Genomic DNA, 144,179 nt, shown 5'->3' on the forward strand with positions numbered 1-144,179 from the left:
TGACTCAGACATTCTTTTTTCTAAAGACAGTACCCCTACTGTTTAAATATAACTTTTTTTTTTTTGTAGTTGATATTCACATGTGTGTTCAGATCTGACAACAGTTTTGTTCTCTTGGTGAGGGAATTTTTCCTGGAACGTTACAAAAGCCCATTAATACAACAGCACAATGCAGTGCTGAGGAGCGTGCATGCATGAACTACAAGTCTGCCAGCTTTTTGTGAAGCTCTGCAGGAGGCAGTATACGGAAATAAAGCCTTTCAGGCCCTTTTAACGTAGTTCTGACCTTCCACTCTATATTAAACAGATGACTGGAACCAGAAAGATGGGTCATTGTGATTGCAGTTAATATTTGTAAGGACCAAAGCAGCTCTCAGCCTTTGAGGTAGAAGGGAATCATCTTAAGTGTGAAAATGTATCATCACAAGAATGGAGAGGATCAAAGGGAGGCCAGCTGGTGCTCGGACATCTTTTCATAACCTTTATTACAATGCTAGAATACACTAACCTCAATGGGAAGTCCATTCAGTTAGTGTATTTCAAAAAGATAATCTGTATTCTGGTGAAACAAAGAAAGCCAAAAAAGCCCCTTCTAAAAAGGAGGTGGTCAACACAAATTTGCCTATGATTTAATCATAGTGGTTTTCTATAATCATCTTAGCTTTTTCAGTGCAAATATATGAATGTATGACATGCTTACTTTAGAAGTGTCTGAAAACTTGTAAATTTAGGTACAGAGAGTTCTAGCTGATTTTACTGTGTTTTACTTCCACTTCAAAATAAAGGCCCTCTGGATTTTCACTTGCTATGCACAAAAAGGAAGGCATGGTATTTCAGGGAAAAACTATACAGAACAACCATAAGCATTAACTCATCCAGGAGGCATGTATATGTGGAGTCGTGAAAAGGCCAAGATGAAGGCTGACTAGTTTTGACAAACCAAAATTTGAGTGTGGGGTTCCAGGGAACATCGTATCACTGTAAGTATATAGGGAATTAGCAGTATCAAAGCAGAAAATGAAGATTGCTGATTAAGAGGTAAGCTGTTACACTGGAGTCCTGTGTTCACAAGCTGAGGGCTGTGCTACCAGATCCATGCTGAATGGGTAGGGAAAAGCAGTGCAACTGTAGGTACAGACCAGCGGTGAGCACTTCCAGCATGATATTGTTTTAGATGGGGAACACTGGAGATGACTAGAACATCAGTGTTTAAACTCAAGTGTTAAATGGTTTAGCCACTACTTTCAGATTTGGATTACAATCAATCACTTTGTTCCGTGGATCCAGAATGGGGAAAGTATCCCTTCTACTTGTTGAGCAGGGACTTACTTCTGACCAACTTACATGTTCTGTCTAAAGACTGACACCTATGGAAAAATTGCATTATTTATGAAGTTAGGCCTTGACAAGAATTTAATGAAATTGCTAAATAATATTAATATTGCAATTATTAATATCATAAAACACCAAATGGGAAAAAAATATTGCCTTTTTTTTTATTCAGAAGGCAACAGCAGACAGTCATGACATCAGCTGAGTAAGGCCTGCAGCCTGTGAAACAGGTCTGAGGGATGCTGAAGTTCTGACAGCTTCAGGAGATGCAACCACTTTGTTTCAATTCAAAAGTCATTACAATCATTTCTAAACTCTAAAGCTCTGAAGAAAAGGTATTTAATTTCTTTTTCTCTAAGTAATTTGCATGTCAAATCTTTCTCCCTCTCTCACACGCACTCTCTCCCTCTCTCCTGTCGGTGATGTCTCTCTCAGCAGCTGTCTAGTCATGAATCACTCCTGTCATCTGAAGCATATTTTTAACACTTCTGGACGTGCTCTAAAAGCAAATGCTGTTAAGCAAATAATTTGCACTGGTTTTCCACATACTCTCTTCACCTCGCAAAACCTTTCATAATCATTATTTTAAAAGCTGGGTCACAGGGGAATCAGGTACTGGAAAATACAGCCTTTTGTATTTGTGAGAGAATCATGGTGTTACATCGAGTTTTCATGTAATGCAGATCTTCTGGCTGACTTGCAGAAGACTTCAAGTTGCCTGAAGCTTGAGAATTTCACTTCATTAAGATTCATATGAATGTTGCCTTTGGTTTCACTCATTGTAGTCTGCACCCTCTCAAGCTCAAACTTCAGTTTGAGTTTAGGAACTGAGCATACAAAAAGAAAATCACTGTGAAAGCTTAGTTCAGCTGCTGTTACGGTAAAGTAGATTAGATTACGCCATGTTTGCTTCAGAGCAGTTATTTTACAGCCTGAAATAGCGAACATAATCGTGGAGCTCGATAAATTATTTGTCTTGTAATTATGAGTTTCAGAGCTACCAGAAAAAGGATATTGACCAAAAAGATTTTGATCTTAAAAGCTTTTTTTTTTTTTGCTTTTCTCATCTCTTCTTTGGCAGAAGGATGCCCGCTGGGGCCTTAGGGCACCAAGGATCTTCGCTAGGTGCCTGAAAGGCCTTTGGAATCATCCAGTAACAAGTCAAATGGGAAAAAAAAAATGTATTTTCTTCTTCTCCCACTGGCTAGTAAGTGACTCTTCTGGTAATTCAAATATTTGTCAGGAATACAAGTTATTGAACTCCAGATCCAAATTATTATATTGGCACATGGGGAAAATAGGAATCCTCATTGTGCCCAACTGGAAAGAACTTTCTCTTTCCAAATAAAATGTAGCTTTTAAATACATAGGACCAAGTTAGTTTCGTTTTTTTTTCCAAAGCCTAGAAGCAATAACCCTAAAGGATGCTTTTGACTGAAGTCCTAATGCAAGTGTTATACAAACAGTATTTATGAGCCACATACTTCCACTTTGTGTTTGCATCTGGAACTTCTGCTTTTCTTTCTTGTTGCTTTGATGTCACATCCCTTTGTATCTTTTAAGTGCTTAAAAGAACCCTAGTGTGACAAAATACTAAATAAAAGTCTAGGACATAAAATGATATTGTGTAATGTATTTCTGACATGGAGTGCTCTCCTCTGTGGACCGCAATATGGGTGAGCATCTTGAGCACTCTGACTATCTTCCATATCACTTGTCTTTGTTAGTAACCTGGCTGTAGGGGAATCATCAAAGAGTTAATGACTTCAGAAAGTTTTGTTTTAAACAAGGAAGCTTTGTCAACCACCATTAATATCACCACTGTTCAGCAGCTTCATTATAAGGTTTGTGCTATTTGCTGTTCTCAAAAGTTCTTCCTTCTGAAGATGTGATTAGGTAAAACCTACCATTGAAAGGGGTTAGCCCTTGGTACTGCAAGAAAGGCCTGGCATATTGTAAGTGCTTAGAAATCAGAAGACAAAAAGCATTTCAAAATATTTATAGCCATTATTTGTAAGTCACATTCATGGTGTTTTAGGATATACCCACATGATTTTTGAACATGTAGTTTGTAGATTGTAGTAGGTTCCTTCATCTCTCCTTTATTCCGCATTTAATACAGGTTAAGCAACTTTTTTTTTCTCCTATAAATGCACTGGGCCAAATGTCTCCGATGCATCAGCAGGTCGGTTGCAGTCACTCAGCCTGCAAACCCCTTTGTCCAGCGGGTGGCGGTGGCAGCCTGCGTTACAACGCGGTAAGGCGTTAACTGCTGTGCTAGCTACATCTGTAATAAACTGGAAGGAAATAATTTCTTACCCTATGCATACCTTCCCAACAGAGCTGGAGGTAGCATTGCCAACAACAGCCAAAATATGCCGGTACTTCAGTCTTGTGGATATTGCAACTCGCGATATAAATATCATTAGTTTTATAATGTGCTTTATCACTGTTTTGTCAACACGTGCTCCTACCTTATGCCGTAATACTTTACAACTGGTCCTCTTGCTGCAGGTTGTTATACAAAGCCAGCCAGCTCCCTAGCATTCATGCAGCGGTCCCTTGGGAAATGCTTTGACTCCATGGCAGAGCTCTGTGGGCTCTGAGGACTTCTTACCATTTCCTGATACTATTTTCTAAATAAACCCTTAATTACTTCTTTCACTTAACATGAGAGGATGCTCAGCACACTAAGTAGCTTTAACACTACTCTATTTTGAACTTACTGGTAACCACCTTTTACCATTCTTCCACTGTGATGCCCACCTGCCGACTCACCTACTAACTTAGGAAGTCATTCCCTACTAATTCTTCCTGCAGAACAGATGTCTTGGATGCTTCTGCTTCTGGCAAGGATCTGAAAGTATTGCACAGCTGTATGTATTCCAACTCAAAGGCAAAGGATCAGAGAAACCAGACAAAGCATAAACAGTGAAAAATTGCTTCTATTCAGTATAATTAAAGTATGAGTGTTTGGAAATTGCAAGGTTGAAATTGCTTAGGTGTACCCTCCCCAGAATGGGAGGAGAATAGGTCAAAAAATCAAGAAAAAAGAATCAGAAAGTGGTTCCTTTAAGAGTAAGCAAATATTCTCTTTAAAAAAAACTGTACAAAAACTAAAATCTAATATTAAAGTGAAAAGTATGGATTTTGGTCCTTATATGTAATTTCCAAGGATGTCTTGATGTGGAGTTGCACTATTTGGCTTTGTGATTTTGGCTGTACAGGTTAGTAATAGAAGCAGATCAAAACACTATGATTGGTTCTAAACCTACTTACAGGTCTGGCAGCAATAAAGGTATCTATGAAGTGTCATGAGTCAAACAGTACGGCTTTGTCGGTACTTTAGCTTTACAACCCAACTACATTTCATTGCTTTCCCATTTGTGGTGAGGGCTGTTATCACTGTAACTGGTACTGCCACGTTGTTCCTACCTGTGCCACTGCCACAAAAACAGCAGATTCCCTAAACTGAAATAGGATGTGCACCTCCCTCTTGCTTCAACAAGGATTTTACTGCTAGAGCATTTCCAACTCTGTTCAACAGTATTTCTCTAAGTGAATCTTAACTATATGTAAATGTATTTATTTATGTGTTAGTTACTCTTTGAAAGCATATTGCCTTCTGTGTTTCCTGAGTGTATAGCAGCTGATAACCACAAGTACTATCCTTGTTTATCATAAGTAATTTAAGTACTCAGCTCTTCCAGAACTATCAATTGCTTTACTAATGGGTAGTTTTGTAATAGAGATCTGTTAAAATACTGTTCCCCAAAAGCATTCTAAAACAACTTGGATCGATCATTTTGTAGAAAATAATTACTTTCCAAATATTTTTAATATTTTGGTACTAGTAGTGTCTTGGTATTTGAGTTTTCTTTAAGTAATCTAAATTAGTTACGTACATTGGACAAGGATGTTAAGGATATTCAGGCTCTTAGTTACATTTGTAAAAGCACTTAGGTGTCTCAAAAAGACACCTTCCTGTACCTACTTATATACAGGTACCCATAGACATATCTAAAAATGTCTTTAAAAGTTGGCCTTCATTTTCCAGCACGGCTGAACATCAGTGATCTTTAGAGTTTGTGTATACAGTGTATGTTGAGTTGGTTAGACTGAAGGAACACGTGAACCATATCTGCTATCCATTTGTAGTGTCAGTATCATTATTTATGCTTGACATAACTGTAATTTTTCCCAAATGAGAAGAAGAATAAGCTTGATCAGGATGAGAAGTCTTTATACAAATAGAACTGCCATTCCACTATGGTGTTCTGTGGGCATGATGATAAAGTTTAAAAAAAAAAAAAAAAAAATCATGTCCCAAACTAACATAGTTGTAGCCTGAGCAAAAATTGCATTTTGAACTGGCTTAAACTTGCTCTGAAATTCCATGAGTTAATATGCTGATCCTCTAGAAAAATGTTTGAGTAAGAAAGCAATTAAAAGCCTCTACAAATTAAGATCACAACTTTTCCCCAAAAGCACGTATTAGAGACTTAGACTTACTGAAGCTCAATATGATCTAGTTTAAGAAAAAAAAGGTCTATATGGATTAAAAGTTATTCCCCTGCAGTGGGGAGAAGGTGACCAGTCCCTGCTGCTGCTACTTCTAGAATGTTTTATAATCTCTATAGCTGCACAGTAGGACTAGATTGGCAGAACAGACAGGATAGCTCTTGAATGGCTGCTGTCCTCCTTTAGTAGAAGTGAGGCATGCTTCCTTGTCTTTGATGAATATTTCCTTATGCAGCACTCCTTTCTGACTTTCTAGTAGCCCACATCTATGTACGATAATTGGAGACAGATGAAAACAAGAACAGACTACTGGGAAACGACAAAAATATCCATCTGCTCATCTCTGTGTCCGATGAGCTGTTGCTTTATGATCTTATGACTATCTGGATTTTTTTGTTGTTGTTGTTAACAGCCAGCTGGATTGATTTCAACTGAATAAAATGCACTTAGGCCATTGGGAAGGCATTAAAATACATCACTTCGGACTTTTTTGTAGGGATTATAACCTGGAGATTGTTACTGAACTACTACTGTGAATTAGCCTGGCCATCCTAACACTCTTGAAAAATTGTCCTTTTCTGTCTGTCAAGCCTCAGGCGTGACTTGTTTTTGTTTTGGAATTCAGCTTTGGCTATAATGGGAAATGGAGCAGGGAACTGTTAGTTCATCTTTCCCCAGTGCTCTGAAGACATAAAATATTTTGGGTAGCTGCTTGGTACAGTTGCCTATATTCTCCTCAGGCAAAGGAATCTTAACATTTGCTCTCGACAGCCTGCCCTTAGCTGAGCATTCAAGGAGCTCTTGCTCCCCTTCTGTTCCCACAAGGCGCCTGGGTATCTTTACTGCCAGTTCTGATTGAAGACACTGATTCAAGAACTCGATTTATGGAGAGTCCTGAATGTGTCTGGCAGATTCACTCAGCGGCTGTACTTCAGCGCTCAGTGGGAACCCTATCTTTCTGGAATTGTTCCTCGCTTGTCGTTTTTATTGTCTATTTTTCACTGCATTTTCATTTTGACTAATTCTTTTTCAAATGTGCACCATGTTTAGAGATTTGATTGATTTAAAATTCATTAGTACTGGGTTTAGATTTCTTAGCACCTTAGGGGGCTTAATGCCCTCAGTTGCAGTTTCCTAAAGTAAGATAAAATAAGTAATTCAAATATAGTTGTGACAATGCTGCATATTTTACAGAATAGAAGTAGAGGGTTTTTTTAATTCTTAGATCTCTTGCTGTAAAGTGTCAGTAATCCTATGCTAGTCAACATCTGTGCTGTCTGGATGTAGCACGTCTTGGTTTTCATTTTTTAGCTAGTAGAGCAGGAATTACTCCTGTGGCAACCAGATCCTGCAGGGTTAATACTATTTCTTTGAAGTTCCTACTGATATTGCTTGCTACATCTTTTTGTCACAGGTTTTCAAGGTATTTTCTCTTGCATGGATTGTCAGTTTAAAGCAATGCAAAATGGGTTACCAGGATAGGAAAAACTCTGCTGTGTTAAAGCCATGCTAAAGCTCTAATCTTACAAATGAGTGTGATATGCTGCGTACATAAGCTGTGAATGAAGTTTTGCTTTTACAGTTCTTAATAACAGGCAAGACTTGCGTGTGTAAAACTCTTTCCATCCAGGATATAAAAAACGAATACATGTTAATATATATGTTAACAGCAATACATTTTTAAGTCAAGAGCATCCTTCTGATATTAGTTAATTAGTTACACAGTTTTCCTTCATTCACTGAATTACTCTGTTTCATGTGGGAATGGTTCAAAGCTGCACCAGGAGAGGTTTAGACTGGAGCATTTATTTACTGAAAGAGTGGTAAAACACTGGACCAGGCTTCCTAGTGTTTAAGGGGCATTTGGACAATGCCCTTAACAACATGCTTTAACATTTGCGCAGGCCAAAATTGGTCAGGCAGTTGGACTAGATGATCATTGCAGGTCTCTTCCAACGGAAACTATTCTAGTCTAGTCTATTAACTTCATTTCCTTGCTCCACCCACCCTGAAAAATATGAATGTAATAGTAATCACAGTGCCTTGCTGGTTAGTAACATCTGTTTGCAGCTCTCTGTTTTTCAGTGTATGGTATTTAAAGCTTTATTAAAAAAAAAAAAAATGCCTACAGTGGAAAGCTGCTGCAGTCCTGGCACCTAATTCTAATAATTCATTACTTCCTAAAATGAATAATTCATCCTTTCAGCAAAGGTAGCTGGCTCATTCATGACTTGCTTTGCAAGCTCCCTCTTATTTTTCACTTGTTAGTCGCCTGGAACGAGCAGATGTTTTGTACATCCCCCTCTCTTTGTCTTTTGACATTTAGATATCTTTGTAAATAAAAAGCATATTTAGGAGCCACAAAACAACACGTATGAAAACTGCCATAGTCAATAAATTTGTACAGATTTAGGCTTCTCTGACATTTGGCTGTTTTGGAAAACTGTTCCCATTATGCTGCATCCCTTTCCATTCATTTCAGTATTTCTTCATGTATTTACATATCAAACAACTTTTTAAAGTGCTGACCTAAATTATCAAAAGTGATCATTAATTTCCCATGCCTCAGATTTTAAGTGCTCAAGTTAAGAGTGGATCTTGGCTAGCTTCCCTTTGCTTTCTTGAAACCTTTCCATTTCCCTGCTAAATACTGAGATACCCCAAAATCATGTGCTGCTTTTGGCAATTTCAGTCAGTGGATATCAAAGTGAAAGTAAAATCTTAGAATTCTATCACATGTACAAATTAAATGAAAAAGCACAGACACAAAGATACAGAGGTTTGAATTTACATGTACATTAGAAAATGCATGATTGCTTTTTTTTTTCCCTCTGGACAAGTTCTATTTGCAAACTGAAATACAGCAAGATCAATACCATGTGCAAAAACTTAAATGGCAGCTTTTGAAAAATTGCCCCATTAACCTGATGAGTTTCTAATAACAGTAAGATGTAAAAGCTTTTTTTTCCCAAGCTATGTAGGATTTTGTCCTACAGGTTTTTTTTTTAAAGCTACTCTGCTGTTAAAATAATTTAACTGCAGTGTTTGAGTATAATTTGTCCTATATTTCTTTTTCTTTCTCTGAGGAGTTACATAACTTTTTCATTTCTAATGAGTTTTCCTAAATATAAAGTGTGATGTTATATTACGCACCTCCTTTGGCTCTAAACCAATTAATTTGAAGTGGTTCAAGGCCAAACAGAAGTCTACGAATGCATCCTAGCATTCTGGTGAAAGGTTTGTTTATGCACTTTTTGTTTTAAATAAATGATTCAATAGTTAAGTCAATCTTCTATTGAAATTGATCTTATCCTTTAAATTCCTGTAATACTCTAAATTAATAGAGGATTGCTTGGATATCTGCATGACCTTGTGTTACTTAGATGCTGTTTAAAATCCATTTGTATAATAGCCAAAACATTATTGTGCTTTCCTAAATCAGATAACTTTAGCCATTTAAATGACTGTTTAAATCATAAGCAGGATTAACCTGGGAAGAGATCAGTAAAAGATCAACCTCACTTTACCCCTAAAGCAGTGCCTCTTCGCCTTTAAGTATACCTGCTGCTGTCTCCCCAAATCCCTCTGCCAGAGCTCTGCCTCCTCATCATCAGGACTGTCACTCTTCTGCTCCAGCTTAGCAAGTGGTGGGTCTGGTAGCTGGGGCTAGCAAGAGGCCTGGAGAACAACTCATCTGTCAGCACTGCCTCTCCCTTTCTCCCTCAGACTTGGAGCACTCATCTTCCCTGCTATATTTTGGCACCTTCTCTTCAGTAAGAGATGAACCTGCAGGTCTACAGACGGTATGAGGAGGGATGGTACATAATCTGCCTTGCAACACAATTTCTCCCTCCTGCTGCATCTGCAAGCTCGGAGTACTGACTCTCAGAGCAATCCTTCTGGCTTTCACTGCCCTGCATTTTATGTGGGTATATCACTGATGTTTGCTCCACCATTTGAGAACTGCTGCTCTTGAGAATCCAAGTGCTTCCTAAAAGGGAAGTTCTGGTTTAGCTTCATTGCTGTCCCAGTGTGGATTTATTGGGCAGAGAGAGGGACTGAAGAGACTACATAAACCTCAGCAGTATCTGGTGAGGTCGGCTCCTGTTGTTTCACGTGCTAGTAGCCATGCAGCTAGCTCTACCTGTCTGACTTTGCCATGCATTTCTTGCATCTCCTTTGATACACCACTTAATCTGTGTTTCTCAACTGCTGAGTAAGAGTTTAATATAATTTCTGAAGATTATTGGCTTGTTAAAATGGACTAGTGGTTCATGAGCATTTATATGAGAATGCTTTTCTTCCTTTGGTATTTGTAACCTTGGGTATCGAAGGGATGGACCACTTGATGCTTTAGGGTAAATAAACTGCTGGGACACCTTGCAAATAACAACAGGTAGTGCTGCTTTACTTCAGCAGAGTTTGTCCCTTTTCGTGAATGCTTATGTGGCACAAGCAATTGCTGCATTGCACTGCATCAGCACTGTTCCTAATCCTGATTTGGAATCATCAACTGTTAGCTTGACAAAGCGTGACACATGGTATGTTGAAGTGTTTTCAGCTGCACTAACACAACAAATTGTAATGGCTCCAGAAGAGCCATTTCAGTTGATTGTGTCAATAAACTACAACCCACAAAGAAAAAGACATGTGACCAACCTGAATAAAGCATCATCAAATCACAAATAATAGGTTAACGGTAACAATTTTTGTCCTCATTTTCAGAGAAAGTATTTTGCAGGAAAAAAAAATCCCTGTAATTTCTAGAGCTTGTGCCTGTGATGAATCAGAGGTCCAGCCCTATGGCGCTTACCCGTTTACAATATTTCCTTCATTTCCATGTGTAGAGTGTGTGACTTTATTCTTCATTCCTCTGCTACAAAATGAAGACTTGGCATGTGTTCTCGGTTTAGGTCAAAATGCAGGCTGTCCCATGCAATTGGTCTTTCTCCAGCTTTTGTGAGACATAGGCCTACTGTTATTTAAGGAAGGCTTTTGTATCTTTTCCTGGACCAAGTGCCAGCAGATGCAAGCTTGGCATTACTTCCTATTTTTTTTCCTCAATTAGTTAGTTCATTAGGAAGAACTACATCTGCTTGCTGGTAGTGCAAATTTTCTGCTTTCATAGTTTGGCTGATGGTACACACAGTGAATTCCAACCTCACTGAGACCATTAAGGTTTCACACTAAGTAAATCAGGGTACAAGCTGACTTAATGAGACTAGCCGCTAGGTCATCAATTCTGTGCATTGGCTGCTTTTTCTGTTGCCTACGTACCAGTCAACACCCAGGAGGAGCTGTCGTGTTTCCTTAGAGATCACTAGCATTAGATAAAGATTGCTGGCCATGACACTTACGTGCCTCAGTAAGGATATGCATTATTTGTGAAGCACCTGGAACTTGCTGAGTTACTCTGTAGAAGGTACAGAGGAGGACAGTCCTTTCCCAAAATTTACTACCCCCTGAATAACCATAGCAAAATGACCTATAGCAGGAGCCCAGGAGGAAAGAGGTGTGCTAGTTTTGAAGACACATTTCTTTTCAAATACTCTTTACATTAATATACACCTTTTTGCATCCTTAAGGTAGCAGCTTCTGACTAGGAAGCATGCCAGTGTTCTTAGTAAGTTACCTCATTCTTTCTTCTAAAACCATCAGTAGAAAACTGTAGTTGGTTATTTGATATCAGAAATGAAATCCTCTTAGCTGCTCATTTCACACACCTGGCAAATAAACACACTTATTAATCACAGATATTCGTGTGTGTGTATGTATATGCATATACACAAATACATATCTTTTTTTCTGTTACATCATGAGATATGGGGTGAAATGCACTTGAAATGAAAAATGCTAAGCCAAGTAGTAGTACCGAGTAACAACAGTGCAATATCTAGTTGCTTAACAAAATGCTGTGTAAGCATTTTTCTGTAAAACCAGAGAACTGGTAAGACTATGCCTAGTTAACATAGATTCATACAAGGAAGATTACCATTAAAGAAATGCACAGTGCCAAAGAGAAGATTAACTTACACTTAAATAGGCTTTCCAGAATTCTCTTTTTCTCTACAAGGAACACTGAAACAGAGTACGCCAAGAACATGATCAAATAACTGAAAAAAAAAAAAGTCTCATCAGTCAACTGGCGAATTTACATCCATTCATCTTAATCTGATACTGATACTTCCTTGGGCACATACTTAATACACAATTGCTTTTGACGATCTTCAGCCAACAGAAGGGCTCAACTATAAAATCACAGAAGCTGGAGATGAAAGGACCTAGTCAGTCAATTCGTTAAACCATTTGCTGTGTTATTTTGGCTCCCTATAGTATACTGTCAAACATACTGCTGATCGTCATTTGGACTTTTGATGTCATTTGGCTTCTGAATGACTGTGGCTTCACACACAAATGAATGGATTACACTCACCCATCCGTGGGTTATTCATCTGTTCTGTTCAAGAACAGTTGCTTGTAAGACAAGGGTATTGCCAAAATTAAATAATTAAAGTGCTGCTTGCTTTTTGAGAAACACCTTCATTTCCACTTACAGGTGCAATTTTCTATATAAAATGAGTAACATATTTTTTCTGCTTAACACATCAAAGTATGATTTATGAAATGTTACTCAAGTAAGACAAGCTTATTTTACACTTTATTTACTAAGAAGAGAACACTGATGGGAGAAATAAATGAGATAGATAGACAAGATGATCCATAGTCACAGACATGACTTGCTTTATGCCACAGCCAGGAAGGAAATCTGGGCCTCTTGCATTACGGACCACTGACCTCGGAAAAAGAGAGATGGAATGCATTTTGGATTGGACAACTGGAACAAACCACATAAGAAATCAGTATGTATTGAGAGGTAATGACAGAATGCCAGCCATATCTGCCAGACACATGGGTCAAGATGCTCTGAACATGTAGGGCTGCAAAAATAAGGCATCGAGGGCTATATAAATACTGCTGCCCTTATAGTGCTCAGAAATAAATTCAATATTTCAGAGTCCTCTTCTTCTCTATTTGGTATGATCTTCTGTAACAGCAACAAAATCAGAACTGCTTGCTTAGTAATTGAGAGGCACAACAATCAATTTCTACCTTGAAATGTTTTGTGTTGGTTTGGGAGTATTCTGTTCTATATTTGTAGTAAGTTATTCCATTGAGAATGTTTTTAAAATAAGAATTAGCCCACTGATCATTCTCCCCTTCCAGTATGTTTATTTGGCTACTGCAAGGGTAGTTATCCAGCCAGCAGTTTAGCTAACTAAGTTGTGCTTCCCAGAACTGTGCTGACAACACTAGCATTATCAATGATGCTTATGACAAAAAAAAAAAAAAAAAAAAAAGCCAGTGAAGGAAAATCCATTGTTCTGTGCCACCTGAGAAAGAAAGGAGAAAAAAAAAATCAATTATTTGCCAAAGAGAAAAAAAAAGTAAAAGAGATTACAGGAACCAGAGCATCTTTCTTTAAGAAAACAACAACAACAAAATCGTATTATCATTTTAAACTGTGAGACTGAGATTTATTTATATAGCAATAGGATGTTAAAGTCTTGAGTACATTTTTTTTTAAATTAACTGCACCAGATTTGCTGAGATTCTCCTATGTGGAGTGAAATCATTACTCCAGTGAAGTCAACAGGACTCTCTCCAGTGACTGTAATTGAACTCACATTTCATTTGCACTCTTTAACACCCATGGAAAAGCTTGCATGAGAGCCAAAAAAGGATGTAGATGGCTAACATCATTTTCAGACAAAATAAAATTCTTAGATTAAAATTAATAGTAACAAAAATATGAGGGTTTTTTTTTTAGATTTGTAAAAAAAATAAAAAAAACCAAACCACCAAAACTCCTTAGTTTTGCTATGCTCTGCACAGAAAAGCCTGAATTCCCATTAAAGACATGAAATTCTGACTTGTAGGTGGAAGGGCTCACTGCTGAAATATCTCCAGTATTCTCTATCTACACACATTATGACCTTGCCCATTCTAGAAATAGCCCAAATTCAGCCACCAGTGCCCGGTGCTTTTAAATGCAGAGCAGGAAAGCCATGTCTGTAACATATCAGTTCCTAGGATTAGAGAAGCTGTCATCAGCACGGTTTGACTTTATCTGCAGTTCACATTTGGATCAGCACCATTAAATATTTCTGTGGCCTGACAGCTAATCCCAAGCATAAGCAAACCTTTACTCCCTGCCCCATGGGGTACCAAGAAAAATCTTGTCCGAATGGTAAACTCATACAGTGACGCTCTGAGCGTAAGATTTGAAATAAGAACTGCAGTCACTTTCAAGTTCCTGACTGCAATCTGATTTTTAATACTTTCCAGTATTTTGCCTATAATTTGTGCTTGCTCAAAGCACGGAAGGGAAAAGAGGGGCTGCTCATGCTATCATGTGTGAGCAGCAGCTGGTTGGTTCTGAAGCGTGAAACTGGCTCTAGGCTGAGCACCCGGCCCTGCCTCTTCCCTCTCAGGAGCTGCCACCATCCAAGGCACTTGTTGCATCGCCTACAGTGGTTCTCCCTCCACACGCTGGAAAGCAATGCACCTGCAAGACGACAAAACGAGCAGGCTGGTTGCCTTAGGTTATAGGAAACAGCACAGTGAATATGAATCACTTTTTCTTTTTTTTTTCTTCCCAAGACAGACGAGATCGTAAGATGTCCTCTCTCGCTCGGGCTGCAAAGCTCTGCAATACGCATTTACCTTGAAGTGACGCGAGCGCCGGTCCCAATATTCGCATTTCCACCCCCCTACGCTGCCCCCACGCCCCTTTGCAGTCAGGAAACTCGGTCTCACCGTCCTGAGAAGCAGGCTCGGCCTTTCCCCGCAGGAACGACCGAGGGAAGGAAGGAGAGGCACTAAGGACGAAGCTAACCGACCGCTGACAAACCCCCGCCTCGCCCAGCCGCGCCGGCGGGGAAGGCGAGGCCGCGGCCCCCTCTCCTCCGCCTGATTTAGCGCAGTTTCCCCGCCTGAGGTACCGAGGGTGACCCCGCCGGGAGGCCCCCACCTCAGGGACAAGGGTCCGCCGTGAGGGGCAGGGCGGTGGCCCGCCCCGGGAGCCGTTAGCGTAGGGCACGGGCAGCCGCCGCTTCCCGCACCGCACGGTACCGTACGGCTCTGCCAGGGGAGGGGCGCGGAGGGCGGCGCGTCCCGTCCCCCCGCCACCGCCTCCTCCACCTGCTGCCGCTGCGCCAGTAGCCGGCTGGGGGGAGCCGCCCGCCTCATCCCCGCGGGGCCCCTTTGTGCTGCTGCTCCAGAGCTGCCCTCAGCCAGGCGGCGGCTGCGTCACGGCCCCGGCGCTGCGGCCGCCCAGAGTCACCCCGCGGAGGCAGAGCCGCCGCCTCGCCCCCCGCACCGCCATTGCTGCGCGGGCCGCGGCGGAACGACGCCTGGCCGACCCCCGAGGAAGGGTCGGGAGCCGCGGCGGTGAGTGGCGGGGCCGCTGCCTCAAGCCTCGCCCTCCCTTGCGGAAGCGCCCGCAGCCGCGGCGGTGAGCGGTTGGTGGCCGTTGGTGGCCGTTGCCCCTGTGAGGGGAGGCCGGGCAGCGCCATGGCGGGGCGCGGCGGGAGAGGGGCGCGGGGTGCCCGGCGGCGGGGGGTGCCGGGCTGGGCGGGCGGGGAGATGCGGCGGTGGGGCCGGGGCGGGGGCCGGCACCGGAGCCCTCCCCATCCCGCGGGCTGCGGGGCGATGCCGCACTGGGGCCGTGCGGGGAGTCATCGGGGTAACGTGCTGGGGATTTTGGGGTGCATTTGGGTTTTTGGTGGTTTTGGTTTTTGACTTTGACAATAAAAGCGCTAGCCATCGTTTTTACTTCCCGAAACGCCAAAGCGTAACCGAGTCACAGACCAACGCACAATTTATTTTTTTTTTCCAGTAAGATATTTCGGGTTTCCCAAGGGCTAGGGAAAGGTCTGGTGCATGCCGAGTTCCTGACATTTTGCATTTCTGTGCGTGTGTGCCTGTGTGTGCCAGCAGAAAATCCCTGTATCCTGGAAGAATGGTGAAACTGGGGAATAATTTCAGCGAGAAGAGCACAAAGCAGCCGCTTTTGGAGGATGGATTTGACACCATCCCCCTGATCACACCCCTGGATGTCAATCAGCTCCAGTTCCCACCTCCTGATAAGGTACGGTAGGCTTTCGTTTCCACCCCGGAGAATCACACCCAAATCTCAGGCAAACAACAAAAGAATAGGTTACGTGTAACAAGCGGCTTAGAAATGTCCAGGAATACGAGGTGTTTTAAGGCATGCTCGTTCCCACTGAGGAAAAAAAAAACCTAACAGTTAAGCTAATGAAAATCCAGTGGTAGTGATTTGCATGAAAAAGCAGTGGGAAATGTTATCAGTAGGCATATGTAGGTTTCAGTGCTGCTGTATGAAATACACATACAAATGCAAGCTTCTCTGTGCTGTATTGTCATAGCACTTCCTATTCTGTATCTTTCATTTTTGTATCTGGAAGGTGCTGTGTATTCTCTGTGAAGGACATTAATTTTCTCTGTCCAGAAAATATCCCCCTAACGGGGGGATAAAGCACTGCTCTATGTCTGTGCAAGATGTACATGGGCAGGCTGGCCGCAGAGAGAAAGAACTTCCATGTTCCCGTTGTGCCTCAGTCAGAAATTAATGCTAGCCCCACAAGCTGAAATAACGAGATGAGAACAGGCCACTGAGTTTTCTTCTTGGCAACTTAATTGGTTCAGACCCCTCCAATTAGGTGATTCACGTGCTCCGTAGTGGGAAGGGGGCAGTGCAATCTGCTGTTCACAGATTGGAGGGAAATGTGCATCCTACATTCTTTATTACATGGCTTGGTTACTAAGGATTTCATCTTGAGGATTTAGGAAGATAATGTGATAGCCTGTAAATATGTTTATTGTCCTCACAATAAAGAATTCAGTAAGTGTTACTGCACGTAAGGCATACAGTAGTAGGATACTTTTTCAGATATGTCAGTATTCTGTTTTTCAGTATCCTGTTTTAGTAGGGTGCTTACTTGCACACTTCTCACATACGCATCTGTCAGAAAAGCTTTGTAGTCTTTGAAAAATACAAAATTTAACTAGGAAATGGTCACTAATGTGTTCCTGCTGATTTTTATTTTTGTCATTGTGTCTTCCATGAGCTCAATTCTGCTTCTAGATAAACTGATAGCTATATGTTCCTTGTATCTCAAAAAAAATAATGTAATCTTGTTCTGGGGTAAAAAATTATAGTTTGTGAAATTTGCCTTGGTAGAGTGCTGCTTGTAGACAATACAAATAAATTTGTGACCTCCATTTTAATTGCTATCAACATCATTGTTGTGTGTGGTGACCAGTTGGCAAGCGTAAATGCAATAAGCCATAACAGCTGTTAGAGAGTCTGAGGGTCCATTTTCTGCCCTTGGTTACGTGGGTGTAAATCTTGTAACTGAGGACAAAATTGCACCCTAAGGCTTTAAAACAAGTTAAGTCTTACTGCGTCTCATACACCTGCCAACTGGTGACTGGATATAACCGATTATGGGGGACCAATGTCCAAAGGAATTTTTTACATTACTGCACTGCTAAGCAGAAGTCTGAACTAGGGACCTGTATGGTAGTAGGTTTAACGTGAGCGGAGCATTTGTAGTGAATCCAGGAGGTTCTGTGCCAGGCTGATTGCCCCTACTAGAATGGGGCAGAACTCCTCCCACCTTCATGACGTTTGCTTTGAAAGCAAGTGTACAATTAAGCTAGAAGCTTAAATAAAGGAATATTTGATTGGCTGTTCTACTCTTTCCACTGTCTATTTGTGTATTAGCTCTTCTTCCCTTTCCTTTTGCAAACACAGAGGGGAAAAATAAAAACATGTATTGGTTGGTCCTACTGGTTTCCTTCTGTAACTGTCTCGTTAGTCATGTCAGTGTGTCTTTACTGGTTGCTGCAGACTCAAAGGCAATAGTAGAGCAACTGATGTGGAAAAAAAGAAACAGTATTAAGTCAAGACTGACACACAGATCAAATTCTGAAGAACAAAGACACTTGTGTAATGAACAGTACATACTTCATATATCTATGCTTATTGTTCACTTACAAGGCTCCAGTATGGCAGTGAGACAACTTCTTGAACAATAGTGACTACAGTGGAAAGGATTTGATGATTCTGACAGCTTCTAAATTAAAGGGATGAACTGATTTAAGTTCATATTTAGGTATGTTAAACAAAAGAAGACATTACATAATCAAGCAGATAGAACTGTACATTCAGTGTCAGCTGAATGTGATTTGAGATTATGCAACATGAAGGGGGAGGAAGGGAAGTAAAATGTTAAAAACCATTCCAAAAACCTTCAGACAGTTTACTTCCATGATGCTGCTGGGCAATTTTGAAGTTATATAGTTATAATTGCTAACTTATTAATTATAGCTGACATAGGTTTAGAAACTACCTATGTCCTGCACCTATATGTATAATGCTGTAAAAGTGTCTAATAAGCTTTGTGGTACTGAGTCTAGGTCAGTTACACATTCCAGATAGCATTTCAGAGAAGTGAGGAGAGGGGAACCCAAAGCTGTAATTTCAGTAGCTGCCTACCTGCAAGTGTCACAATCTTAATTTCCAAATAATGTAGTTGCTGTTGATACCACGGGCCGCTCTAAAGAGAGAATCTGTTTCTAATAATCTAAAAGGTCTAGATTCTTTGGAACAACAGAGAAAATTGAGCAAATCTTAGTAGCACCATCTGTGCAATAAACTGCACCCTACCTTGAGAGTGATAATTAAAAAAAGATTCTGAAAAACTGTAGAAGACAAAAATGAGGCAAATAGGTTAGGTATGTGAAAATTTTGTACAATTAGAATGCTAGGAGAGCACTAGAGATACAGCTGACGTAATGAATATTTTAGGAATACAGGTAAGGTGCTAAATTTTGTAGCTTGGGGCAATAGCTCATAGCAAGGAATAGACTGATGTTAAAGAGCCTTGGATGTTTCAAGAACTCTCATTAACACAAGGGTTTGTGTGCATCTTGCTGCTTGCAGTTGATAATGCGAAAGTTAAAAATAAGAGTGCCAAGAGCTACAGAGCTACAGTCTGGCACATAGTGAATAGCAACTAGATGGGCCATTTCACTTCTTTTAAACTCAAAATCCTGCTATCAATCCTGGTACTGGCAGCACTGTCATCTGCTAGATTTCTATGGGCGGTCTTCGATAATTGTCTCATCCTTTTGCTCTCCAGTTTGAAGGCCCATTAATTGGATCTCCTGCAGCAAATGGAGGTGGCTGTTTTCAAACTATACAAAATGGGAAACTTTGTGATTTGGATTTGAACTAAGCAGATTCTTGCCCAGTGTAGCAGCACAATACCACCACAGGTGAAAAAACTGGACGTTTGTGAAAATGTTACATAACAAGTCTTTCTGTAGGTCCATCAAAACCACTTTGAGAGATAATTTTGTTGATAATTGCTATGACAGGAAAAATAACTAACAACTTACAGCTTTCAAAGAAGAGTTACACAAAGTGGGGGGAAAAAAAATACATATTGTGCTAGATGTGCTTGTATGCAGGTAAAAGAATAGTTAATGAATAAGATTCCTGTGGCTAGTTTCACCTGACAGCTTTTTGATTTTTCTTTTTTTTTAAAAGGTTGTGGTCAAAACGAAAACAGAATATGAACCTGATCGCAAGAAGGGAAAGTTCCGTACTCCTAAAATAGCTGAATTCACAATCAGCATCACTGAAGGGGTTTCAGAAAGATTTAAGGTAAGTAGTGCTATCTGAAGATGTTAATGACTCAGTTGTGCTCACAGAAGTGCTTAAAATCAATTGCTGATTGTAGTCAAAACTGGCCGTAACTAACAGAGTGGCTGTTGTGAGTATAGCTGGACATGAGAAAAATAAATTCAGTGTTGTAATAGGTCAGTATTTAGCAATTAGAAGCAGAAGCAAATCTTGCAGCATTATTGCTTGTAATCCGTCACTGGCAGGTGAATTCAGAAGGGGCTTCTGTCAGCATGTGGGTTTCAGAGCGTGGTAGCCACGCAGGTAGCTGTCATGGCACGTTCCTGTTCGTGTTGAAGGACAAGAACCACAATAATATTTATTTTCTCTTTGTCTTATTATTTTTCACTGTGGCCAAGCCATTCTCTTAAAAGCACTGTCATAGTCCATTATGGCTTTTTTTAATAGTCAAATGTATGACTTGGCAGCTCAGGGATGTATACCAGAGCTCTTTGCTATCAGTTTCCCTGGTCCAATTGTAACTTACAGCTCAGTGATGGCTGTTACTGGCAGATGGCAGTTCAGCAAGAATCTGACTCAGATTTACTCTTTAGTGTCCACACCCCTGTTACTCCCTTAGTAGTCCCAGAGGAAAACTGAGAGCTTAACTGGTGCAGGGGTTGAATTACCTTTCCCTCTTCTTACTGGAGGATCGGTTTTCTTGCTCTTTCTTTTCTTTTAATTAAAAGCAAAGCAGGAAAGTTGGCATTCAAGCTCATGCTTTCCTACCTATTCCCTTAACAAAGGAAGACTACAGCTCTTCAGTGCTGTTAATTTGGCATCTTACCCCAGGATGCCAAGGCATTTTTAAACAGCAGTCAACCACACTGTTCAGTACACAAGTACAAATACGTTTGGAAAGCTTGATGTTTAGTATGAGGGAAAAATACAGAGTTTCAGTAAAGATGTGGATTCTTTTTATATTGTAGATTCTTTTTATATTGTACACTTCTAACCTCTGTTTGCATGATCAGAGTTTTAGGGCACACCTAAAGATTCTGGTTCTGTAATTTGAAGACTGTAACACAGGAGGTGTGCCTCACCAGTGCTTCTGAAAGCTGCCCAGGCCCAAACTTACCTTCAGAAGTGTCAGTACAGCTCTCTGTGCAATCAGCATGCTAAACAAACAAAGTGAAGGCTCACGGAGGTGTTAGATGCTTTAGGCTACATTGGCAAAGGCGCTTTGCAGACTGTTGTCAGGACAGATGTTTTAAGTGCAGGTCTTCAGCCATACAGTGAAGCATGTAGGTTCCTGTAAGCTGTGTGGGGAACCACCTCAGATAACTAATAGGAATTTACTAAGGAGGTAAGAAATCTAGTTCCAGTTTTTCCATTTCCTCATTTGGAGCAAGGACATCCCATCCCTCAGGGAAAATGCTACATTCTGGCTAATGTTCTCTCTTTCTCCTCCTGGCACCATAGTACTAGTCCTTGAGAGTAATCCCCTTCCTCTGAGGTGAGGGTTGTGCACACTGTATTGTTGAGTAAGATGCAGATGGACAGCTCAGAACAAGGAGGACTTATGTTTGGCTGTCTTCTGTGCATGTCCTGGTCACACTAAGGTGATGTGAAAATGCTTGCTATGTTGTCGAAGAGAAAGGGGATAAAGTGGTTTGGGTATCCTTCTAGGGCTTCAGTTCCAAGCAATTGGGCGGAACCTATACCTGAGGAATTCTGTGCTTATCCACTAGCTGTAGGGACTAAGGGATTTCATCAATGAACATAAAGTTGTAAATAAGGAAGAGTTTTGAATTCTCAGTCGCATCTAAATGTTTTGTGCATCTCTTTGTAATCTGAGTTCTTCCTGTCTTTGTTGGAAGAGCTGAGCAAATGAGACCTCGCTGAACAACAAATAAGTAGCTTGTTGTGCTGTTGGGTAGTCTTTTCTAATTTGTATAGCTGAACGGTTAGAAGCTGAGCATTTTTGCATTACATTTTTATATACCTTTGGATGGCATACTTAAATAAAATTTCTTTTAGATGTTACTTTATGATGATCACTCTGGGATTAATCTCATACTACAGGGTTGCTAGGTTTTGCTGCTAGGTAACTGCTGCATCAGAGAGGCTTCAGTAAGATTTGGTATCTCTCGGGAATTGCAGGGTGATTCACACTGTGGCTGTAAGTCTTAAGTTTCTAAAGAAGAGTGTGGGGGTTGATCAGTTAGGAAAATTGTGGTTCAGTTAATTGAAGACAATAGTTTCATGGAATGTTCAGGTCCTAAAAATGTCCCTTAATCTCTATATAATAGTTTTAGAATTGAATTATGCTGCTTGCAACATTTTAAAGAGAACAGACTGGTTCTCCAGCCAGGATGATTGTCATATTCACCACTCCCAGTAGTAAATATTACATGAATAATTGATGAAATGTCATAAATATGTAGATGAAAAGTACCAATTGTTTGAGGTTTTCTCCTGAGTCCTTATTAATTGTGAACCATCACGTTAACTGCTGCTGTTGATTCTGAGAGAGCAAAAGGATATTTGTTTGAAAATTAAATATTTGCTATAATTATGAAATGCATTATTTAACTGGTGGGATATTGACTTTGGTTTGTGTTCATGAAAAAAGCTTCAGATGCCATTTTAATGACTTTAATATTGTACATCACCGATGCATAAGCTTGCCACAAGACATTGCCCAAATGTTGTACTAAAAATAAAAGTCAGTCAGTCATATTTACAAATAATTCACAAGTGTATTCTAAGATGTACTTCTTAAATAAGGACAAAGCAGATTGCATTTTTGGAATTCAGCAGTGCAGATCATCTGAAGCTGTTCTTCTTGAGAAATTACACATTATAACAAATGAAGCAACTCCAACATGTGCATATGTCATGTAGATCATTTGGTGTTTTAGCAGCTGGGTGGGTAAGAAATTATAAAATGTATTTTCTGCATTCAATCCACATTACCACAGTTATTACAACAGAGCTGAGAATGTTTACAAAGAAAACTGCAAGTATAATTTTCCTGTATGAAGCCACATTCTGAATTAAAATCAGAAGCTGTCAGAGGAATGTGAAGGCTCCTTGATTCCTAATGTATTTTTTTGGCACTAACCACAGCAAGGAAGGCATGATTTTTCACTGAAGATTATTTTTCATTAAGAAATAGAAATCTTGCTTTTGTTCTTTGAACAGTGTAGGATGTGGAGAGTTGGTCCTTCACATCTGGAAAGCAACTTTGAATGAGGCAGATTTTTCTCTCCTGTAATTGTCCGCTGTACAGAATAGCACAACATGGCTGTAAATGTCAAAGGAGTCTTATGAATCCTTTGAATAGGAGGAACCTATTGCAGGAGGAAATTGATGCATCATCAGCTACCTAAGGCCAAACTTTTGCCTCCTCCGTTGACAGAGCAACATTTTTACAAGCTCCAGTTGGATTTTGTATTGGGATGTCTATTCTGGCTTCCATTGAATTGGGCTACAATTGGCTGTTGTGCACAAACACACATTTAAAAAAAAATGTTTGTTTTATCAAAGCATGAGATTTTTTTTCCTGTCTTTGGGGAAGCCTGAATAAAGAACATTCAGAAGTATTTTGAAAGCAAACACTTAAGTTTCCCCCAAAATTTCAAGCCCTTAAGTAAAATCCAAGCTGTGGTATGCCTTAAACCATTTGGTTCTATTCAGAGGCAATTAAAATTTCAGACTTTATCCTTGACGTCTCTACATACATCTAACTGCAGAGCCAAAGCCTGAAGCTTATTTCTGTGGTAAGACCATATGGTGCAAGCCATGTACTATCAAGTAGCAAGCAGTTGTTGAAGTGTCTGCATGAGGTTATGGAAGAGGAATTGGGGTATCCTTTCAAAATCAGTTCTTGCAGTTTTACCTGGTCATTTTAAGACTGAAAAAATGTGTGCAACATGTATTTAAATATTCCCATTTTTGATTGATCTTAAAGTGGCATCCTTTAAAACATTTTCCTGCCTCAAGACTTTAACTGTTCTTAGTAATACCAATGATTATTACTGCTGCAAAAATAATCAGAGACAAAAAAAATGCTTCTCTCTTAGTTTCTGTGTAATTACTCTGTATGTTGAGTAACTCTTTGCTCCCACTTAAGAAATCTGTTAGGTGCACGAGATGTCAGCAGATTCCTGTTCAGGATAGCACTTCCTTGAGTATATTCTGTGTCTGTCACTTAGTGTGGAAAGAGTGGCAGTTACTTACTGCCATGAGTAGTTCTGTTTTCTTCAGTAGAACTACTCACAGGATCAAAGCAGCTCACACGTACAAGCGTTTGGCAGGCTTTGAATTTTTCCTTTATTACTTCAAGCAAGAAAAATAAAGGAGATTCTTCTTTTGGTGTAACTGCTATTTTAAAACAATTGATGTAAGTAAAGGCACTTCATGGCAACTGTCATTTTTTCCATTTCTTTTAAATGTTTGATAATTCCCTGATATGACATTTACAATCCTGCTAAAATTTTTGGCTAAAATGAATTTCTTTTTACAGTCAAAACTGGAAGATTTAGAGTAAAGAGGATACCTAAAAAGAGCTCTCCTGCTCATCTCAGGTGTCCTCTGCTATTGTATCCGTTAGAAATCCTTTTCTTGGAGCAAAATCGAGACACTGGTGGCACAGAAAATGGTTTCGGTTTCTCCAGGTGTAACACTTAGATAGCCTTTCCTCTTCTGTATTAACCCTTTCCAGCCTTTCTCCTGGCCTCAGTAATATCTTCTGGGTTTTATGGGAGGTAACAAGGTTCTTATCTCAGGGCCACAGTGTTTCTTGAACTGCTCCCTCAGGTCTCTGTAGGTAAGAAACTAATACATGGTGCCATGTGATGGAAGATGATGGGAACACTGTTGCGAACAGTTGTGTTAAGCCAAGGTGCTAGACCTCAAGGCTGCTGCCTTGTTAACCTGTTTTTGTCTAACAGTGTCTCCCCTGCGTTTCGTTAATCAGCTCCCTTGAGGGCTGGTTCTGTTGTTTTGCACTGCTGCTGTTAATCAGCACTGGGTCTCTAGCTTCTTTTCAGTTAATGTCCTTCATGAATCTATCTGCCTTTCTTGCTGCTACTCCCAGTCATCTCCAGGTAAGCCTCCAGGCTAGTTCTCTTTTCCTCTTTGTTGTCTGTTTGAGAAGAATAGTCTCCTGATTTCTTCTGCTTTTTCTGTACAGTCTACCCCAAGACTATCTTCCTCTTTGAGCACAAAGGTTTGATGGGACTCTTCTGGTGAAGAAGTTGACTTTAATAAATACCAGTCATATAGCTAAACATGACATGTGGTGTTAGAAATACTCTTCTGAAATGAGGCATCTGGTTGTCTTTTGAGTCACCAGTTATCTTGTATGTGTATGTATATGCCCATAGCAAGTACTGGAAATTTTTCCAAATTGTTCTGTGTAATTTGTATTGCTCTGTAAATGAATATGAGTCAAATGTTGCATGTATAGATGTGAATGTTCCTTTTTTTTCTTTCATGTTGCCATTTACTTCAAAATGAGTAGTTCTTATTCCTTAAGTGCATTGTTTCAGACGCAGCTTTTCATGTAAACTTCTAGGGACAGGGCCAGGTAATCGCAAACAAGAATATTATTTTGGAAAAGCAGGAATGTTAGAGGAAGTGTAGAGCTGATTTCAGTGTTCTCTAACGTGCTGGTAGAGGGCAATGTGCAGCTGGAGATGCAGGATTTTAGTGGAGAGAGGTGAAATGGAGGTCACGGCCATTTGCAGGGAAGTCAACGTGATGTTTTACGAATTTTAGTCTGTGGGATGCAGCCAGATACAATCTATTGTAATTACAGTCTGCCTGCCTAAAATTTTCTTGTAGTTTAAATTGGGTAGCAGTAATCTTAATTTCCTGTCCTAAATGGTTGTGTGGAGTTGCTGTATTTCATCCCAGAGGGCTTTGCATTTCACTGGTGAGCAAAGCCTAAGTTGGTTGTAAATCACTTCATATGAAAGGTGCTGTATAAATGTATGTCTTCACTGTTTTTCTTCGGTGCTAGCACCAAGTCTGTGCCTAGCACTTTGCAGACAAATCAGAAATGAAAGTTGTGATCCCAAGAGGCTGCAGTTGAAATAGATAATGCATAGACGTAGAGCAGAGACGAGATGTGACCAAGTGCCAGTGATTGAGCAGTGAAAATTATTTCATGTCTTGTTAGTTCCACTTTAGTTCCACTTCTCGTAATAACAGGAGTGCTCCTAGCTGGGTTTGTATGCTGAAGATGCGTGATGGAAGGAAAAGCATGAAGGAAGGCGGTGCAAACCAGCACAGTAAGAGTAGGTTAATAAAAGAATTTCAGGCAAGAGGAGGACGAGAAAGGTGGAGGTGAAGGCAGAGGAAAAACAGATGCCACCCGGACTTTAGTGGGACAGTGGGATACAGGCAAAATGGAAGGAGAGAGAGCTGAAAGGAGAAAAAGGGGCAGACTTGTGCATGCCTTGAAACATGGCTTGTAATTTCTTCAGGAGGAGCCAGGAGAGGGTTTGAAGAGAAGCAGGCACAGTTGGTGCAGTTGATTTTGCTGTAATATTCCAGCTTGATTAAAAAGGGAGCACAATGTTATCAAAGTGAGGAAGGAGGAGACTGCAGTAGCCAGGCAGAGAAAATACAGCTTGCAGTGTTTTGCAGCTGTAGCAAAGTAGGATGGAGTGATTGGGAAGATGTAGCAGATCTTGATGGTAAGGCCTTATCATGAGCTGTTTACATGTTAGTGTAGTTGTCAGATTGGTGAGTTCCATTTGTTCGACTAAATGCTTAGAGACTGAAGACAGGTTGTTTTGCTGTGGGTACACTTAGTTCATTCATTAGTCATCTCTCATTTCAATTACTGTAATGGCTTCTGGCTAGACGTTGTCCTTCTTCTGCTCTTCACTTAGAATGTATTCAGAAACCTGCCACATATATACTACCTTGTCATCTTTTCTGTTCACTGTTTTGCTACCAGATCCCCTTAAAACCAGCTTTAAAGGACACTCTCTCAAGACGAAAACAAAACTACACTTTGAGTTCCTAGTTAAAAGAAACAGTTGTTTGTGCTATCTTGTAGTTATTTAATAAAAAGTATTTCAAAAACCCATCACTCCTGTGGTGTGACAGGCACCTTGAAGTTCTGCAGGATGTAGGTGGCAGTGAATGATCATAGTAATTCAAAAGACTTCTGCTCCCACAGTGTGGGGTCCTGCACTCAGGCAGCTGGCTGCCACAAGGAAATGAGATTCGAGATTTCCTTCCAGAAGAGAGGGAGTGGTGCTTGTGCATGCGTTGCATCCTCTCCTACCTTGAACAGAGGAAGAAGGCAAGTTGCTGCTAGTGCCTTGGTAGGAAGAAGAGAGTAACTTTCCTTTAGTTTACAGTGAGTGTGCAAAGTTGCTGTGGAAGAAGGCTGACAGCTGACAGCTTTGGTAGGGCTTGTGGTCTAAAGAGTAGCTTGTCGCCGCACCTCTTTTCCATGGTTTTATTTCTGAAAGGCATCTGGGAGGAGAGGGCTCAGAAGGTGAGGCAGGGAGGTAGGGTTGCGCTGTGTTACTGGCAGGGGGGAGAAGCTGACTACCTCAGGTTCGGAAGTGAACCTGGGGATCTGACAATTGTGGACCACCAGTGGTGGGTTATTATGAGAGTGAAGGAAAATGGGTATTAGAAGGAAGAGAAGGATTTCCAGATTATAAGGGAGAAATGTATTAGATTAACAGATTAGATTAGATTAGATTGCGATCACCTTGGAATCCAGTGGTGGATTTCTTTCTGTCTGTGTTGTCTGCATGTGCAACTGTTCTTTACTTACTTGTATCCTGAATGACAGTAAAAGAAGAGAGCATCTCTTCTAATAGGAAGGAGACAAGAGCTTACTTGATTAGGGATTTGCAAATGGAGTGCAATTGCAAATTGTTGGAGATAATGAGACTAAAAATTTACATGTTAATACCAAAATTAATAACATTAGGAAATACAGTAAGTGAGAATTATGAACCAGGAGCTCTTCCCAGTGGCTTACTGCATGGCAACGGAAGAGCCATGCTGGATGTGACTTCTACGAGCAGTGAGAACTCACAGCTCCATGCCAGTCACTGAAACAGGTAAATGCTCCATGTCTCAGCAAGCCAGCCCTGAGGCTGTGCCTCTGCAGCTTGCCAGGCTCCAGCAGTCTGCACAACACTGGGCTTTTGACCTCTTTCAAAAAACATAATTACTTTCCAGAACAGTTTCAGAGCCTTGGAGAGAGTAATCCTCTGGTGATTGTAGAAATACAAATATTTCTCTATTGTCTAATATTTGGTCTCAACTACAAAATAGCTTGTTAGCTTTACAGCATGTTCCTGAGGCCTCATCTGTATGTCAGAGTGGTTATGATTGGGAAATAATGTTGTAATTCTACTATTCCCTGTTAGTAGGATGGCCAGGGAATGTGGTTAAAATGTTTTGAGAGTTGAGAATATTTGTCAAAGCATTTTAAACTGTTTACTCCTGTCTGTGGAGGAGACAAATGGGAGCTGAATCGATCTGCACCATAGCAGTTGTTCTGCTTGGTGTCCGTGTCCCGTGTCACAGGCCTGTACTCCTGGAGAGAGCTGCCTTTCTTGAAGGCTGTATGGAATATATTTTGTAGGGCATGGGGAGCCTCAGCAATAATTACATCTGGATTTTATTTTTCCTATCCCCACTTTCTAATCTCTCTTTTCTGTTTCTTCTCTAAGGGAAAGAGTAGTGACTGTCAGAGCAAAAAGAACGGTGTAACAGACACTTTTGAGTCAGTGGGAAGTGAATGACCCAAAACATGCAACTTGGACCGGGCCATGTGTGTGCTACAGAGCTGCTGGGCTGGGTCAGGAGTGCTCCCTCCTTTCTGGTTCCTCATCTTCCCATGCTGCCCAGGAGCAGTTGGAACTCAGCAGGGGAAGAAGGCCTTCTTCCCCCAAAATTCTGCACTCACTCTAGACTCCAGAAAAAAAATGATCTTTTTTGCCCTAAGTTTGCAGTTCCCACTTGAGGCTCCTTGTCCCACCTTGCCGGTATCTCTAAGTCCCACACACTGCTGGTGTCATGCTGTACCCATGTGCAGATACTCAGGATCCACGCACCCCACCAGGCCAAGAGGCCCCAACCATGCCTGGGCCCCAAAGCAGGACCACAGCCCCATCTGCCTGCGGGGCCGTGGACCCCATGGGGCATGTGAGCAGAAAATACGAGGTTGGCAAGACAGAGTGCTCTAACCATGTTAACCTTTGTGTATGCAAACGGGTAATGAACTTGGGGAAAGACTAATTTGATTTGAACATTGGATGTCAGTGTGAGGTTTTCGGAGGGTGATTAAGAATATGATTTTTTGTGTGTGTGTAATCCAGTGACTGTTCTGAGAAACTGAAGATGTTGCTATTAACCATAAAGGTTCTTTGCTCCATGTCTCATTTTGATTGCCATTGTTACGTTAACATCTACATTTCTTCTTCTAAATTACTTTCTGATCTGCAGTTCTCCCTGCCTCTTCTCTGGCCCTCCATTTTTTTTTTTTTGCTTATTTTCTTTCTGTCAAAAATCTGTATAAAATCCTTGGCTTCAGGCCAGGAAATTTAGCACTCAGTGTTGTCTGCCCATGGTGAAGTTTGCTTCTCCAGCATCAGAAGTCGCTGAAAGCTCATCTCAGTCCTTCAGTGTACTGGTCCCATTGCTACACGCAGTTTGCGGTGTTGCAAATCCTATTAGTTCTGGGGTTTATCATAAAGGGAGTGTGTGGTGGGTTTTTTCACTAAGAGGCAAAGCTACAATTTTTGTCTTGCTTTTTCAAATACCAGCTTATTCTTGTTTGCATAATTGACCCTGATGTGCCCAAGTTCTCTTTCTAGGAGATGTATATAGCTGGCTTATTCATCTCCATTTAAAATTTAGATCATCTTAATCTTTGTTTTAATAAATTAATCATATAATCTTGTTTGTTTATTGTTTCTTGTGCTGTAGCACATGCTGGCTTCTTTCTAACTTGCAAAAAAAAAAAAAAAGCTTAACCACTCTTACTCTGTCATCTCCTTGAGCTACTCATTTGTCTATCAGTAGACACTTTAAAATAATAAAAACACACATCTGGGACACTCCCTCAAGTAATGAATGTTACTTGCCCAGCTCACACCTTCCACAAAAATGAGTCTGAATTAGGGAGCTTTGCAGGATAATTGCTAGGCCAAAGTCTTGTGCTTTCCCTTGTCAGTGGGTGAGGTAATTCTAGCGGTAGCTCTGTCTCCCGTCTCATCGGAAAGGCTGCTGGTCTTCAGCTGCTCAGAGTTTATTCCTGGGAAAGGCTGGCTTGATACTGACACTGATTTCAGATTCAACTGAAGGTGTGTCTCGGATTTTCCTCCAGCCCAAATTCAGGACCAGAGAAGTACTTAAGGGCATGGTGAAAAGTCATTGCCATGTAATGCAGTCTGTAATGGCTTCTCTGAGCACTGTGGAAAGAGTCACAACAGAGCTCCTCAAGGCTAGCCCTGTGTTGAACATGGTGTATTCCCTTATGGATCTGGCAGTGAGCTACTCATGTACAGTCCTATGTGATGAGGAGTACTGTTTCAGCCTATAAATTGAGCAACCAAGCATGCAGACTACCAGTGTAACTATCCATACATTCACAGCAGGTGCAACAAACTCTTATCCTAACAAGAGAGGGCAGACATGACTTTCTCCTTGCCCTGCTAGAGTCACCTTTGTATTACCTGGATGACATCTGTGCTAACTTACTGTCACCTGACTCCAGTGTTGGACAGGTGCAGGGAAAACAAACATGCTTACCCGCTGACATAAACTAGACTTACACTTACATCATCCAAATACTGAAAAAGCCGCAGACTCAAGCTATCTCGACGTGTCCTTCTGGCCTCGTATGTGCACTGGACAGAAATGCAGCCAAAAAAGCCTTGCAGTACGGAGCCAATGGGCCACTGCCCAAATTGTCCGCTTTCTTCTCCGAGAAGGGCAAGGTAGAAGCACCTTACGTGCTACTTTCCTGTCCTCTCTCAATAATTAAGAAGCTGGTTTTATCCTGTGTTTGATTTTACTGTAAAGTGCATTCATACCTGGCTTCTGCTGCCTGCAGTAACAAACAGCAATATAATAAGCAGTGCTTTACTAACCTAAGCATGTTTTGTCTTTCTTTACAGGTAACTGTGCTGGTCCTTTTTGCCCTTGCATTCTTAACGTGTGTTGTATTTCTGGTAGTCTACAAGGTTTACAAGTATGATCATACCTGTCCAGAAGGATTTGTTTTCAAGGTAAATATTCTAGAAAAATAGGAGTCTGTAATATTCTCTGTGTTATTTTCTGCATAACCTTGATTAAGTCATGTGATACTGCATAGAAATTTGTGTTTGTTTTCATAGGTTAGTGTGCTTCCTGCTGTGTTTCTTTTTGTGTAATTTATAATTGAGGCTGTACTGTTGCACAGTTTTCATTATGTTGTTATTTTGCTAATGCTTTAGACATTGAAAATACAGCAAAAGTGCCCACACCAGTGTCCTTCAAACCTACTTCATCTGCAGTGATCTGGACAAAGCTCTCATTTATTGGGTCGTATGGTTTAATGTTGCAAGTTCCTTCAAATTCATGTGTCTTAGGAAAGAAGAGAATGATAAAACCTGGAGAAAAAAATAAGTACTCTGGAATATGTGTCAAAGAAGCAGTAAAGTGATGTTCTCGTTAAGAGTAGCAGAATTACCTTACAGTTATTTTTGTAGAAAGAACTTCTTGTTCTAGAACAGTGACCTCCAAGCCCTACTGCCACAGGCCAAAGGTGGTGCCAAAAATGGGAATACACGTTTATTGGAAAAAGTACTGGTGCTAACTGAAAGGGAGACTGGGGCTCACTTCATTTTGTGCAAGATGATAGCGTTGGCTCCTCAGCCAGTGACCTGGGCTGAAAGTCAGAAAGGTAATGTTGATTTCTCAGTTGTAAACTTGGCTGTAATTAGATAAGAAAAGTAGCAGTGATTATGGCATTCTTCCCTCTAATTTTTAAGAATATTTAGCCACATAATGAATTAAATGATCTAACATGATCTTCAAAAGGATTTAAGAAGGAATGGCTGCCTTAGCCACTCCGTGGCAGTCCTGTTCAGGACTTCTGATTTTGTCACTTCAGGCACATAAATATCTCAGAAGAATCTAGTTCAAAGTTATAATCAGTGATGCCCTGCTGCATTAACTTGACTCCAAGCATTCAGTTTTAGGTTACTGCTTTCCCTTGGTTCAAGGGCAAAAGATAACTGTGGTTAGAATATTTAGCTGTAAGTCAGGAGATCCAGCTTTTAGTTCTGCTTTTGGTTTTTGCATTGTCTCAGACAACCACTGAAAAACCCCGCCCCCGCTGTGCTCATGTCTCATGAGACAAGAGCCTTTTTCTTCTCATCTTTCTCTTGACTTTGAGCAATTTGAAATAGGGACTGTATGTTCCTACTGAGCCTATCTTGATGTGATCCTGACTTGACAGGAATGGCCAGTTAGGTTTTAAGTCTAGTAAACGGTCTGCTGCATCTGCTTCCTTTCATACCGTGTTGTCCTTTCCTTTGAGTTGCAACCTTCTGGCTTCTTTTGCTTTTTCTTCCTAGGGTTGCAAACATTTAAGGAGAGAAGGGTTTCTTAGCTGTATTTCACTTGCACCATGAACAGAATCCGAATGGGGTTTCTCTCCTCAGGGCCCTGTGTTTGAAAGAGAGGTTGGGCAGAACGTCCTGTAGCTCATGCTTTGTTCTTAAGGTGCAGCACACACACAGGGCTGCGTTACTGTTACTCTCCCAGTGCTGGGTTTTGTGGAGGCTGTCTCGTAGCTGCCTGATGCCATAATGCCAGGAGACACAGCATCTTTGGTTGTGTAACTCTTTTACAAAGAGTTTTACAGGATAAACACGTTAGTAAATGACACAAGGCCTGAAACTGCCAGTGTAGACATGAATTTGTATTTGTTGCTTGGCACAGATGTCCTACGACATCTGTGAAGTAATCTGTCACCTTGTGACCAGTGTCTCTGTGGAGTGGCTTCGTGCTTCAGGTGAACTTAACAACTTTCTCTAGCCTGGGTGTCCCCAGGTTTTGGATGCTGATGTGATTTCCTGGTTCAGGGCAAAGGTGTCTCCTGCCTCAGGAAGCTTGGTACTGTGGGAATCTCTGCCTGAAGGCTGAGCTACCGCAGCTGTGAGTCAGACTCACTCTTTGCTTTGATGCTCTCATACATGGAGTAGTTCCAAAGGTGTCAGTGTTTTCAGCCTTTCTGCTGTTCTGTGCATCCAGGGCTTGAAGGTGTGCTTAAAAAGGTGATTATTTTCCTTTGTATAGCAGTGTTAAACTGCTTGAGCCTCAATTTTGTGCTTGCTGAAGCTTTCTGACAAAGCCCTAATACTGCTGTTGTGCAGATCACTCCTGTGAAGCACTCTGTACTGGCTGTCAGTGAGACTCACTGGAGTTCTTCTTAAAGATCTGAGCTCACTTACATCCTGGAGGAATTTCTCCAGGGCTTCAGTGTGCTCCATACTGCATCTGTTACCCTCAGCTTTCGTTGCTGAGGCACCTGCGGTTCTGTCAGATTCACGGACCATACAACAAAGTAATTTCAATGCATTAAAGACAACACCACCATAATTAAGTTTGGAATTACTGACCCAGCAAAGTTCATGTGACAGAAGATACTATTTGTAAGTGAATACCATTGGGGTCTTTATGTCAAAGGAACAAAAGGAGTCAAATTAATACAGCCAGATACAGACTGGTAACCAGGATTTTCTCTGGCACCAAAGGCCTTACCCCATAACTAACTTCTGAAATAGAAGGGTTGTGAAAGAAATGAGACTGGCAACTTGTTGTGGAGCATGCCAGTTTCTCCTCTTGGCCTTCCTTCTTACTTCTCTCACCTGGGAACCATGGAAACAAATTGAAAGGATGGAGAGAAGTGTTCTGCCTAAGCTGAAGGTCTCAGGCAAGCGGCAGGATGAGAATTGGGACCAGTTCCGATCACTAAGTCACTCCGAGTGCTGCATGGGTTGCCTTGATGAGGAGCTAAGGGAAGGGGCTGTCCTTGGGCAGCACACAAGGAGCTACTGGTAAAAGGCCAGCTTGTAACAGGGCTCTGAGCAACCTGATCTGGTTGGAGATGACCCTGCTCCTTGCAGGGGGGTAGGACTAGATGGCCTTTAAAGGTCCCTTCCAACCCTAACTGATTCTATGAAAAGGGGAAGTTTTTCCTGTCTTTTCTAGAAGCATGAAATCCTGGGAGCAAAAATGCAGTCAAGAAGAAACTCTGCTGTGTGTTTCTTTAGGCTTTTCTGTCAGATGGTGTGTGTGTTTGTGACTGAAAAATAACATTACTGAGTCATTTTGCCTGTTACAAAGCAAATTGCTTCTAAAAGCAACACAAGATTCTGTGGCATTTCTTGGCTTGTCTTTAGCACTAATAATTGTTTGCTTGAATTTCCTTGGCAGATTTCATTAGATCAATGGATTGTGTTCCTTCCCCCATTTTAAATATTTAGAATTGTGACTATATTCCATGACTGGGTGAAATAATCACTACAAAGATGTCTGTGTCTACCTTACTTCCTACTCGTCAGAAGTCACATCAGAAGTAGTGTCAGTTATCACAGATAAAGCATGGATAATACTTCCAGAACACGGTGTGGTTGATGTAGCGTGCATATCAAATAGCTCTATTCCAGAGTTGTCCTGGATATTTTTTTTTAAATCTAGGTCCTGGTCTTGTAGCTGGTATGTACAGTCATTATGAATGAGGGGAAACTTGTGTTGACTGAAACAGTGCTGAAAATGCACAAGTGTCTGCTCAGCCAGGGTTAAATCCCATCTGCTTTGTAGTTCAACTTCAAACAGAACTGTGAGGGAGGATTTGCCCTGGCTGCTACGTTAACAAAAGACAACAAATAAACTGAACCTGGGTGCATGTGGTAACTTTGAGCGCTCTTGCGAGTCTGACACCCAGGAGGCTTGTGTCACACAAGCAGGTTAGAACGGATGAGGTGTGAACGCCATGGGAGGGCTGTTGCTCTTGTGACAGCAAGTTGTCTTTCAGCAGTCAGATCTGCCACCAGCTTGCATTCGTTGGGAGCAGGCAGGTTCATAAGACTACCTGTAGGCCTGTTGTTTTGGCAGGTCTTGCTTAAAAAAGCACCTTTTGATGCTTTTTTCACTCTGACGTTTTTAGCGTGACAAATTTAGGTTAAGCCAAGACTGTCTGCTGGATGTTCCCCCCAGCCATTTTGTGCGTTATGATCGAAACCATTCGAAACTGTTACTGCTGCTTACGTATGCCACTTCTCTTTTTTTGTGTGGTTTGTTCTTTTTTTTTGACAAGAGTCAACCCAAAAGTAAATGTGGATGCATTTGAGATAGCATCTGGTCCTAAAACCCATGACATTGCTTGCATGTGTTTTTGTACCCCAGAATTTCCAATATTAAGTTGTGTTTGCCAAGTTCTGTGAGAACAGTAGCAGTTAAAGGTGCTGTAGTATTATAAATTTTAGTCTTCCAGTGCTAGAAGCAGGATGACTTAACAACCTATTTCTTTTTAAAACGGAGTAGAAGTGATTAAGCCTCTTTTTCCTCAAAGCTGCAGCTACTCCTAGCTTTCTCTTTTAGAGGGTCAATTCAGTTGCCCAGATGACTGTCCCAGCACTCCAAGGTATCCGGCAAGACCGCCTGGGCTGGCCGATAGAGCAGAGGACCTCCAGAGAGACCCGTGACCTTGTGGAGCAAAACCTGGGGGTCACAGGATACATCTAAGTCATTTTTTCCTTCAGTGGAACTACTTCCTTCGTAGGCTTTAGTGCAGTGGCTAGAGGATGCCTGCTAACGCACTGCATGTGTACATTCAGTTTGGCTTTTAAGATGACAGCAAAGTTTGGATCCTACTCTCTAAATTGGATATTTCACTTCCAAAAGCTCTGAGCATCTAGCAGTTTCTATGATGTAGTGCTCTTACACTTCCAGGAAATTAAGTAATGTAGTCTCAGAGCTAAACATAGCTTTGTAAAAGCCTGCTGTTGGCTACATCTTTCTGACAACCAAGAGTGAAGTATTTTGTATGTGTGTGCACACAAGCTTGCCCACCCACGGTGTTTTCCCTGTATGTCTTATTTACTGGGCTATAAAACTGTTCATACCTTGGCACCAGTATATTTGTATTAATTTCTGTCCCTCAGACTGAAAACACCATATTAACGTGCCTGAAGCTAATCTAATGGTAGGATACAGACAGCTGTAATTGTAGAGCAAACAGTTGGAACTAGGTGGGAAGCAAAAAACCAGCGAAATATGGATGGAACTAGAGAGTGAGTACTTTTAAAAATAATTTTAGGCAAGTGTGTTTTTTGTATGTTAATTATTCTCGCATATAAACCCAGATTGGGCTTCCTGGCAAATGCACGAGTAGTTTAAGGATTGCAGGGAAGAACTTTTTGGACGCAGTAGGACAATGCTGTAGTTAATTGCAGTATGTTGCATCTTGACTCGCAGAAAGTGAATATTGGCTTAGACTAAAAGGAAAAGAAAAAACCCCAAACCCTAACCTACTTTTGGTGTGTATGGGACTGTAGCTGTTACCTAAGTAAGTGATGGATTCTTTTTTTTTACTTTTTTAATTTTTTTTTTTATTTTCAGAATAATCAGTGCATTCCAGCCGGGTTGGAAAACTACTACTCTGAACAAGACTCCAGTGCTCGAGGGAAGTTTTACACAGTCATAAACCACTACAATCTGGCCAAACAAACCATCACCCGCTCTGTGTCCCCGTGGATGACAGTACTGTCAGAAGAGAAACTATCTGAACAGGAGACTGAAGCTGCTGAGAAATCAGCTTAGTATGATAAGCTAATTATTATTAACACTATGTCATTTGAAGGTAACTAAGGGACTTTAAGGAACTTTTCATTAAATATAATTATGGATAATTTAGAGGTTACTCATGTTTATGGTGCAATTGCTTCTGTTTGCTGATACTGCTTTGCAAAAAAAAAACAAAACCCCAAACTTGCTGCAGAACATTCATGGGCATAAAACAAGGTGCATATCAGCATTGCTTTAGAGCTTTGACACCATTTTCAATGCTAAAAAGAAAAAAAAAAAAAGCCAATGTTAGATATGTTCTTGCAGTTTATTGGATACTGACAGATTTCTTCGCTGGATTTTCAGGGCTTAGAGAAGTCATGTGTTCTGTTTTCTGAACGGATACAATATTTATTTATTTATTTATTCATTCTTTGTCATTTTGCAAACTGAAACATCTCAGCCATAACTAGAGTGATCTCTTGTGTAGCTGAAAGCTATATTTAATGTTTAGGCTTGGCTCAAGCAGGAATGATAGTCAGCATTGATGTCAAGGGCATAATGTAATGACTTGTAGGGAGAAAGAAACTGTCAGGTAGCATTTTTCTTACATTTTCTTTACTGTTGTTTATTTGTAAGTGATAATGAAGTTCTCTGGAACAAGGCATGCTCAATGTTTTATTATTGCTGTCAACAGGATTTAACTGCATTTCCACTATGGCTTTAGCATCTTGGTAAGGATAGCACTGAGACACAAACTAGATAGGCGTTATGGGAAAACACAGTTTTAGTGATGATGGATATTGAGGATAGTGTAAAAATAGACAGTTCAGGATGTTCTAATGAGAAATGACGTCTTTTGATCATACTTCAGAGGCAGGAAGCCTATTCACAATAGATATAGTCCACTATGTAAGTTGTTGGGTACTACAGAGGGAGTAATTTGTCTAAATTTTCTCTTTATTACATTAACATTTTCCCTTTTTATTAATTAGAGCTTTCAGTTTATGTGTGGTTTGCTGTTTGATACATTTTAAAACACAGAGCATCACAAGTGAAACAGTAGTGTATTAGATAACACAGGTGGCTGGTTTAAAGCTACATGTGCAACTGAGTGCAGAGCAGAACTGTTTATGTACGGCTTGGGAGGGGAAAAGGTGTAGAAGAACATAGTATTGTGGATGCACGTTAAAGTTCCATTGTAATTACAAAAATATCTATTCTTTGTGTGAAACCATGTTTTCATTTTTATTATAAATCTTAAATACATATTACAAAAAAGCCATTTTATTAATTTAACAGTGAGACAAAATAACTATATGAAGCAGTTGGGCAAGCAAGTCACCTTTTTATTCATGTAACTTGGATGGGACAAGGTGTAGTGGACATGTCAAAAGTTCTTGTTTTTTTTTTTGTAAAGACTATACAAAAATGAAGGGAAAAACACCAGTGTGGGCTCTTTCGCAAGATCTGTAGTAGAACAAACATGGTCAGCTCTACTTTTATTTTTTCTTCAGTAGAATTGCTTTATCAACAAAACAACAGTAAAAATAACCATTACTTAATTGTCTCCATTTATAGGAAATGTGCATTACACAGTAGTATCTGTAAAAGGCTTTTTATTAAGTCATTAGGGTATGTGGAATGCATAAAAAGCAATAAACTACGTGCCAAATTTTTCTTTGCATTTAAAAGAGTTTCAAGCTTATGTTAAGGTACTCAAAACATACCATGTTTGCATTTTCTAATAAGCATATGCTTTATTGAATGTAATTAATTCACCTGTAACTTTTGACATTTTCACTCTGTGCAAGAGTGAAGAGTAAGGATGATGCTGCTTGCTGCATATAATGTATAGAAATATACATTTCAGAAGAGAGATAGCAAAACACATTTCATATCAACATATTTACAGAGGGCATTCAGGTTTTACAAGATGAAAAGATTTGTTCCCCAAGGCTGTCCTGCACAGAAGTGATTCATGATACATCTCCTCCCCTTAAATTTAGGACAATAAAAACTTTAATGCACAAGTAAATACTGATAAGAAACAACTTATTTCTCTCTCTCAGAACAATGAACATTAAAAAACACCAAGCTTTACAATCTGAGAGAAACAGATTGCTTATGCTTCTTGAAATCAAAATTATTTTTTCCGTCAATTTAACAGGAGGGACTTTATTGGTTCTCAATGACAGTTACTTATGTAAAGTTTGAGGGGCTTTTTTGTTTGTTTTCTTTTGATTTTTTTTAGTTAACAAATTGTTCCCAATTTTAGTACTTTGAAGAGTTTGGCTGTAATACTGTCTGTCCTTTGTTCCCACATCCCAAAAACATCTGTTTCACTGCACAATGTTTGTGTTGTATTCTCTCTTTTCACCTAGACGTAAACTATTTAATTGATTTTTTTATCGTTATTAATACTATCAAACCAGCCTGCTCTCCAACGCAAGTAGTTTCAAAGGATCAGAAGCAGAGGTCATACATGTGCAAAATGCTCACTGTGTACTGAAGTGGTATGATTAAATAAAGCCTGAGACAGTGCAGATGCTTTTGCACAGTAACAGTTTTCCTTGGATCTGATGCACACTGGGAGCTGGACAGATGTGTGGGTGACTACGATAAAGCCATTATCTTTTTTTTTTTTCTTCTGTTAGCTGTGCTCCAGCTTGTAGCTTTCTTACCAGCTCTTTCAAACATTTCTGTGTTCTTTGCAGGATTAAGTGTGGTTTTATGTTTGATAAAGGGATTTAAAATGAATGATATCAGCTCCCTCTGCACTGACTGATATATACACATGCTTATTTATTGGAAAATGTTTCCACCTTAGCAGTATGAAAAGATGCGTAAGAGATAGAGGTATGCCATGTGCCCCACTCCACTGGAAAGAAGTTCAAAAGATTTACAACAAAGCATGTAGGCAATATTATATTTTTAATTAATTATCATACCAGTCCAGGAAAAGCAAGGAAAACGAGCACATCACAAGGAAGAATAGGATCCATACTCTAAATCCAGCATTGTTTTTGATGGCCTGTGAGGAAAAGGATATCTCCATTAACATCACCAGACGACATACAGCAGGATTTCAGCAATGGCAACCCAAGATGCCTGCTAGTGGCTTTACTCTTCCCTCCCCCAAAAGAATGAACAAAGCTTGCCATTAATATCAGGTTAATTAGTGGAAATTAAATAATGGAAATATACCCAAACCATGAAGAATTACATCAAAATGTACATGCTTAAAGGTTCATTTTAAGTTCCAACAGTGAAATTCTGTGATTAGAAATAATCAGGCCTTCATCACTCTCGTAAGTACCTTCTGACTTAAAAAAAAAAAAACAAAAAAAAAACCAAAACAAAAAACACACACACATCAAAACCTGACAGCTATTTCTGGAGGTTGATTTAGCACTGTCAGTCACATATTTCAGTCTCAGAACAAGTAGAGCTAGGGCAAGTATTGCAAGTATTTTTCTTGGATTCTCCTCCTAAAATTGAGACCAGCATGTAGCAGGAGACCTCTTTTCTCTCTCATTTTTCACATTTACACATGCAGTAGATTGCTTTTATGTGAACCAAACATTGAATAATAAAGTTGTGTATTTATCAGCTTTTTCTACTGTTTCTCAGTGTAGTTTAGGAAACTTAGTTCTACCTACAAATGTGAAAAATTAAGCAAAAATACCTTCAGTTCATGCCATGTTGTTGAACACTGATCCCTAATACGAACACTGGGACCGTCAGCTGACACTGCTGTACCCTCCTCAAGTGCTTAAGAGTCATGATTTAAAGGCATAGTAACTGCTAAATATTAGTAATTCTATTGATTAAGTCTTTAAAAAACCCACATCTTCCCCACCATGTGCGATCCCACCATGCCTATTAGACAGCTCCTGAAAAGAATACTCCAGATTTTCTACTCGAAGAAGTGTGGAAATAAGTTCCAAATCAGAAATTTTAGTCCGTAAGTTACACTTGCTAATGTGTGTTTGATGCACTTTTCAGGAGTTGAGCAGTAGATAACTCGTCCTTGAGTTAAGTATTCTATGTGCTTTCAAGAGGGAGGGGAAAAAAAAAAACCAAAACAAAACAAAAAAACACCACACCCACAAACTTGAGTAATTTACTCAGTAGCCTGATATTTTTATTGAAATCTCAATTCCTGAAAGAAAACATCATTTCATTCCAATTAGTGAGACAATGGGATAGAGTTGTTTACTAGGAGCACGTGAGATGCATTCAGCATGGTAAAGAGATTCTTCTGCTAACGCTCTGCATTTAACTTCAGTTTCAACAAATTCAGCACTGTCTTTTATTCTTAGTCTGCAATTTCTCTCTCTCTCTTTTTTTAAACAAAGTTCACAGGTGCTTAAATGCATGCCAGGTGACCTTCACATTTAAAAAATAGGTGAGACAGAGCAGATTTCTGGAGACCTGTATAGCTATTGAAATCACAGAGAGACAAGCAATGGGAACTGCTAAGAACCTCAGCTACTGTTTTTCCAAAATCCTCTCCTGACAGCCCAACACACGCTCCACCTGTACCGTGGGTGAGCTGTGTAAAGCAACACTTGAACAAAACTGCAAGTTAACAGAAACAAGTGAGTTCAAAATACAAAACTTAGAGACATTACCTCTCTTATGTCTTCGTTGCCTTCTTTGATATTCTCTGTTGCCCCCACAACTAATTGATGGATATTGTCAATATCAGTTTCCTGTTTAAAATTGAGAAACAGTGATTAATTTTAGGAAAAAAAAAACCACTTCTAAGGACTTGGGGAACAAGCAAAACTCAAAATCTGTTGTTAGCAACATCTTAGTTTCAATGATGCAGAGGTTTAGAGGCAATTCAGTTGTAATTTTTTTTACCTGTGATCTTATGAGCCTGAACAGAGACTACCAAGATCAACAGGAAGTCTCCCATTTATTTAGAATCAAATTTAACCTGTCTAATTTTTGCCAGCTCTTCTGGAAGAGACCATTGCCACTATTTACAGAAAAGATGTTATTCAGTAACATATTTAACAGGACACTAATTCTGAGGCAGAGGGATCATTCTAATACATATGTGGCATTTTCCATTCCCAGTACATATTCATAAATAACAACAGTAAATATCTTGATTTTGCATTTGAAAACTAAAACTATTTTCCTTCATATTTGCATCCAAGATTCACTAATCATATGTTTACATCTTGCATGCAACCAAGAGTCCAAAATACCCCCAATAAAATCTTCAAGCTGTATTTTCTGCTGTAGTATTAAATTATACTAACCTGTTGCAAGACTTTTTCCGTGAATATCTCTTGTAATCTGGAGATTTCCACCACTTTTCCTTCAATTTGTCTTGGCAAAGAACAGAGACACTCCATTAGAAACTAGTGCAAACATTTGCTCCTACAGACTCAGATTCTCCAAGCCGGTCAGCAGGCTATTCAAAAGGCACGGCTGTTTTGTGAGCTGTCTGTGACACAGCCATGGCCTGTGATCAGTGCTCTGACAATTCATTCACCAGCTCACAGGGAAGCTCTGGGAAAGGCACCACCTGGAAATTCGCAGATAGCAGCCTTCACGGCAAGAGCTTCATCTATTTTCCTTCTTTCATCTAATATAACTACATCCGTGGTGGACCCCAAGCAGTTAATTTTGACGTATCCTTTTTACATGCTACTATGAAGTGTGGAATTCACCATGCCTGGTACCAGCAATCCAAAAGTAAGGTTCTACCTTGAGTTAGCCATTCGGGTTTTCTGCACAGCCAGCGGAGAGCGAACGGCACTGCCGCTCTGCCATGAAGACAGTCTGCATGGGCATCAGTGACTGCACCTCCCCTACTGCTGGCTGCCTATGCAGCAGACAGCACGATATGGATGGAAAACTTAATCTTTTAAAACTTAGGTCTAAGTGAGATAGAATGTAAACTTAACCACTACTATTTTGGACAGTTTTTGTGTCACTCAGAACCATTCTTTACACTGTGGGACAGCACAACGTGCAAACTCATAGAGTTCATTTCCTGGGTGCTCCGATTTGTCCCCCCTCCTACCACACCACTACAATTCACACAGCCAGGCATCCTGCAGCAAATTCACCATGTGTAGGTGTTGTCTGGGTTATGGGACCGGCACGCGCAGCAGTCTGTCAAGTAACAGGAAACTCTACCTGACTTCATCAAAGAGATTGTTCATTTCACCAACAAGTCTCTGGTTCTCCTGTTCAAACTGGAAGAAGGAAATCACACACATGAGTTCACATGCTTGGACCCGAGAACTTTCTTCAACCCCTTCCCCTGATCAACCAGCTTCCACACTTCCTTGCAATCTATTTACAATGTGTCTCAACTAAAAAGATACTCAAGAGTTACTACTACTGGCTTAAAGGAACAATGCTTATGTGTAACCAGTCACTGTAACACTTGTCATTCTCCTCCCATTAATGAAACAAACCCCAAAATAACTGGAAGATTTTGCTGAAGTTACTTTGCAGTAAGGAAAAATACAGTGGATTAAATCTGTCCTTTTTCATTATTTTAGAAATTTGAGTAAGGAAAGCTTTCATGCTTGTGAAAGCATGCGATTCTCTTAACGGTACCTTGGCACTGTCATTCACATTATTCACGGACTGCCCAGAGCACGAAGTTAAGAGCTTTCAGATTTTGCTACAATGTGAAATATTTTGACTACTACTTCACACTTCACAAATGCTTTAGTTATTGCACAGACCTCTTCCATTTAAAACTCATGAGTAATCAGTGCAACATGTAAATATACTTCTAGCGCTACACCTTTCTTATACAGGAAAATAAGATTTGACTTTTTAGATGTACTTGACTGTCAGATCATTTGAGATTTGTGACAGAACAAGTGTTCATGATGATTTGCTGAAACAAAATCTGCACAGCCAAAATACAGCTGAGAAGGGTATCCCGCGTTGTAGTGGACTTTGTTGGAAGTCATATCGGAAGGACCGTGGTTTAGAAAGAACTCGTTAGGACAGACTGAGCTGGGATTTTCAAGGTGCCGGAATGAACTCCATTCTGCAGTCAGGCAGCGAGCTGCAGGTGACTAAAAGCCCAAGGGGAGCCTGCAGCGTGCCCTTCCCTACCCCGCAGCCACTCGGCTCTCGGGGAGCACTGTGGCCTGCCCCAGCCAAAAGGCTCCTGCCATCAGGGACAGCAGAGCGCCTCGTATCCCAAGGGTCAGAAGCTGCATTTTTGGGGAGGGCGTGGAAGCTTATTCAAGGTATTCTGCCAATTCACTCCACATGGCCAAAGCCTCGGTAAGAGCTGTACCTCTGCGGTATGGACACAGCTGCCTAGATCTTGCACTTTCTCACGAAGCTGGGAAAGACCTGGTCTGTGCAGTTACACAGAAATAGCACACAGGATATACATTTCTGCTGAAAGCATTACCTGCTACGTGCCTCTGACAAACCCCAGTGACACGTGCAGCAGTGTGAACACCAGAAAACAGGATTCAGAATGCCAAGAATTTGACACGAGCTGTGCAAGACAACAAGCCCTCTTCCAGTTCCATTAATCTCCTAGTTTTGAATGAGCCGACACTTTGGTGTAACTCAATCACGTTACAATTTCATTAGCAGTAAAAGTGCAGCAGTCCTCTGAGCCACCTTGCAAAGTCTTGTTACACTTTTTGGGACAGAGCAGTGTGTTGTCAAAGATAAACACACCAACAGAGCAGCACTGCCTACATGTCAGACTTGATTTCCAGTTGGTGCAAGAGGAATTTCTTGCAGAGCAAATGCTCAATGCTTAAGTTTGCAAGGAAAGGAGATGTTGCCTGCAGAAGACGGTAAGTATTTGAAAACAACTGCAATCTTGTGCAAAAAGCAAACAAAGGAAGGAGGGGGAAAAGGTCTGAATCACAGAGAATTATGATAACAGCAAGGGTCGTGTTACATCAGTGAAAGGCAAGTGGGCGTTCTGCTTTTAGAGTAGTGCTCCTGAAATAGCTGAAATTGAAGCACTTAGTATTTTGAAATAGTTTAAACAACAACAGTTTATCACTAAGATGCAACATGAAAATCAGTGGCTATATGACACAGTTCATCTGACCCTTGGCTTCTTTAACAGAGCCAGTCTGTAGGAGTATGTACGTTTAACATCATTACACTGCTGCGTTTGGTGACGATCTTTGGTTCGCCACTGTGCCCCCCACCCTGCCCCCAGCACCTCCCAGGTCCTTTGGGACCTTTCTTACACAGCTCGTGCAGCTCCTCACGCGGATTGCTTCAGACGCTGATGTATGCATCGCTTTAAATGATCCAGAACGTTACAGTTAAACTTCAGCTGTATCGCGTACTTTCACACTAAAAGCAGAGAAGCACTAAAGTGTGTGTGCTGCTCAGGGTGAAGTGAAAAAGATCTAGTGCAGCCACTGAGGAATTTGTCCTGCTCCTCTCTCTCCCCACATACACAGTCCTAAGCAAGCACTGCTGCTCATCTGATTGCGCGGCAGGACATTTTAGCTCACTAACCACTTTTTCCTCCTGAGTTTTCTGGTAGATCAGCAAACTGAATCCCACCACAGGATGAGAAGATAGGGCTGGCTTAAGGGAGAGTGGATAGCAGGAGGTGAGCAAGACTTCTGCACTGTCAGAGCAACACAGAAAAGCAAGAAAACAAGAAAAACCAAGCCACCTTTCATCCCCTTCACCTTCATTCTTACTTCCTCATACCCCAACACCATCACCACTGTCCCCCATACTTTGTGCTGTAACATTTTTCATCTTGTTCAGGCCCATCAGGACCTCAGAAAAACAGTACCTGACTCCACCAACAGCAAATTAAACGTCAACCTGTATGTCTTAGGGGGAAATGGTTACTGTGTTAAAAATCAGAATTTTGTAGGTTTAATTTGGCAGAAGCGAGTGTGAAATGACAGGTACGTTTAAAGAAGGGTAGCGGTGAACCTCATTGAAAAAGGTTTAGTCTTTTGACACAGGCAATTTATATCATGAAGAATAATGAATTTTTTTTTTTAATTTCTTTTAAAATACAAATTTCTCTTTGCACTAGATGTTCACTATCTACCTGATTAGCAAGAACAGCTTTCTCTCCTTGGTTAAAGGACTCCAGAGAGTCCAAGATCGCAGACAAGGAAAGGGGCTGTTGGGCACTGTCACCTTCGCTGCGGGGTGGAGGCCTTGGGGAAGGAGCCCAGCCCCATGAGTCGAAGGGGAACAGGAGGAACATACTGCACAGCTCCCTGAAGTCCCACCGATTTCCACCCTGAAGATCCAATGGTTTTGTTAAATAAAACAATATCAGTGTTGCAATATATTCAAATATCATTGTCACTGCTGTCTGTAGTGTCTCGTACAGAGCAGAGCATTTGTTAAAATATAATTGACTAACACAGTGATATTTACTTCAGAGTATTGGATGGCTAAAGGTGTTCCATCATTGCACTCCTATGTTCACACTACCGTATGTCTCTGGTTTTAGAGACATACAAAACAAAGCCAAGGTGCAGAACAATGAAATAGTGCCACAAGATTTATCACTGAGTTGACTGCTTAGTCCGTAAGTGACTAAATGGGGCCAGCGAGCTGTAATTGTTTTTCTGACTTCTGTAAGGATCAGTACTTCTGCACAGATATTGAACATCCAAAATTCCCTAGTTTGCTGCCTTAGTAGAACTGAGATGATAACTAATTTAGAAGGCAAATTTTCAATAAGGAAACACTGAATGATTTTAATCCCTTACAAATAGCAAAAATCCACTTGAGAAAGCATTCTTTAAAAAGCCTCTTTGATACTGAAAACCCTCCACTGCCACAGATTGCCATTTAAATTGCTGAATAAACTTTGCAATTTCAAAGCATGGCTGATGGGCCGTTTGGTGCAGCCAGCAGTAAGATATGCTCAAACAGTCAATTGAACAAAAGGTTAGAGCACAGAACACATCATACACCAGTGCGTCAAAGGGATTTACATGATGGGAACATAAGCCAAACTCTAGTGATAAGTACAGCTCAATGATTTATGGCTTATTAAAGTAGCCTCTTTTATGACAGCGACATATTCTGTTACCGAAGTACAGCATAAAGTGACAAAGTGCTTAAGAGATGTCTAAAAATCTAAGACATAGAAGAAATAATCAGGGTTTTTTTTTTATCCCTTGAGAAAAGTCATTATATGTACTGTACCTGAATTTAAGACAAAACCAAACCAAAACCAAATATAAAGTCAGAGAAAATTATGTATTTTCACAACTCAAACAGCAGAGTCAGATTTTTTTCCCCACTCAGTGCAACCACAAGACACCTGTTCACAGTAACCATAAAAACCATTGATAACCCTGAGTACAGGTATATAAACTGGAATTTATTGTGCAAATCATACAATAGCCTGCAACCATTTTGAACAATGTAAAGCTCTCTCCGGTCGGTAAAATAATGATAGAAATTGCTGCTGTGATATGATAGGGCTTTAATTCATTATTTCACCCACAGGAAGGATCACAGAACCAGGACTGAGAATTGTTAAACATGATTTGGCACAACACATTCCAATTTAAAACCAACACCATTTCTACACTGTAACCTACCCTCTTCTGAGGGCTGCTGGCTTTTCTGAGTAACTTAAATGCAGTTGGTCCACTCTTCACAAATCAAATGTTAAAAAAGTAGAAATTAACTTATCTGTAACAGCAAACATAACATAGAGGAGAAATAATTAACTGTCATTTGAGTGAAAAGGCTTGTTATGTGTTTGCAAAGACCCTTTGATTCCTACATTAAAAGCACAATGAAGTCATGAAATATTGCCAAATTAGTATCAAGGATTTATGTGAGCAATGAAAAAAGCAATGCACATTTAAATACTCAAATTATTTCCTAGTTACACTATATTTACACTCTGGACCCAAACATACCTGAAAATGAGAATAATGGATCCAGTGACTTTAAAGTTTCTTAGGAGTAAAATTATACAGTATGCAACTTTTACCAATAAAGGTCAACTCTTAGCTATAAATTTCCTTAAAAATGCACTGAGAGAAGTCACCACATACATCTCTATCCTTTGCAAATTATCTAATTATAGTGTTCATAAAACAAACAGACCAACCCAAACCCTAAAAAAAATGGATCACGTTAGGTCCACAGAACAGAGTGATGGCTTGCTCAACTCTGAGCTTCAACATGGCAGCAATGTTTACATCTGAAACCCTGCTGTGCACATATATGTCTAACACAAATATGCAGCTCTTTGTTTACAGTCTGACAACTCCAATAATATGCAATCCAGTGGTAGAAAGAAAAATGCCTGACAAGAAATGAACTTAATCAGAGGCATTAACTATAACTAGAAACAATCAGCTTGCCTTCTACTTGACAACTGGTGGAGAAAGAAAAAGAAATGTCTGTATTAATACTGCCATGAATGCTGACTCACTTTTCTTTTAAATCATAATAAATGCAGACTCCTTCCGAGGTATAGTGTGGGAGTAACTGATGCTTGTTAACTTTTAGGAGAGGTAGAAAGCAACTCTCTTTCTTTGGAACAGTGAAGCACAGACTCGCAGTCAGTGTGAGAAGCAGCTGAGCTACAGGCAGTCCTGGCTGCTGGTGGTCATACTGTCAGCCTGCAGCGAGGCACACCAGGCAAGAACAGCTCTGGGTGAGATCAGAACCACAGCAACATTCCACAGGAGATTCAGGCACCCAGCTCAGAACCAGCTTTCGTCAAAACTCAGAATAAGTTATAAGCAGAGAGGAGGCTGTTCTAGTGGTAACTTCCCTGTGTATGCTTTTCTCAGTTCCAGTTTCCTAGTATTGGTACTGAAACACAAGTACTGAGAGTACATAACAAAAACAAATCTTACATGTAAATTCACAGATGGAAATCTAAGAATCAAATATGGCCCAAAAGCAGGAAAAACATTTCAGTATATTAATATATTTAGGACTTCAAAGTCTGTTATTTTTATTTTGCTAGCATTTTGATCTTTTGCTTCTCTAAACAGACTAGTAAATTTGCCTGTCTTTTCCCACTGAGCAGACTGATAAACGTAAAGCTGACATCTAAAGTTGCCAGAATACGTCATCCTTCTACACTTAATCATGGCACTGACATCATGGAACTGTTGTACACTATAAATTTTCTTGCAAACTCTAGGAAGAAGTATGTAAGCTAAGAATAAGGACATACTATTGTCTGTCTGAGCTAAAAGTTTATTTAATTTGGAGCATGACTGTTAATTTTATACCCCTTTTCACAGGAAGTGCAACTCCTGAAAGCCCAACAGAAGTACATCAGTGTAAAGCAACTAGTAGAAGTTTAAAAAAATGTATCATAGAATCATAGAATACTTGGAAGGCACCTTTAAAGGTCATCCAGTCCAACCCCCCTGCAAGGAGCAGGGACATCTCCAACCAGATCAGGTTGCTCAGAGCCTCGTCCAGCCTGGCCTTGAATGTTTCCAGGGATGGGGCATCAACCACCTCTCTGGGCAACCTGTGCCAGTGTTCCACCACCATCAGTGTAAAAGTTTTTCCTAATGTCTAATCTGAATCTACCTCCCTCTGTTTTAAAACCATTACCCCTTGGTCCTATCGCAACAGGCCCTGCTGAAGAGTTTCTCCCCGTCTTTCCTGTAGGCCCCCTAAAGGGGACCATTATATTATTTAATATAATAATTTTAAAAAGCATAGCACAGGAGAGCTCTGAATGAGTAAAGAATAATAATGGATTTTTTAAAAAATGTTTGTTGATTGTCCTCTAGGAAGAGCTGTCCAAACACATAATAAGAAATAGTTTAGGACTGGAGATTTAGGAGTCTAGAAATGCTTCAAAGCATTATGAAAACGCATTCAAAGCATTCAGCTATGAACAGACATTCTTTTCTTACTTAGGTCTGGAATCACTCCTCCTCCTAAGTCAATAAAGAGAACTTATTCCAGTGAAAAAAGCAAATCCTTGGTGGGCAAAAAAATCAGCATTTTAAGATGTTTATCTTTCTTCAGTCTTGATAACAAAACCCGAACAAAACTCACAGACTTTGGCAACTCATCTAAGTGGTCAGCTATCTGGGGCCTTATTCTAAAAAGTATAAAAGCATTTCATGAAAAAGAAATGTATTCATTCCCAGAGTACCATGGCAACGAATGTAACATGTTTAAAACTTAATACAGTGTGAGGCCTACAAAAAGCAATCCAGCATTTAGTAGTCAATTATTATTAATCCCTGTCAGAGCCATCACCTCCGATACTTGTTTCCTCCTGAACCTCTAGGAGCTTACAGCAAGGAGGCTAATATTGTGCCTAAACACAGGAAAATGAAAATCTGTAAAAGAATTCTCCTTAAACAGAAAACGGAAAGCAGGAATAAACCTTTAGATTTCAGACTGGCACTCAAGAACAATATGAGACCACCAAGAGCAGCCACTGAAGAACTTTTTCTCTTTGACAAACCATACCATAATTATGCTCAACTTACTCAACTCTGACGGGAAGAGCAATGCATGTTGTGTTTGGGAACACCTCTGATCCCTGCCAAGGAGCTTCACATATTCATACTACAGCAGCCCTCTGCCTCAGTAAAGCTCATCATTTTGAAAACTGTACATCTACTGGCTAGTTATAAATCAGTTTTTCTTTATACAAAGCAAAGCAACGTGTGCTAACGTAGAGAGGTTTTCGAAGAGTTCTGAGCCATGTTCAAAACAATAAATTTTAGGAATATCAGCAAATCTAACAGGTTGTCAGCAGTCATGCCTCTGTCAGAAAGTTTGTAGTATATCAGTTCAACTGTAAGCAGAATTGGATCAAACAATACATAAATGTGCTGATATCAGGGAAATGAAGAAAAGGTAAAATTAATGAGATTCAGTTGTGAGAGAAAGATGGAGCTATTCCTTCTAGTAAAGCAATCTGATTTTGATAATAAAAAAAAAATTCAAGGAATAAAATAAAGTAAAACTTCAATAGTTATATTTAAATAGTGTAACTATTTAAGGTGTATTCTAGAAATAGTTCAAGTAAAAACCAGCCAAGACTTTATTTTTTTATAAGTTTCATAATGCTTTTTTTGATGTTGCCTTGACTTCTATTGTTTCCTGACTAAAAAGCAATTCATGATTGTAATTTTAAAAACAATTTCAACTTCAATTGTTGAAAAATAGTTGCTACTATTTTCATGGCTCCATGTAAGTATTTTGTAGGAATTTTAAATATTATCTACTACCAGAAGAACCAGGAAGCCATGTACAAAAGGTGTATCTTGTTATGGTATTATTCTGCATGAAATGAAAGTTGAAAATGAATTCGGGTGAATCTGTACTTTCTTAACACATATGAATACAGTAGAAAATGTAATAAAATGGACAATAAGACACAAGATATAGTTACCATTTGTATTTCTTCAGGTGACAGCTCATCTTCACCTTTGCCATCCCCCCATAACCCAAGGTTACTTTGGGCATCAGGCAGATTCTTCTCTGTAACAGAACCACCAAACACTTGAGACAATGCAGGACACTGGGCAGTAAAGTGAAAATCATATTTCATCCATTTCAGAACCCTGATGAAATTGTTATATCTCATTCATCATTAACTGAGATTCACCCTATATTTACAGCACAAAATTAGAGCAATAACATTGAACTTCTAAACTGGGACAAAAATCTATACATATGTTTAATTTTGTGAACTATGATGAGTTGTACCAATACATTGACAGTGAAGGATGTAAAACAACTCACAATGCACTAAGACTTGCTAGGGCACAAAATACTGTAGCAGTTGTCTTTTAACAGAAGAAAACACACAATTTTCAAAATGATAGTCTATATGCAAAGCTATTATCTTCCAATGAGACTTGACAAAACCACCAGCTCCTCATCCCAAAAAGTAAAAACAGAATCTCAAAGACATTTTGAGCAAAGTTCACAGAACAAACTCGATTTCCCCACGTTGTTCAAACTGCATATTACAGGGCAAATCCTACAGCCCGCTGTGCAAGGGGTCTTCCTGTGTACAACAGGAATCAGATCTCATCCCACAAGCTAACCCTGACACATCATAGCTACTTCACTGATTTCAATAGCACTTCCGCCTTGATTAAAGCTAATTATCTGCATAACTCTGAGTACGAGTTGGGCATAAAAGATCTTCAAAGGCTATTTCTGGGATATTCCCTTCTGGAAGATTTATTTTTAGGCTTAATTACATACTTCTGATTATAGACTAAGAAATTAGAATAGGAAAGAAAAGAAACTATGCTGCAGGAACCTACTGTTTCTGAAGCTGTTCTAGCATCAGTGTTTAAAATCCTAACAATAAGACTGCGCTGCTGAGAGGGCCTCTCTTTTCCCTACTGGCTGTGGCATTTTTTACAAAAACCAAGACAGATTTGCACCACCCCACAATGAATCAAAGCTGAACCTGCTTTGATTTATCAGATGCAGACTGCAAATTAAAGTACAGAAAGATTTAGTTCTCTCTTTTTCATAGACTTCACACTTCCTATTTGTCCCAGTCATTTTTTTCAGGCATTCAGAAGTATTTTCATTTGTTTTATTATAACCTTCTATACTGCCCTATTTTCAGCTGGGATGGAGTTAATTTTCCTCTCAGTAGCTGATGTGTTTTGGATTTTGTAGGTGAAGGATGTTGATAAACACACTGATGTTATGAGTTGTTGCTTAAGAGACCAAGGACACTGTCCGGCTTCCCAGGTTTTGCTAATGTGCAGGTGCAGGAAGCTGGGAGGGATACAGCCAGAACAGCTGACCAAAAAACTGGCCAGAGAGAGTATTCCATCCCATAAATGTCACGCTCAGTATATAAGAGGAGCTTGCTGGGGGGGGCATCCCTCTCTCTTGCTCCTTTGCTTGCTGCTCAGTTTCATTTCTGTGATCGCTGCTCGGGATGGGCTGCATCGGTCATTGGGATGTCGAGTGGTGAGGAACAGTGCACTGTTCATTTTGTATATTTTAGTATCCCTACATTTAGTTATTATTGTCATTTTCCTTTGCTATTCTAGCAAACTGTCTTCATCTCAACTCACAAGTTTTCCTTTCTTCCCAATTCTCTCCCCGATCCTGCGGGGGAGGGGGAGGGAGAGTGAGCAACCGTGTGGTGACTCGGGCTAAACCACGACATAAACCTAATTTTTTTTTCAATTGCATAAGCAGCAATGCATCATCATTCAGATAGTGACTTCTCTTAGAAAGCCTCTGAAAAGAGTAATCCTATTCATAAACAAATACATGAAAAGTATTACAAGGAGAAATTCTCCCCTTTATCCTTCACTACAATATTTGTGAAAACTCCTGAAAAATAAATATTATAAAAGAGTATTGCTGTGTATGTCTCCTTTATAAATGTATATTTTCCTTCCCAACAACCAAACCAGGATGTACAAATAATGACAATGTTATAAATTAAGAATGTGGATAAAGAATAAAACAAATTAAAAAAAACAAACAAACCAAACCACAATCCACCCAACAAAACTCCAAAATAGATCTGTTCTTTCTTACAAGCAATAAGAAATAAAAACAAGAATATCTTTAAAGATTGTTTAGAAAGGACTCGACACTATGTTTTCCGTGGGGTATCATCAGTATTTCAAGTCTATTTCATAGAAACACAAAACTCGTTTAAGTAATCAATGTATTTACATTATATTAAAATTATGGTGAATTATTTACTGGATTCAAAGAAAATAAAAAGATATGTTCCTGTCTTATCCCAGAGGAACCAATTACTTCCAGGTGCTGTCAGCACTGTTAAAAAACCAGCACTTGTATCCAGTGTGATTGCTAATAAGCAAATACACTTATGGTAAGAGGTAAGTGAGAAACACGTTATCTCCCCAGGGTTCCTCCTGTCACTGCAGTACGTTTCTGGGAAAGTTGTTCTGCAGCTTTCATGGAGCTGACATTAATGCTTTTCTACAATTGATCCAGCAAAAGCCAAACCACATTTCTTTTGCAGAAAGTAGTTGTTAATGCATGACAGAGATACAAAATAACGATCAAATCCTTGGCATCCTTTTCCATGCTGAAAGGAGACAGCTGCTAAGCTTGTGGACCAGTTCAAAAGCTACTCATTATTTACACTTATTTTCCATAAACTAAATGTCAAATTTGTAATATGCAAATAAATACTGTCAGCATATAAAGCATCTCCAGAGAGACTATTTTCCTACCATGAGGCATGTCCAGTGTAATTCTAATGTAAACAGGTGCTTTGCCTCATAACAGAAGTAATCACATTTTGCTTTGGTTTCTGCCAAAAAAACAGACAAAACCCATGTTGTGCTTCAGCACGACAAGTAGGACACTCAGCTGTTCATCATAACATTCAAATTAAGGACAGGACCGCACGCTGCTCTCAGAAGAACTATATTTACAGCTGAGCTGTTTACGCAAGGGACCCAGGCATGCTGCTGATGGCTAATTCATAAATACAAATGATCACCAGTCTCTAAACCACCAACATCCTGAGAATGAAACAGCTTATTTCTAAACCCAGTAATTTCTCCTATTTCTTAACAATTTGAGAAGCTACGTGTTAAAAAAAAAAAAATTATCAGAAGCTACAAAATTTCAACTGCTTCTTGTTTCCCAGTCATCTCCTTCACACTATTTCCATGCTTTAACAACCACCTACCAGTGAAGTCACAAGGTTGATTTTTATAAGCAGCAGCAACCAACACTTACCCTTGTGAGGAATCATAGTGAGGAATCATCACAAGTTTCATAGTTTTCTCAAAGACTAGTCCACAATCCCTCAGAAGTACTGCATCAGCATCACTTGTGTGACAAGATCCCTACTTTCTTATAAAAAATTAAAGCATAAACTAATAAAAGTGAAAACTGGAGTAATCCAAATTAACGTGCAATAAACAAAGCTTAATTTCTGTTTATTGCAGTGGTTTGCTGTGTCCAAGGCAACCAAAGAACAGCATTTGCCTTGGTGTGGCACAGATTTTCGGAGCTAAAAATTGTAATGACACTGCGGCAGGAGCGCACGCTTTGAGAGATTGTGGAGATATTCAGTAACAAGGAAAGAGCACAGGGCAATGAAGATGCTATTACGCTGCCGCTTCTCTGCTGGCACTAGCTCACAGCTGCGAAACACTGATAACATATTAAGGTGAAACTCATCTATGTGCCTGTGCACTGCATCACTTAAGACATACTATTAAAATGTAGTAAGCACTAGAAACGACACATAATCAAAACCTTTACTTCTTACAATAAATTCAGTGTCAAGGATTAAAAAAAAAAAAAAAAAAAAAAAAAAAAGCATACTTACAGGGCTGCAGACGGTACAAACTAGCTAGGAAGATAAGCTGTACCCGAAAATGAAACCTTTCACACACTGTGAAATGTTCAGTATTAGAATCTTCATCCAGAAATGGAGTACTCACTTCAAAAGAATCCACTCTTTGTATGGCCGTAACGTCACCAACCAGATACTCTTTTAATAAAAATCACTAAAGAAACAATAACTGATTACCAGAGTAATATGGCCATCCAGTGCAATTCTTCTGTCTTGCTGAAGTAATATCCTAATGTAATCGTCACATTTAATACAGTTTCTGTTTCTGTCCAAAACCAGTTTTCATGCTGCAAATCGCAGGGTACCCTGGACTCCTCTAGACCGCTCAAGCCAGGGAAAGCAACTCCAGAATCACAGAAACAAGATTTCTCTTCCAGTATGGAACCTGACATTATCTGCATGGTGGTGGTACTCTGAAAGGCACTCTGCAACAAAGTTCTGCCAGCGTACACATCCGAGGACAGACCGAAAGAGCTAAGAGAAGGGATTCTCATCCTCTGGCCTCAGAAGGAGGCCACAAAAGAATCCAAAGCAATGTTCACAAGTCCTGTCAAGAACAGCACCAGCTGAAATGACCCTGGGATCAGAGATGTTGCTTTGGACTTCTGGCTGTCTCATGCCCACTAGATAAGATGCAATCCCTCCAGCAGGGAAACTCAATGCTGTGGAGAAGAACATACCCAAAAGCACTGGACCCGGACAGAACCTCCCTTCTTATAAGCATATTCTACCTGAAAGGTAGCTCCTACGGTAGAGATGTCCAAATCAAAGTCTCTGTACTGAAAAACTAGAAAATGTTCCCAGAAAGTCATTGAGTCACTTTCCAGTTCCTTACCATCAGTGAAAGGAACGTGGAAAAATCAGACTGATCTCAGAAGATATGCAAGTAGATGGATATTGGTGAAAATAAACAAAAAGGAAAAAGTTCACACAGAGTTTATTGACAGGATGAGGAATCCAGCAAGGCATAAGACTTTTTCAGCTGGTTGGAAAAAGCATGTCAAAAAGTTTAAGGTTTTGCTTCTCAGCCTCACAATGTGCTTCACAAAAGCCTGATCAACTCAAGGAAGATGAAAATAGAAAAGGTGCAAGTCACAGGAACAGGCCCTTGTAATGTGAAGAAAGTACTATTGAACAGACAGGCCTTGCCACAGAAAGTGAAATGCAACTACATTTTATTCTTACCTTTGCTTTCCTCAGCAGAAAGTTTTTCTTCAGAATCATCTAAAGGATTCTGTGAAGATTTTTCAGGGGAAAGAGATGATTTGGACACGTTGGTCTGCTCAGGTTCAAGTCTGGACCTAGAAGCACAAGAGCCTATAACTTAACTGATATTGCACAGCTGTATTTCTCCAAAACAAGAACAACCACAGATTATTAAATTTGACACTTTAACTCCTGCAAGCGTCACATTAAAGATTTTCCAGTCAAGACACAAAACGTACTTAGCAACTTTCACTGAAATATTATTACAAAAGCAAAGAAAGCATGACCAGTATTCCTCAACAAAATACATTACATGTTCAGAGTTGAAGATAATTTTGAAGGATATAGCATTAAAAAAGTAGACATTTTATTAAACTTCCCTTAAAAAAAAAAAAAAAAAATCAGTGTATTAAGATATACATTTAAAAACAAAAAACAAAAATCCAATAACATTTTGGTCGTATTGAAAATTCTTTTTAGGAGCAATACCCAATACCACTACTTAATTTTTTTCAAGTAATAATTACAATTTTATTTTTTATCATCAATTATCATAAAGGTAAAGTAAGAAAATACAACCGAATTGTCTTTTTCCTGGAACAAGTATTTTTATTAAACTAGTTTTGAAGAATAGTTTAACCAGGATGGAAGTCATCCTTACCTTGTCTGCCAAAAGACACAACAGACAATTCAGAAGCAAGGAATGAAAAACTGCATGTAGTGGACAGATACATACTATGCCTAAGTCCCCGCTATGTAATTTTAATACAAAGGCAATGCAAAAAATGAGAAGCATATTCAGTGATTGATTATATATTTAGTATTTATCAAGTACGTTTTACTGTGGCACCAAAAAAGTTCAAAAATAGTGGCAACATATTTTTTTCCAGTAAACTTCTGTGGTTTATTGCTGCCTACAATGAATCCTGTAACTACGACACAGCAGACACATATGCTTGGCAATTACGCTGTTAGAGAAGCTAAAGAACAGAAAACAAAAAACCAATGGGCTGAATCACCTGCTGTGCCACCTTTATAACTTCCTGCCCTCTCAACAGTTAATCTCATTATGATCTGCAGTCTTCCTCTGCTCCTTAACAGAAAGTGTTGCATTTTGTGTTCCTTTCCTTCTTTGTATTGTGTCTAAATTCTAACCCATAATTAGAAAATTCTGAGAAAAACAGAATAGAATGCATTAGTCATCAATGAGTGACTGTTCTTTAAACAAGAATAAACAGTAACAGGGAACCCTTCATAGTTCTAAAAACTCTGCAAGTACTGTGGTTTTGGTAATTTTACAAAAAAAAAAAAGAACTTCTCATCTCCTCCCTCTCAAGTCCCAAATTTGCCTGATATTGAGGAAAAAAAAAGACGGATCTGGATGCCCATGCAGTTCAAATAATAGTTCTGATACTAGTAAAACACCAATTCCCCAATAATAAAAATATCAGCTTGATTTGAATAACTGCATACATAGTTCACAAGATATTCTAATGGAAAAAGAAGTTTAAAATGGAAGTGAAAGATAATTTTGAATCACAATGAACATAAAAACTGAAAATACCCAAGTACCTCTACGGAAAAAGCTGCTTATGTTTCTATTTCTCAGCTTTTCATTCTGGAAAACTAGGCCTTTGTAATTGGGTGAACTTTTTAATTTAAAAAAAAAAAATGTTAATACTTAAAGACAACTTATATAAGAAAATCACAACACTCAGGCAATTTGCTGAAGTGCTTAGGGTGTCTATTGATAGAAAAGAAAACATGATGAAGTATATTTTATTGTAAACCTTTCAGTACTGTCTGATACACACATATTTTAAGTTGACTGAACTACATGAAAGATGATCTGCACTAGGATTAATTTACTTTTAAAGAAATTTATTCCTTTATTGTTTTTTGTCTGTTTCAATCAGAACTAAACAAAATGCCTGGGATGCACTATTTAAAGAATGCCTAGTTCTTTTAAGTGACAGAACACGTTCTAATTATCACATAAAACATGTGCTGAAATCCTTGGAAAATTGCAATCAACTAGTTGAAGGCATATGAAAAAAGACTATTTTTCTTCAAGTCATCATAAAGATTGGTTTATGCCCTGTGATTTATTTAAATTGAATTTTAATTCAAATTACAATGTAGCCATTACATCACATCTGGGCTATTTTTAATGCCTTACTGCTCTTTATTTAAGTGGTATTCTAAGTTCTGAAATAGCTCTTTCATTGCTCCATGGTTAGCATACATTAACTAAAGCTGTTTTCTCTGTTTAGTCATATGAGAAATCTTGAACTTGTGATTTCACATGCAAACAATAACATGAGTAAAACAAACAGCAAAGCTGGTATTGGTTAGCCAATTCTGCAACTGCAGGACTCATGCTATTTTTCTTTGAAGTTCTTTAGTGTGAATAATACTGATCAGGTTATGTGTTCTTACACAAGAAAAATATTGCATAGTTTGTTTCTATAAGTCTTTTAAGAAAAGTTATGGACGTTACAAAAATACCAATGCCTTACTTTTCCTCTCATTATTTCTTACCAAACTTAAGAACTGGTTTGGTGTATTTTGTTTACTTGGTTTTGGCTTGCGCTACTATTTCTGTCTCAGGAGGATATATTTGAGTGAATCTAATTGTGCTTAATCATGATGAATCACTGTGAATAAAATGTACGTATGGACTTTTGAAAATATCTCTCTAGTTTCAATGTAAATAGCTACTCGAACCAAGCACCAAACTGATAAAGCAGCATCGAGTCTTAGAAAAACACTCAAGAATTTATTTATTGATGTGTATGTTCTAGAATTTGTTATTTTTAAACTAAAATATACATAACTGAACTTAAGGTTAGAATTCAAATAATGCAGATTGAGAAGACACAGGCATTAAATAAATTGCAAACCTGTTCATTCTCCCTGCCATTCTTACAGCTGGGAGTGAGCAGAAAAAGAAACTGAAAAAGTATGTTTCTTGACACTTGACTGAAAAAAAAACACCAATCCAAATCACAGACCAAAAAGCCAGCAAGCACATAATCTTTAACTTCTCATAGACATCTTCACCTCTATGTTGGCAGCCTGGGCATATGGAACGATAGGAAGTAGAAACTCTTTTGTTTCTGTTAATAAGTTACATTCAAGATTTTTATTTTAATCATGTTTCTACTTGCCATGAAGATCTGCCATCTCAAGTAGCATTTATTCACAACCCAAATACTTGCTTTAGCAGAAAGATAGTGGTTTAAAAAACAAAAACAAAGGGAAAAAAAAAAGAATAAAAGATATAGAGAAAGAACAGGAGAGAGAAGTGAATGTCTCCTGAACCTAAACAGACAGTATTCTAAATAGTCTCTTTGAGACACATTACCGATGTCCAGGACTTCATTCTAAACTATTTGTACAAGTCCAGTAGATTTATTAACCCACATTTTACTGATATGGGGCTTTAATTATTTACATAAACAAGAAGTACAACACTATATTGGCACTCTGCCATTTACAGACTTAACTCCATGTGCCAGAAGTGTGAAAGAGTCCTGGAATGCACCTGCTGACAGCAGAAGTTGCTCATTCCACTAAATATTTGCATTAAAACAATCTCCTTAGAATCTAAACATGAGTAATAGTTGTGTTGAATGTCCTACAAACGAAAGGCACAGTTAAACTATTTTTGACACTACTCACAGCCTCTTCTTATCTATCACTCGCTTAACTCGGATGGCTCTTTGTTCAGAATACAGCTTACACACTCCTGTTCAAAATAGCAGTAAACAAAACTTCAGGTTAGAAGAGTATTATTTCTTTCTTGGAAAAGACAATCATTCATTTTTAATCATTCAATAAATACGAAGTACTTTTTAAGTAATCTTCAATGAAGTCCAAGACAGCTGTTCTGTGCTCCTTTACCTGAGCAGACTGGACACCCTTGTGTGCTGAAACACAAAAGAAAGATACAACAATCTTTTCACTTTTTACTGACTTGCACAAAAGTTTGCATTTGCAGTTGATATACAAGTGATATTCAAGAGCCTATTAACATTTTATATGTTAGTATTTATTTTAAACATAGCTATATTTAAATATAGGTTCTGTAAAACAGCAAATCATTACAACAAACCAAAAGCTGAAAACAACTAATGTGTTGGAATATTTATGTAATTAATTTGTTATATATGCTACTGAGTCATATACCTCAATCAAATTTCTAAACAAGAATAGATGTCATCAAGCTAAGCACAGCAAAACAGATCCAGAGGCTTGACTTGCTTAAAATATTGAACTTCTAACATTCCGAGTTCTCCAGTGTATACACTATGCAAAGTCTTTGGAATTTATTGTGTCAAGCATCCTTTTAATTAATGTATATTAATAATTTCTTACTTTCATACTACATAGTTCCCAGGCATGACTGACTTTAAATGATTCTAAATAACACTAAACTATGTTTAGATGGCATTTCAAAGCTGATGAAAACCTTTGGTATATTGATAAAACACACAAATACAGCAAGACAGCTTGAAAATGGCAAAATAGAAGTTCTCTCTACAACTTTCATAAGATAGTATTGTAAATGATCCCATATTCAAGTTGTCAAAAATGCTGTTACTTTACCAGGACTCTGTTAAAGTTACTTAATTATCTCAAACTTGGAAAGATTATACTTGTAATACCTTCCAGGTGGACAAACTAGAAAGAGACAATCACTGAATTTAGTGAGCTGTGGTTCACGCCTCTGTGCCACAGTGCTGAATTCTTATTCAAGCAGTAAATATTTAGGACTATCTTTTTTACACTTGCTCATTAGTGTCTTTCAACAAATAAATAAAATTATATGCTCTGGCTTGTCCTTCCACTAATGTTAAAGAAAATTAAGTATAGTACCAATCCAATGGGATTACACAGATGCAAACAACAAGGCAATAACACTTCACCAATCTCCTTCCAAAAGCATCTCAGATTCACCATCCAATATTCAGCATTATATTAGCCTTTATCAATAACTGAGGAAAAAAAAAAACCACAACTTTTAAGAGTTGCTCATTTTACCTTCTGTTCTCAGCTGATGAATGGCATCGGCACATGTCCTCATAAATATCTGAGCATCTTGGTCTATCTGATCACGCTCTGTATCTGTCATCCTCACATACTCAGACATAATATGGCTGAAAAATAAGACAAACCAGCACTTAATAAATCTCCAACTTAAAATCTACAAGTACACATTTTAGACCTTCTTCCCACTCACCATCTCTACAGAAGCTTTTCTGCAACACTGATTTTCACAGAAAAAAGTAAAAAAGTACAATAACCATCACTGATAAAAACGCTACTATAAAGCTGAGAGGTTTTCTGAAACATTTTTTGACTAGTAAGAGATGTAGAAAAGGCAATATGTGCTATTATCTCGTACATAATCAAATACTGAGCCGATAAGGAGAAAACACGACTAGAAAATATATCATTACCCTCAGTACTTAGTCCAATGGGGTATATTTCAAGTCTAAAAACACAAACACAAGCAGGACAAAGGAACAGCTCAAATGTTGAAAGTAGTACAATACAAAAAAAAAAAAAAAAAAAAAAAAAAAAAAGGAACTTATTTTACTTAAACGTATGTTTCCATTATCCTAAATACTGAGCTTCATTTTTAAAGTAGCTACACTATGAAATCATAGAATCAAAGAATGGTTTGTGTTGAAAGGGACCTTAAAGATCACCTCTTTCTAACCCCCCTGCCCTGCCCTGGGCTGGGACACTTTCCACTAGACCAGGTTGTTCAAAGCCGCATCTGTGAATTCAAACCTTAGTAAAGAAGAATATTGGGAAACAATGCACTTTTTTTTTTAATATCAAGTCACTTATAAGACTCATTAAAACCTGTTCCCATTATTTATTTCTATTTTAGATTATATACTATGCATTTAATATTTTTCTAATAGAGTAATATATTTTTTCTTACTAAATTAATAAAAACGGAGTCCTGTCAGTAAAATATTAACACACTGTAGATCACCACCAGAAAAGCATACTGTATAAATGTATTTAACAAGTACTTCCACAGCCATAGATGACAGGATGATAAAACTTTCCTACAGCAGCTTATCTTACGTTCATCTTGGGTTTCCTAATGATACAGTCATCAAGGCCTGTTATATTTTCCTTTAAAAACAGGAAAGAAAACCTTAATTCACATTCTTATTTTAATTTTGATTTTTATTTATGTGTGAAAATATCCCCACTCCTTCAAGGTATGTATAATGTAACTATACTAACGCAGTAATACAAGTAAAAGAAGGGATCTTTAGCTTGCAAAGCTGGTCTCATACCCTTAAGAGATCTCTTATATCACTGCAGTAATTCCAGATCTTCCCGTGTTTGCTGCAATCTCTGCCACAGGAATGCCGACAGACAATTCATGTCACCCCATCTCACCATCTCTCATCACATACAAAACCACCAGCTCCTTCCTGCATCTTCACTGTCAGGGTCATCCACAGTCAGGGTGGAGCTCCCAGATCCTCCACAAACTTTTAAGCTCCCTCTAATGTCCCCAAGGTTTACAGCAAAATGTCTTCACTCCCATCCCATGTGACTGCACAAGAAAAAAGCAGCACGTGGTTCATCTGGCTTGAAAATTAGTTTCTGATTACTGACTAGCTAGTACACAAGCACAGATTAGCCAGCAAACAGTAAGGCAAACTAATTAGAAGTAATAGTCTGTGTTTTACTTGCTTCCAACAATGTCATCTACTTGACATCTAAACATCAGGATTTTTTTTCCCCTCTCGTTAAAACTATTCTAAATGTTATAAAACTATTTTTAATAACTTACAGAAAAGCAGCAAAATATAGTGTTTCCATTTATATTACACTAGCTGAACTGCTCTCCTTTGGTCAGGGCAGATGGGTTTCATAAATTCGTGGCAAAATCTCTACCACAACTGTAAACAGTGGTCTTCTAAGCTGTATGTTCTAATTTGCACTGAGAAAGCAGCTTCTGAATGATGAAAGATTTGAAATAGTCTGATTTCCGAGACATCTGATGGAAAGGCTTTCCACAGCCTGGTTAAGATAGCACATTGATAGTTACACATGCAATTAAGTAACTCATTTTGTTAAATATATTAGGACAGATCTCTCCCTCAGCTTATACTGATGGGGCTTTTTATTACTAGTCTGTGGCACAAGCAAGTTCTCAGCACATGCAAAGCCAGAAAATCCATTCTCACATCCATTTCCACACGGACCCAGATAGAAGTGGACCATATTAAGATCATCTGATATGGGATAGTGGTAACATCCCCCAGCAATCCATGCCTAGAGAGTTACTTGCGCATGTTAGGGCACGCAGACTCAGATGGAAAATGAGGATGGAGTAACAGCTTCACGAAGGCCCCTTGATGAAGCAAGTAAGTCTCCACTCCTCAAATACTCTTCCCTAAAGCATTTCGTGATTGTTGAGTTTCCCTTCTTTCCAAAGATTCTTGGGGAGAGACTGCAGTTAACAACATCACAAGTGACAGCTCAGAGACAGCTACTATCAGTAGGAACAGTGATGATGTAATATCTCATGATTTAGCTGCACATTTCTTATAAAATACCCTGCCATTGAACATGTTCACTGATCATGAGTATGATACTCAAAAGGCTTTGTTAGGTTTGAAATGTGTATATGAAGCCAGCAAGAAAACAATTTAAATTATTTAAGTTATTTTTCTTTAAGACAAGGCTCTAATATTAAATAAAAGCAACGGTACATATCGTTATTGGTCCTTCCCTTATTATGTGCAATCAATAACAACGTCAGTCACTCAGTCTTTGGTACTCATTCAATGTTTTCATTATTTATAATTTTTCCTTAAAATGTGTGTTGTAGAGAAAGCCCAAGTTTTCACCGTTATTGCCACAGACTTTACGATTAATACAACCTCCAATTTTTAAGCCAAATGACAAGAAATAACCACACATTTGGATAGAAATTTGAAGGAGGAGCTTCTGTACGTGCCCCGCTGTAAATCAGAGTTTTAACAGGCCAGTTTCAAGTTTCTCCCCATTGTAACTCATGCTGTCAGTGGAAGATCATACCACATCTCTGGCAGAAGTTCTGCCAGAGGAGAGAATCACGGTAGACAGGACAAAACAGGCAAGATGACAAAACAGAAAAGTTCCTTATCACAGAAAGCTGAAAACCAAGGTGCAAGAGAAAGCAAATGAATCGTGATAAAGAGGAGAGGATAAAGGTGCAATTGCAAGTAAGTCAGTAAGCTTAGATCACTGCATCACCAGTTCCATGAGTTTTGCCAGTCACGGATTTTATAGCTAACAGTCAAATCAAGAAGGTCAATGAGCAATTACTTATTCTTAAGCTTTTCAGACCCAATTTAGGTACTTCAGTTTAAATATTTAAAGTTTGATAAAATGGGTCAGGGTCTTAGTTTCTATTAACTCTTCTTCCAGTTGTCTTCAACATTGCTAAAAATCTTCCTTTAAAAATGAATTAAAGACATTCCCTCTGTAGCAGGCTATTTTATGTATGCCAAAAATAAAAACTCTTATTAATAAAGAATTTATAGTCTGCAAAAGTAAGGTCAAAGAAGCAATCAAAGATCTGGATGTGACACATTATGAAGTTTTACAAGGCATACAATAATTCAACTTGGTAACTCAAAAGCCAAATTTCACCAACACCTAATGTTGAAGTTGAAAAACAAATAGCAGGATCAACAAAATACAGAGTAGTCAGATTTCATGAACAAAATTACACCTCCTACATAAAGTCCTGCATAGTCTTTCAGTATTAAATGGTTTTAAAATCTTCCTCACAGCCTAAATACTAAAAAGTTATTAAAACTGCTGTCTTGAATGAATGAGGCATTTGCTGACTGTGAGACGACAGCATGGATGTTACGATCCTATTTGCATCCACAAAGTAGAACAGCAGAAGCAATGTAGCACGGAATTTGACAGTACTATGTATTTTAAGTTTGACCATTATGACAGGATCAACTATAATCACAGATGATATCTGGAACATTATTTTATGGCTTAATATAGAACGGACACTACTTTTTTTCCTCTCCTTAGTTAATGCCTGAGGGCGTGGGTGAAAAATCACTGAGAATTACCATGATAACTGGTTAAAACAGAGTTTACAAAAAAGAAACTAAAAACTTCTAGAGACCAAGATAGCTTGGACAAATTTTTACTTCTCTTATCACTTCAATTTTGTGCACACTACTGTTAAAAAAACCCAAACAAACAAACAAAAAAAACAAAAAAAAAAAAAACAAAAAAAGGCAAGTAGTACCCCAAATTTAGCCACTCCTCCCTTCTCTCACTGCAATTATTTGCAGTTTCTCAGCTTATGCATTGACATAAAGTTTTCAAACGGTAGAAACAGTTATTTCAGTATTAAATTGGTAGCTCCACCTAGTGTTGTTCATGACCCGTTCCAACAGAAATTAAAGAGCAGAGAGCTAGCCATAACATGTAGCTGTACACTACTGCTTGCTGCTTGGAAAAGCAGTTCCTCATACACCTTGCACACAGAACTGATACCCACACCCCCGAGCTGCATTTTCACTGGCACTCGCTATGAAGAGCTCTCATAGCCTTACACTTAAAACATCTAAAATCTTCATATCTTTTTTTGTTGCACTTTTGAAACAACAAAATACTGCTTTTAAAATCTCAGGGAGACAAAAAGCAGTGCCAGAAATCTTCTAGAAAATTACTTAGGGACACATTTTGATATCACTGATTGTATAGTATCGCTATTACTGTGACAGATCAGTTCAGGCTGGGGTCGGATAGCTGTCTAGATAACACTCTTATTTGGGACCTGTGAAGCCTTTCGGAGAAAGGTATTAAATTTACTTGGGACTTAATATCTTCAACCCAAGATGACTTTAGATTGCATTTTCTCTACCTTGATTGCAGCAACAGCTTAGCTTTAGTCAGGGTTGTGGCAGAATCAGAATGCAGACAAGGGCTGACTCACCCCATGCAATACTGCAGTGATGCTGAGGGACTGCAGAAATACAACACAGGAAACTGTGCAGTTTCAGAAGATCCTTTAAAAGGAGAAGTTTACCTACACTGTTTCATTTGGATATACCTCCCCCCAGAAAAACCTCAACCAACTGGGTTTCGCACATGTCAGATGACTGAAAAAAAAAAAAAAAAAAAAGACATTCAGTTGTTTTAAGTTAAAACTCCCTCCCCAGCCCCTCACGCCAACAAAGGGCATTGCCACAATGATACACTTTTGTCACCTCAAGAATAGCTTGCTGACACTATCTTTAAAGTGGCAACACCCTAGAATCTGGAAATTTCGCTTCGTAGAAATTCATTGGCTTTTTTTTTGTAAAGGGCACATCCTAGTTGGGACGCATTAATACTGTATTGCATGCACTGTACATTCTTCCAATTTTACATCTGGTTGGAATTTTAGAAGTTTTGTTTTTGAACCATGAATCTCAAAATAAAAACTGGAGTCTCAGAACCCTGGAGAACACCTCTTTCCCTGTGCACAACCAGGGTGGCAGATCATCCTGATTTAAAAGATGGTGTGATGAAGGCATGGCAATTTTGGTGAGCATTTTTCCACATACAAATATATTTCCCCCAAAGATAGCATTCACTGTATGTTATGTTGCAGTAAAGGAAACTGTTAAACTGTTAAACTTCTACTTAAAACAGCAAAGTTAGGTAAGTGGAAATACTTATGAAGTATTGTCTGTTTCTGGAATTAAATATTGTGCAAGCTATAATATCACTACTAAGTTTTCATGGAATAAGAGCTTCATTTAAAAAGTTTTCTATTTCTCAAATGATATAATTATTTGTGCTTGGTTCACCAAAATATTAGTTGCAGTAACATTTACATCTTAGGACAACTTAATTTAATAATTAATTAAGAACGTTAAATCCACAGATCACAAGATACTCTTTTTTTATTTCCTTACTAAAACCAACCTGCAAACTTGTTTTTTAATCTTCTAAAAATCCTCATACTAAAGCTATCAGCCAGTTAGCAGACACAGCAGTTTTGAATGTTTCCTGATGGCTGAGGAGAATCAAATCTTTCTCCAAACAATAATAACTACCAGAACCGAGTCTAAAGTTTTTGTCACAGAAAAGCAAATCCTATGTTGCTGCTGGCCCCTGACACCACGTTCTCAATGGTGTCTTCCATCTGAAATTCACATTCTGGAGTCTGAAGAGCTCACACCATTCTCGTCCAGGACCTGCTGATGCTACTGACTGGAGACTTAGTGACAACAGGTAGGTTTAGCGTCACAGAATGAAAAGTTTAACCTGGATCATGGAATCTAGTCTGTCCTGCAGTCTCAGGAACCACTTCAGAAACCCACACTGCAGGTCCTTAAAAGGTATTGGACTTGGCCTGCCAGGTTGCTTTGTTTCAGAACTCACTCCTAAGAGCCAGAAATCTTCAAGTTCTGTCTCATTTTATTTAGGACCATTTTTTTCTTCCAATAGCACTATTCTTCATCTTAAGTACCTTACATGGAGCTACTTAATAAGCAACCTATGTTTTGTTTTTAGTCATTATGCTCATAAGTTTTAAGCAGTTCACTTGATAAAATCTGAAAACAAATAAATAAATAAAACTATTTAAACATAACACACACTTACCTGTAAGCATTAATGTAATCCTTTCTGTGTTGCAGAAGAAAATCTTTCAGCTTTCCAATATGAGAAATCTAAATGAATAGAAACCATAATTAAACTTCAGTCAGACAACTGATAACTTTCATGTTTAAAGTTCAGTATTTCCCACTTCAAACACGAATTAGAAAAGTTTATTGTGTAATTAAACAGAATCATAAAATGTACTCTTTCATAGTATGATTTTCACATTTTGCAAGCAGTCAATAGCTAAAAATGATCAAAAAAAAGATGCTGTATGAAAGCAGAACTCAGAGAAGTAGTAGAAATACATATCTTCTATCCAAAACCATAAGCTAAACACTAAATATAACTACAATATTAAACATGAAAATAACAACACAAAACATTATCTAAACTGGCCATCAAGAATCTAATGTACATTTTAGAAAATCAATTCATTTTAGAAGATAATGAAAGAAAGTTTTAAACATTTTATTGATGAGGTATGATACAAGTCTTCAGGTTCAATTATTAGAACTTGTAGAGCAAGGTGCTGTCCCTCGTCTTTCTGGGTTTGGTTTTTTTTTTTTTTTTTTTGCTGTAAAATACGGGTCAGTTTGTGCCCACATGGAAGTAATATCTCTGTCCTCTGATAATCATTAGTAAGTTTTTCCAGAGGATACATCCCTACCAAATTTCTATTTCTGTATTTCCACTTCATTGTGGATACATTTTGCTATAAATTCACTTGATTTTCTTTACCAAAAGTCTTGACAAAAATCCTTTGAGATGATGAAAAAACTCCTAAAAAGCTGAAAGAACTTTTGCAAACTTTAGTCTGATTTAAAATACTTGGTGTAGCAAAAGATTATTTTAGGGAATGGAGGAACTACAGAAATCTAGTTTATTTGGTGACAGAAATGAGATAACTACCAATACGGGTTCCTTGGTAGGTCTTGAAGGAGACATGATGGGGGTAGAGGGAGAAGGAGGAGAATTATATACATTTGTGGTATATATTTTCCAAGAGGGAGGCAGGGGGAACCTTTCTAAAGCGTATTCTCAAATATTCACTAATAATTCAGTGTAAAAAAAAAAAAAAAAAAAAAAAAGCATGCAAGGAATTTTACAAAACAATAGTTGTTTTAGTTTACAAATACCATAAATGTGGTTTACTCCATGTATCTGGGAAAAAGCATCAGAAGCTGTTCAAGTCTTAAAAATCCCATTTTCATGCAAACATTCCTTGTAATTAAACAAACAAACAAAAAAACAGAGAAAGAACACAGAATTACTTGGATAAATAGAAGACTAATTCCCCCATTAATTTTTTTTTTTGAGAGATCAGCAGCTCTTTGAAAAAAGTATGAGGAAAAAAATGTACTTAGTAAGACTGCAGTGATTTGTACAACTAAAAATAAGTGTTTTCTTGTGCAAATAAATACGCATATATTTCCCTATTCTTATTTGCTCCATTTCATTTTTACCCCAACTCATTCTATTGGATAAGAATTTTCCCAGCCTTCCTGTTTCAAGTTTTACATGTGATTAAAAGGAAAGGAAACTTCATCCCATTCATAGCAAACTGAGTTCTGTTAGCTCCTCCGGCAGATCTGAAGTTTCCTAAAGTGTGTTAGCACCGTCATACGCAATAAGAAGGGAAATAATGAAATCACTACAAGATCAATGAGGCACAAAGGATAAGCTAAACTATTCTACAGATGTTCCTTCTCATTGCCACTGGAACTTATTTTTTTGTATACTAATAAGCTTCTCAGCTCAGAGTTGGTATGTCATGAAATTTGCTGAATAGGTAAATTAAGCCTGACTATGAAAGCAAAACATTTAAAACAGTCACACAGTGTTTCAGTAGAACAATAATACTTAATAGGCAGAAAGAAAGTACTATAGAGGACAATGAGTGGAAATGTAAAGTAAGAAACACATTTCAAAACATTTACATTAATATGTGAACAGACACTAAACTCAAAAAGAGATTAGCAAAACTTTATAAGTAATAAATCTTAATATTACTGCAATAGCTACAATTTAGGAGTGATTAACAAGCAGAAAGAATTAGAATGACAAGCAAGAACACGGTCTTACAGTAATTAATTCATCTAGTCACAAAGAGCATTCTATTTAGGCTAAAATTGTCATCATGTGTTTGAATTGCACTGACCCCACTTTGCCTCTCCTTCATTTGTAAAGCTATTTTCATGAATTTAGAATGACACCATTATGCCCATACTCGCATCAAGCTCTCAGTTCCCAAGATTTGCATCAGAAGTGAGACTTCTTGTTCTACTTTCCCTCAAATTCTAACAGCATCTTCTGTGATCCTGCACTGCTGCTATTGCTATTTTGCCTTTCTTACTGTGTACTACTGGTATAGTTTTAAATCTGTCATTACCATATCAACAAAATTACACAATTTTTACGAAGAAGGTCTCACTAGCATAACAGGGAATGTGAATTTTATTCAAAAAACCACAGATTTTTTTTGGGGGGGGGGAGGCTGGGGGAATACAATGCTTAATCTTCTGCAGATACGAAATATCCCTAATTATACAAATATAAATCTTGAAAATATCTCCAGTGTCATCAGCCTGCAATTATTCTGGGGTTATCAGAGGCACACCATACACTCTTTACAAAGCTACCAATCTCCAGCCTAAAGGTACTAAAGCATCTCCCTATTCCAACTGAATGGCTTTATTAGAATCCTACTGCTCTTATTATGAATAAGAGCCGTCAAATTTCCAGGTTTACTGATTACCAACTTCTATCCAACTGTTCTTGTTTCAAAACAGTCCTTTCCCTTAAAAGCTCTGCTCCCTGCATATGTGTTTGAATTTACCATCAGTAATCTTATCTCCCTCTAGCTTCTGTAGCCCCAGACAAATGACCCCAAGCTTTTCATTTCTTCTCACAAAATAGTTCTGAAGTTGCCTAACCCATAACTTTCCCTTGCTTCAGTTTGCATCCATCCTTTCCCAATGCAGATGACTAGAAGGGCATTCACTGGTGTCAGTTTGTAACTCAGCTGGAAATATCTTTTCTTCCACCATTTTCATTTATTAATTTTGAGCTTATTCTTTGTTTCGATCTCTAAATACATACTCTACTGCTGAATTTCTTTCCTCTCCCCACAACTACAGACCTCAGAGTCATTCAGCACTTGCTGTAACATATGATGCTCCTCCATCTCCTTCCTCCGAGTATTCCCTCATCAGTAAATTTTACCGTTCCATCTTACTCTGGGATTGATTTTAAAACTCATATTATTTAACACTGTCCTTATTTTAGGGGATGCAAAAAGTAATTCCACTATTAATCTCTCTTCAACCCAACACTTTTTTCAACATTGAAGCATTGCTTCTGCTTATTCATCTTGCTCAGTTAATATTTTCTCTGGTGATGTCCTCTAAATTTCCTGTTAGCACTTTGTCATACACCTTACCATCAGACACCAGGTCACCTTATGAAGGAAAAGCAGGTTTTCTGAAAGCATCAAGTTGGTTGGGCACGTTCTATTTTCAGTAAGATAGCAAACTGTACGGCATTGTACTTTGCCTTCTACTTATCTTTTTCCCCTTAAAATCTTTTCTGAATCCTGGACCACTTTTGGGTCAGACCCTGCTGATGCCATTATCAGTTTCACTCTGCTGACTTAATTACAGGAATTAAATTCACTTCCCTCTGATCAAATGGTACCATCTTCAATTTAATGTACTTTCATCAGAAATAGCTGCCTTCAGTGGGTTACTCAAATCCACTGTGTTTGAACTCAACCCAGAGATTATCTGAAAACCAATACTGACTGCATTACAGTTCTGAGATTTTGTACAAATTTCCAATTCCATGCTCTGATTCCCAGTACATATCTTGCTTTTACCCTGCTGGTTCATGGCTTCTTCCTTATTACTTTAGTCTGGAGACCATGCCTAAACTAGTCTTCATATATACTTAACTGCATGACATTAACATATATACTTAACTGCATTACTTAGATAGCTGAAGAATATTTTAACTTCAGGGGGTTTTAATACCATTGGTTAACTCATTGTGATTTTCAGCAAACCTGATTTTATCTCTACAAAGCCCTCCCTTCTACAAAAGTTTTTTTGGCCAGTTAATGTCTCTCTCTCCCTGCTTTTTACTGCCTTTAGGCTAATTTTTTGTATCTTCTCTAATCTTTCAAGTAGACCTAGAACAATTTTAAATCCCACTTGCATTTCAGCATTTCTGTTTTTTTTTTCCACTCCATTTACCCATCCATCATAACTTCAATTTCTTATTTGCTGTATATGCCTGTTTTCAAAACAATTATACCACCAGTCGACACAGCCTTCAAAAGGATAGATGAAAGCAATTTGAAGATGAAGCACAAACACATCTGAGTATTGGCCTCCTGTCACGGTTCTCATTCTCTGCCGCTGGAAATTTCTTCTTCTCTTAAAGTCTGGAGCAGAGAAATAAGTCTCTACTTCAGCCTTGCAATAATGAAATTATTTTGTTTTTCCCTGAAGGGATAGGAGGCCTTAGAGAAATGCCCTTCATAGTTTTAGCACTCTTGCACTAAAGTAAGACTAAATGCACCTTATGGAGAAGAACACTACTGAATTTCCAGATATAACTGTCATTTTTTACGAGAATCATGGGAAAAAATATCTTTCCTCCCAATATTGCCAACATTAGTTATACAGTTACACTAACAGCATGCTCTCGAGCTTCTGTTCACTACCAGAATATGAAGGGTTACACTCCTCCTGAACACGAAGGCTGCTTACAAAATTCCAAGGTCTCCCTTTTCCCATTCCCACTGCCCCTCCCCTGAGGGTCAATACCACACACCAAAATACTGATATGACTTTTTTAAACATTACTTTTCTGGAAATGGGAGTTAATAATGCTTAAGTACCTGTATCAGCACAAGGGAGAGTAGAAGCTGGATAGCACCAGCAGGGAACTTCCTAAAACATACATGAAAAGGGGTATATTTAGTTACAACTTAAGAAATTTAACATGATAACCTCCTAAGCTCAAGTACCAAAGCTGGTGTTATTTTAAAACTCCCAAGTGTAGTTCTGATCGTGAAAAACCAATTGATTCTCTACAGTGAAGCAGCAGTAGTTATCCACTCGGTGGCAACAAAAGCGTCAGCATCACCCAAGTGAAAAAAACACTATAAATTCACATTAAAGCCTGTAATGTAACTTTAAAAAGTTACTTCAGGTTCCAGTTTGCACTTTAAAAAGTTTATCTTCATTGTAAAGTACCTCTTTAACAGACACATCTGTATTTTGTTGCCACTGTATATTTTTCAAACAACTCTTATTAAAACATGAAAGCAAAAATCGCATATAATGCAGGTCCAGCACAAAGGGAAGTCGTGAATGGCTGCCATCTGCTACCACAGGTGGCATGCACAGCTCTATTTATACTTGGGGCCTTCACTAAAAACGGTAGATGTTCTTCTATTTAGAGATTTTTCTTGTGATTTTAGAGCAGGCTATATTTTTAAGTAATAAGAGAATCAGGAAAGCATTCCCTCCAAAGCAGCATCTTCAAAAGATGCATGCACTTTAGAACAAAGTTGCTGACTCTGCTTCCTTCAGTATCTTAGCAGTACATACAACATTTCTTTCCACTCCCAACAAAGAATTGATCACTCATGAAACAGTAGGTTCCAATTTGCATACGTTTAACCCACTGCAAGAAGCAGCAGCATTGTTTACGATTAAAATGATTGGAGCAGGTTCCCGTGACATATTGTAGGGAAAATTCGACAGCGCTGAATAGTCATTTTCATTGAACAAACATAGCGTTTTATCAAGCTTACTCTTCCATCAGAACAATAAGCAACTATTTACTACCATATAAAATTGACTGTTACACTTTGCACTGTACTGCCACTCTGAATTGTTAAAAGATGTACTTTGTTAAAGGAAACTTTAAAAATACTTAAACCCAAAATATAATAGGCTCATACAAAAGTCATAAGAGACATGGCATTTACTGTTGATTCAGCAGCATTGACAAGCACTGCTGATGGAAATATTTTAACCATAAAAATTAAAAATAAGTAATTTTAAAAAAAAGTTTTATATTTGGTTTTTCAGTATGTCCAAAAAGCCTAATCTTTATGTGTCTTACCTAAACAGATCCCACCTACAGATCCATAAAAGGGTGACTGCATTCTACAATCCCCTCTGCAAACAGCAGAAAATTTAAGATTTTTAACAGTATTTATATCTAGACACCTATCGTGTTTTTGATTCTAACCACACAGTCAACCCAAACATACCCACTGCCTATTTCAGAAGAAATTAAGAATTTCAATAAGACATTAAGTGACATACAAAGACTACATGTTTCCGACCAAAACAAAAAAAAGTAGTATCAATACTAGCAGGAGATACAGTAATTGATTAAAAAAACATGAACTTGTTTTTATTACAAAAACATTGTTTCCAATGTCTAGACTGTATTTAAAAAAAAAAAAAAAAAAAAAAAAAAAAGGAAATTTTCCATGGTTAGTGCATATAAAGAAGGCAAGCTTTTTCAGAAGTCTGGAATAAAAGCTGAACAGTTTAGTATATTTAGGATAGTATAAACATAAATATATAAATCAAATTTATATTAAATAAATTTTAAAATTAAGAGCTTGGGCTCTTACCTAAACTACTGCAGGTGGGAAAGACGAGTTAGAAAAGTTTTGATGCAGAAATGACTCCTATGGACAAGTTTTCCCACTACAAACCACCTTCGATTAGACAGTTATGAACCTTTTAAACATATAACGCATGAAAGGCCAGGTCCCACATGGCTTCCTTCTAAGTTATATTTTAAGCACTGTCAGCCCACTGAATTCACACAGGCTCCTGTGGGATGTCGCCTAAGAACAGACAAGATTTTGTTTTTCAAGTTACCTGGACGCTACATTTCAGAAACTGGAAACTTCAAAAGACGAAATGATATAATTCCCCAACACAGTGACAAGGAACAAAGATTAAACCAATTAAATTAAAGCATAGATTAACTCAGAGGTGAAGCTTCAGGTCTGAATTTCACTGTGAAAACTGTTGTTTAAAGGGTTTGGATGGTGAGGACTCGGTAGGCCATGAGGTGGTGCTGTCCTACCAGAATTCATCGCAGAGGAGCACTGGCTGCCTCCAGACTTCAACCGGCCAGTTTTCAGCTGATTTGTCTCTTGAGGGGATACATTTGGTTTAGGTTTCCCCAGCAAACGTGAAAGTTTCTAAAATAGGTCACGCAGATCAATTGCTCTCGTAATCTGAAACCCAAAAGAGCAAATAATATCTAAACTGCGGCATGGGGGTGGCCCAACGCTGGAAGCGGGGAGCGAGGAGACAGCCAGCCTGGCTACCTCTAATCTTGGGAAAATTGTGACTTTGTTCAGCTTCTGCTTTACATCAGCTGCTATGTTACAGCAGCAAGGGGCTGTTGGAAACATTTTAGTTGCAATTTATTAGTAGTCTTGCAGTCACAGCAAAGGGATTAACATAACCAAGAACGGGGGTGTTGTATTAATAAAATATGCGGTAAATGGGACACAAACATTCAAAATTTAATAAACTGAATTAAAAGCCGTGAAAATGAAGACTGAGGTGTTTTCACTCTTCAAGGTAAAAATGGCACAAAACTTTTTAAATATTTAAAAAGTAAAATGTGTAATATTATCAGTATTTTTCTAATTTAAAGTAACTTTTTTTTTTTTGTAAAATCCAAGTAAAATTTTAAGGAATCATTGCAAAGATTTGCATTAGCAATTGTGAGATACTGGAAGATAAAACCTGTTTGCAGAATACCCCAGGCAGTATTCGGTGATCACTAACAAACCGATTAAGAAACCTCTGAACTGCAGTAAGAAGCAAAGCCAATTTCCTAACACCTGGTCTGGAGCAGAAAATGCTTCCTTTTGCTTAACATCAAACTGGCAAAACCAAAAGAGAAAAAATGCACTGTCTTGCATAGTAAAGAAAAAAAAAAAAAACAGCTTGCTTTTAAAGGAAATATTTTTTTTTAATTCCTGCTTTACTTACCATGTATTTATAAATACTGCCTACAGTTCAACAATTGTCTCTCAAATTTTCACTACTGTCAGTTGACATTTTAGATATTTAAGCCTCTAAAGTGCACTTTACATCTGCACTTGGTTATTTTGATTTTTTTATTCACTGTTTATTATACAAAGTGGAAAATTTGATTGCAAATAAATCACTATCATATCAGCCTAAAAGCCTCACATTTCATCCTACCTTGCTTTCCTTAAAAATAATCCAGAGTTGGTATAAGATTTGGTCAAGTGCACGATTAAGAGGTTTGGGTTTTTTTGTTGTTGTTGTTGGTTTTGGGGGATTTTTTTTGGTTGTTTTTTTTTTTGTTTTTTAAATTTTTTATATAATTGCAAACCATTTTTCATTTAACACTCTTCTAACAAAAGTAAAGCAAAACTAAGACGTAAGAGTTTGAAAGCTCCAGTTCCCCACTGACCACAATAAAGACTGAAAATACCCAATACTATCACCAGATGAAGGTTTCACTGGGGTGTTATTTGGGGATGAGATTGCTGTATGTTTTAAAATTGTGTATGGCACCTACAGCAAACTCCAACTGTATAGAAAAATTATTTTGAAGCCATTGACTTTTTTTTTTCAGATTGAAATTATCCTAAAGCATACTGTATATTCTGAAAAGTATTTTGATGTTTTGTATATAATGTATTTATAAATACAGAAAAAATATTTTATAGGATATATAGAAAAATATTTTATAAATACTGAATTTCAGTTCTGAACCAGAAAACTGCAATACAGTTAGAATTTAAGATATAGAGGTCGGTGTTAATTTTGTCACTGTCTTCTTAGGTCTTGTGGGGACACACTGTTTGATACCTGCACGTACAGAAGCACATCTAAATATTCTGAAAATGGTCTGTAGAGAGTTAACAGGAACATGAGGTGACCTCCAGAAAAAAATAACAGTACGCTTTCTACAATGTAACATCATGCTAAATGCTTTTAGTAACCATTCTTCACTTATTCTCTGCAGCAACAAATAGTTTCAATAAAAAAAGCAACATCTGATTTTAATAAAACCTACTATTTGCCTTTTTCTTGTTTATTGTCCAACTCTAATCATAACTTTCTTTAACATTTATATATTTACACAATCATCCAAAACCTCATTGACTAAAATATAAACCCCACAACAACTGTGGGGAATGTTTTGGTTGAGAGATAAAAGTAAATTGGTCAAAACAAATATTTGCAATAATTGGCCTTTACCATTGCTGTTCAAAATACTCTATTTACAGCCTTTTAGTAACTGCATTCAACTTTGCTTGTGTCTTTCTGTAAGAGATATTTTTCTCATCCCTGTTCTCACAGTCTGAACCCATTTGGTACTACGTTTTCTTGATGCAAAGATGGTTTACGATATAAAGAGATTTCCAGTCTCATTTAACAAGTACACAGTAATAAGAGGTTACTCTGTCTAACCATCATTATGAGATTCAGAATCCAAGTTTTTGCAGTGCAATTCACGGAGAGTTACGTGTGCCTGTGCTCACTTTGGGACTAAGCTGACCCCACTTCAGCGGAAGCCATCACAGGGCACGGAGCAGCTGAGCCCGCGGCACCAGCTGTGCTGACGCGCTCTCTACTGAGGCTGTGGCTGGACCCGAGCTTCCTTCGCGCACGCCACACTCCCACGCTCCTCTGCCAGGCCCTTGTCATGGAGGATTCTACATTTTCCATGTCTGTACACTAATACACCTATCAGTGATGCAGCACGAACTGACACAGCACTTACTCTGTTTCAAAACCCTACCACTCTGTCAAATACAATTCATGGGGACAAACACCATTCTGCTTCAGTGTTCAAGTATTTTTCTGCATTTTCACCATCAGTACAACAGTGTTCTTATTGCAAAACCCCTTTCATTAAGTTTCAATACCTTCGTTTGTATTACACAGATGAAATATTACTTCAGTGGTTGCTCTAGCATTTATGCCAAATAATGTTTCTCCCCCATTAAAACACTGGGCCAGACCAAGCAAACACCCAGTTGGAAGTGAGAAGTTTATGTTTCCTTATCTAAAGAACACATATACATCAGGCACAAAAGCAAATAAATAAATATACTGAAAAGAAGCTAATTCTGTACACATTAAGCTTTTCATCCAAGTGCTTTATGGTATCAGCAGAAAAATTAACAGAAAGGGCCCTTTCCCCTCCCAGCTCCCACCTCACGTAACAGGAAATCCCAAGACCTGGATCATCTGCCCTAAATCTTAGGAACGAGGCCCAGACGTAATGCCTCTGAAAAATCCTTTCCCTTAGAGTACATCGCTCTGTCATATTTCTATTAACTACCAAACGACCATTAGCTTCCCAAGGTAACACATGATGAGGCACGAACAAGTGTCTCTGGACTCCTGTATTAGTTCACCACAAAATTCTGTTCATGTTGGTTTTGATCTACCCAAGTGGGTATTTGCCAATTGGTTTGGCCTATGAAAAAAATGGTCCCCCTCAGCCATTAGGGAGAATAAGTTCTACTTGAAAAAACTCCAGTAGACAGTCACGTAGAAATTTCTCCCGAGAAAGTGCCTGCAGAATGTGGGAGCAGTAAGCTTTAGCTGTAATTGAATCAATGCTATTTTTTTTTTGCATCTGAGTAATGCTGACAATTCAAAAGTATATTTTTAATCACTGAAAGCAGAAACACTTGACAAGAATTTAAAGTTGTGAAGTAAGGCACTTTTCCTTTCTCACTTTCTCTCAGCCATGAATCTCAGTAAGATTTTTTTTTTTTAAATATCAATTTCCTGCAATTTTGGTAATTTTAGAGTATAATTATTTTTACATTTTTATGATGCCTTTGGGGTATCATTACAAATATTTTTTAAGCATTTAAACTTAGAAAAATAAAATTAAATAATAGCTTCTCTTAAGGAGAGACTGTCAGTCCTGTTCTGAATAAACAATCTCTTTTAAAAGCAATCTAGAGATTTATATCCCCTGTAACCATAGAAATTAATCTTGAGTTTAAACAAAATAGAGTAAAACGTATTTTATTTAATGAAAATCAGAACACTGGTATTGCAAATTAAAGTTGGGTTTCTGGTTTTTTTAATTCAACAGACAGCTTTGTATGCAGTCATGAGATTTTACTTGATGGGCTACTTCTTACAACTTAATCATACTCACTTAACCAATTTGAACAAAGCATTCAGATTTCTGAGTATTTTAATTTTACTCGAGATAGATGTCAATCAGTAAGAAAAAATGTTAAAGACTTTTAGGATTAAAGAAGCTGAAGTTAAATACAAGAAACATTTAATAATATAAGCAATCATGAGAAACTGCTATGACATTGTGAGGCCAACAAGAAGACAACAGAAAAATTTTTGAGTTTTTAATTAAAAAAGTTTGGGAATAACAGAGAAGAAAAAAAATCAAATCACAAACTGGGAAACATTTTTATATGTCAGCGTAGCTAAAAAAAAAAAAAAAAAAAAAGACATTATGCTCAGAAATAAACAGTGTTTCCTACAGACTAAGAGTATTTACAAGGTTCCATGAAACATTCCAGCATGCAGACCCCCAAAAACAATGATAATGCATAAAGAACTTCAGGATTAAAATAATTAAATATTTATAGCTCAGTTAACTAAGAGACAAAAAGAGCACTGGCATTTGCTGTATTTTCAAAAAAAGCAAGGAAAAGAACCTAAAGTTCACATGAGGAAATACTGATATGCTTCAAAACACGACAACAAAACAAGAAATCATAGCCCAAAACCTAGAAAATTTTTCACATCACAATAGACTGAAATAGTTTCCTATGGCAACACCCATAACAGCCACATAAATCTAACAGAAGTTGTGAAAAAGTACAAGCATACAGTAGAAGGAATCTTTACCAAAAGAAATATAACCTAACAGATAATTTCTCTAATTCCCATATGTATTATTATGAACTATTGTGTAGCACTTCTAGCTGCTACATTACCTGTACATAAGGTTGTCTTCTATCCCTCCCTCAATCATATCCATAAGAAATGATCAGACAATATCAGGAAAAAAAAATTCAGCCTTATTTACAACTGGAAAGCTAAACTGTAAACTCTACACTCTAAACTAAATTATTCCGTTATATGATGACAGATATCTCACTGAAGAAAGGAAACAAAGAAAATTAAGCTGCTCAAAAACCAGAAGTTTCTAAAAAGACAGTAACATTTCATGAGCCACAGTACCAACTCATGAAGGCCCTCTACATGGGGTGACTCACTGTCTGGCTTTGCTATTTGGAAAGCAGCAAGCTGCTATGATACTTGCAGCTGAAAAACATAGTGTTTCCCGTAATTTAAAACTATTCCAACTTAAAATTACTCCAATTTAAAATTATTCCTATTTTATTCTTTTTTTTCCCCTCACTGTCTGTGATAAAGAGATGAGTTTCCAGAATGGCATTGCCCTTACCTCCTTAACTGAGGGTCTTTTAAAGAAGGAGGTGAACAGCTGAATGGGGAAGGGCAGCTCTTCCAAAAGCACTGATTTCAAAGAGTAGGTTCTGTTGCCAATACATAAAATCATGACATTCTCCACCCCAATGTATGAACAGTTTGAGGATACCCCTATCAATCCAACCAGACTACAATCTGTAGCGTTACTTCTTTACTCCAATTTGTCCATAGATCTCCCTGTAAAACCTCATTTGAGCAAAACCTGAACCTGGCTTTTCGCTCATAGCCAGAAACCAAAGTGTTATGAGTAACTGCTTTAACTTCTGCCATCACGGAAACAAAGGTAATGCAATTGCACACTGACGATGTTTTACTTGAGTTCCCTGCAAAGCCATCTCTCTCAAACAGAAAATGTAGGCAACTTCCCAGCAAAGCAACCTTCTCCTGTCTTGCAGAAAAGGTAAATTGTGTGGTCCTGTTATCTTCCACCCACTCCCTCATTCACACACATATACCCTCCCAGGAAAAATATCTATTTCTTCCAGCTACATCCAAAGCATGATGACATTAAACATACTTTATGTTCCTCTCACCAGCACCTCAAAGAGACATTTACGAAAGCCTCTGCATCTAGCAATGCTTCTTATCAGCAGCGGCAAATATAGGTCAAAGTTGCATACATTTAGGGCCTGGAGCATACTGGCCCAAATCAATGCTTGCTTTTGCAATGGCACTATTATTAGTTGAAAAGAAACCTGTATGTGATTGGGGTGAGTTAAGCTACTGTGTAATAAAACACATGGATATATATCATCTTAATCAATGCTAACGTGGGAGATACAAGCTTCTGGTCTCCTTCTCTTATCCCAGCCCATAATGGAGAATGATCTAGGAGACTGAGCCAAACTCAAGGCTGACATGGACATACAAACACTTGGATTGTTAATACAAAGGGAAAGAAGAGACTCCATGAAGTGAACCTTGCAAGGCCATACAAGACACCTGAAAACACAACTGTCAATTCCCATCTCTTGTTTACTGTACTAGGCTGCCTCTCCCTGCAATGTATTACTCAATACTGAAAGTATTATGTCTATCTCTACAAAGCCCCACTCATACAAACCCACAACTGAATGTAGTGGGTAGCTTTTTCATAGTAAGCATCCACAGAAAAGAAAATATGCAATGTGCAAATACGGAGAGAACACAGAAACAAGCCAAAAAAAAAAAAACTAAGGCAAGCACTTAGCACAGACACGCAAGAAGAGGAAAGAACAGGGCTGGCTGAAATAAAAGGGAACAGCATCTGCACTGAGACATACCATCACAGTACACTGCTGCATCAAGTCTGAGGCTTCAGCCAGTACTCAACTCCAAAGGGCCTCCAAGATGAAAGGGCTGTAAACTCCAGAGTTATCTTCATGGTTGCTCTGGAAAGCAACACAGTCTCCATTCTGAAATTAGTAAGTGACTATAAATACAACTGAGTGCCCAGCCAGCTGGGAGACTTGCTTAGGAAGCAAGATGATGAAACACACACTGACACATCTTATATTTACTGACAAATCTATGTTGACAAGCACTTGACAGTAAGAGCACATTTCAGTTATCCAGCACCTAAGTATAGCGAGAGAAGAGCATGTTAACTTCCAGCCAGAGGAAAGGGACTTATAAACAAAGTCATAAGAGTTACTATGAAGCTTTATGTCAAGATTCTGTGTCCATCAAGTAGTTTCACTGTGTCTCACCAACCTGTACAGAGTGAAGAAATCAATGTTACCTCTCTATCTTTTGCCATAACAACTAGACTGTTGAGATTTGGCTGCAGTAGCTAAATGCTACTGCATTGTGAGGGTAAATAACAAAACAACTGGATAAAAAAATACTTGTGTTTCAGCAGATATGAGTATGTCGAAACAGGAGTATCTATTGCAACATGGATACTGGTTTGTACACAGTTTTCACTCAAAGTTAGAGTAACTTTGTGTGCAATTTGCCACACCAGTGTTTTACAGCTCTCACACGAATGCTGTGAACAGTCTCTCAGAGGTGATACTACGCTTTCCAGTTTTTATTTAGGTTACAAACAGTGGTATGACATCTGTAAATCTGTTTCACAGCTCTGCTCTGCATTACAGATGAGTCAGTATTACTGAAATATATTTAATCAGTATTTCGGTATTCTGCCCACGCACTGGCACAATGCACTTACGAAGAGAGAAAGGTAAACATGTGGTAGCTTCCCAGGGGGAAGCTATCTCCCTAGCAACTTCAGGATGAAAATTCAAAGGCAGAATTACAACATTAAAGCTTAGTACTGGGAAGAGAATTTACCATAAGGAGACTGGTCAAGATTACATGGCAATTGTCAAGCAGGTATCTGACTGCATGAGTACATGGAACAGGAGTTGGTAAAGCTCACTGTGGCATACAGATGAAAAAATAAGAGCAACCATGAAAAGTGAAGGAAGGGAACAACCGGAGATGGAATAGAGAATAAAAATGGTAGCAGAAGGGCATGGGACACATCCTGGCTAAAGCAATAACTATATTTTCAGTGCAATGGGAGACAGATACCAGAGACACAAGAGCTAGCATGCACTTGGAAGAATGGGACCATTATTTAGGGTTATAAAAAACACCCACAAACACCACAAACACTTAATAGGGGAAAGAAACAAATCCCCAAACCAATAATTAAATCATAGAATGGCTAGGGTTAGAAGGGACTTTTAAAGGTCATCTAGTTCAACCCCCCTGCAAGGAGCAGGGACATCTCCAACCAGATCAGGTTGCTCAGAGCCCCATTCAATCTGACCTTGAATGTTTCCAGGGATGGGGCATCAACCACCTCTCTGGGCAACCTGTGCCAGGGTTCCACCACCCTCACTGTAAAAATTTTTTCCTAATATCTAATCTAAATCCACCTCCCTCTATTTTGAAACCATCACCCCTTGTCCTGTCACAACAGGCCCTACTGAAGAGTCTCTCCCATCTTTCCTGTAGGCCCCCTTGAGGTACTGGAAGGCTGCGATAAGGTCTCCCCGGAGCCTCCTCTTCTCCAGGCTGAACAGCCCCAACTCTCTCAGCCTAAATCTATTAGGATGTAAAATATCCTCCTTGAAAGTGTTCAAAATAGCCTAAACAAAACACTGTATGCTCTTTATATATGCTAGCAAAGAGAGAGGTAATGTGACCTCAGGTTTTACTAGCATTTTTTATTCCTTGGCACATCAGCATTAGTAGTAGAGCATCCCAAAATTACAATTTTCCCCACAATATTACACAATATTTTCAAATGCTTGCAACTCTAACGTTATACCAATGGAAGAGTACATCGCTGTACTGTACACTGTATAGCTGTACAACTCTATAGCAGCAGTGCAGATACTGAACATCATGATATTCAAACCAGTTTGAAGGTATTTTTTTCTTTTGTGTCCTGAATGTTCTTCAGTCCCCTTCATAATGATTCAAACACTGTTTCTGCAACAAGCAACTCAAGTGTCCATCTGACATGACTACAGCGTCAATAATCATGGAAGTGTCAGACAAAAATGTCTAATGATAGGAAAACAGCGAGGGGAAAATAAAATGTAATTTAAATAAAAAGTTTCACTAATGTAACTTTGTTTAGTTATATTCAGTTGCACTGTATCAAATTAGCTGAACTGTGACTCTTTATAAAGTTTAAGTAACTCAACATAATTATTTCTTTTAAACTGATTTGAGAAATTTGCCCTTTAGAAAATAAAAAAAGCACAGCTATACTGACTCTCTGTATCTTTTTATTGCTTATTTAGTACAGTTATTAATGCTAATTAATTATATGAATGTAGTCAAGAAGAGGAAAAAGTCCAAAAAAATCAAGAGCTGGACAAGAGATAGAAAAGACAAAGGAAAAATAGAGTTTCATGTGGACTGCCCTTTTAATTTATTTGTCTTACAAGATAAAGTAAGACAGCAAGAAAAAGAATAAGCCTGCCTTCTGCTGCAGAAAGAAAGCAAAACAACTGACTAGATATTTGTGGGCAATTAATTTATTCTTCCTGCAGTTAAAATTTATCATTTAAATAAACAAGCAACTATTAATTCTGTAATATATGCTGGTAGAAAAATTAAGAAACAAGTACAGTAACAAAGGAATTAAATGGAGTGTAAACAAAGAAGAAAATACCAGCAATTAGAAATCTGTGACACTAAAATTGTGAGAAAGATTTCAACAGAGAGGTATGACGAAATATGACACACACAGCCAGAAATAAAAGCACACATCGTCAAAAAGAGTAAGAGTTGGAAGTTACAAATGAGGGTAAAAGAAAGCTACTCCTTTTAAATGAGTGAAAAAGGAGAAAGTGAGGTGACTCCTGAGGACCCACTATTTTTTGCCAAAGTCCAGGGATTATGATACAGTTAATAATCCCTTTAGATTTAAAAATGGTCCTACAAGGAAAATTAAATGCATTTACTTGCACAGAGGCAGTTGAAAGATGCATGCTCTCCAGCTGGCTCAGAGCACATGCTCCAAGGCAGAGGATGTACATTGAAACTGTAAGAGCTGACTTAAGTAATCTGGTTTGAAAACAGTCAACACAAAAATATCCACTTAAGCACGAAAGATAAATACTTTCACTTTCAAAATTTCTCTTTCCATTAAACAAAAAAAAAAAAAAACCCAGATTTTTTTTTTTTAAATAATACTGACTGTTTTTCTTTCACATTACGAATACAAATTGTATGCAATGCACATAGCAGAAAATCTATTGCGCAGTCGTAGCTGAATTGGACTGAAATTCGGTAGTTTCTTGCAATAGTCACAAAATAAACTCACTCCTTTTGCTACTGAGCAAAGGGGTGGAACGGTAGCAACCAACCCTCAGTTGGCACAATCAGAGAGTTGATAAAGTCATGAAAAATCTTGAGAGATACAGGAAACAGTCATTTTTCAATTTTTTTCTGTAACATAATTTTTGTTTATTGTAGCAAGCTTTACTCTTAACAAGTACTGTTAGTAGTCTTAGCATTTGGGGTGAGAGGAGGACTGTTACTACACCTTAGAATTAAAATGATCCAGATTAGACTAAACACAGTGCAAAATGTAGACTTCTCATTTCAGGTAACCTACAAACTAAAGGCACTGCCCTAGTTTACTCTCAGAACATACTCATTTTAGCTGTTGGTCTGAAATGCTGTAGTTTCTGAAGTTCTGTGCAACGCAGAAGCCCTATAAAATGATTTGGAGCACAAGCAACAGGTTCAGCATCCTGGATGTAGTAGCCTTTTCCAGTGATCCCATAACACAATTTTATTACATAAATTAAAAATTTAGAAATTTGTATCAACCATCCTTAGTTTCAATTACAAAACCTGGTGGTGCATTGAACGGCAGCATAAACTTTACCAGAATTTCCAGGTAAATTATTTCCTATGGCCATTATGGTAAACAGGAGATAAAAAAGTGCTAGGGGGCTTATTGGAAGTGGTCAATGTTTTTAGACAGTGTATGGTCCTATCTTCTATGATAAATCTACTAACACAAATATGATTGTACAACAAATTATGACATTCGCCATTAGCAACAACCGAAAGGTCTTCTTAGCTCCTGATGTGCAGTTAAGGCAGAGCAGAAACAAGAAGTCCCCAGTACTTCTGTAAATAGGATTTTGATAAAGTATTGAAATTACAGACTGGATTTCCTGACTTCTGAGTGCATGACAGTCATTTTTTGAAGGAAACAAACAAACAAACAAACCATACTGATGTTATATACCAAAGACTACTATGGTTCCTCATCATAAACTATTACCAATTTTGCTTTAAAATTATGGTTATTAAAAGAATTTTATATATTTCATTATCTTTTCAGAACACTATGATTCATCCAGAAAAATACTACACACTACAAAAAAAAAAAAAAAAAAAGACAAGAAATATTAGAGAACTTTCCCATGCTTATAACACGTAAAGATAAAATACCTTCAGAATAATCCACACAGTCTCTTGGGCCTCTCAGCTTTATAGTTATGCAATATTTAATTAGGCCATTTTTTTCTCAAGTGTTACAAGGAAAACCAATTAAACATCAAAAGATCCCTGCTTGTCACATCAAATTTACTACTCATTGGAACAGTATGCCTTACTTGCTAAATACATGTTGACTTGGAAGTCATCATGAACCACATTCTTAACTAATTACAGCAACTGCTACAAAATACTGATTACTATTAAGAATCAGTAAGTTAAACCAAACGCACCAATTATCATAGCCTTCACTTGCCAAGAGAAGTCATTCTATCAAAAGCACAATGCACAATTAAAAGTTAAAAATATAGGGTTTTTTTTTCTGTCCTTAATCATTGCTCTTCCACTGCTACCCAAGAGATAGGAAATGCAGTATTGTTACAACAAAAGTCTTGCACACTGCAGTTGGTTTCTGCAAACACCACACATCTTCATTGCAAAGAATGCTCTTCAAGCACATAAACCATTGTAATAAGGAACTTTGGCAATTTTGTTCTGTCAAACAGCGAACGCAGGGCAAGATGCTTCTCAGCAAGATGTGTATTACGTGGTTTGTTTCTTTTGTGGGAAAATATGAAAAGATGCCTGGGCTTCAACTTGGCAGTCAAAGGGACAACCCATACTAGCTGCTACAACTTGTAGCTGTGTACATATTCTTTAACACTGTCTGTATGGCTGAATGAATAGTCTGTTTGCTCTAACTGAAACAAAGTAATAAAACAGTCAAAAATCTATTCTCAGCATAGTTTCTAGTCTGTGTCAACTACTGGCAATATTGCAGTCAGAAAGATTTGGGGTCCATTCTTCTAAAAGAGCAAAAAATATCAACTTTTTTGGTGTTTTTAATCTGAACATTAGATATACGGATGTGAGCACAGAGAATAAATTACATGATTTTGTTCAGGTTCTTTCATAATTTAATTGTAGCAATATTAAAGACTCAAAAGAGCTGGTTAACCCACTTTTGTTACATTTAAAATGTTTTACCCAGTAAACTCTTCGGACTTGGTGTCATTTTATTAACCTCACTGGGATAAAAATGTAGCCATAAATACTACATCAAGAAGTAAAAACTTTCATGATCTAGCAACTAAGTAGCAAAATAAATCCTTTTAAAACTATCAAATGAAGCTAAAAATAAAAGCAGATATAAATTCAAGTTTTAGACTGTGGTCAATTGAGGTCTAGACAAAACCCTATGTTTGTTCACTGCCTAGTCTCCAGTCTGCTCCAAGTTTGAAAAGGTAATTGAACTCAGTCTATAATTACTGGATTAGATACAGATGGGCTCTCTACATTTCAGGGGAGGAAAGAACTGTTTTGATTCATTTTATGATTGCCTGTAAGGTCAAACTTTTCAAAATGTACTTTCATCTGTTAAATGGTTTCTTAAAGTCCCAGGGGGACATCTTCAACAACTGATGTTTTAAGCAATTTGGGTCTATCAGATCCAGTCTTTGAATGTAATACGCTGTCCATTTTCTAGAATTATAAATGTGCATGTAGGTTAATTGCTACAACTCGTACATGTTTTCAAAACTACACTTTTCCAAAAAATTGCAAGTTTTACCCAACAACTGTTATACATAAATATTCATAGAATTATTTTGGTTTAGGGTACAGAATATCTCTGGGAACATGAATAAACAACACAAATTAGAAATGTCCTTACTCATAATTCCTTCTCGTGTGTCAGAAGTTTCTGAAAATGCTCTCTCTTAGGACCTAATTCAACAACATATGAATAGTCCCAACGAATTCAGTTCACTTCTTACAAACAAACTGGAATAATAAAAAAATCCTACAAAGCACTTCAGAAGACTTCTCTTTTAGCACTCTCCTATTTGAGCCTTCATCCTCACTCTCACTCACAAGATAAAACGTGGAACAAGCAATGAGAACCAAACTTTCACTCTGCTCAGAATTTTCTGCAAAAATCTTTTCTTCGATTAAATCAACCATAACTCTGCAGCCTGTTTCAGTAAAATCAGGATTTCATCTTGCATCTTTACACGTCTTGCTTAGTTAAAAGTTCAAATGCTCCACAAAGGATATCTAGCTCTGCTCTCAGTTAGGGACTCTCAGAGCTACTGTGATAGCAATTTAAAGCTGAAAACACAGCATGCAATCAGCAGGCAATCGAATAATTCGGTTCATAGTCTTAAGAGAGGTAAGAAACTTAATTCCAAACAACTTGCTATTCAAGAGACTATTCAAGAGTTTCAGTTTATATGCATTACAACTATCTTCTTGCTTATAAATTCCAATAAGGAAGTATTTTTTTTTTGTTACAATACACATTTGTGTTTAATCAACAACAATATCTCACTGGTAACAGCCTCAGTCAAATGGTTACCTTTGCAGGATCAGACACCTAGGCAGTTGTTCTGCCAGAGACCTGGTACTTAAGCACCGGTAACAAGGATAATAGGAAATGCGTCAATATAATCTCCCTCTGCCTCCAAGTGCGCTAATGAAACAGGCTTGAGAGCATAACAAGTTCTCTCATGCAATTTCAACGATTAACATTTTATTCGTATTGTTTCAAAGTTCTCCACATAAGGGACAAAACCTGAAGTCAGAACCAACCACCACAAAGCCCCAGCAGAAAGATGCACAATAGTAACAGTTACATGTGTGCCTGCTCTGACAGAATATCGTGCCCATCATCATCAGGCTGTGCAGAATTCCCACTATAACTTACAAATCCCACTGAAAGAAGAAACTTCTTCCACTACATTTTAAGAACTGATTGATACAAATCAGTTTGTTCAAAACAGTTCAATCCATAAAACGCCCGCAAACAAACGATGGGTTTTTGTAATAGTAGCTCTTTTTTAAACACAAAAGCATCAGTAACAACCATGTATAAACAAACAAACAAAGTCTGATGTAAACTTCTGATTCTTATTAGTGTCCAAAACAAGCATGCAAATTTACTCAAAAGATAAAACCCATGTAATATTTGCATTATCTTTCTTCCCATATTTTTAAAGTATTTCTTTAAAATTGGAACAATGTTTAGGGCACATATACTTAATTCAATAAAATAAGAATCTATCTTTATTTAAGTGCTATAGAGAAAAGACTTCATTCATTGTAAGCAAAAAAAAGTTTCCTTCAAAAATGTACATGCCTATTTTCCCTACAAAATAAAATTATAATAAATATTTCAAGTGTATTTTGTGAACCCGCAAACCACTCCTGAAACTACTGTAATTTTTCAAACAATAAATTGTGAAGCAATGGTAAAGTAATAGCCAGACCACACCACCATGTATACTCTATGACACAACACAGAAGAAAATAAATACAAGAAGTTATAACTAGGTCATATTTTAAACCAACTAATTAATCCTTCAATATTTTTCCTTTTTTCTTCTCCTTCACATTTAAGATTATTTAAGATGTATTTTCCTGTATCTGCTGTACAATCGTATTCAAAAACATAAGAAACAGTATCTGAGCTCTCATAAGCATTTCCCATCTATACAGTAATGGGTTCCATGGTGGGCTAAAAATATTAGCTTTGTAAAAAAAAAAAATCATTAAGAGACATAAAGTGTATTCTTACAATAAGGTAATCTCACTCACATTACAGTGTATCATGTCTTTACAAAAATCTTTTTAAAAAAAAGGCGGTATTTGATTCTTATACATGAAACTGATTTGGTATGAAGACTACAGAAATGTACTACTACTTAATCAATGAATACCTCACACTGGTTAATGCTTCCTTTATTCTTAAAATATATATATATATATAATTATTTAAGTGTCTTTTTACATTATTTTTTTCTGTATGTACAAAGAGGTTACTTTGCAGTAAGTAACTTCTTTAGTAGATAACTAGATTAAGCACTCTGTTAAGTCTAATATGGCTATTTTATTTTAGAAACACTTTAACACGTTGTTTCCTGTAAGTTCATTTATTATTAAAAATGAAGACAGAACATTCATACATTTGCACAGTCTAAGGTCAGACTGCTCAGAGTCATAGGTCACTGAGGCAGTAGTCTGGGATTTGGGAAACCAATATCTGATTCTTTGCTCTGGTATGAAGCAGTGTCCCCTATGTAAAAAGGAATTCCCGAGCCATCCCTATGCATTAACCCCTGCATTACTTGTTGAGTACAATATGTATTTTGCAATATATACATTTGACTTAGGGATTTCAAGTGATGCAGAATCTACCAAATCAAGCATCAGCTGAAACATCACCAATGATGTGTACTTTTTCCAGCATTTTACCTTAATTTTGCTTTTTCATAAGATCCAGAAATAATCAGAAACCTTTTTTTTTCCCCTAACAAAACAGGATGAGAAAATTTCTCACAACAAAGTAGATTTTTCAGACTTCAGATCATTTTTGTACCTCTCTTCTGTAAAAAGCAAAACAAAACAACCTCCTACCACCGCCATCACTATATTTTTTTAAAAAGGTTGACATCAGAACTTTACACAATATTTTGTCATCTTAACAGTGTTATACTCTTATCCTTTAATTGATAACTCCCTCTATGTTTCACTAAACTTACATCTTTTAAAAACTTAAGTTTCATTATTTTGGTATTGACTCCTGTGTATAATATTGACTAGGAGCCAAAGAGATCAAATTATGCCCTACCATATCCACAACCAGGACTGATAAAGGCCCTACTCATGCATGCAAAGATAACATCACGGCCAGGAATCTTTGCATACATGTAATAAGTTTTCTATATAGTGGAATGACCCATGCTTCAATTTAAGCCTACATAAAGGAAGCCTTTCCCTTGAATATCACAGTAGAAACTCCAGTATGCATCACACTGTCCAGCTGAACTGACCTGAATAAAATAATATACAACAACTGAAGAAAGGAGAATTTAAAATTAATCAAAAATTTATACTTGTGACTTGAAAACGGGTATGCAACAAGGCTCTGAAAGAAGAATATCCCAAGAACATGCACATCTGTTTAATATTACAAGCCAACTGTCAACATCCTAAGTGAAGTTTTAATTTAATATTTTTTCTTTCTTGATGTTTTACCTTTAGTCAATGCCTTGTGAGAGTATCAGCTTTCTATAAGAAACTATTAAATATAAAGAAATGTTATTGTAGCATGTTTATAAAATCATAGTTCGAGAACTTTTTATTTTTCTAAAGCCTGACCACAACTTAATTATCTGCAGGACATTCCAAGCTCACAATTGCAAGCTCCAGTTCCCAAGCAATTTTAAACATTATCTACTGTAGAGGACATACGGTATTGCAAATACCACAACATGGTAGTGTTTCCAAAAGTCAGCATTAGAGCCTTTCGACATGGTTATTATTTTCAAAAAATATTTGTTTCCCTACTAATCATTAAATGGTTTTCACCACCATTACATGTTTGTCTTTCACATGTCACTTTGCTTCACCATTTATTTTTAATAAAAGTGAACTAGTTACAAAACAGACAGATACAATATATAACACGCCTTATATTATACACAAAGTGCCATAAGACTAAGAAGTATGTTCCTCTGCAACTTACAAAATGTTTTGCTTCTTTTCCAGGAAAAGCAAGAGTAAAAGCAACAAAAAAGCCTGCTAAACTGGAGGTAAGGTAGGGGGAAAAAAACGAGATCATTAGCTCAGGCAAAAACTCTCAAAGGAAACCTGGAATTTCTTCAAGAAAGAGAAACCTCAAAGAGCCTGGGAATGCAAAATTGTTTCTACTTTGGAAGAACATCCAAACCACCTGAAAATAGGGAAGAAAAAAAATCCTGAAATGCAATTACATCTGTATTTTACAGGTGTCAATCTGAAAACCAGCAGATGATCTAACACTTCTAGAACAATTCAGAACTCCAAAACCATGCTTTTCCTCCTCAAAATACCAGTGCTCTGCAAAACACCTTGGTTTCAACACACTGCTGATGAACTCCCCTGCCCCTTTAGGTGACGTTCCCCTTCTCTGAAGACTGAGGACTCTGGCTGCTCTGCGCTCCCCAGCACACTGCCGCCACCGAGCCAGTGTGCGGAGTCCCCACTACACTCACAGCTGTACGGTTTCCACACAACCCAGTGCTCCGTCCTCAGCTCCTGCCAAGCCTCAGGTGTGTATTTCGCTACAGAAACCTCCAGAAGTCCTGTAGACCTTTCTGGTCTTCTAAATGTAGTGATATTTTACTTTTACCTGTACTAAATATTTGAGGACTTACTTTTTTCCCCATTGAAAGAAAAAAAAAAAAAAAATTGAATGACCATATTATAACTCTGATTAGAATATTACTTCACATTACAGCTCTAATAAACTTTGAGTCAAACCAAGATCCCTTCTCTTATTTTCAATCACAGACCAACATAATATTTAAGAGCTTGTGGATATCATAGAATCATAGAATGGTTAGGGTTGGAAGGGACCTGCAAAGGTCATCTAGTCCAACCCCCCTGCAAGGAGCAGGGACATCCCTGACTAGGTCAGGTTGCTCAGAGCCTCATCCAGCCTGGCCTTGAACGTTTCCAGAGATGGGGCCTCCACCACCTTTGTGGGCAACCTGTTCCAGTGTTCTATAACCCGCATTGTAAAAAATTTTTTCCTAATTTCTAATCTAAATCTACCCCCCTCTATTTTAAAACCATTACCTCTCGTCCTATCACAACAGGCCCTACTAAACAGCCTTTCCCCATCTTTCTTGTAGGCCCCCTTGAGGTACTGGAAGACCGCTATCAGGTCTCCCTGGAGCCTCCTCTTCTGCAGGCTGAACAGCCCCAACTCTCTCAGCCTGTCCTCATAAGAGAGGTGCTCCAGCCCTTTTATCATCTTCGTGGCCCTCCTCTGGACCTTCTCCAACTGGTCCATGTCCTTCTTGTGCTGGGGACTCCAGAACTGGACACAGTACTCCAGGTGGGGTCTCACCAGGGCAGAGTAGAGGGGGAGAATCACCTCCCTCGACCTGCTGGCCATGCTTCTCTTGATGCAGCCCAGGATGCGGTTGGCCTTCTGGGCCTCAAGGGTGCATTGCCTGCTCATGTTAAGCTTCTCATCCACCAGCACTCCCAAGTCCTTCTCCTCAGGGCTGCTCTCAATCCATTCCCTGCCCAGCCTGTATTTGTGCCTGGGATTGCCGTGACCCAGGTGCAGGACCTTGCACTTGGCCTGGTTGAACTTCATGAGGTTGGCACGGGCCCACCTCTCCAGCCTGTCAAGGTCCCTCTGGATGGCATCCCTCCCTTCCAGCGTGTCGACGGCACCACACAACTTGCTGTCGTCAGCAAACTTGCTGAGGGTGCACTCTATCCCACTGTCCATGTCGCCGACAAAGATGTTGAACAAGGCCGGGCCCAGCATGGACCCCTGAGGGACGCCACTCGTGACCGGTCTCCACATGGACATTGAGCTGTTGACCACCACTCTCTGAGTGCGGCCATCCAGCCAACTCCTTATCCACCGAGTGGTCCGTCCATCAAACCCATGTCTCTCTAGTTTAGAGAGAAGGATGTCGTGCGGGACACTGTCAAAAGCTTTGCACAAGTCCAGGTAGATGATGTCAGTTGCTCGTCCCTTGTCCACCGATGACATCACCCCGTCATAGAAGGCCACCAAATTGGTCAGGCACGATCTGCCCTTGGTGAAGCCATGTTGGCTGTCACCAACCACCTCCTTGCTCTCCATGTGCCTTAGCATGGTTTCCAGGAGAATCTGCTCCATGACCTTGCCAGGCACAGAGGTGAGGCTGACCGGCCTGTAGTTACCTGGGTCTTCCTTCTTCCCTTTTTTAAAAATTGGGGTTATGTTCCCTCTCACAGAAGCTCCACTGACATTCACTTGAAACCCATTTCACACTGGCTATCCAATTGAGATGTGGAGAGATGGGAAACACCAGAAACACAGAAACAAAATATTCAATTTAGAATGAGTGAGATTACATCCACATTCAAAACTGTGTGAAAGTCAACCAAAAAAGGAGATATCCAGTGGGAAATGTCAAGCAATCTATTAATAGTGGAAAAGCAAAGATTGAAAGGAAGCTGGATTACATTTAACTGCATCTGGTTTTTGTCTTGTTTGTTTTTCAAATGCTGGACAATACCTATGGAAATGGAATAGGTTTAAATTTGAGCAGATGCAGTACATCTCCTTTTCCATTGCTCTCACCACCCTCCATCAAATAGGAAGGCAGAGCCAGAATGAAAGGGTAAAAAGAGACAACAAACATCAAGGCTGGTAACCGATCCCTATAAAATGTCATTTTTTGGCAGACGGAAAACTTTGACACACCACCCTGAAGTCAGGAAACTTACATTTTCAAGAAAGTAGCCATAATTTAAAACTCTACGAAAATATTGCAGTGTGATATAATTGCAACACTGAAGAACATTTTCCCAAAATTGCTGGAAATGATTCATACCTCAAATTTTCACCCTTTAATTGCTTTCACTGTTGAAGCTATTGTACCAGGCTTTAATATTTGCCAGTCTGAAAAATATTTTCAAGCATAATGGTCTGAAGTTTCAAAGACAGAGCATATAATTACATAATCTTTCACTGAAAAATTATATCCTTTTGTCTACAGTGAAACGTAGAAAAACTTCATCCACTCATTACCAAAAATCACAAAGAATCAGCTCAGCATTAGAACAACAACTAATCCTGATGACGGAAACCAGACCCAATTAACAAAAACACAAGTGTCAGTGCTACTTGTTGAAAGCAATTATTTGTAACAGATTTTTGTGAGAAGTTGCAAAACCTTTATGCTTTGAAATACCCGTTCCCTGAGATTAAGAGGGTGTAAACGTGGAGGTTTTTTTGCTGACAACACCTGTGAAGCACAGCTAGCATCTTAAATATCTCCCCATTTTATCAGTATTTCAATACACTTCCGAGTTCAAAGCAATTAACATGTGCAACGACTGAGAAATTCTGTTTGCTAATCGTTACAGAGCAGAAAACTCCTAAGTCCAAGTCTGGATTTACCAGAAGCTAACAAAAGCAGTACTTTTCAAACGTTCAAGACATAAGGAACACTCCTCTCTACCTAATTTAACAGGTATTTCTGCACACAGAAAATGAGAACTGCAGGATGCTGGAAGAATCACGAGTAAGTTCTCCGTGCTACTATCTACAAAATCCATCCTATTTTTTAAAAAGCGAAGGAGTAAGGGAATCAGAATCTTAAGTTACGAACTTCCAGAGAAATTAGCTTTATTTTAGCCTCACTGCTAACACCCGGAAAAAAAAAATCCCAACAGTTAAATCACTGATGAATCCCACTGGTATTCTTCTGGGTCTCATTATTTCTAAGTTCATTTCTTTCCCAAACAAGAGAGTATAGTTTTCAAAATACAAATACAGAGCCCAAAGCTTCTAGCGATGACAATGTATCAAAGTGCTTAAAATATATAAGCTGTTCTTGCTCCAAAATCTTTGACTAAAAACTCAGAGAAACAGTAAAAAGTGTAACTGCATTAATTAAATTCACTAACCTGTCAGTATTAAGTTTCATTCTCACTCTTCCTTCTTTCATTTCCCTTCCTTTCTTTCCTATTTAGATATATTCTATCACAAACTCTGTATCATCTCCTAGTAGTCATTCTTTTTCTTTTTTTTTACCAATATTTCCATCTCTTAAGTTAGACTGTCTGTTCCCCAACTTATGTCATTCTATCTTTTTCCCAGATAAGCCTGCTCACTTCCTGTTGTCCTTCTCTTCCACTGTATCTCTCCAGCTTTTCAGATGCCACAGAACCCAACACCCTGTCCCTAGCCTGCCTCTCTCCTTCCGATGTCATGCTAATGTAACATGTGCTTGAGAAAAGAAGGAAGCTACATATGACAAACTTCAGCTTTTTTCCACTTTCACACACACTACAAACTTTCAAAAACGTCATCCTTATTTGTGGCAAGATGACAAACCAAGAACTCGCAGAAGGTGTCAGTTTAATGGGTTACCAGAGTCAGTAAAGAGTTTGTAGTGACCAGCTACACGATATAACAATTCCTCCAACAACTGTAAGTCAGGGAAGAACCTCCCACAATCAACCTGGTCCTGGAAGGAGGTGAGGCGAGAACAAAAACAACGTCCTCAGAATGGGAACTGCAGCTTCGGATACTTTTGGACTCCTCAGCACCACATGAGGTCCAGTTAGTCAAAACAAAACTAACAGGCAACTAAGGAAAGTTGTCTCCCAAGCTAACTTTCAATCCTGCTGTTCAGTTATACTCAGAAAATAATTCCCATGGAGCTAAGAATGTACTTAAAAACAAACAAACAAAGCAGGGAGGGACAATGACAGACATTTCCCAAAATACAAGAGTTCATAACTGTTCCCCCAAGGCCAATCTATACCCTCACCACTGTCACTGATGTGAGTTTTGCTAAAACCAGAAGCATTACATGGGGAACTTTAGTGATTTGGCATTTAATCTTATTGCATTAAACAAGAGGTCAGCATTTCATTCCTCTCCAAAAAAAAAAAAAAAAAACACTTAAAAAAACCCCAACAACAACAACAACAACAAAAACCCCAAAACACAACAAAACCTTTCCCCTGCCATTTCCTTAATCGGCTTTTTATGTGTTCTTCCTCTACTGATTGAAATTACCAACTTCTTTCCCTTCCATCTCTCCAGATAAGTTTCTTCTCTAACAAAGATGAAGGAAATGAGAGGTAAAAAACAATAAATGCATATAATAAAAACCTAGCATTAAACATAATTTGCAGAGGTGAAGAGATAAATTTGAAATATTAGAAAGCAGTACACGGTAACTCCCCATCTGAAAAAAAGTGTAATTTAGAACTGTATTTTCTGCATAGAAAATAGGGGAGGGACACTCATGTGCATGTAAATGAGTACAAAATGCAGCACCATTGGTGAACCTTGAGGAAAAAAGTGACTGTTCATAACTGTATGTGGGAGAAGTCAAAATTAACTCTAATGATCTCAGCTATGGGCCCAATTTATTAGAACTTACCTCTCATTAAAAGTTAAGAATAAACTGAAATATCACTTGCCCTCCAAAATTTGGCACAGTCATTAGTTTCTAATAAAGACTGTAACTGGCTATGCCATAAGCAGTATATATTTCCCTTGCATCCAAATATTCTCTCATGGGAGTTATTCTGATGTAATCATTAGAGTCAAAACGATCGTATAAACTAACCTTAGTAAATCAGGTTAGAATTTTTTTGTTTGAGTTCAAAACCAAAAAAATTAAACCACACCATTTTAACAATTTTTGGCCATTTCCCTCATAGCACTGGTTAGTATCAGCTATTCAACAGCAACAGAAGTAGTTCACTACGTGACCATGCAGTTTTTGATGCACTGTCTGAGTTCTGCCATGGACTTTAACGGTACCACTCCCAAATATGGAAGTTTTCAGGATTAAGCCCCATTCAAGTCTATTCTAGATCTGGCAAATACATGTCCCATCCTATAAAAAGTTCATAATACAAGCTGGTTATTTAATTATTTTGGATACTTCTCAGTCTTTTAAAAAGCCTAGGTGTAATTTGATACATTCTGCAGACACCAACCTGAACTTGACTCAAAACCAGCCGCATAATAATTATGGTTATATTCCAATAAAACGTTTAGTACTTGGCATTTTTATTTTCACATACCTTTCACTTTTAGAACAGGGGTGGTGTTACTCCCTGCATCAGCAGATTGTTACCTGTCTATCACCAAAGCTACTACACACCCAAAAGTAGCCAGTGGAAAAGCCTGTGGACCTCCCAATCTGCAAGCCAACTCCTTTTTCTCATGAAACTAAAATAGTATTAAGCACAAGGAATCCTTTGTATGAAATCTTGACCTAATCATCTCCTCATGTTTTTCAAACTTGTATTGATTTGTAAACCCCTGGAAATTTTCCAGTGTAAGTGCAGACTTGCCTTTCTCTATTAGCACCATGTACAGGCTACTAATTAGATACTGTAACCAGACCCATTACACGATTTTTGTGGCTGGATTTTATTCTTGGTACTTCTTCAAACAATCCTGAATAGTCCGAAAGGGACCAGAAATCATATATGTTTTAAAACATTCACTTTTAATTGTGCTATGTCAATAATTATGTCATGCTATTCAACGTGGTCGTATGTGGTCAATTTGGGGTACCAGCTACTAGTTTGAGTATTCCCCATGCTTTTTTAGCCTTTATTAACACAGCAACAGTGGCAAATACTAAGCCATTGTAAATACCATATACAAACACCCTTACCTCTTTTTTCTGCTACAAGAGTACTCTAAATACCAAACCGTGCAAACATGCTATTTTGAATTATCCCATAAGCTGCATCCAAACAATGAGATGCACTGGACTTACGTAGGTATGCATTAAAAGACTGTTTTACTCAGAGTATGTAAAATAAATAAAAAAAAAGCTACCACTAATCTATGTGTTGCCAGAGCAGTATGAAAGTCAGATGGCCTTGTAATTAAAAGGCTTGCTCAAAATTTACGTTCAATGTCATTTGCTCTGGCTTTCACAAGAACTAGTTTTGGAGGCAAATTTTATGTGGGGATTTTTTCTCCTTGTTACATATTTGTACGAAGCAGCTGAACATATTCTTGATGTGAATACTGGCCTATCACACCAATTTTTTTGAAGAATCAGTTAATCATCCTACAGAATCCATACACAGAAGTTATATGAATAACAGATGTTGTAGCCTCATGAATCTGGCACCCTTATGCCTTCAACAGTTTCAAACACAGACATTTGATCATTCTGAAATTTTGTATTTAAAGACTTAGGAACATTTAACCTTTCAGATTTTCCATTCTCAAGGATATGTTTTCAGATATGCCTGGTATTGCTTTTGAAGCACTCATGCTCCAGCACTTCATTATTTAGCTTTTTGCAAAACCTTAAATAAGAGAATTTCACTAGCAAAACACAAGATTTCATTCACGGCTGCAATCAAGCCCACCATGAAATTGTGTTTGACCATTAATTTCTCTTTATTTCTGTTAATAGGCTGTATCAGCCCTGATACCATTTCTCCAACACATATTGAACAGTCAGCAGTGATGAAAAGTTCTCCTTCCTTCAGTATTTTCAAATAACTAAGAAGGAATAAAATCTGTCAAATATGCTTCTACATAGCTCACACCTGCCATAAAAAAAGTAACAGGAAAGACTTAAATAGTCAGATTTCCTAAGATATGTTCCAAGACATGTTCAAGTGTCAAACACCTTCCAAACCTGACATCTTCTGAAATATCCAAAACTGCAGATTGCAGACGACGATAAAGCTGTGAACAAGGGTGGCATAACTGGGCCTATGCTATAGCTGAGTTGCTTATGTTTGTCACTGAGCACTTAGTCAAGCCCAGGTTTGTTTTTTTTTTTAATTTAAATACTTTTGCTCTAATCCTTAAAATTCTTCAATCATGTAGCACATTAACTCAGCTTAATCTCAAAGCTGATAACATACCAAAGTACTATGAAAGCTGCAGATAACGAAATACAAACTATGACATCCCTGCATACATTTTAAATAGTTGTGTCACTGTAAAAGTCTAACGACAAAAAAAAAAAAAGAAAAAAAATGTGCTGCTTTGGTTCAGTTCACCAAAAAGCACTAACACATACACAACGAATTTTAACAGTCTCTTATGAACTGCAAGCAGTGGAAAGTCTGTCACTGTTATTGCGGCTTTCTTCTACGGAATCCCTCAACAATCATTTCCTACCTGGTCCTCGTCAGTATGTAACTAACGAACACAGAGAGATGCCAAAACCATTCACCATATGTACAGCATTAGTCATCTTTCATTACATATCAGACAATCCAACGGGTGTACAATGCAGCCAACAGACCAAAAAGACCCAAAACCAAGCAAAAAAGACCTGGTGATGAATCAATGCTGGGGCAAAGAAAATCCTTTCAAAAGTTCATGGTTGTTAACAGTCATTGATATAGACGAGCATCCATAGGCAAATGGATCAGTTTTGCCAGAGTTTAACAACATCACCAGCAACAGCAGTCTCTGCAACTAACACTACATTGGTTTTAGATAACCTCATACCATCCTTGTGTTACCAATTTAGCCTCAAATACAAAAATCTTTATCAGCTCCCCACAGACTACAGCAATACAGTATACCTGAGCACAAAACAGTCAGCTTTGAAAAAATAAAAATTAACACAGAATGTTGAAGTACTTTTTGTGACTAACACAAAATACCAAGAGTACACAAAATGCATCCTCCCGTCTCTAAACCAGTTTCCCCACACAATATAGACTCAAGTCAAAGCCCTTATATTCTACATTCTCCATGTCTACTTCTATCTACCTAAAAAATCATGTTGAGAATATAAAACAGGACTTGATACCCATATCTCCCAAGTGCAGTAAAACTTTACCATATATACAGAAGCCCACAGTGCAGACACAGAGCTTTCTTAGGAAAGAAAAATGAAATTCGTGAGAAAATAAGGAACTATTACAATTTTGCCAGCTTCTCCGAATGCTAAGTACCTTCAATCTTCCTTCTAGAACACCACTTACAGTCTATGAAGAAGTAAAAAAAAGGGGAAAAAAAAAAAAAAAAAGGCAAAGTCCTAAGATCCTACAGCAAAACTCATAGCCCTTTGGGGGAAAAGGGAGGAAGAAAATGACAGAGTTACATTGCTTAATACAGTTCAGCCAAGTGCTCAAACACATTAGTAATACATAGAACCATAGAACCTTTAAGGTTGGAAAAGGCCTCCAAGATCATAAAGCCCAACCATCAACCCAACACCACCATGCCTACTAAACCATGTCCCAAAGTGCCACGTCTACACGTTCTTTGAACACCTCCAGGGATGGTGACTCCACCACTTCCTTCGGCAGCCTGTTCCAGGGCTTGACCACTCTTTCAGTAATGAAGTGTTTCCAATCTAAAACCTCCCCTGCTGCAACTTGAGGCCATTTCCTCTCATCCTAGTACGATATAAGGCCTCTGTGGGATTGGCTAGAAAGGAGAATTCTCATCCTACAGCTGTGCAGCTGCTCCAGGCACGGCTGAGCACCCTCCCAGCCCCGTACTCTGGCTGCACTGCCACCCGTTTGGATCACGACTGGCTGCAGCTCCAGCAGCTTGGACCACAAGCAGTGTCAGCACAGCTCAACGAACAAGAAGCAAGGCAAACTCATGCAGAACGTAACATGGAAAGGAATACGTGTGTGTGTAGAGTCCACATAAGTATTTCAACATTTCCATATCTGCATGTCAAAAGGATATCTTCAACTACTATGCAACCATATAAGGCACAATAAAAGTGGTCACTAGGTGTGGATTATTCAGGGTCTCTACTGTCACCCTACAAGGATTCTGACCAGCACCTTTCATGACAAGTTTTAAGACAACAATAGTTAACCATTTGATATGTTCCTCAGATTAAAAAATAAACAAAGAAAACTTATACATAGACATGGAAGAATTCACTGGCTTTTCAAGGTGTTTATAAAACAGAAATACATTAAAGAATTAATGCATCTATCAAAGATCAGATTTGCAAGTTAAGTTGCATAGTCTTGGCAGAAGCAGCTAATTTTTTAATTGCAAGGCTACAACAAAGTATTAGGAAGAGAATTTGATACATAAAGGATCAAATCAAATTGCATTTGGCTGAAGGAAGCAATAAAAGTCATAATTTATTTTACTACAAAGTTTACTCTTCTAGCTGCGGTTTCAGTATTCTATTCACACATGAAAATCAGACTTTCTTAAAGAAGGCCTAAAAAATGTTATAAAGCCTTCTCTGGTCTGGCAGGTCATTGGCTCCACTGTCACAAATTTAAATGAGTTACAGGAGCAGAGATAGGACAAGCCCAATCCATTTCACTCCTCCTCACTGAGCAGCATGTTGACAGAAATAATGTTCAGACGTGCTTCAGCAACATGTTTTTAGCCTTGGCTTCCTCTCCAAAGTCACTGTTTATGTAAGTATCACTAATTAAACCCATTCTCTCCCTCAGACAGACCATTCAGCTCATCCACTGTGGCATTAGCTGATTACTTCACTGGAAGCTCCTGTAATTAAACAAGATACTTTTATCCACACCTTTGTCCTTTTTCTGTTGCCCGGACAATGCTCTGAGGAAACTCAGAAAGGACGAGGAGCTTGGAGAGAAAACTGGGGCCAGCAGGAAATAGTAGCCATGAGTAAGGGGAAAAGAAGGACTAAGGTAGGAGGAAAAGGAAACAGCTATAGTGTGCCATCGCTGAACAGGACTATGGCTGGGCAATGAGAATAGTTTGAAGGTGAGGCTAGGCCTGAGTACGAACAGAACTTCAGAAAAAAAGCCCAAACCAGAGGCAGCTAAAGCAAGGGAGCATTGATAGTACAAAGGAAAGAGAGAGAAAAGAGTAGGAGGGAGGAAAGTGTGGGTGTGAGCCTAGTCTGAGGCTATAAATTATTTGGAATACAGATACTGAAACTGAGAAGGAAGAACTAAAGTGCAGAGACAGTGGGGAGACCTCATAGTGGCCTTCCAGTACCTAAAGGGGGCTTATAAGAAAGATGGGGAGAAACTCTTTAGCAGGGTCTGTTGCAACAGTACAAGGGGTAATGGTTTTAAAATAGAACAAGGTAGATTCAGACTGGATATAAGGAAAAAAATTTTTTACACTGATGGTGGTAGAACACTGGAACAGGCTGCCCAGAGAGGTGGTGGATGCCCCACCCCTGGAAACATTCAAGGCCAGGCTGGAGCAACCTGATCTGGTTGGAGATGTCCCTGCTCCTTGCAGAGGGGTTGAACTAGGTGACCTTTAAAGGTCCCTTCCAACCCAAACCATTCTATGATTCTATGACAGTACTGAAGGCAATGAAGCAGAAGGTAAAAAGCTTTGGAGGGAATGAACACAAGTCTGTGGCTATAAGAACATCTAGAATGGAACCTGAAAACCTCAGATTTCCTCTTGCTTCCTCTGCTACTGCAAATAACTGTGAAACACTTTGGCAAAGAATCCAAACACCATCTAGCACTAAACCCTTAGAGGGTAAGAGCCTGCCTTCAGCATTAGCCCAAGTGCTGGAGTTCTGAATGGCCGATTTAAAAGTTGCAGCCCTGTTGATGGTGCAGATAAATGTCACCATGATGCCTTGTGATAAAATTTTGATCCTTTTTAGAATTCTAGGAATTTACAAACACATAAGTTGTGTTAAACATTAAAAAGACTGTCCTGTTCTCGGGTAAGACTCTGGGGTAAGGAGTCTGTTGTCTCTAGCACTACAGAATTTGGAATATCTTCAGTCAAAATCAGGAGACGCAGCAGGGGAAGAAAGGTAGATCTCATCGACAAAGACCTTGAATGTAGTTTTATGGACTGGTCTTATCACTACTACACAACTCACAGTTGACAAGTCACTTATACCAACTTCTTGTAAGAGTTAATAATTATATGTTCATTTAACAGGTATCCAACTTGACATTCTCTGCTTAGGCCCCAAACGAATCACCGAGCTATGGAACATCAAACATCAAGCATTACAGAACACACTAGTTTCTACATACTTTCTCTCAGATTTGGGAAAAGTGCAGTGAGCACTGAAATGTGACATTAATATCGTGCTTGAAAACTAAATTATTCATAAGTTAGAAAATGACAGAACAAATGTTAGCTGTGCATCCTTTGTTTAGTCCTAAACTCGCATACGCATTCTGTAAGCCTGTCTCCTCAGAGAGTGCACCGAGCAGTCTTTTTCTTTTAGTTTCTCAAAATATGATACAGTGTTTTATTAAATACACATTATTCAAACCTTGCCTCGGTATCAGACTTTTTGCCCTCCCTTTCACTCAGTATGGAGAAAAATAATCTGCTACAAATTTGTTCTTACAGCACGACTGTGGGCCGAGGACTACTATTAATGCCGGTCAGCCTTCAGCTCTGTAATTCCTTAACTTCTCAGTGCCTGTCTTTTCAAATCTTAAAATGTTCTGATTACCTCTGTACATGTAGTTTGTAGAGAACTTGCACTTTACAGCCATACTGTGACGGTGCAACATTACAAAGCTTTGTGCTCACATCTGTTGTGGAAGAGATCTCTTACGTGGCAATCGGCATGAGGAAACACTCGTGTGAATGCACGCAGGACGGCGGCACAGACCGAAGGAAAGCCGGTTTTGCACGATCAGAAGCGTCAGCCCTGGCAGGAAGGGGCCGCAGCCAGCAGAGCCCCCGGGACGGCCCTGCTCGCCCCCGCCGGGAAGAGCCGCGCCGGGGGGAGCACGGGCGACAGGCGGGCTCGGAGCCCTCCCCAGCCGCCACATCAGCCGCCGGGCTCCCGGCTCTCACGCTGCGCTCCCGCCCTCCCAGCCCACACCCCTGTGGGAAAGAGCTGCCCCAGGCTTGCTTGCGGGCGACTCCGGGGCCCGCTCGCTCGCCGCGGGCCCCCGGGGAGAGCCGGACGCCGCGGCCCGCTCCGAGACGGGGGTGAAGGGGCCGGGCTGCCCGCGGCGGCGCCCGGGCGGAGCCGCTGACGGGGCGCCGCCAAGCTCAGGCCGCCGGCGGGCCCGGCCGCCGCTCGTCCCCTCCTCCCCGCCGCCGCCGCACTCACCACCTCCCGGGCCCGGCTGGTGAAGTCGCTCTTGGGGCGAGCGGCGCCCCGCTTGAGCAGCTCGTCCCTGGCGCTGTCCCCCGCCGCCACCCCCAGCGCCTTGTTGCGGGTCTTCACCGTCTTTACGCTGGCCTTGAAGAGCAAGGTGATGTCCACCGCCATGGCGGCCCGCCCCCTCCGCCGCCGGACCGGTGCTGCCGCGCACCCTTCCCCGCGCAACGCGGCCCCGCGCGGAGCGTTCCGCCCTGCGCGGGGTTATGGGAGGGTTGCGGGGCGGGAAAGGCTCGTCCCTACGCTGCCATCTCTGCGCTCGCACTTTAGTTCGTGGCCGCTCTTCTCAGCCTCCGCGGAGCCCGCCGGGGGCGCGCAAGGCCGAGCGCGGACAGCTGGTGATGAACCGGGGGCGGCCTGCGCACGCACCGAGGCGGGAGGGCCGGGGCAGGGCTGCCCTGCACCGGGCTGCGGCCTCCTCCTACCCGGTAGCAACTTTGCGGAGTCAAAGTCCCGTTCCAAGCAAACCTGGACGCCTGCACCGCCCCGCAATGGCGGCGTGGCAGGTGTCACCAGGTGGTGCTGTTATAAGGAGCCTCCCAAGGTTTTAGCTTGGCAACTCACGGAACGACAGGATCATTGGAGCTGGTTAATACGTGTTAGCAGATCTGCACTGGGATCTGGGATTGGCACGGGTGCGAGATTCCCCTAGGGAATGGTCACACCTATGTGTCCCCTGATTACGTACCCCTGAGCTGTACAGGTGGAGCAACCTTGTTAGGCCTGCAACGTGCAGCCACGGTTTCTTCTCCCCAGGGAAGCTGGCCTCCGAGCTCCTCTGCTCTGCTGCCATCCAACCCGGGGATGGTGTCACACCAGTACCTGGAAAACGTATCCCACAGTCCGTTACAATGCAGCACTGTTCGTAATCTAACTGGTTCTGAAGAAAGCTTGGTGAAATAACCTTTGCTATTGAGGCAACTTCATTACCACGTTCTGCACAGTACACTAGCTACGTGAAATTGCTACGTGGCATGGAGGGGAGAACTTCTGAACAAATAAACAAGTGGTGGTGTTTTATATATATATACACATATATATGTGCCATGTAATGGGATCCAACAGACACCATGTAGATTTTAACTGTGCTCTTACTGACCAGCAGCACGTTCCCTGAGACAGTCTCCAAAGAACACAATTTCAAAATCCTGCCTCTCCCCAGTGAACTGGAACTTAATCAACCACAACTATTTTTCCTATCTGCTCCAGAATAATCAGACTTTCTTCCCTTGTTGATTACTACTCTGCTTTCAGTTCATTTCTCATCATTCAGCCTTAGTTATAGATTAGTGGTTCCCTCATAGTTACATTGTGATTAGTACTTTGTTATTATTTTTCTATTTTAAACTATGTTTTTATTGTGGTTCAGATATGTATTTCTAATCAAAGCAATGGACAGTTTTAAGTCCCTGTCCTCGGTGCTGGATTTACCATGAAAATACATTTAAGGTATTAAAAAAGTGGACAATGAAGGAGACTAAATTTGCCATTCCAGGAATGCCAGAGTATTTGGTTGAACCTCGAGCCAGATGCCTTTGCTCTTTCAAGATTAAGAAATTCACTATAAAGATACTGTAGCAAAGGATATAGTTAATAACATTGTGTGCAATTTACAGATAGTAAATCAGGTACTTTTAGGTCTGTTTCCTAAAATTGATTGTTTTCCTTTTTTTTTTTTTTTTTTTTTTTGCATTACCAAAACCAAAGTAAGTGCACCTAATAAAATTTGAGGAATGCCTTATTAATCCCACTGACACCCTCAGTCTGAACCTCCCTGAAGCCACTTCTGACCCGTGTTCACCACTGCTACATGTTAGGGTAGTTTTCATGTGAGGGTAGTTTTCATGTGCTGCGGTTCTACCATCCTTACGGTAACTAATGCCTCACCCCACAAACACGTTATTTTACAGACATTTGCACAGGTGACTTCTGGCTAATAGAAATAAGAAATTCACAGCTTGGCCCACAGTGAAATGCTCCTAAAAACATAGGTGATAGAATCAACTTCTGGTTTTGCGCATACTTGGCTATATAGCTTGTTCCAACATTTATTGAAGGTAACATTTACTCTCCCTTGAAGTATTCCCATTTAGGTGGGCATTGGATAAGAATCTATAGATTTTTGCTACTTTTTTACATTTATAACTGTAGGAATAGGAAAGTTATGTTGAAAGTTTGAACTTCATCTTACCTTCCTGGTTTTAGAAACAACAATGTATTTGTGCCTATGTCATGTTATAGTTTACTCATTTTTTTCTAATGAAATTTAGGTGTTTAAAGATAACTGGAATACTCTATGTGATTTTGGATGAAAAAAAAATAAACCACAGTCCATTAAAGGAAAGTAAATTTTAACAGATATTCTATAGTTTACTTCCCAAGTTTGCAAAGTTTTATATACATACTAAACCACTGTGAATACTGTGAATACTCCCGTGAAGGCAAACGGAACTGCACATGGCACATACAGCTAAGCACATAACCGTTTTACTGGATCAGGACTTTGGCTAGAAATTCTTTGGGAACAAGATTGTGTCTTTATTTCTACTTTAAGTTATTTATTTGTGCTTTATGTCCACAAATAACTGTATGTATGTGACCAGCAGTTACTGAAAAACACCCCAAAACATTAATAGCAGTATTACACAACCATTTTTGCACCTCAACAGTCTTAAAACTGAAATAAAGAGTCACATTTTAAAAGAGACACAGTATTAAAATTCCATATAGCTTATCTCATCTGTCAGAGATGGACTGAACCTGAACAGTTAATCTGGCAAAGGAAAAACTTAAAGTACCTTTTTAACGTGAAAGGAAGTTCTTCAAATAGTCTGACTCATTAGGTATATAATACCCAGGGCCTCTGCTGTAGAGATAAATAGATAGCTTTGAAGATTACAACTGCTTTAAAATCAGTTGCTAAGAACCAGTGCCCAGAGCTTTTATTTGAACTTGATCCTAGCTTCCTGTATACAGTAACTGCATCTGCTCAGTAGTTATTTGCACTTCCACAGCCACCTTGTTCTGAAAGTTTAAAGCTGACTTTGGAGCAGATAGGTTTCACTACTACATGGAGCTTCCTGTAATTGCTAAACAGACTAACCTTGAAATGTAAGATTTGAAGGCTGGAGTAAAATTCCAAAACACACACAAAGGGCTACAGTCGCACCATAAGGAATGCAGGTAAATCTGTAAGAACGCATGCACTGTGCACTCAGTTGTGCCTCAGCAGAAGCGTGTCTGGAAGAGGAGGAATTAGAAGTTGTGTGTGCAGTGTGAGGACAGCATGATGATCATCAGGTCTTGGTGTACCTGCTTAACAGGCGTATCCAGTGAAATGTCCTGGGCAAACCCGCCAGTGAAAAGGAGTCAATGTTTCCCTGTGGTTATCAATCAATGTGCTCATTGAAAAGGGGCTGGTGGGGTTCATCTCCACTCAGAGACAGGTAGCTCCTTAAATTGTAATTTCCCTTTGTGTGAGAGGTAAACAAAAGGGATAAATCTCCTGAATGCACTTCCAATGCACTCCAGCTACAAAGGTCCTAATTTGGCACAGACAACATAAAACTACATGTGGTCCATTTAATACATTTTATATTTTTTCTGGCATAAAACCAGTAACTTTCTTTACGTGATGGCAGTGTTTAAACTGAACAAAATATCAAAAGGAAGACAATTTGCTTACAGTGCATGTTTGTAATCAAGACAAATCTAAAGGGGAGAAGCTGTATTTGATGACTTTAAAATTTTAAGCTAATAGCACACATGCTTATGGGCTTAAACTCAAAGTAAATACAACAACTTTGTGGATGTGTAAAGAAATCTTCTTTGGTGTTTAAAAGTAGGATTGGAAGACAGCACAACTTGTACAAAGGAAGTATGATCACTGTGTACAATGAAACAAAGTTTTGTGGAAAGAGTGGATATGAACTGCGTAGCTATAAGCAACTCTTACTTTCTGTGACAACAAATACTGACTGCTAGAAACCAGATCAATTGTCAGTAACATCAAGGTTCCATTATTCCTCTTGAAACTAGAACATCGCACCAAAATTTATACCAAAAATAATTTTTAAAAATCCACCCAATTAGTAGATCCAAAGCAACGGTAGCTAAGAGGAAGCCTAGAATCAAAGCCTTAGATCAGATTCCTTAAAGGTGATTAGGAGCCTCACTCCTAATGAGATCAGAATTCCATTCAAAGTATTTATATATCACTTGATCTCAATGCACTTTGGGTGTCAGGGCTCACCGACAGCCCCGACTGTCCCTGACCAGTCTCTTCTGGGGCCTCCCTCATGATCTCGCTGTGGCCTGGTGTCAGGGAGGTGCCCGATGTCCTGGGTTGGGTGTGCCGCTGGCTGCCCAGCTCCCCACGCTCTGGGGCAGCCGGACAGGCTCCAGCTGGCAAGGCCCTGCTCTGCTGCCTGGGGTATTGCAACCAGCTCCCTATCCCTGAGCGAGCAGCTGGTCCTCACTCTGCCCTGGCACTGGGCACCTAAATATCATTATTATGACTGTCATAATTAGCACAAATAGGGCCAGTAATACCTACGGCAGCCATTTCCCACAACCAGCATACATGCCTGGAAAAAGTCGATAGAGATAGTATTCTTGGTCTTAAATTTTGCTGAAGAGATTTTAGCTTCTTCAAATCCTCTCTCCTTTGAGAACTTTCCATACCCTCCTAGACTTTTGCAGACTGGATGGTTTCTTCTATGAAGCTCTGCAGCAAAAGAATACAGCTGTTACTTACACAAAGCAGTTCAGCCTACTGAATTCTGTAGTGACACTACCACAAGAACTCACAAAGTCAAACTTCTCTTTCTGAGTTCTTCAACACCAGTCAACATTTGTCTAAGAAGAAGCTGAAAAAAAAAGGCTTGGCCTCTACATGTATGAACAAGGTCATGTGTTGTCTACCAGGCAAAAAGAAAGAGCAATAAAAATGGAGATAGTTTTTCAACAACAAAAAATATACACACAATAACAACAGGCATTGTTTCCTATGTGCTTGAATAATCCTAGTAGGCAGTTGGTGGATGAGCTGGATTACTTTATATTTTCATCAGTGAAGTTGTTTTTGAGAGCAGTTGCTAAAATAGTAGCAAGATAATACATGAAGACTTGCACTGTCACTACCCCAACCTGTTATTTTTTGTGTGTCTTGAAAACATTTTATTTTGGTCTTCAAATATGTAGCATATACATTACATATATATTTTAAGAAAAACATTTTGTGGGTGAAAAATGTATTCAGTTCTTGCAAACTCACTGATTTTGGAAATCCTGAAAAAGATACTTGAGCCTCTATTCAGACCAATTCTATGTTGCATATATGAGAATCTGACATGTCTCTTTGCTGCTAGACCTGCAACATTTGCAGACTTGCATATTCTATATTTAACATACTGCTATCTGAAGAGCTTCTTCTTTGGGGAAATGATGGCAGTTAGAAGAAAGGGAATTTAAGAATGAGAAAATAAACATAATGAGCTTAGAGGAAAGATGAAAAGTGGAAAAAAAGATGCAGATAAGGTCTATACCAATTCAAATCTTCAAATAAATTCAAGCTGGGAGCAAAATGTAATGCAAAAAGAAAAAAAAAAGAGCTTATAAAACAAATACAGGATGGGAAGGTCTTGGGGCAGGGCACAGACAACTCCCTGTAGCTGAATTTTAAGAACTGTGAAAATATAGGTGACAATAACCCATCTGAGACAAAGTGAGTGCTTTAAACACTCTCTAAATGGCAATGACAAATGTTAAGAGGCAGCTTTGGTTAAGCACGGGAATGTCCAGATATTTTAGATAGACCTACTGTCTAAAATACCAACCTCTTAATAAAAATGGAGAAGAAAAAAATCTGTTATAAAATATTAATATCAACTTCAGTTATGGAACATGGTACGGAGTGCACCAATGTCTTGCATTAAAGAGGAACTGTATTTAAATGTGATCTTCCATTCATTCCATGTTCAGAAGTGATGGTGGGGTCACCCTTACAAGAGAATGGGTAAAACAAAAATGCAAAAAGGGTAGAAAAATGAAGATGTAAAAAGAATATATTTAAAGAATTATTTTAAAGGAGAACAGGAAAGGAAAAGGAAAGAACTTCTCTGAAGTCATTTACAGAAAATGGTCTAAGAAAGAACTGTGACTATGGACCGTTTTTGTTCAATTGTCTCATAAGAAACTCAAATCCTGGTGTGTACATAACAAACCATGATGGTTGGATGAGTACTGAATTTGTGGTATTATGAGTGCTTTAAAAGTAAAAGAGGGGAAATCAAACTGGGATTTTCATTCTGTTTCATTTGATGTTAACTGCAATGACCAACTAATATGTCAGAGAAATTATATTTTTCTTAATGCCTGAGTGCTCCCCACATTTGTAGGGTCAGAAATAACAATAAGCCATATCAAAGACATTTCCATTGTTGGGATTTGGATCAGGCCTAGTATACGTCACTAGAGATCCTACAAAGTCCTTGCCAAACCCACAAAGGACTGGAGTTATTCCATAGCTCCATTCTGACATTGCTGAGGTTAGGCAATGGCTCGCTATCTGCTGAATATCATGCAGATTAGCAGTACAGCGGCTTGTCATAGTGGCTTTCACAACAAATAAAGCACCGAATTAATTGACATTGCAGCACTCAAAATTAAGTTCTCTTTAGTTCTATTGCTTATGACTTTAAGCTTATGTATGTTCTCACAATATTTGCCCAGTTTTATTGCAGCTAAGCTCCCTGAACTCTTTCATGGCCCAGTTGCATAAAGCACTAGTGTGCATACAAGGGAAAGGGTGGGAAAAAACTGCTTGGCGAAGAAAGGGACTGCTGCAGTGCCAGCTTATATTGGTTTATTCTGTCAGTGGACAGACCAAAAAAACAAACCAGCAGAAATAAACCAGGCAGACTACCCTTACAGAGAATAATTTTATTCTCATTTGTATCAGCTCAATTTAGTAACTCCACAAAGCCAAAGGAAGAGGCATAGAAAATGCAGTGTTTGACTCTATTCTTGCTTACCTTGGTAGAAGCAGGAGTTAAACTTGATGTAAACGGGTGTTAGAGCACTTATGGCATGTTTACAACCTGCATAACAGCACTGTATAGAGATTCCTGGGCTGGCTCCAAGCAGGCTAGCATGTCCACAGCTTACGGGATTCAGTGCCCTGACTGCTTTCTGCCAGGGTGTAATCATATCCCCTTAGCCTTTCAGCTTTGGCTTGTACAAAGGCATTATTATTGCTATACAGGATGTACCTTACCTGATAGGGTCTTAGAGCCAACTTGTTCTTTTCGTGTTGATGACTGAGAGTCAGTGTCCGGGCTTTCCTGGTTTTCTGTCTTTTCCAACTGATAAACCTCCAGTTTAGTGCAGAAATTCTTTTTAGTCTTCTTTTTAGTCTTTTAGAAGGAAAGAATTGATATTCATTAACTCTAAATAGTCTCAAAGTTGGTACACAGTCTCAACTCATTCTCTAGTCACCTCCACAGCCAGTAGTCCTTTTGGCCAAGTGTGCCATTGATTCTAAGGGACATCTGTGGCGGGTGAGATGCATCTTCTTGCAGTGCCTATTTTTACAATTGAGTTTAGACTAGACTTTCAGCTTAGACTGGGCATCTAGTTTGTGGCAGATGAGTTCAGGTTAAAAGAATGCAATCTTTCCTATCGTGGTACTTCCTGTGATAAAAATGGAATATACCAAAATGAAATGATTCAATACTTCCTTGAGAACACTGGAGGGAGCTCACAGAAAGAGACAGGAAAAAAAGAGAAAAGGTGGCAAGAAAGATAAGTTGTTCCAGTTATGTGAGCAGTTACATGAATATTTACATCCATAGATTGCATTTAATTTCAATCTATGTACAAATGTAGGAAAGAGGTATTTTTGTTTATATTAAATGCTGATAATTTTCCTTCGTATTTGTATCCTGGCATCATTGTAACTGTCTATTTTGAACATGTATATTCAGAAAATATACATAACAGGCCTTTTCTTTTTCATTTAAATTGATGTTTATTTGAGTTCTCTTGTTTCTGCTCACTTGGCTTCGTGCTCTGCAGTCTGATATTTAATCTAAAATGAGGGAGAGGGACTTTGGCAAACTGTAGTTATACATCCCCTAGGAAAATACCATCATCTTCAGTGAACACAATATAATGAGGAGGTGTCCTATTACATAATTGGGGAGGCATTGTCTTTTATATGCATTTTGGTTCACTTTTCACACTAAATTAATCTTAATAGGCATCTGCTTTGAGTAAAGAGAGTTTTATGATATTTCAACCATGACCTCTCTGGAAGTCCAAATGATTTCACTTTACTTTTCAGATTGGAGTATTCTTTTGAAACACTTCTATTTACTATATGATGATCAGTGTGTTAACATGAGCTGATTAATCCCATCAGTCTAACACTGATACCATGGCTTTTGTGCTCTTTCACCAGTAATATCATGGCTGCAAAATCACTGTCTTCTGAAATGAATTCAGGGCAATCCTATAGATTTTCTTATGCCGGAGGTAAAACTTGCAGATCACAGCGGTCCCCTCTGGCACATAATCTATGAATCTGTAACTCAAACTGGAAGAAATACATATGACCGCACAATAGCAGTAACTGAAGAAATAAAACTATCTGCTTTTAAAATAGAGCTTGATATATTTATGAAAAGGATTATATGAGCTGGTTGCCTGCAATAGCTGGAGCATGGACTTTGTGGCCCTGCGGTCACTTCCAGATCTATTTTACTGTGTTTCAGTTGCCCATCAACTTGCTCTCATTTTTAATATTTATTTTAAAACAGTTTTTAATACAGTTACTAGAATAACAAATTAAAGATGGATTTTTAAAGAAAGGCTCTCTTTCATTTCAGATGACAGACTGAATTGAGGCCTATGAATAATGCTTGTGTTGACCTGCCAGAATATGTCTTAGCAGCGATGAATTCTCAAATACGCAGGCTGAGCTTATTCATTTTGAAGTCAATGGCAGGGAAGGCAATACAGCCTAATGCTGAATCAGGCTGCATTTTAACATATCAGCAATCATAGACTGTGATTTCTTCAAAAAATAAGAAAAGACTTTGCAAAAGCCACATTTGATTTTATGAGTGTGACTTTTGCCATATAGTTTATCTGCTTAAAATTGTACTACTGTAGGGCATGTGTTAAACAAAATGTTCAAATTTTGCTGCAGAGTTCCACAGTTACAGCTCTCTCCTACTCTAGTATTTTGTAAGACTTGACAGAGTTGCAGCTCAGAGAAGAGCTGAACTGGATGAATAGGGAAAATGTTGACATTTCCAAGAAAAGTAGGAAGTGGATTTGGTAACTTATTCAATAACACACCAATTAAAATAAAATTAAAATGATTGATAGAATTTAGACTGGCTCAGAGGGCATAAATACATGGCTAACAATTTTAAAAGTAAGCTGCTTGCTTACTCTAGAGATACGTCTCAGATGAGCCAAAAGGAGATTCCTCTTCCTGTTTGTCATTACTGATTTCATGGCATTTTTTAATAGCATTGAGATTGGGAAAATGATTGTACAGCATCATATCCTGGCCAAATATAATTTCCGGTAACTACTTTTAACCACTTTAATTTCTTCCTATGGTTTCCATTGTTTATAGTGTTGCTAGGTTTTACTACCCCTGCTGTGTTTTCCTCAAGATACGCTTGCCTTCCATGGGCAGGTGACTGGCAGGTATACATATATATATATATATATATTTGTTTTGTTAAAGGTTAATATTTATTGTATTATTTGTATTTCTTTGTCTGCTTATCGGCAAAGCACCAGCAGATTGTTTACATAGTACAAGAAGCAAATGCACACAGACTTGGGGTGCAGTTGCCTGTCTTTTGAGGTAATGTGAGTTCAGGCTGGTGCTGAAAGACCCATCCTGCCTGTTGCTGGCCCTGGCAGCCTATGCCCTTGTGCTGTCATTACCACTTGTGTGGCTGCCCAGTCAACCAGATCACCTTGCATTTTCTGTAAGCTTATATTTCCATCAGATTGGCTTGCTCATGACCATGAGTGCCAGCATATTTAATGCATAACTGCAGGCAACTGGGAGGTTAGGGTTTCCTTTTTGAGAAATGACCCCCATGTAAGAGTGACGTAACTGATGGAGAAACCATAGCTGCGGTTTTTAAAGATTATTAGTGATTATGGCTGCTTCTATTTCTGGGTATCTAATTTAAGATATTTTTAGAATATGTGAAATTCAAAATCCTTTGATAACCAGATCCCTTAAAGTTGCTCAAATAGAGCTCATGCAAAAATGAAATTATTTCTGAAAATCATAGCTATAATTCTCTTTCTTAGGGCTTTATATCTAGTGAAATTTTTCAGACATGAATTATTCTGTTGATATCTGTACAGAGCTGAGCATCAAAAAACCCTTCTTTATGACTACGAGATACAGTAATAGGAGATAGGAGATATAAAACTAATAGTAAACTCATATCCTAAGGTTAGTATATACTGAGTGGATTTCAAAGTTACATTAAAAGTCCTATTTGTTTTGTTAAAAAAAAAAGTTAGTAGATTCTTTGCAGTGTATTTTGTCAAGTGGATTTTAACATCTCCACCTACAGTCCAAATTTTGACTCAAGATAATTTGAGTGGGTATCAGCTATCATGCATCACCAAACCCATTTATTTAATTCATTGTCCCCTTTAATTTCCCACCCACAGTTGTCTGCAACATACATGCTTAAACTTGCAACTGTAATTCATATGTCAACACATTTCCATTAACTAATCACAAATTACCAACTTCAGTTCTATAGGTCTGACCACAGGTAAGTTTTCCCTTTATTCAACACACTTGAGAGCTCAGATGGAGATTTTGAATGTGATTATAAGTGATAAGATATGTAACGATAGCAATATTTTTGCTTGAAAGGGCATTTTTAGACTTGCATGCTTGTGAATACATTTGTGTTTAACTAAATTAGCATGAACCTATGGTGTGCATATAGTCCAATGCACATGTTTAGTAACTTTATTACTTAAAAATTAACTTGAATGATATGAGCTATAAATGTGTAAGGGGATTTTAAAGGAATATTATCTGTAGGAGAAATATAACTGTGGGTTAGAATTTGCCTTGGAGAAGAATATTACTTTAGTATGGCTGGTGTGGTCTTTCCCAGCTGATTCCCCAGGTAAGAAGGAAGGTGAAGTGCCTCCACAACTCGATACCACTTTGCAAAAGTTCTGTGGTAGCATTGTTAGAGAAGTCCAGTTCTCTGTGGTGCTTTGTGGGCAGAGAGGAAGGGGCAATTGGTCTGTAGGGAGCAAGCTCACAGCCTCAATGGGTGGAAAACTCTTGTGTTATTCCCAGCTGCCCCTGAGAGAACTCAGCAGAGCTGAGTTGACTTGGCTACCACAAGACTGAAAGCACAGCACTGGCAGACAGTCACAGTGTTTTCAGCTTTGTGAGTTCAGGAACCTTAGTTACCCTGTGTGATTGCTGGCAGCCTCTGACCACTGGTGGCCTCGTGTCTCTGGACGTGGATCCACTTATGGATTCAGTAAAGTATCTTCTTTCTCATGTTCTTTACCAAAAGAACTAAACTAACTCCTTATTGTGAATTCAGTTTCAGATAGTGTTAGGTTGGGCTAATTACTGATATTAATTATAGCAGAGATCTTGAAGACATAGGTTTCCATATGAACATACAGAAAGTATTACTAAACATGAATTATTAGAGAATGCTACCTCAAAACAAAAACTCCAATACAATCAGAGAGCTCTAAAACCTTTCCACTGGCACTTCTGTTATATTCATACATGAACTACAAAAAATAAAAGGCTGTCTTTTCTGTCTGTTCCTATCCAAAGACTGCACTTTTCTCACCGACTTGAAGATAGGAAGCAAGGCAGATGTAAAGCTGGTAAAAATATGTAAATATAATTGGTTTTATCTGAAAGAGGCCTCGTTCTGCAGGTTTTCAAAAGGCAGCAATAACCTTGCTTTTAATTTCAACGAGTTAGTTTGCTTTTATGATAATTTCTGTTTCTTATGTGATTTATTGCAATAATTCCTTATTTGCATGACAGGTTTTACAAGCAAAATAGTTGACTACAAAATATTAAAACCTCTGGCAGCTTCTTATTAAAGCAGTGTCAAATCCTGAACACACTTGTTCAGCTTTTTCACCACTGTTCTCTCCCTAACTCGCAGTGAATCACTAAAGACTAATGCTAGCAAAGTGATTACAGATTTCAGCATTTGTCCCCAAAATAGTTTTAAATTGTTACATCCAAACTGCTAAACATGTTCACCAGTCCATTTATAAACATTCATGTATTTCATTTATACTTTGAAGTCAAAGTGGTGTAAACCTACAGATTCTCAGTCTTTGTCTGAGGTAATTTTGAAGCCATGTCCACAGTCAGCTCTTGTCAAAATTTTCCTAAATTGGTAAAGGATTGTTAAATCAAAACAACCCTTTTATACTCAGTCATATTAGCACCAACATCGTTTTAGCCCACTTGTTCACACTTGGCTGGATTTACGACAGCTTAACTATTTTGAAAATAAAATGTCTTTATGATAATATAACTGCACCCAGACGAAGGAATTATAACAATTTAATTTGTCTGTGTTTGTTTGTTTGTTTGTTTGTGGCTGCTTTTTTTTTTTTTCAAATTATTGATTTGGTCAAATTGTTGGCTGCAAAACTTGAGTGTAGATCAGGCCTCAGAGCATGCTCTTATTAGCAAACCAAACACTGGTTTTGTTTTTGTTGCTGACGTTGTTTGTTTTCATTGCTGTCTGAATGAGCCTTTTATGGTCTCTGCCTTTGCCTGGCTGACTGCACCCGATTGTATTTAATTACATTTACTCGGTAGTTTTAGCCGGGATCCCCGGCCATTACCTATCAAGTCCAATCGCTATTATTTAGATCCAATGACTCAGAATCAGAGAATTTATCTTTTACACAGTTATTGCCTAAACATCCAGCATAAACATGCAGAGATCTGGAGGACTTGTTCTGACTGTGCTGATTAAAGGCAAAGAGCAAGATGGATGGAGTCAGTTGTGATCAGCAGGCTACAGCGTCCTGCTGTGCTCCAGTCTCTGCCATTGTGCTGGGCTCTGGGTACCAGACTTGCCATGGTCCTCTCAGCTCTAAAAGGAAAGCTGGCTTTGTTTGCCTGTAAGCATCTGCAAACTGTTCTGACACATGATCTACCCTCTCAGCAAGGCCACTCATTAGGCTGATTATCACTTCAAAGTTTGTATTATCATCCATCTCTAAAGGCAATTAGGAATGGGTGGCTTTGAGTATCAGACACTGGGTGACACTAAGTGACTCATCTTTATTGATTCTTTTGTGAGCAGAGACAGTGATTGAGATGATAGGATTGCAGCCTACCTGCCCCTTTGACTGGTAAATACTGAAGAAAAACGGTGTGTAATTAACTGACAGTTAATATAGGTTCTGTTTAGTGTTCAGAAAGCACAATAGTGGAAGCTGCCCAAAAGGAACAAAGTAATGAAACTCCTTTGACAAGTTAAACTCTAAAGCCAACTGTGTAATTATCTGACAGTTAATGGGGGGAGGGGAGGACTCGGGTTTGTATTTATGAGACCAAAGGAATTCCTGCGCCTGAACAATGGGGACAGTTACTGACAATAATCATAACAGCTACACAAAATATTTGTTTGTGCAAGCCTGCCTTTCGAGCGAATACCGAGCGGTTTCGGGGGCCGGGGAAGCCGCACCGCTGCGTTGCGGTGCGGGGGTTGCGGCTGCCTCGGGCCGTGTGGGGAGCAGAGCCGCCGACGGGGGCTGCGGGCCCCCAAATCGGGGTCACCCAGCTGCTGTTGGGACGGTCAGGCTCTGGCCTGCTCTGTGCTAGGAAACGTCTTAGCAAAACTTCATCCACCCTGGCTGACGTTCACAAGTAACGTTGCCCAGCTAACAAACCCTGCACGCTCTGCACAGTTAGAACTGTTCCTCTCCATGTACTGACAGAAGCCTTCTGCCAGAGCCAGTCGGTCAACACTGAGGCAGGTAGGAGGTACGCTTACTGGTCCTCCACTGCCACACGATAAGTTCTCCTCCACGTATGCGCTCTCCCACGACGCAATGTTCCCCGTAGGAATTGCGTGCCTGGCAGCATTTGGAAATCCTCTGCATGAAGGCCACAGTCAACAAGGAAGAAAAAGTCAAATTCATGTTCCAATGTGACCCATACGATTTTGAGAAAGGACATACTCAGTCATCTTCTCCTGGAAGGCACTAAGGAGAGAGCTACTGACTTTTAAACTTCACAAAGAAGGAGCATTACTACTGGAATGAGCCTTCTGGTGGGTACTGACGTCAAAGAGATGATCAGGGCGTGCTGTTAGAAATGTCAGGGTACTATCATGGAGTTTCAGAGAAAGTCCTGTCAAAGTCTTTAAGGTGGCCTTTTGTAGCCTGAAGGCCGTTTAATATTACTTGTGATTTCATCACCCTGGGAGTGTGGGGGCTTCTTTTTTAATTTTATAGGAATTGTCAATGAGTAGGTAATGCTTTAAGTTTCTTTTGGAACTGAGGATCTCAAAGCACGTGACAGATTTAAATAAGCCTGAGAGTGTGTCCCTGCCATAAACATAGAAAGGGAAGCACATCAGGCCTGCAAATTCCAAAAAAGTATATGCATATACAGCATATAAATGTAAACTAGATAGCTTGTTGAAATAACACTGCTCCATGTTTTCCTTTCCTCTTCTTTTCTGTTAACTTCCCATTGACCTTTTCGATGCAACAGAGAAAGACTTTGGGGACACAGAGAAATGATGGCAAGGAATTATCATTTTGAGCTGTTTCTGATGTAAGTAATTTTCCTACTGCTAGCACTGATCACATCTTGTTGGACATGCTCACAACAGGGATGGAAAATGATCTGTGGAATTTGTGGGGTTCAGAAAAAGGCCCAAGCGAATAAAGAATGAGGATGACTTAGGGAGCTATGAGGCAAGGAGGAGGCAAGGGAGGGAAGGTAACTTGATGGAGATGGGGATTCAGTGAAATGGAAGGGTTGAATCATGAAGCGGTATCAGAATCTTGTGGCAGTGGGAGATCAGCAAGACTGTGTGGACCGAAGTCTGTGGCAGGTTATCTACTTTTAGTCATCATGGTAAATAATGAACTCAGTATTGTATGGCTGGAAGATCTCTGGCTGCGTCAGCAGAGGACTAGCCAAACGCAAGGAAAATATTACAACTGTACGTGGTCTTTCTGAAACCACTGCAGAAGCAAAATATTGTACCAAGTTTTAATACTCATTCTCCCAAAAGGAAATATTGACAAGGTAGAAGAAGTACAGAAAAAAAGCTATAAAGATCTATATGGAACACTAAAAATCCTCATCTATTTAATTTATCTAAAAGAAGCTTAAAACCATTCAAAACCATCCATTCAGTTGGGAGATTTTAATCTATCAGACAAATACTTAACAAGGTTCAGCATCTGGAAACTGAAACCTGACAAATTCAAAGTAAAAATAAATCATACATTTTATAAAATGAGAGCCATTAACCATTGGAAGAGGTTACGCAAGGGTGCGAGGTTACATAGGGGTGTTGTGGCTTTCTTTCCGGTTTTAAGTCAACAAGCCTACCTTAATTAAGAAGTAGGCCGGAAGTAATGGAAGAAGGACACCATAACAAAATTATCCAGCTTGTAGAATGAAGAGGCATTGACTAGATAACTGTATTTTTTCCTCTGGATTTATATCTATGAGGGGGTGAAGTAAAGAGGAGCTGAAGAGAGAGTGAGAAGTGGGAAAGATGCCTATACTAGCGGCTTGCGGATGCTGCTGAAGCACAACAGATCTCCAGAATCCTGGCCCTGCCGCTGCTGGCCTGCTGTGCCTTTGGCAAGTAATGATGTCGCGCAAGGTTTTTAATTCCCCAGGCATCCTTTGATTACCTCATCTACTTGAAATAAAGTCATAAGATAGTGCTGCTTCTGCATACAGGTGTTATTGCAATACAAAACCAGAACAACAACAAAGGGCTTTTACATGGTTAGCTTCTCCCTTCCAAATCACATCCCAGTCAGGCCTCTGAATATTCTTGCAAGAAATGTAGGATCAATTTCAAAGACTTAGACTGATACAACAGTTAAAATTAATCAGTATGAGAAATGCATAGTGGAACAGAAAGTAATAGCAGCCACTGGAAGAATTGTCAACAGGCAACAGTGTGACAAAGGGAGCTAACTATGGTAACTTCAATTGTGTTAGATTCTTTTATTCTTCCCGAGACATTTTCTTATGTTACAATAATAAAAGGCATTTCAAATTCATATGATCTAAAGAATTTCCTTTGGACATGCTGTTACAGCTCCCCTCTTCCAGAAAGTACACAGAAAAGTCAGACAAGAGGAAGGGAAATCTTCAAGCACAATGTTTGCTAATTCATTTTGACCTCCACTACTCATTTGTAAGGTCCATTCTACTTTCTCTGTCTCTCACTTTACCTTCTTTCCAATTTAATCTGATCCAAACAAATTATACATGAACAGTCATTTTCTTTTGGGTCTTGTTCACTGAGATACTTAGCAAACAATCAACTGACGAACAAGATAAGGACAGCAAAAGAAAGATAAGCTTTTGTTTAGATAGTGGAATCACAGATAAAGACCAAAGCAGGCCTGCATAAACTCAAGAACCAGTGATATTATCTTTTAAGCTATGGCACTGTCCTTGCTTCCATTGTGTTTATTTGCTGTACATACTCATAAGGCCTAATTTACAAATAATTTTAAATGTGCATATGATCCAAATGTTTCTTTTTTTTTTTTATACTCCTTTTGGTTGAAATTGAGGGAGGAAGCCTGAAAAGTATATAATACTGAAAAGTATATAATTTGCTTTTGAACATCTGTGGTTTTAGTTTGGAAAAAGCAAAGAAAAAAAAATCACCCGAACTGACAGGAAAACAGGAAACAGAAAAGAAAAAATGTGAAAATTACACTATGGGAGCCTCTCCTGTCTTTAGGACTTAGTTTTTTTAGTGGTGCTGGAGATCTGGTACCATAACTATAAATGCAGTACCAGTTCTATGGATAAAAACACCATCACAGCAGACATGCTTTGCTTTCAAGTCAAGTATTTCAGAGCACTCTATGAACATTAGCAAAATAAGCCTCAGTGCTTTCCTGAGGAGTAGGTAGGAAAGATTAAGCCCTCCTCGCAGATGGGCAAACTGAGTTACAAAGCGATCAGGTGACTGGCCCGAGGTGAAGCAGCAAGTCCGGCAAGGGGGGGAATGGAAACCTGACCTCTTGGCACATGCCTCTATTCCCTAACCACAGGACCTGTACTTCTTCTATAATAGCCAATGTAAAATAATAGTCCCTCGATAAAACCCATAGAAAATTGCAGTCTCTGAAGAAATTTATTTGGCACCTCTCATTACCACAGCAGCACACTATTATTTTTTAAATGCTGCTCCCTTTTAAAATGCACGGAAAACTATAGCAATTCATTTATTCTGTGAGAAAATGTATGTGAACAATTAGAGTACAACCAAATATTTAACCTGATGAATGAACCAAATATTTAATTTGATGAATGTGACCTTTACTAGCAAGTTTTGCTGAGAAGATATACTTAAATGTTGTTCTGCTGAACATATATACAATATATATTTGTGTAAAATGTTGCTGGAATATCTGATAAATATGGCCTCAAATGATATTTAAATATGAACCTAAGGATTTATTAAAAAAAATATAAGGAACTTAGAATTTGAGTGTGCAATTTCTTCATGTCAGAGAAACAGGCTTTTCATGAATTTTTGTTGGAATAGCTTTGTGTATATAAGGAGATGTTTCTTTCCTTTAGTTTGTGTTATATAGAAGCTTTAAATCACCACTTATACAATCATCACTGTGTGATAAGAACACTGAAATTTCCTCTAGACAATCTAAAGTGGATATACATACCAAGAACTGTACTGATTGAAGCCTTATGCTGACTACAAACACTGGGACACTCCCAGCCGAGGTACTGTCCATGGACACAGGTGTTCACAAACTTTTTAAAGAACTATGAAAAGACATGTTGTGCTTGTCTGCTCTTATACCTGTTCAGAAGATCAAAGCAGAAGCAGACATAAACATTTCCCAGTGTCTTGTGCAACAAAACTCGAGGATGGTGATGTAAAATTTGGCTTCTGGGGAGCAGACTGGTCTAACTGATCAATATAACATAAGAACAGAGAAACAAAGGAAAGGAGAGGTTCAAGGCATCCGGAGGGGAAAAAGGTGTGAATTTGATGCAGTGGAATGAAAGTAACAAATGAAAGAATTCAAGGTGCCTGTGATGGATACCATGGTCAATACGGTGCATAACGACCATAGCAGCGGTGTTTTGAATGGGCAGAGGGTGTGTAGAACAGACTGGCACAGCTGGGGAAAGGAAAGGAGGAGAAGGAGAAGCAACTAGGTGAATGATAGAAAAGCCAAACATCAAGCAAGAAGGTGAAGGGAAATGTGAGCCACCAGAAAAAGTCATTCTGTGGAAACGTTAGGGAGAAAGCAGTAATAAAGTTTAGCCATAGTTTGGATGTTTGGAATGAGAGACAAGGATCACCTGAGGAAGAAATGAAATTTCAAAGGGAAGAAAATAATTCTTAAATTAGATCTAGATCTGGCTCCATGTTTCAAACATCCTCTAGTCTGGAATTTTGCTCAGCTCACAAAGGGAGGAGCCATTCAAGACTGGGTTCAGATTTCAGTCACACTAAAGATGCAAGGTTTTGGTTCGACACCGTCTTAAAAGAAAACCTCATATAAAACAGCTTGGAGTTAGGTCTATATAGAGGCCGAAATATAGAGTATTATGGTGATTGATATTTGTTTAGGAGTCAAATTTGTTCTGCATGAAAAAGCCAGGGAAAGGGTTCCTCTTCTCTGATTCACTGAACAGAAGGTAATTGAAAGATCTCTTTATGGCAGGATTTACGACCCCTGAGCCTCAGTCGTTTTGAGCTAAATAATAATGCATTTGCATCGTAAGTGTATCTAATTTGAATTTCGCTTCCTGCCTAAACACTTTGAAAAGATGCATGCCTTGAGGTGTCTGCCTGAATAAAATTCCTGTGGAATTGAGGCCAACAAATAAAGTATGTCGTGGTGCGTTAGAATCTGCTCTGCTCTGGAGAATGGCTCCCCTGATAAACTGTCTGATTTATAATGACAACTGCTCCCACTGTTGTATACAAGTATACCTTACAGTAATGGGGAATTAAAGAGGCTTTCATGTGAACGAAATATTTAACTTTGAAGTCAGTGGGAGCTGAGAGAGCCCAGCACCTCACAGGATTAGTCCCTTGGGAATTAACCTTTTCACCTTACTATAGAGGAAGGATGAAATTTTAAGAAGGGATTTTAACGGCGTCAGTGTACTGAGTAGTAGGAAGGATGAGAATTCATAACAGTGAGTTATTTTCTACTTCAATGAACACTGGGATCATTCTATAAGACTACATGACTTTCTCAGCACCTTGTCCCCACGAAGACTTACACAGAATTAGTTTTCATACAGAATGTAGCCTGTGGTCCTTTGTCATAAGCTTGACCATAGAACAGAAGAGCCTCAGGAAGGGACTTTATGTTTTAAGTTGCTGCATTAACTTATCCCTCAGGACCATATCAGTTGTGCAAAAGCAATAACAGTTTTTATATTTTCCTGTGAGAGACTTTCCATCTGCTTTTTGCCTTCTGTTCGCTGTTTGAATTAACAAAAGTGACCATGGAAATCCAACTGATTCTGCAGTTTCTCAGTCAAAACTGAGCGCATTTTTTCCAGGTGTTCTTTTGTTGATGATTATATTAAAAGTTACTTTTAAATTGACTGTGGTGAAACAAACAGAATCTGCTATTGAGGGAAAAGACAAACTGCTTATAATTAGTTCTGGCAGCTGGAGGATGGCACTCCTGCTGTTTCTGCTGCTGGCACTGTAAAGTACATCATGTCACAATGCATGAATTATCTGAGGTCAGCTCTTCAACACACCCAAATTGCTAACAATTATTAATTAATTAGTATCGTTATGGGATCGCCTTAAGGCCCCTATCAGTTCCTTTGAAACGATTAAAGTGACTAAGAAGGAAAAGTGATTAGTGATGAGCAAAAAAGGTAATTCTAAGGACAACCTCATATGGGTCTAATCTTGCAAGACAACTGATGCTTCCCAACTGATCTCAAATGCTATCCTCATGATCTCCGAGTGCATTTGGGTGCATGGGAATATAGATCATCTGTTGCATGTTAATGTATTTTTCATGACTAAAATGTTGCTATCTAAGCATTATTTTCCAATTTTTTTTAATTATCTTTCTTCACTTGCTCTTCCTCTGAAGGCTTCATCTACAATACTTTAGGAGCTGTATCTCAGAAAATGTGTAGTTATAATGCTAAATAGTGCTATAGCTAACATTTTGTCATCTGTCTTCTGAAATGAACTGAATAACTTAATTCTGCAAAGCTTCCCATGCAATTCAAAAGTTAAATTACTTAGAGTGGATTTTAAAAGAACAAATGCAATGAAAGAGGAAGAAAGACACCATTTATTAACTGGTGATTACACGTTAAGAATGAGTGAGACAGAAAGTCTCTGATTCTACCTAAATGCCACTTTAGGAGCCTAAGTCCTTATTTATGGAAAAACAACACTGTCAAGATATACTGCACTCACTGTAATGTGCACAAATAAATAGCTATCTAATGCACATGCCTACTGCAGTGATATCTGATTGTGCAGAATAAAGGATGCGCAAAGTTTGTCAGATCGTGATAGTTTAGTATCATCCAAGTTTTACAGAAGTCTCCAGCCATTGTAAAGTAAAGTGCTATTTATAAAATGTCTAAAAATATGAGATGATGCTGTCTAAAAATACAGTGAGTCAGGTGATACGGGACCAGATAAAAAGCAGAGACTCTGTGGCTATATGCTGATTGGATGCTCCGTCTCTACAGAAAGTATGTCTGGTAAAAGTTTCCATCAGTTGATGCAGAATGAAGAAGAGGAAAACAGCCTTGATTGATAGACATTTATGAGAAATCAGTAGATAGTTCACAGAACCATAGAATAGTGTGGGTTGGAAGGGACCTTTAGAGGTCATCTCATCCAACCCTCCTGCAAGAAGCAGGGACATCTCCAACCAGATCAGGTTGCTCAGAGCTCCTTGAGTCTCTTCAGGGATGAGGCATCTACCACCTCTCTGGGCAGTCTCTTCCATTGTTTCACTATCCTCATTGTAAAAAATTTCTTCCTTCTATCTAGTCTAAATCTACCCTTTTTTTTTTTGTTTAAAAACATTACCCCTTGTCCTATTGCCACAGGCCCTCTAAAAAGTTTGTCCCTATCTTTCTTACAGGCCCTCTTTAGGTACTGAAAGGTCACAATAAGGTCTCCCTAGAGCCTCCTCTGCTCCAGGCTGAACAGCCCCAGCTCTCTCAGTCTTTCTTCATAGGAGTGGTGCTCCAGCTCTCTGATAATTTTTGTGGCCCTCTTCTGGACCTGCTCCAACTGGTCCGTGTCTTTCCTGTGCTGAGGGCTCCAGAGCTGGATGCAGTACTCAAGGTGGGGTCTGACCAGAGTGGAGTAAAGGGGCAGAATCACCTCCCTTGACCTGCTAGCCATTCTTCTTTTGATGCAGCTGAGGATATGATTGGCTTTCTGGGCTACGAGCACACATTGCTGGGTCATGTCCAGCTTTTAATCCACCAGTACCCCCAAGTCTTTCTTGGCAGGGCTCAATCCCTTCATCCTCCAGCCTGAAGTGATACCAGGGGTTGCCCTGTCCCGGGTGCAGGACCTTGCACTTGATCTTATTGAACCTCATGAGATTTGCATGGGCCCATTTCTCATGCTTGTCCAGTCCCTCTGGATGGCATCCCATCCCTCAGGCATGTTGACCGCACCACTCAGCTTAGTGTCATCTGCAAGCTTGCTGAGGGTGCAGTTGATCCCACTGTCTGTCATTGATGAAGATATTAAACAGTTCTGGTCCCAGAACCTTGAGCTGTTCAGCGGTATCTTCTGTCAGCAGAATTGCAGCGGCATTTGTTCATATGCACATATTAGAGCAAAACCAGTACATGGCTCTGATGAATGGTGACGTCAGGCTTGAAACTGTAACGTCAGCACAGTCTTCCCAAATAACCTCCACAAACAGGCAAGATTTTTTCACCCGAGAACTATAGCTAATCTCCAGTATGCTAGTGTAAATCCAAAGCTACTTTTCCCAATACTTTCTGAATTAAATGAAAGAGTACATTTTCCTGTGAGGTTACTGACAATACAAAGTGGTTTTCTACAAGCATTTGTTGTCCAAAACAGTCTGAAAGAGAGTTTCATTATGTTGTGGCAAACACCACTAGGGAATGGGGATTTTTTGGTGATTTTTGTAGAGTTTGGATGTTCATAATAAACTGTTCTAAATAAGATTGCCATCTGTGCCTTATGTCCTAATGACTCACACTTAGAGTGCAGACAACTCCACTAGTCATTCCTGTGGGTTATGGTTCCTTTACCTGAGGTCCCTCTTGTCTGGCTCTCTGAAGAAACCATCTAATCTTTATGCTCACTTCTGGGAGATGTTTCCAGAATAGCCTTTGGACGCCAGTGTGATGCAGTATCTGCTAAACTGTACCTCACAGTGATCATGTTTGGATAGGCACACTCAAGGCACTGAGATTTATGGCTAATTCCTTCAGATAAATTTAGACTAAGGAAAAAGCCTTATGACATTCCTGTGGTTTTGATGTGGCACGTCAGGCATGCTTTGTCTTTTCAAGCACTGTGTACGTTGTACCACAAGTAACAGATCCCGACATGAGAGGTAACTTGCTACTGATAAGACCAATATTAGATTACTTTCAGAGGAGAAAAAGGAAGAGCCACAGAGGGAAAAGTACTTCAAGTCCTGATTTTTTTTTTTTCTGCATTGAATGCAGTGAAGTTAACACATTAGTTCTTAGAAGAACCAATATAAAGTCTGTCTTTTTCCTCAAGAAAACAACTTTCACCACAGCTACCCTCAACTGAATGGAAATTCAAAATATGTGACACCTTTTGGAAATAGTAACCAAGTAGGTAAAAGAACATTTTCTTTCAAATGGATTTTTTACCATTCTAAGGGCTCTGCCATATGGATTAGAGCCTCAGATAAGGTTTCATGAAGTTGGTTTTTGAAAGACAGTAGGAATGGAAATATTGCCTGGATCTGTGCTTGTTATAAAGGGAAATGTTTTGCATTTGAATATTCCCTTCCAGTGTTGTGAGTCCAGCTAACACTCTAGGAGTGCCTGAGAACCAGACTATGAAGCAAGCCAGAAAACAGCTATAAAAACAAGTAGCATGGACTACTCTGTTTTCCATTTGCATTTAACTCAAGTGGAAGGTAATAATAAGAAAATTGGATTTAAAAATGTTTTGGATCCAATTCTGTCTGGCATTTGTGCCTCCTTGTACAGGCATATACTAAATTGTACCTTTCCCAAAATGGGCAGAGAGACCACAGTCACTCTACAGAAGCTCATGAAACAGTTTTCATGCTGCAGAATAAGGGCCAGAAATACTCACTTTAGGGTGTGTGTGGTCTTGTTTGTCACAGCTCTATGTAGTCTTTTTATATTAGAGTGACTTGTGCTCCTGGAGAAGGAGCCTGCGATGGCCACACCAGGTAGATGGTTATCCCTACAGCTGCTCTTGTCAGCTGTGCCTGGTGAGACCAGGGCTCTGATAGAGGTGGCTTAAAATGGCACTACCACGTTGAGAGCTGTGGTTTGACGTCCTTGTAGCTTTTTATACTCTTATATGGCTGTCTAGGGCCCAAGAGATTAATAAAAAGGGTCTGCAACTGTGCCCCAACTGCTGCACAGAGACTGAAACATCTGTATTCTTTTCTCCCCTTCACATTAACAAGGTTAATTTGGAAGGAAAACCATGGAGTCCAGAAATATCTCCTAAGTAGTTATGAAGATCCAAGGAGTTATTAATAGAACTGGCTCATTTTCTTACCACAAAGTTTCTTCCTGTCAGAAAGTGTAATTTTATTAATCAGAGTATGTATTTTTTAATGAGAAAATGATTGATTGAAAGTTTTTTTACAAGAAAAATATGAGGAAAATATATTTAATTCCAACATAAAATCAGCTTTTTACATTTCAATTAGAAACGTTTTAAATTGTCTGTTAGAAAAAAAAATTAAGACCTAATGTTGTTCCCTTAAAAAATAAATATTTCTAGTTACAAGAGATGTAGAGATTTTTTTCCCCCCTGTAAATACATGAACACTATATTGACAACCTCCCTATAAACATATATCCTTTTCTTATTTACACCATCACACAAAAGTATTGGAACTGACAGCTCTTAAATCTAAGAAGGGCTCAACAATGCAGTCTCAGATACATTTCTGAAATGCCAAGAAGACAAAATGTAACCGCATCCTGTTGAATATCTCTGGGTAGAAATGACACTGTGCAAAACTTCGAGAGGATGTGTCCCTATTAATTAACCTCTTTGACCAGCTTCCTTTTGTTTGGTGCCAGTTGCCATATGGAACCTCTGAACTCTTCCACCATGGGTGGAGGATTTGCTATGTATGCTGCCATTATTTAACTCAAAAGTAAATCTGAATGTTTTTCAAAAAGCTTCTTTCAGGTCCTACTCATTAACAATATGCATCTTTCAGACACCAAGTTCAAAATAGTTATCTATTGACAATGAAATGTAATGCATTTTACTGATGCAGGTGAACCTTTTTTTTGTACAAAGCCCAAACTGAATCAATTATTTTCTTAAGAAAATAAATACATAATAACGGTGTGCCACCAGAGGTTTTCTTAGAGGATTTTTAAAGTCTTGCCATTTTCACTTGTCCCATATCTCCCTGACTGGAGATTTATCTTTATACTAGTGTTCTGTCAGTCTTGTTCTCATCTCAGCCAAAATGCAAAAAAAATCTGTAAAAGTCACATGGGAGCAAACCTGTTTGAGCTCTAGGGCCTGATCTCCTCTCTGAAGTCAGTGAGAGTCTGTTAATTGATTTCAAAGGGAGCTGGATGAAGTCCCAGTATCAGATATAACTGTTTGGAGAGTTTTGGGGGGATAGGGTCCAGATAAGCAGCTAAACATTTGATTCATTATCTGAATCCAATTGAATTGCCAATGCAGAAGGTTCATCCATCATTTCTTTCTGCTTTCCAAGTTCAGAGCTCAGGGATTTATCTGCTCCTCTTTCATCAGTAAATCACATTACTAACATGATTATTTAAAGCAATGCAGAAGCAGAGCTCTCCCCAGTGCTTTTAGTGAAGTCACTTGAAATACGGTAGATAGAGGATAGTGTTGAAGGAATACTGAGCACATCTGACATAAAAGGATCCACTGACTGTTTTCCTCTGTTTTAGCTGAACACAATCTGTGCTGTCTAACATCACCTCAGCAGTCTTGGCTGAATATTTAAGCAAGGGACTTCAGACAATCCCTAGCCCGAATCCCTTGGAGTCTGGAAAAGTTCAGACCAGTAACTTGTAAGTTTTTACTCCAGGTCTCAGCATTTATACACATTTCTAACAGGAAATTCTGAACTCTATTGCCCTAGTTTTAGTAGTTAGATGAAGGAAGGACTATGTTCAAATTACCTTAAATTGCATTTTCAGTGAAGTATTTGTAACTTCTGATTGTAGATATATATTCTGCTAGTGATCAAAAATTTTAAGGAGCTTTATGTGTTTAGAGCACTTTAAATCACCTTTAAACACAACTGTATAAGACATGAGAATGCTGTTTCAACTTCAGAGCGCAAGGGTCTTCAGGAACTGTGGACCCCGGAGTCCTTTGAGTTGAACAAACCAACAATCAAGTGAGGCCACAGTGCCCAGCCCCTGCCACCCTACCTTCAAAGCATCTGTGGGTGCTCTCACACTGCAATTTCCTCCTCCATAATCTGACAATGACAGTGTAGCCATGGGACATTTTCTCTCTTTTCTTTCCCTGTTCTTGATGCCTCTTTCAGCTTTAAGGCTGCTACACAGTTGTCAGAAGTCTGGCTTCAATGGTCTGAAGGGAGACAGATACTGATAAATTTCCTTTTGATCTCTGCTCTGCAAAACCACTCAGTCACAAAAAAAAAAAATAAAATAGAGGAGTCTGTGTAGGGGTTGGAGTATGTGAAAGGCAAAAAGCACCCTCTCATGCCAGAGTGAGTACAACTCTCACTTCACATTAGATCTGAAAGAGGAATATAAAGAGTTTTGTATACATTTTGCAAATCAAGACAATGCACTGTAAGAAAATGAAGCCAATGAGTAGAATGGGGATAATGATACTGATCTCCTTTCTAAAGTGCTCTGAGATCAGTTGATGAAAAGGACTGTACAAGAGCTAGGTATTATTATAGTTAGATCATTGCAATTGCTTTTCTCAAAACCCTTATCTTTTTGTTGCATATTCATCAGGATCAGTGTTGAAAGGTTACAGTTTATAACAACTACTTTGTTATACTATAAATGAGACTGAAAAGAACTTTTGTTTTCATGGGGCTACAGAAATTTGCACATATCATTTGAGGATGCGTATATACAGCTGTAGCAGGTGTCTTCCACTCAACTTTCTGTATCTGCCTTGTTCTAAGGCTGAATGAAGACAATGTGCTAGTGATCTGAAAGCTGTCAAGTGAAGAACATAACATTTAAAATACAAAATGTTAACCTTGATTATGCATAGACAAACAGTCATGAGCTTGGTAGGTACAAGTCACGAATAATCCAGGAGCCATACAACTGCGTTACGGAGCACTATTCCCAAAACACTCTACCTGCCTCTCAGTAAATTTAACTAGCTGAGATACTATGTACTAACACAGCTAACCAGCTTTCTAACTAGAGCAGGCTCATAAGCAGCCATCTCAAAAGGCCACGCTTACGTATGTTGTGTCTGTGAAGGCATATTCATATGTTCCTTTACTTAATGAATCTCAAGGTTGGTAGAACTGACTCTAATTTGTCAGAGCTAGCAAAGGCTGAAAACTTACAGGAGAATAAAAAAGCTGAAATGATAATGCTCCAATAGGATTACTAAAACAGCAAAGGACATCTCAGCATGAACTAAGATCCAAGGAAAATGACCCAAAGTATTCATATAAAATCTCAAATTAGCTTTTTCCCCAACAGTAGCAAGACTGCCACTGGGAGACAGATTATTGAATACCAGGTATGTACAGCAGAATATACAAACAATTTTAGAATTGGAAGTGCAAACAAGAAAAATAATGCAAGTGAAAAGTATTTTTTTCCTGACAGAAATACATTATGCATTCTTTAATGTATCATCACATATTACGCTTACAAAATAGCTAGTGGTTATAATGTGCTAATAAAAAGTGACAGCAAAACACTAGCTACGGAATGCGTGGGTAAAACTAACACAGCTCTTACATATGGCTTAACAAGGCCTGTACTACATTATTTACAGTTTATAATGAAGCCTGTGATGTGCCTTTTGTTCATTTCACCACAAAGCCACATAAAGTAACCATATAGCCACAACTCAGTCTTCCAAATGCACACAAAGCCTGCAGGTACACGCAATGGTTCTGGCTGGGTTGCTGACAGATTCTGAAACAGAGCACAGTGAGTGCTGGTAAAGGACTTCCTACAAAATTTCTCTATTTTACTGTGTGATAAAAAGTATTTTTCTTACAGCTTTAAAACTGAGGTGTCTCAATGTCTTGATGTAAATGTTGGATTTCCAGTAATCCATGAAAAATCCTTTGTGTTTTTGAGTATCAGATTTTCCAGAGGTTTACAAAGCCGAAAACAAAAGCAGTTTTATTATCTGTTAGGATTTTACAGATCATGTAGCAAAACTAATGGTGAATTCATCTGTATACAGTTCCTAAAAGAAACTTGTGTTTAGTAGATGCATTATTGGGACAGGAATTAACTTGCTGTTTGTTTCCAATAGTTGTAAGGGGTCATTCAACTCCTTCACGTAGGCAAGCAGCAGTCTCCAGACTCAAAACAAATCCAAATAAAGACAGTGAAGTAGTTTTCCTTAGCTTGCACATATATATATGTGTGTGTAGAAGAGACTTCAAACTGAGAAGTGGAGTAAAGCTCAGCAATAGACTGAAGACATAAAAAGAACCGATGCTAGTATATGCCCCAGGAGAAGTCTACAGTGTGTTATTGGTTGGGTACTGACTGGAGGATGTATTATTTCTGGTAGCTTGAATCCTGATGGTTTCAAGAAAGCAGGAATTTCCTTCTTGGAAATAAACCATCTCAGAAATAAATAGAAATATGCATCAAAGAAAATTTACCCCATCAATTTCTGCATCCAATGGGAATAAGCTATGAGATCTCAAAATATGGCTAGTTACTCAGATCAAAAAGAGTAACCATATGTTTCTCACTATCGTTAATTACAAAGAAGAGTAAATTACTGAAAAAGGCCTTAAATTTAAACAATTCCAATAAAAATAAGGGTCTGGTTTATTAACAATTATGTGCATTTAGATACAGCTGAAATTCAGTTAAGCCTTTAAGGTATGGCTGTTATTACTGAAATGAAGTGGTGTGTTAGTCATGGGCTGAGACCCTGCCATGGGAAGAGTTCTATGAAGAAAGGATAAAAAACAGTCTTGCCTCAAAAAATCATCTAAAGTTACGACAAAGGAACAGATTTAGACAAATAAGTACAAGGAAAGTAGGCACTATTGGATTAATTTAGAGAAGTAGTGATAAGTAAAGGTCTCTGCAGGCCAGTAACCTAGCAATTGTCTGACTATCTGCAGACATCAAGGAAAGAAGACTGTGAAGACGCTGTGTCCTGTCAATGTTTGCGGATAGTTTCTCCCATGTATTATGGACAAAGTGGGCAAAGGAATGAGGGGACTTGTTTTAAAATATATTACATGAGTATAAACTTCTGAGAGCACCACTATGTTCCTGTTAATATCTGTGAGCCAATATTTGAAAATGAATGAGAGATGCTAAGCAGGATAAGGTCTAAAGGTTTGAAAAGACTTTGGCAATCATAATTTTGGTAGAATAAAAAAAGTGTTGGCTGGAACATATTCTGTGATGGAACCAGAGAAGAGAAACTTAATTTTTCAGTCAGTGAATTTGTAAAGTAAAAAGTAAATAGAACAATTGCTAGAGAGACAGGATGGGGAGGTGATTGTGAGATAGAGTGAAGTAGTATTGTACTGAAAGGGGAAAGTAACAAAAGCTATGGTAAGAGTAATAGATAAAATGGAAGAGGGTGATCAAGTGATGGGATGGGGCTGCTGGAGAAAGCAGAGCTCTGAGAGGCAGAGCCACTATAGCATCTCTGCCTCAAGGGAAAAGGAGAGAATGTTGGAGAGGAGAAGAGAAAGCAAGACAAAGCAGAAGCCTTTGCTGACTTTTCTCTCCAAAGATGTCAGTGAGATGCCATCTGAGGAGAGAGAGAACTGGATACAAGAGAATGGAAAGCTTAAGGAGTGAGTCAGAGATGTGGAAAAAGTTACTGAGATTAAGTAGATTTACTCTGAATTACATTACTTACAGAAATGGCAGAACTGGAGGAGAAAATACTTCTATGGTGCAGGAAGGCATCTAGGCCACCAAGTCATACTGTGCTGTGCAAGATCAGAAAGAGAGAAAAGGAGTAATGGCAGTGAGTTAGAGTTCTACTGTCAGAGAAGGGATAAAAACAAAATGAATAGCAGAGGACACGGAATCACAGAGGCAGGAATTATCGGAACAGCAAGACAAGGGAACAGAGCGTGAGGCAGAGAGCTGGTTTCCTGCAAGTTTGCTAGTCAGGCTTACAGATTGTGCTGGCCTCAGCTCAAGAAGTGGTTCATTTCTGTGAAGCTAACCACACAGTCCTATCATGCAATAAGTCAGACCTTTAATTATTTTTTCCCTGAACACCAGCTTTTAGGCATGATTGCTGTAGCACCTTTAAGAGGTCAAAGTTGAAGAAAAATAGTTTGGTAAATGGCCATTTGTCACTGTTTGCCTGGTCCAGAAATGTCCCAAGTAATACAGTTAGGCTTAAAATTTGGAAGTAAAATTTTTTCTTACATCAAAACTTTATAGAAACACAGCAGAGAAAGCACACTTTAATAATAAACAGATAATTAAAACCACTTGAAACACATGTATGTGTTTTATTAGTGACTAAAATCAATGGTATGTTGCCATTTAGTTATGCGGGCTGATTTAGTATCATGTTATGTACCAGTTACATAGACATGTGCTATGGGCTTAGTCATAAAAGTGTGGAATGCACCACTAACAAATTCAATTTTTTGCCCTTAACTACTCACAAAATTCCTCTTCTTCTAAAGGGAAACCACACATCATCTCTTATAAAGGGCTCAGTCAAAAGGAAAGCCAAAATAAAGACAGTCCTTAACGGCCCACTGGACCCTCACTAAAACTATATATTTTGGGGAAAAACAAAGAAAAGGAAAAACAGTTAGGAAAGTTCACCCTCATTCTTAGAAGAAACTCCTGCTCTTAATGGAGCTCAACTATTGCAACGAGATATCCACATCACTTGGAAAAGCTGAATGTGTAAGTGCCTAAGAAAATGCTGACAGATTTTTTTTTCTGTCATGCTGGTTAAAGAAATAAAGCACATTACTGGCTCAGTAGTATCTTAAGGACTTCCCTCTTTAGCTTTGCATTGGAAATTACATTTTCAAGTAATTCATTTATTAGGGCAGACATCTAAAGAAATAAGCTTTCCTTAGGAATGCAATTTCACTAATACCAAGAAAATTAAAGCATGGACATTTTCACAAATATGTGCCCAAATGCCTAGCCTTGGCCCGCAGTCATGCATATCTTTCAGCTGCCATGTTGCCTCATGGAAATGGTAGCTTGAGTGGCTTGAGCCTGATTGTCCTTCAGTGGCTGAACTTCCAATAGAAATGTCCTTGAATGCCCCTATGATACCTTGTCCAGTGATCCAGAAGGAAGATGTGACCTTGCTACATCAGGGAACACTGACTTCAGAGGAGAATAACACCTCTGAATTTTAACTCTAATGGTTTAACTTTAACTCTAAGCGTTATGGCAAACCTATGCTAACATGAAACGGATCCTGAAACAAAATGTATGGCTGGAAGAGACCTCCTAGGTGTCTGAACACTGTCCCAGCAGCATTTCATATAAAGGCACTGCATACTTCAGCTACGATCAAATACTTATATTAAAACAAACTCTTTATTCTACAGTGATTGCACACTAGTCACAGGTCCTGCCTTTCCTCATAGACCACCTTTCTCCATGGGAGAAACCAAGCTGTAAGTTTATGAGCCTTGTGTGAAAGAAGAATGACTTTTTTTTTTTTCTTCAAAATGTATCTGTAAGTTAGAAATCTAATGGCGATGAAAAATAAATTGCACAGGAAGGGATCACCATAGAAACTACTAATCTAACTGGAGTTGAGTTTTGGTGGAAACTAAGTAATCCAGAGCTACCCATGCCTTTGAAAATCTAGGATGTCATCAGTTATTTCAAGTTTACACTGAGATTGGGCTATGCACTTCAGCTAATTCAGGCCCTTACTGTGCAAAAATCTGTATTGACCTGAGAAATATCAGACCTGCTCTCCTAATTTCTTTCTGAAAACTAAGCTTATTTTAGCAAAAGTTTGCACTAATGCAACTATATAGATTTGTAAATATTTTAAGTACATTTAGTAGATTTCTCATGCACCTAAGATAGTATACTTACTCAAATTCACTTACATTCAGATTTCCTCATGTAGGTGGTATGTCTGAAGATGTTTATAAGTCATGCTTACTCTGATGTGGATAACATGGACAACTTTCCTATGAATATTACTTCCATTGAGGCACAGTAGCACAAATTAGAGCACAAGGAGAGTCAAAACTTAAAATATTTAGATGGAGTATATACTATTGTGTGAGATGTCCTAACAGGACAGAGTGTAAATAAAGCACATTTAACTTTTCCCTAGGCAAAATGACTGAACTTAATCTCATAAGAAGGTTGTGAGGCAGCTCACAACCTGCAGCATCTGTGGGGAAAAGATAACACAGGTTGTTAAAACTGCATTATAAACTTTGCATTGCTGGTTTATTGCTTACTTAGGTGAAGGAAGGAACACTAAACACTGAAAAGATTTGGCAATCCCTTGTGAAGAAGTTAGAGTGTAATCTGTGTGGCATTGGCTCCTTTCAAAATGCCAGTATTATTACTCTCTTTTTGATGGGTTAGGTTGTGTTTTTTTTTTTGTCTTGAAATAATTACGTTTCAGGGAACACCAGCTGTAATATAATAACAACAGCAAAAAAATCCTCATCAGTCTTTTTTTTTAAAAGGCTTAAATAAATGTGTTACAGTGAAAGTTAGTTTCACGCACTTCAGAAGTTTATTGAACTTAGGAGATTGGTCAAGTTAGGCCTGTCATTTAATTTAGTATTTGGATACCAAAATCATGGAATCCACTTATAAGTTTTGCTTAGGTAGTTTTTAGCCAAACTTTGACTAACAAGCATTTTGCGTGGCAGCAGCAGAGTTAAATCCTGGAAGCCTTTCTGCTCTTCAATGCTTTCACTGTCTGTCTTTGTGACGTAATGGTTACCAGTAAGAGTGGTAAGGAAAGACATTTCCTATCTCACAGCAGAAAAAGATGAGACAACCAGTAGGTAGGATCTAAATCTGTGTTATAAGAAAACCCTTGTCATGTGCTGCTCGAGATGCAAAGGACTTGAATCTAAAGCAGCGGAGACGGTGTCCTTCAGCTCAAGCAACACCAACTGTGCGCAATCTCCCTTTTCTCTGCCAGCAGCAGGGTGGAGGAAGAATTACAAAAGCACTTTCTAGCCTGCATCAGACAATATCAAAACATCTACAGTAACAATTTAATTTAACTTAATTGGCTTTTTCTCAGGTATTTTAAGCAGCATGAACAGGATTCTTTCCTCCAGCAGAGCTCTGGGGCGATTCCACAGCCAAAGAGGCATACTAGCATTTTCAGCTTGTCCTACTATATCCTTGCCCTGCCTCAGGCTTCAAAATCCCCTGTGAATGAAGCCACCATCTGCCTCTTTTGTGGTAGATCTTCCCAGACTTTTTAATGGGAGCTCTTTAAATCTGTTTGAATTTTAAAAAAATAAATTACTGGATGTAAGTCCTGAACCTTATTCTCTCATATCCTAGATACTGATTAGTCTAATGCAGGTTACTCTCCTCTTGTTTTGGACAAGACTCACACCTTCGTAAAGACTAGTGCAAATATCCCACTGAGAAGTTTTGATTTTGACTAACTGACATTGATTAAAAATGACATGACAGGAAATCCCTGATGAACTTTAGGTGTCACATTTGCTTCACAGGCATTGAGGATTCATAATGATTCAAAAGCAGACGAGCTCACAGGCTGCCTGCAGGAATTTTTCAAATTACTTTTCTAACAACAAAAGGAACTGAACGCCACACTCATTCTCAGTGCACATTTTACTAAATGAATCCAGTGATAAACAAGTTACAATGAATTAATAAGATATAAAACTCCCAAATTATCTTAAATGGAATTTTTACTGCCAAAAGAGGTGCAGTATGGATGCTATAAAATTCATACAATAATTAGGGCTTGCTTTTATGTAAACAATCTTACAAACCTAAGGCGATGACAGCAGTATGAACTAGAGAGTGAGTTTGGGAACCAGAACACTGAAGCTGGAACAGTTTTACACTAACAATGTAAGAGAAGAATCAAGCACTGCAAAGCTTTCTAAAGCTAAAATTATCTCTTCTGGACCTTGAACTAATTTATATTGTTACTAGATTACATATAGCAAAGGAATATTAAAAGCAGTTTTCACTGTGCAGAATGGAATAATATACTTCTAAATAGGTGTTAATGCTCCTGTGCAAGACAGGAGGCTAGTATACACACGATCTGGCACATATATGAATTATTTTGCCAAAAGTAAGATATCTAGGTTATGTCCCTACTCTTTTCTATGAGCTCTTTCTTCCAGTTTGATTTTATCAACTGTTTAGTACAACTTGGGAAGAAATTTGTAGGGTTAACTCAAGTGTTAAAAGTTGGATTGATTTGAAAAAGACTCTTTGTAATGATGATCTCTACTAGTAGTTTTTGAAAAAGCAGTAATTCCCCCAATACTTGTGGCATAGAAATAAAAATAAAGAAAATCCCTTCAATGGAAAAAAATAATAGAGAGTATCAAATTAAACTGAAATTTACTTAATAAGTTATGATTGCTATTCTGGGAAAATACTTTCAAAGATTCAACATACTAGTTAGACTAACATCTTCTAATATTTGAATCAAAGAACATTTTAGTAATAATGTACAGGTATATAACCATCCCAGTAAAATACATTTTTATTTTAAAACACTGATTAACAGTTTGACATCTGAAGTGCTACAGTGGTTGATATGGTTTTGTTTATGTTTCACGCCAAAGAGAATTTGTTAGACTAAGTTGCCGTGTTTTTTGCATCTGGATTTTATGATGTTTGGCTTTGTAATGGCTGTATATAGAACTGATTCCAGTACTTCAGATTCTGGCTAAATGTAATTAGCTTAAGTGCCTAGAAGATGAAAGTTTATTTGCTTTATACTGGATTAAAGTGTAAGTAGCAAAGGTAGCATGAACAGACTGTGTAAGTTACCTCCAGCTATTCAAGCTCCAAAGATCTACATACCAGTAAAGGACAGTGGTGGCCAGGAAGTCTAGGGATGTTTGAATTTATTAAATTTGCTGTAAGAAAACATCAAATATGTTCACGGACTAAAAAGGTTAAGTGAAACCACAACTTGCATAATGATTTGTCTGATCATATTTCTTCTCAGAAATGTTGTCACATATGCATATCATACGTCGGTGCTTGCAGCTTGAACAATATTATAGGTATATAAACTTGCTGCCAAGTTTTTCTCAGCTTCTGCACTGAAGAAGACAGTGGTAATTCTCACTGTCATAAGTGCTGAAGGATAAGAAGAAGGAAATGTATGGGTAATTACTGGCATTAAATTCCACTGATTTGTAGGAACCATTAGTGCAGTAAAGCAGACATCACAAAACTGATTGTTAAGACTCAGACCCTGGCAACCTAATTTTACTTTTTATGAATCGTATGTTAAATTGCAATTGTAGCTTTGAGATTAAACCGGAGTCAGAATGCCAAAGCAGTTCCACATGTGAAAGATCACTGTTGATTGCTAGATGTGGAAAATATACAGTAAGATAAAAACCCAGCCTCGTAGGCAGAGGCTACTGGCAGATGAAACACTTATCTCTTTGAAAGAGGTAAACATGCATGCTTGCATGTTATTCTTTATTTACAAAAGCAAATTACATCAGTTTTAACATGCCTGAATTAATATAAAACACACGTTATCTGGTAATTGCTTTGAATTCTCTTTCATTATATTAAATCTTGCCTTATTTATAACTTTTGGGTTTTTTCTCCCCACTTTGATATTGGAATAACCTGCAACTTTTGCACCATACCCAATGAAAAGTGATGTGGCTGCCAGAACCCCCAGTTTTTTTCTCTTTCTGAACCTCTACAGACACTTTGTTTTTCCATTGAGCTAGGAAGCTGATATTGCTCAAAAGCAAGACTTTGCTTCCTTTGACTCAGTTCTGCTGTTTTGTTTTTTTTTTTTATCTGTAATTGATGGCATGTAAAAATGCATAGATACAGATACAGAAGCTGTTTTAAAGTCCTGCTTTGCTGATCACAAACATTTTTACAAATTCCACATTTCAATTTTTTAGGAATGTGATGGAAGAAAACTAGGCAAGATTATATTTATGATGCAAGTCAGAAGATACACTTTCTAGCTTTTAAACTAGAACAAATTACTAGAATATATTTTTACCAAAACCAATGATGTTTTGAGTAAGACTCTAACAAGAAAATAATCCAAACAAAAACGTAAACACTACATTAAAATACCTTAAAGTGTATTTTTATATAACTTAATTTTAATGGAATTTTGTGTGTGTGTGTGTGTAATTGTAGCTGCCACGCTTAAGAATGTGAAAGCATCAGTCCTTTGGGCTTCCTATGCTGCATCAGAAAATACATTTTATCTTCTTTAACACACTTAGAGTATACCTATACCAGTAAATAAAACAGGTCATGAACTGTTTTCTGGCCCCATGGTTAAGTGGTATGACACAGCTCACATCTTTATGGTTGAATTCTCCTGTTGGAATTAGGAGGCCAAATCCAAACTAGCTGTTGACAATGGTCACTGCCTCAGATGCAGTTTGGGAGATTGTTTTTGTTTTTTTTTTTTTTTGCCAAACAGGCAAAACTGTCCAGGGATTATGCTAATAATTTAACATCATGGTTGATCATATGTCTGCAGCCTGGGCACGTGTTTGATTCACAAACACAGACATAGTTCTGTAGTTTCCATTGTAAAAAGAATGGATACTCACATATTTGTCAGTCCTCTGTACTCTGTGGATTCATCAGAGTCAGTTGACAATAGCTTATATTACTGTTTAAAAATTAAGAAATATATCGTTAAGCCTCTGGGTGTTACATTGCACTGCAGATCAAGAGGTATGGATACCTGACTTGCTCCTATTTTATCTTCACTATTAATATTTTAGAGCTATTTTAGAGTGTGTTCTCGGGAGATGAAAGAGGCTGAGTAGTGTTTTGCATCCTTTCTTGGTTACTACGGACAGTCATCTCCTGTGCTTCACCATTAAATTAATGGCAGCATGGTAGCCTCATTAACCACTTTCAAGTTCCAGGTTTCCCCAGAACTGTTTCACAATGAACACCACAAAAGCTCATAAAGACAAAAGGCCCCACAACTTTATTGTTTCATTTGTAATAAATGGGAATGAGCTCAGATGCTTGGAGCTAAAAGTAGCTCATCGCATCAAGTACTGTCTGGGGCTTGTGCAACAGGGAATCTGCAGGTAAAATCCAGGTGTCATATTTTAACCCTCCCTTCAGTTACTGTAGAGAATATAAGGAACAACTTGTGATCAAACATTCTTCAAAATGTGACATCACTTACAAGGAGCTGACCCCTGCCTTGGAGGCTGTTGAAATCTATAGGAGTGAATGCTGTGCATCACTGAATTTCTCTAAGAAGGAAAAGAGAAAATGAAAGTCTACTGATTTGTGGTGAGGGTGAAGGAGTTAATAATAAGCATAATTAGCATAAATGTTAGAAATAAAATCCAAGCCTTGTAGGAATCAATGGGAAATTGACTCTTAAAGACTCAGGATTTCACCTTAGATTTTTTTTCCCCGAGACATTTCTATGCCTTAGTTTTTTGTTCACAACAGTTACTGATTTCCTACTCTATTTTCTGAACAATTATGTAATGAGAGAGCTACTGTATTTAGTACCTTAACCCTTTGAAAACATTATTTATATTTTTTTTTTAAATGTAGTTGGTTTTTTTCAATACTGGCATATGCCTGTTTTCCACAGTACTTTGTCACAGGAATCAAAAGGTAAGAAGTATTAAAAGAACTGCACACAAGGATCACCCTTTAAAGTGCCTGAGGATGATAATTATATTCAATAGATGGACTTAATTTGCAGGTTTTGCAAACCAGACTTTGGCTGAAAATTAAAGACCTGTTTTAGCTGCAAGCAACAACCAGAAGTGAAGATGGTGCAGCAGAGCAGAAGATGAAGCCTCTCTATCCCCTGAAGAGGTTGAACTTGCAAGAAATATCAAAGATGACTAGGAGGAAGGTCCTGAGAAGGTGGAAAATAAGAGAAATAAAACTTTTACACTAAAGGGACCACATACATATGCCTCATGTTTAATGTAAAGAAGGAAGAAATATGTGGTGCAGAAATTGATTATACATCTTACAAAAATATGTCATGAAGCTGTCAGCCTCTAATTCATGTTTTGTGTACAGCTGAGTCTCTTGACTCTGTTATACTCTGGATTCATGCACAGCCTCTTCTTTTAGCAGAACAGAATCTCACTAGGCTTGGAAAAAAAGGGCACTTTTTTACCCAGCACATATAATACTTCCTTTCAGAAGATAATTAGAGACATATTTTATTTGAAACAACAGATCAAAACCAGAAATTATCTTCAAAATGATGTATATTATCTACGGATATTCAGAATAATGACTATAGCGGTATAGAAAGAGAAAACTCTTACTGAAAATGAGCTTAGCAGAATAGCTGTTGTAGTTATTTCTGCACAGAATATGAACCTTAAAAGCATAAAACAGTTAATATGTAACAAAATTTCAACACAGGTGGTTTCTTATCCTTCTTCTCTGTGTTTTAGATCTAAATCTGATATCCCCTGTAGGCTGGGTGTAGTCTCACATCTCGCATTTGCTTTAATACTATTTAGGAATGAACTACCAAAGGGGCGGTACCAACCCTTTCTTAGTCCCTGCCAGTGCCTTGACATTTCTTCCTGTGCCAGTTCTAGCAATTAGATAACTACCCAATGATCTAGATGAGGGAATTGACATACCTGAATGTTAATTTACCAGAAAGAACTCAGAAAATGCTGCTTTTAGTAAATTCAGTGGTTGGACTTGCTAATGCTGCAAAGCAGTTTTATTGTAACTACCTGGCCTATCTACAACTAGATGCAATGTCAGCACAAGGGACGATGTGAGAACATGCTACCAGCAGCATGGAGGTTGCTATAGGACTTTTTGGCAGCAGCCTGGTTTTAAATAAAATTAAAACACTTGTAAGACCAGGGTCTGAGGTTCATTGTACTCACAGATCTGCAGATTTCCTCCAGAATGACTGGTCACGTTCTCTTCTCTGGCCATTTCCTTTTTTTCCCTTCTTTGTGTCAGCTCTAGAAGTACAAAATGGTTCCGTGAACTGATGCAACAGAAAATTATTCTGTTTCTTTTTTCTTTTGGTGGATTACTTTTCCGTGGGAGCAGCAAACTGTACTAACTCACCCTTGGGTCACTTGATTGTCAGGTCCAAGGCAAATGACATGGCAGGGAACATATGAAAGAATCAATGCAAGAGCAGGACAACCCCATCTGAGGGTTACAAGGGCAATTTCATGAGATTAGATATAACATCAAACTACACTAGAGTCATCAAACTCTTCCAACTTGCAGTGAATAAGTATGTGACATTTAAATTCAGCCCTATGTAGTCACTTCCTGGCAAGTTAGACAAATATCTTACTTAAATGGTTTCTTCTTGATTATTTCAAAATATTAGAACATATTCTCAGGTTTATGTTGCAGTGATTGCCCTTAACTTTGAAAGCTGTTAGCACTGGCAATTCCTATATTTTTTCTTTACAGTGGCAACTAAAACCTTCAATCAAGGAAACAGGCTAGATGGTCTACGCATAGGCACTTACTGTCCCATGGAGTTAACCATAAAGATAAGCTTGAATAAAATAGCAGATTATATGGTTCCTTAAGACTACAGTCTTTCAAG

General features: G+C 38.6%; 2 protein-coding genes across 9 annotated transcripts; one reads left to right on the plus strand and one right to left on the minus strand.

The window, feature by feature from the left end:
- Nucleotides 1-14,693: 14,693 nt before the first annotated feature.
- NSG1 (neuronal vesicle trafficking associated 1) lies at nucleotides 14,694-36,604 on the plus strand. 4 transcript variants are annotated; one of them, XM_086747828.1, is made up of 5 exons: nucleotides 14,711-15,303; nucleotides 15,850-16,003; nucleotides 19,493-19,609; nucleotides 30,742-30,852; nucleotides 36,236-36,604. In XM_086747828.1, exons 2-5 carry the CDS (start codon nucleotides 15,875-15,877, stop codon nucleotides 36,434-36,436), a joined length of 558 nt encoding a protein of 185 aa, XP_086603954.1. In that variant the 5' UTR covers nucleotides 14,711-15,303; nucleotides 15,850-15,874; the 3' UTR covers nucleotides 36,437-36,604. The 4 variants fall into 4 exon arrangements, with proteins under 4 accessions (XP_086603955.1, XP_086603954.1, XP_086603953.1 ...); XM_086747827.1 differs by having other exon boundaries at nucleotides 14,713-15,367; nucleotides 15,853-16,003; XM_086747826.1 differs by having other exon boundaries at nucleotides 14,716-15,303; nucleotides 15,853-16,003.
- Nucleotides 36,605-39,315: 2,711 nt separating this feature from the next.
- Nucleotides 39,316-104,997, minus strand: STX18 (syntaxin 18). Of its 5 annotated transcripts, none has more exons than XM_086747820.1 (12): nucleotides 104,629-104,997; nucleotides 67,587-67,654; nucleotides 65,929-65,958; nucleotides 60,975-61,090; nucleotides 59,783-59,860; nucleotides 59,613-59,679; nucleotides 55,908-56,023; nucleotides 50,778-50,866; nucleotides 42,566-42,624; nucleotides 41,680-41,749; nucleotides 41,038-41,118; nucleotides 39,316-39,434 (listed from the first exon to the last, which is right to left on the minus strand). In XM_086747820.1, the coding sequence occupies exons 1-12, from the start codon at nucleotides 104,788-104,790 to the stop codon at nucleotides 39,339-39,341; spliced, it is 1,032 nt and encodes a 343-aa protein (XP_086603946.1). In that variant the 5' UTR covers nucleotides 104,791-104,997; the 3' UTR covers nucleotides 39,316-39,338. The 5 variants fall into 5 exon arrangements, with proteins under 5 accessions (XP_086603946.1, XP_086603950.1, XP_086603949.1 ...); XM_086747824.1 differs by having other exon boundaries at nucleotides 65,857-65,958; nucleotides 104,629-104,674; XM_086747823.1 differs by having other exon boundaries at nucleotides 65,805-65,958; nucleotides 104,629-104,674.
- Nucleotides 104,998-144,179: the final 39,182 nt, after the last annotated feature.

The sequence above is a fragment of the Chlamydotis macqueenii genome, chromosome 4, assembly GCF_036417535.1.
Source record: "Chlamydotis macqueenii isolate bChlMac1 chromosome 4, bChlMac1.mat, whole genome shotgun sequence".
Taxonomy (NCBI): Eukaryota; Metazoa; Chordata; class Aves; order Otidiformes; family Otididae; genus Chlamydotis; species Chlamydotis macqueenii.

Excerpts from the sequence above, each read along its gene's own strand:
- NSG1 (XM_086747828.1), top strand. The coding sequence starts at position 15,875 with ATGGTGAAACTGGGGAATAATTTCAGCGAGAAGAGCACAAAGCAGCCG. Across the intron at positions 16,004-19,492 it reads AGTTCCCACCTCCTGATAAG|GTTGTGGTCAAAACGAAAAC; the intron begins GTACGGTAGGCT and ends TTTTTTTAAAAG. Across the intron at positions 19,610-30,741 it reads GGGTTTCAGAAAGATTTAAG|GTAACTGTGCTGGTCCTTTT; the intron begins GTAAGTAGTGCT and ends CTTTCTTTACAG.
- STX18 (XM_086747820.1), bottom strand. The coding sequence starts at position 104,790 with ATGGCGGTGGACATCACCTTGCTCTTCAAGGCCAGCGTAAAGACGGTG. Across the intron at positions 67,655-104,628 it reads CCAGCCGGGCCCGGGAGGTG|ATTTCTCATATTGGAAAGCT; the intron begins GTGAGTGCGGCG and ends CTATTCATTTAG. Across the intron at positions 42,625-50,777 it reads CACCTGAAGAAATACAAATG|TTTGAACAGGAGAACCAGAG; the intron begins GTAACTATATCT and ends TCCTTCTTCCAG.